Below are 144,179 nucleotides of genomic sequence, written 5' to 3' on the forward strand. Positions count from 1 at the left end.
CGTCCACCTCCTCAGCCCCCTGACCCCGGCCCGAGCCCCGGTTCTGACGCTGGTCCCCAGCCTGTCCCTGTCTCTCCAGTGCCGGACTCCGTTTCCCCCAGCACCTCCCAGAGCCTGCAGCGGGAACTGCGGGCACGTCTGCGGTCACAAGCCAGACACGCCCCCGATCCACACCTGCCGTGCGTCACCTTGATTGCCTCTCCTCCACACCTCAACGCACCTGGTCCTGATCAGCCAATCAACGCACCTGGTCCTGATCAGCCAATCGCCAGCAGGATAAGAAGCTGGTCCACACAGCCCTCTGTGCCAGATCGTTGACCAACCAACCTAGTGGGTACACATCTCTAGCTCCCTGCCTCGTCTGTTTTTTAACCTTGCCTTACCCTGTTCTCCCTGTCCCAGTATCCAGTTCCTGCCTGACCCACGCCTGTACGATTACCCTGCTCCTGCCTGACCCACACCTGTACGATTACCCCGCTCCTGCCTGACCCACACCTGTACGACAACCCCGCTCCTGCCTGACCATCGCCTGTACGACTACCACGCTCCTGCCTGACCATCGCCTGTACGACTACCACGCTCCTGCCTGACCATCGCCTGTACGACTACCACGTCCCCGCCTGACCCACGCCTGTCTACGGATCACGTTACTGCCTGCCTCTCCCCGGATCTCAATAAACGTGCCTACGGGCTTTCACCCCAATCGTGTCTGCTCTTGGGTCCTCCATCAAAACCCTAACACTGGGTATGAAATGCGCTATACAAATACAGCTTTGATTGATTGATTGATACCACTTCATATCACAGCGAGCATACTGTAGCTATACAGCTCTTTACAACACAGGACAGTAGGTCTATACCTAGCTGTACAGCACTTTACAACATACAACAGTAGTCATATACCTACTGTAGCTACTGTATACAAGTACTTTACAATACAGCACAATAGACCTATACCTAGCAGCACATTAGGCCTATATTTAGATATACAGGACTTTCCAACACAGCACGGTAGGCCTAGCTGGATAACACTTTACCAAACAGAAACCAAAAGAATCAAGTATTATTATTATTATTATATTTATCTGCCCCAGTCTGACTGAAGTCCTATAAAGCAACTGGTTATTCACCAGATCACTGATGAAGAGGAGGTTCACCCAGGATCTCATATTACCCAGAGCCATCACTGCTAGTCCTCTAATCAACCAGTATCAACACATCATTTATATGACAACTTGGTTAAACAAAGCTCAGAGAGCAATATGTACTCTATTCTGTCTTCAATTGGGGGTGTTTTTGTCAAAGAATGAATACAGAATTATTGTAGAAAATTCTTACTCTAAAGTTTATCCCCATTATGGACTTACTTGTTTTCTCTAAGTCAGTGTGTCAAATCCAGAAGTCACTAGCTACTCTGATGAGGTGGAATGGATCACTGAATGTTTAAGTGTCTGCGTCAGCAACGTCTACTATGACATCATAAAAGCAATGGGAGATGTAACGTGGCGAGGCGCCCTCTAGTGGTCTTGATAGGGCTGTGGAAGTGTTGGAGTCGGACTGATGAGTGCATTTATGAAATAGGATATCTACATTAGGTAAACACGGGTGTAATTATTAAAAAGGCGTGGTTGCTGCGAGTGGTTGCTAAGCAAAGCGTTCACTAAGTGTAGTCACAAGCACCAACCCCCCTCTCCCCCCACCGGGACGGCTCCCTCTCTCCTCCCCGATAGGTAGATTTGGGGAGCGTTCTTTGAGCGCGAAGGACGACCGAGAGGCGAGATTAGCGTTCGTTCAAGTAATAATAAAAAAAGAGTCCCATAGCCATTGAATTGGTAGTAGGCTATTTTGAGGTTGGTCATTTCTCCGAGTGAGAATTGTGAAGCGTGGCGAGTGAGCGTGAGAATAGGCTGCAATGCGTGTCTGAGACTTGGCAGCCCCGGGTTTCACTGATCTAGCGGTCAGTAAATTCGACCAAATTTCAAGAGGTGGACATCACTGGATTCATCTCGGCATACAGATAATTCAAGAGCAATTGACTCATGTTTACGAAGCACACCAACATAGTGCTCTGATCAGCTGCACTCTCCAGTGAAGTTCTCAAAACGCGACAGATGCCCGGATCCGTAGCCTAGATCTCATTGTATTACAGTAATTTAGCAGACGCGTTTATCCAAAGCAACTAACAATAATTGCATTTAACGTAGGAAAAGCCAATGTAGGCTACTAGCCTACTAGGCTACTTGCCGGAACTCACAAGGACATCTCCTTTCTAAAACAAGTGCATAGTGCTGAAGGCAAAGTGCAAGAATAGCAATCTAAAATACAATAGAGGGATCGTTGTAGTTCTCTCTGTAAAATAACTACAACGTAGACCTTAATTAAAGAAAAAAAAAGTACCTTTGAGAAACCGCACATTATTGCGGCGGAATTTGATATTGTTAGTAGCATAGTTTATGGCTTTGTCAATCCATTGATATCGATTTATAATTATTTCAAAGTTTTTCTCCCTATGCAAAAGATGGGGCGGTTGTGTGAACCCAACCAGTAGAGAGCGTAGTTTTACGCTTTGGCTCCCTTGAACATAGATGGTGAAGTGGGCTATCTGGAGCGTACAGGGAACACAGTAGGCTAATGCTGATGATTTCTGTCACGGGCAGACACTGCATACCCTCAGTCCCCTAATAGGTCTTATTTCATTTCAACTTGGCTATTAACTTGATGGAGCATGTTACACTTGAGCAATATGATGATAATATGGCTAAAAGGTAGGCTACAATATGTCACAGTGCACTGGCTACTGCTATCATGTACAGTACTCCTACACATAGTAACTTCAGTTTTACAAGATGCCACAGTGCACTGGCTACTGCTATCAATACGATACAGTACAGTGCTCCTAAAATACCTATGTTATATACAGATGCCCTCAGCTGCAGGATCATCTCCTTTGATGATTTTACCTCTTTTGAATACCACGCTATGTTCTTAAAATGCCAGCCCCCAGTTCTGGCAGTAACAGTGTATAGGCCTCCTAAACAATGCCCTTCCTTCTCTACCGAATTTTCAGAACTCCTGTCCATTGTTACGGTTTCACCTCCACACACGCCCCCCTCCTCCGCCTCTCCACAACCCTCCACCTCTGTGCCTACCTCACACGCACCCTGCAGCTCGGCACGGGCACTGAGGGCGCTCCAACGACAGCTGAAATGAGTTGAGCTGATGGGCGAATGAGCTTATGGCCGGATCACTGCACACCTGCTGCCACCTTCTCATGAACCCCCTCTACCTACAAGATGCCGGTTTCTACAGCCATTCATCGCCAGATCATCCCTAAGAAACGCCTGGCAAGTATCGTAGTTGTTAAACAAAGTATTTCTGCTTATATATATGTGTGTTTGTGTGCTCTCTGGACCACCGCACCTCAAGGCTTACTCGTCTCTCCGTGTTCCCTACAGAACGACCAGGTGTGCTGTGATCCGGCTTGCCTGCCCATCAATCTGCCCGCCACGCACTGCAGCTGCTCCAACCGGCCTCAACCTCCAGCCTGCCAGGCTCCCAACCTGAGCCATCCGGGCACTACCTTCCCTCCCAACTCCAGCAATAAACGCCCTGCTGGGCAAAGAGCTTCCTGCCTCCTGTGTCGTGCACTTGAGCCCCGTAGCTAACTAGCCTTAACAGTCCATCATCCATACAAATTATAACACCCTTGATCTAGTGATTACTAAGGGCCTGACTATCACTGTCTCCTCTATTAGTGACCTCGCTCTCTCTGACAATTTCTGTATCTTCTTCACTGCATTGGTTCCTAAAGTCAAAAGTAGTACTAGCGCTTTATCAAGAAACATTATCTAACCTCCGCAGTAGTTTTAGAGAAATAATGATCACAAACAATTTATCAACTCCAGAAGTGGGGCCGTCAGGCACTAATGAAGACTTAGCATCCGCCTTTAACACCAGAGTAGGGGCAGCCTTGGATTCTGTAGCACCTATTAAACAGAAAAAGATCACAGCCAATCATAAAGCTCCATGGCGAAATGAGGAAACAAATCAACTAAAGAGAACCTGCAGAAAATCTGAGCGTATATGGAGAAAGACCAAGCTACAGGTCCACCATGATATTCTCAAAGAACATCTCGCTGCCTTTGATAAAGCAATAAGAAATGCAAGGAAAGACCACTTCTCAAAATTCATATCTATCAACCGCAATAATTCAAGAGTGCTCTTCTCAACAATTGATAGCCTAATAAACCCTGCCGTAAAAACACCAGATAACCTGCTCTCTACCTCCAAATGTGAGGAATTTGCAGATTACTTCAGAGATAAGATTATGAATATTAGGAGGAAAGTCACCCAGGAAAGGCCATGCATCCTGTTCACAGATCCTCTTCCTCCATGTAATGGACATATGAGCTTGTTTACACTGGTGGACACAGAAATGTTGAGAAAAGTAGTATCCAAACTCAAATCCTCCACAAGCCTGCTGAAGAAAAACAACTTAGACACTTCAGTTCTTAGCAATTTTAGACCAATCTCCAACCTTCCCCTTTTGAGTAAAATTCTGGAAACTATTGTTTTCAAACAGATTAATGATTTTCAAACAGATTAATGATTTCCTAGCTACAAGTTCTACGCTTGACCTTTTCCAGTCCGGCTTTCGCGCACATCATAGCACAGAGACGGCATTAGTCAAAGTTGTAAATGACCTCAGAATTAATGCTGACTCCAAAGAGCTCTCTGTTCTCATCCTCCTGGACCTGAGTGCAGCCTTTGATACTATAGATTATGCAATCCTCATCAAAAGACTGGAGAAGTGGGTTGGCCTCTCCGGTCCAGTCCTTAATTGGCTTAGGACCTATCTAACCGGTCGTGATTTCTTTGTTGCCCTCGGTGACCATAGCTCCGGAAAGATCCCTATGACCTGTGGGGTGCCCCAAGAATCGATCCTAGGACCTCTACTCTTCAGCCTGTACATGGTGCCCCTTGGCAGTGTCATCAGGAGGCACAACATTAGCTACCATAGCTACGCAGATGATACCCAACTCTATATTTCTGTAACACCCAGTAACTACAGCTTGATTGACTGCCTTGTCAAGTGTATTACGGATATAAATGTATGGATGTCACATAATTTCCTCCAACTAAACCAGGACAAAACAGAAGTACTGATCATTGGAGAAAAAGCTGAAAGAGAGAAACTATCTGCACATTTAAAAACTCTGGAAATTGACACCAAATGCCAGGCTAAAAAACCAGGTGTCATACTTGACTCAGATCTTAATTTCGAAAACCACATCATGAATATTACAAAGACATCTTTTTACCACTTAAGGAACATTGCCATGGTGCAACCCTTTCTCTCTCAGGCTGACACCGAAAGACTAATGCATACTTTCATCACAAGCAGGCTGTACTACTGCAATGCTCTACTATAAGGCCTACCAAAGAAAGCAATCTCTAAGCTACAAATGATACAGAATGCTGCAGCACGAGTCCTCACTAAGACTAGACGAAGGGCACACATCACACCCGCCTTAAAATCACTACACTGGTTACCTGTCAACTCTAGAATAGACTTTAAAATACTATTACTAGTCTATAAACCTCTCCACAGTCACGCACCAGAAAACATTTCAGACATGCTTGTCAGGTACATGCCCAACAGACCACTCAGATCCTCAGGTACTGAACTCGTAACTGTCCCAAAAGCCAGGACCAAGAAAGACGGAGAGGCAGCTTTTAGTTATTATGCCCCCAACCTCTGGAACACCCTGCCGGAGTGCCTAAGAAGGGTCGAAACAACGGAGGTCTTCAAGCAAGATCTCAAGACGTACCTTTTTGGCCTAACCTACAATCACTAGCCAGGACCTTGAGACACAGAAAGACAGCCTCAAACCTACCTGTGAATCCTCTGTAGACATTGGTGTATATCCTGCTATGCACTCTATGTATATCAAGTTGTGTACAGAAGCTGGTTGCCCTGAAACAGGCTTGTTCTGTTCTGATATGTGTTGCTTCAAAGGCTCAGCATGCTACTAACCGTTTTCTGTCTCCCCTAGTGCCTCTCTCTCTCCCTCCTACCTTCTAACCAGGTCCAGTGGATGCCCCACTGTCACCCGCACACCACCCTGAGTCCGATAGATACCCCCGTGTCAGCTGTGGATGTCGTAGTATTTAGTTAACACACACACACGTACACACATCAGTCCACATCCGGCTTAGGCCTGGACCTGGGCCCAGTCCCCCTTCCCCTCACCCTAACCCGGGTCCGTATGCTTTTCCTACCCCCTCTCTACCCCAACCCCTGCCTCTATCTGGGCCCAGGCACATTCACGCACACACAGACATACACCAGTGTTTGCCATGTCTCTCCTATTATGTTTTTAGCCTCTCTTACTCTGAAAATGTAATTTAATGTAATTTATTGCTTTATAAATGTTCTTAGCTGGTAGACAAACATACTCCAGGAGCTTGCTCGATTTCCTTGTTGAGAGGGGTCAGGGAAGAATTTGTACAGCTCACTTTTTGCTTCCCTCTGGAATATGTAGGGATGGGATGTATCCCCACCTCCCTTGTTCTCTGTAAAGCGCATTGTGTTGCCTCTGTGTCACGGCACCGCCGCGTCAGCCTCGTCCACCTCCTCAGTCCCCTGACCCCGGCCCGAGCCCCGGTTCTGACGCTGGTCCCCAGCCTGTCCCTGTCTCTCCAGTGCCGGACTCCGTTTCCCCCAGCACCTCTGCAGCGGGAACTGCGAGCACGTCTGCGGTCACAAGCCAGACACGCCCCCGATCCACACCTGCCGTGCGTCACCTTGATTGCCTCTCCTCCACACCTCAACGCACCTGGTCCTGATCAGCCAATCAACGCACCTGGTCCTGATCAGCCAATCGCCAGCAGGATAAGAAGCCAGTCCACACAGCCCTCTGTGCCAGATCGTTGACCAACCAACCTAGTGGGTACACGTCTCTAGCTCCCTGCCTCGTCTGTTTTTGAACCTTGCCTTACCCTGTTCTCCCTGTCTTCCCAGTATCCAGTTCCTGCCTGACCCACGCCTGTACGATTACCCTGCTCCTGCCTGACCCACACCTGTACGATTACCCCGCTCCTGCCTGACCCACGCCTGTACGACAACCCTGCTCCTGCCTGACCCACGCCTGTACGACAACCCCGCTCCTGCCTGACCATCGCCTGTACGACTACCACGCTCCTGCCTGACCATCGCCTGTACAACTACCACGTCCCCGCCTGACCCACGCCTGTCTACGGACCACGTTACTGCCTGCCTCTCCCCGGATCTCAATAAACGTGCCTACGGGCTTTCACCCCAATCGTGTCTGCTCTTGGGTCCTCCATCAAAACCCTAACAGAACGATCTGGCCAACATGGACCCAGCGGACAACACAGGCCTCTGACAGGCCGTCACCTCCCAAGGGATTCTTGTGGGACAACACAGCGTTCTACTCCGGGACGCCGATACAGCGATGCGGGCTCTCAACGCCAATATGCAAGGCCTGTCGGCCCAGGTAACCAAGTCGGAGCAAAGCCTGCACACTATCGCCGCTACCATGCAAACCCTCAGCGAGCAGGTTAGCCAATTGGTCATATCCACGGGCTCCGCAGCCCAGGGGGAGGGCCCTGCACCCGGAGCCCTGGCAGCTAGCCCAGCCCCTGTGACTGCATCCCGACGTGAGCCTAACCTCTCTAGTCCCAAGCCGTATGACGGTGATCTGGCTCATTGTGGGTCATTTCTAATGCAATGTGACTTTTTCTTTATTCACCAGCCTAGCATGTATTCACTGGACGCCGAAAGGATAGCCTTCGTGTCTAGCCTACTTACCGGTCCGCCCCTTAGTTGGTTTGAAGCCACCTGGAAAGCTAACGCGGCTTGTCTCCGGTCTTACGCTGAATTCAGCTTGGAGTTCAGAAAAGTGTTTGATCATCCCGCCCTTGGTCACGACTCAGCCTCACGTTTAATGAACTTCCAACAAGGTAGCCGTAGCGTGGCAGAGTACTCCATAGAGTTCAGGATCCTAGCCGCGGATAGCGGGTGGAACGATACCGCCTTACAGACCGCTTTCCGTGCGGGCCTGTCCGAGACTTTGAAGGACGAGTTAGTCAGGGACACGCCCACTACCCTTGACAGCCTAATCTCCCTGGCTATCAAAATCGATCACCGACTGAGGGAGCGTAGAAAGGAAAGAAGCCGCACGTCCGGTTTTCCATCTAGGCTTCCCAGCCAGCGTTCCCCTAACCCGCCTTCTCAGCTCTCGCCACGTCATGAAGCGCTCTCCCCTCAGCGCACCACGACGCCACATGCCTCCGCCCCTGAGGACGAGCCCATGCAGTTGGGCGGCGCACGACTCTCCGAGGCTGAACGCGCTCGCCGTGTGAGCGAGCGCCTCTGTTTCTACTGCGGTCAACCAGGTCATGGCCGTGCGTCCTGCCCCGCTCGGCCAAAAACCCAAGCCCACCAGTGAGAGTGGGTTCACCGGTGGGCTGTGCCCTGTCACCCACGCCCCCCATGGCCAAGCTAGCGCACGTGGGCTCTCTTTCCAATGGCTCCTCCTGTGTCGATGCCCAGGGGCGGATGCACCTCGAAAAGTGTATTGTTTTATACAGTTTTCCTCACTTGTATACCATATCTCCGCGTTTAAAACTGCGCACTAACATTGGCGGTACACAATAACTCGATTTTTTTGGGATCCGACGGTTGGACATCGAGCCCCAAGTCTAGATCAAACAGCTACGCTGCCGCAGCTAGCCGCGGCTAGCCAACCCCAACCAGCTCCTGACTGGGATAGCCTATTAGCCAACAGGGGACAGCCGTCCCCTGCCTTTCCAGTACCAACCCAACACACCGTGAAAAAGTGGAGTTGTTTAAATATCTCGGACTCTGGGTTGATCCTGAACTCTCTTTTAAGCCCCATATTGATTATATTATAAAAATAGTGTATGGTTGTCTTGGTTCACTTTACCGTTCTATCAACTGCTTTACTCTGGAGATAAGGAAAAGACTAATTTCTCAACTTATTTTACCCATTATTGATTATGTTGATATAGTTTATCAAAACACTAATGACACTTACCTTAGGCCCTTGAATGTAGTGTTTAACGCCCTATGCTGCTTTGTCCTTAGATGCCCCTATAGAACACACCACTGTCTCATGTACGACTCACTTAACTGGATGCCGCTTAAAGCTAGAAGACAATCCCTGTTCCTATGTCCCTAGAATCTTTAAAGAAGTAGGTCGTAGGTCATTTGCATATAAAGCCCCTACTGATTGGAATAACCTTCCCCCCTCTCTTAGGTCCATTACTTCATACCATCGCTTTAAATCATCTTTACTTTCTCAGCTTAAATCAACTTGTTCATGTTTTTAATTCCTGTGTCTGTTTATTGTGTACTTAATTTGATTATTTTTATGTTATTATTTTCATGACTGTTATTAATACTTTATTGTTCTGGTCATTGTAGTTCTTTCCCCTGAATATTTACGTGTGGTCTTCGGATGTGGAGAGTGGCCTTGTTGCCATCCATACCTTACTGGCTCACTTCTGTGCTCCGTGGGCCGGGTGTGTGTTGTGGTGGTTAAGATGTAACTAGGCTGTGTGGGTGGGTTGGAGTTGTTGAGCTAAGTGTGCGTGTGTATTTGTGTTGTTTTATGTATTCTGTAATTCATTGTTTAATGTTTGTATTTGTGTTATAGGACCCCCTCGAAAATGAGATGATACATCTCAAGGGGCTATCCTCAATAAATAAATTCAAATTCAAATTCACACCGGAGGCCGTGCCTTGCTCCCAGTAGATCGCGTGAGTATTACCAGCACTACTAGGTAAGTAGCCCCACTCTCCCGGCTAGCACTGCTAGTTAGCAGCCCCCACTCCCCCTGCTAGCAAGGCTAAGTAAATAGCCCTACCTCCCCGTTAGCATTACTACGTAAATAGCACTCCCTCTCCCCGCTAGCATCGCAGGTTCATTGCTTTTTTCCAGTTTTATCCACCTGCATACCATACCTCCGTTCTCAAAATCGCGCATTAATATTGGTGGTACCTGAGAGTCCGACGTCTGGATCTCGAGGTCTGTTGTCTTGGTTTTCGTTCGTTCCACAGTTTGCTGAGCGGGATTTACAAGCCAGCAGCTGAGCCTTGCGTTAGCAAGTAGACTAAGGTTGTTGTCCTCTGGTTTTCGTTCGTTCCACAGTTTGCTGAGCGGGATTTACAAGCCAGCAGCTGAGCCTTGCGTTAGCAAGTAGACTAAGGTTGTTGTCCTCTGGTTTTCGTTCGTTCCACAGTTTGCTGAGCGGGATTTACAAGCCAGCAGCTGAGCCTTGCTTTTAGCAAGTAGATTTAGTTTGTTGTCTTCTGGTTTTGTTTGTTTACAGTTTGCTGAGCGGGATTTACAAGCCAGCAGCTGAACCTTGCTTTTAGCAAGTAGATTGGGTTGATTGTCCTGGGATTTACAAGCCAGCAGCTGAACCTTGCTTTTAGCAAGTAGATTGGGTTGATTGTCCTCTGGTTTTCGTTGGTCCTACAGCTTGCTGAGCGTTGTTTTGCTCAAGCCAGCAGCTGAGCCCTGCTCTTAGCAAATAGATTGGCGGTTTTATCCTCTTATTTTAATTCCGCAATTATTTTAACGAGTCTTGCGATGGCTCCACACCCTCCCGCCCCTAACTGCTCGGGTTGCCTCCAGCGTAGCCAAAAAATCTCAGAGTTGGAAGGTAGGATCTCTACTCTACACTCTATACATCAAGTCGAAGATCTCCTGGACTCACTGCGACCCGACCCAGATGTCGACGTCCAGCCTCCCACTGTTCCACCGTCGGCGACATCCGGGGGTGGAGATGTGGATTTTAGTTTCCTCCTGAGTGAGAAATCCTGGCCCAGACTCAGTGCCAGACCCAAGCATTCAAGCCCCAACCCTTGGACCGCTGTTAGGAGGAAACGAGAAAGGGAAACCTCCAGGGTCCCCTCCCAACCCTCCGACGACGACACCCTCCAACTGAGGAATAGCTTTGCTTTATTGGCCGAGCCTGTATCCAAGAGGTCCAAGGATACTAGCATCAGCTCCTCGTCCAGGCTCTCTGCTACTGGGGCTCATTTCACACCCTGCCCTACTCAGTACCATACCCATACTCCGCAGCCCACCCACACCTCTCTGGTTGGTGAGCGGCAAAATAGCCAGGCTAATAAGCCTGCTCCCCGGCCTAAGCATAGCCCAGTCCACCGAGGGGACCCCCGGCACCCACCCTCTACCACTTGGCCTTCAGGTGTGAGGCAGCAAGGGAAGTCCCCTAAGCCCAGTGGGCCTGCCACTGATCCCGCCCCCCCATCTGTGCTCGTCATCGGATCTTCCATGGTGCGCCATGTAGTGGTCCCGAAAGCCCAGACCTGCTGCTTCCCAGGAGCTAAGGTCTCGGACATCAGGACTGTTGTCCCATCACTCCTCGCAGAAAATCCCCTGGCCTCATCCATTATCATCCATGTCGGAACAAATGACATCAAGCTCCAGCAGTCTGAGCGGCTGAAGGAGGATTTCAAGGACCTGATCTCCACTGCTCAGGCGTCAGGAAAGACCTGCATCATCTCTGGCCCGTTCTCCTCCCCCCGATATGGTGATGCCAAATATAGTAGGATCCGTCAGCTCCACATCTGGCTGAAAGGCTACTGCTGCCAGTTGAAGCTTCCCTTCATAGATAATTTCACCACTTTCTTAAACCGCTCGGACCTCTTCGCCAGGGACGGCCTTCATCCTAGTAGGTCAGGTGCCCGTCTGCTCAGTATGAATATGGACCTGACGCTGAGATCTTCAGGCGTCTGATGTGGGGTTAGCCCGACCCGTCTCAACCACCCTACTGCCAAACATAAACCTCCTGTACCCGCGGGTCGGGCTACACCAGCTCCATCTCACCAGCGCCCCATCACCATAGACCTTGATTCCCTGCCCCTCACTGAGACCTGGCACAGCGACGTCTATATTTTTATAAACAAATTCTGCCCACCTGAATATGCCATTCAGCAAATTATCTCCCACCACACCCCTAGTACCATAATGAAACAGTCAGGTGGATCTAATATAAAAAACCTGATATCAGTTCCAGTGAATATACCATCCAGGCCTACTAGTCAGGCGAGCCAGCCCTTTTTTCCGGAAGCTATTTCAATGGCGATTCTAAATGTCAGGTCCCTACCAAGCAAAACTTTTCTCATTAATGATCTTATATGTGAACGCAAACTAGACTGTATGTTCCTAACTGAAACCTGGCTAAATATAAATGGATCAGCAGCCCTCATTGAAGCCTCTCCTCCAAACTACAGCTTTTTTCAATCTATCAGAAGTGGGAAAAAAGGTGGAGGAAAAGCCACCATAGCTAAAGATGTCCTCAGCTGCAGGACCATCTCCTTTGATGATTTCGCCTCTTTTGAATACCACGCTATTGTCCTAAAATGCCAGCCCCCAGTTCTGGCAGTAACCGTGTATAGGCCTCCCAAACAATGCCCTGCCTTCTCTACAGAATTTTCAGAACTCCTGTCCATCATCCATACAAATTATGATAAGATTATCATCATTGGAGATTTCAACATACACGTAGACACTGAGGCGGACTCGAAAGCTAGGGACTTTATCAACCTCCTAAACTCCATGGATTTTACCCAACATATCTCTGAGCCAACTCACAACCGCGGCCACACCCTTGATCTAGTGATTACTAAGGGCCTGACTATCACTGTTTCCTCTATTAGTGACCTCGCCCTCTCCGACCATTTCTGTATCTTCTTCACTGCATTAGTTCCTAAAGTCAAAAGTAATACTGAGCGCTTTATAAAGAAACGTTATCTTACCTCCGCAGTAGCCGATATTTTTAGAGAAATAATGACCACAAACAATTTATCAACTCCAGAAGTGGGGCCCTTAGGACATATTGAAGACTTGGCAACCACCTTTAACACCAGAGTAAGGGCAGCCTTGGATTCTGTAGCACCTATTAAACTGAAAAGGATCACAACCAATAATAAAGCCCCATGGCGCAATGAGGAAACATATCAACTAAAGAGAATCTGCAGAAGTTCTGAGCGTATATGGCGAAAAACCAAGCTACAGGACCACCATGATATTCTCAAAGATCATCTCTCTGCTTTTAATAAAGCAATAAGAAATGCAAGGAAAGACCACTTCTCAAAATTGATATCTATCAACCGAAATAATTCAAGAGTGCTCTTCTCAACAATTGATAGCCTAATAAACCCTGCCGTAAAAACACCTGATAACCTGCTCTCTACCTCCAAATGTGAGGAATTTGCAGCTTACTTCAGAGATAAGATTATGAATATTAGAAGGAATATCACCCAGGAAAGGCCATGCATCCCATTCACAGATCCTCTCCCTCCATGTAATGGACATATGAGCCTGTTTACACTGATGGACACAGAAATGTTGAGAAAAGTACCTCCACATGCCTGCTGGATCCCATCCCCACCGATTTTTTCAAAACTATTTTTGACTCTGTATCCTATGACATTTTATCCATTGTTAATGACTCCCTTTCTACAGGTGTCTTCCCACCAATACTTAAAACTGCTCTGGTGAGACCCGTACTGAAGAAAAACAACTTAGACACTTCAGTTTTTAGCAATTTTAGACCAATCTCCAACCTTCCCTTTTTGAGTAAAATTCTGGAAAAAATTGTTTTCACACAGATTAATGATTTCCTAGCTACAAGTTGTACCCTTGACCTTTTCCAGTCCGGCTTCCGTGCCCACCATAGCACAGAGACGGCATTAGTCAAAGTTGTAAATGACCTCAGAATTAATGCTGACTCCAAAGAACTTTCTGTTCTTGTCCTCCTGGACCTGAGTGCAGCCTTTGATACTATAGATCATGCAATCCTCATCGAAAGACTGGAAAAGTGGGTTGGCCTCTCTGGTCCAGTCCTAAATTGGCTTAAGACCTATCTAACCGGTCGTGATTTCTTCATTGCCCTCGGTGAATATAGCTCAAGAAAGATCCCTATGACCTGTGGGGTGCCCCAAGGATCGATCCTAGGACCTCTACTCTTCAGCCTGTCATTGGAGAGGGTCAGGTGAAGGCTACCCCAGAGAAGATCAGGGCAGTGGTCGAGTGGCCCACCCCCACAACCAGAAAGGAGCTACAGAGGTTTCTTGGGTTTGCAAACTTTTACCGACGGTTTATCCGTGACTACAGCCGAGTTGCTTCCCCCATGATGGCCCTGACCTCTAGGACCACTCACTTCTCCTGGACACCCGAGGCAGACGCTGCGTTCAGGGCCTTGAAAGCACTCTTCACCTCTGCCCCGGTGCTTACCCAACCAGACCCCTCACGTCAGTTCGTCGTGGAGGTCAACGCATCGGACACGGGAGTGGGGGCGGTCCTGTCACAGCGATCGGCCTCCAACGACAAGCTCCACCCCTGCGCCTTCTTCTCTCGCCGCCTTGAACCGGCGGAACGCAATTACGACGTGGGGAACAAGGAGCTGCTCGCTGTCCAGCTGGCCCTGCAGGAATGGAGACATTGGTTGGAGGGGGCGGAACAACCGTTTATCGTGTGGACAGATCATAAAAACCTGGTTAACCTCCAGAACGCCAAGAGGCTAAACCCCAGGCAGGCCCGGTGGGCGCTGTTCTTCGGGTGCTTCCGGTTTACCATCACCTACCGGCCGGGGTCTCGCAACGTCAAGCCTGATGCGTTGTCACGCCAATTTGCTCCCCCGGAACCGAGTGCTGCAGAGCCTGACACGATCCTACCTCCCTCCTGTGTGGTGGGCGCGGTCACATGGGAGATCGAGGGCGTGGTCAGGGACGCCCAGAGGAGCCAACAGGACCCAGGTAACGGCCCCCCTAACCGACTGTTTGTGCCTGATCTAGTCTGTTCCCAGGTCATCCAATGGGTCCACGCATCCCGGCTTGCCTGTCACCCAGGGGTCAACCGCACCCTGGCTCTGCTTAAGAAGCGTTTTTGGTGGCCCACCATGTCAGCTGACACCCGGGAATACATCCAGGCCTGCACAGTCTGTGCCCAGAGCAAAGCGTCGCACCAACCCTCCTCCGGTCTGCTACGCCCCCTGCCTGTTCCTGGCCGCCCTTGGAGCCACATCGGGCTGGACTTCGTGTGCGGGCTCCCTCTGTCCAATGGTAACACCACCATACTAACTATTATTGACCGGTTTTCTAAGGCCGCCCATTTTGTGCCCCTATCCAAGCTCCCCTCAGCTTCAGAGACCGCGGCTCTCCTGGTGACCCATGTGGTCCGGCTCCACGGCATTCCCGTGGACATTGTCTCGGACCGAGGACCCCAGTTTACGTCCCAAGTGTGGCGGGAGTTCTGCCGGGCTATTGGAGCCACCGTGAGCCTGTCCTCCGGCTACCACCCCCAGACTAACGGGCAGGCTGAACGGGCCAACCAGTTCCTTGGGAATGCGCTGCGCTGTGTCACCACTCGGAACCCGTCCGCCTGGAGCGACTACTTCTCCTGGGTTGAGTATGCTCACAACTCCCTGTCCAATGCCTCCACTGGTCTGTCCCCTTTTGAATGCTCTCTGGGCTACCAGCCACCATTGTTCCCTGAGCAGGAGGGGGAACTCACCGTGCCCTCAGTCCAGAGCCACATCCGTCGCTGCCGCAGGGTGTGGAGAGAGACCCGAACCGCCCTGCTCCGCTCTGCCCACCGCAGCCGGCGTAACGCGGATCGCCACCGGGTCCCAGCTCCAGCTTACCAACCAGGTCAGAGTGTATGGTTGTCCTCCAAGGACATCCCATTGCAAGCATCCTCCCGTAAGCTGACACCCCGGTACCTGGGCCCATACGTCATCGACAGCATAGTCAACCCCTCAGCGGTCAGGCTCAAGTTGCCTCCCGCCATGAGGATACATCCGACCTTCCATGTGTCCCGTATCAAGCCTGCCTCTGTAAGCCCACTGTGTCCACCAGGAGACCCGCCACCACCGGTACGGATCATCGATGACAACCCTGCCTGGACGGTGCGGCGCTTGCTGAGGGTCCGTCGGCGGGGCCGGGGACTCCAGTATCTGGTGGACTGGGAGGGTTATGGGCCTGAGGAACGGAGTTGGATTCCCCGCAGGTTCATTCTGGACCCGACTCTCATCCGGGATTTCCACCGTGACCATCCTGGCGAGCCCGGTCGGTCGCCAGGAGGCGCCCGTAGAGGGGGGGGTCCTGTCACGGCACCGCCGCGTCAGCCTCGTCCACCTCCTCAGCCCCCTGACCCTGGCCCGAGCCCCGGTTCTGACGCTAGTCCCCAGCCTGTCCCTGTCTCTCCAGTGTCGGACTCCGTTTTCCCCAGCACCTCCCAGAGCCTGCAGCGGGAACTGCGGGCACGTCTGCGGTCACAAGCCAGACACGCCCCCGATCCACACCTGCCGTGCGTCACCTTGATTGCCTCTCCTCCACACCTCAACGCACCTGGTCCTGATCAGCCAATCGCCAGCAGGATAAGAAGCTGGTCCACACAGCCCTCTGTGCCAGATCGTTGACCAACCAACCTAGTGGGTACACGTCTCTAGCTCCCTGCCTCGTCTGTTTTTGAACCTTGCCTTACCCTGTTCTCCCTGTCTTCCCAGTATCCAGTTCCTGCCTGACCCACGCCTGTACGATTACCCTGCTCCTGCCTGACCCACACCTGTACGATTACCCCGCTCCTGCCTGACCCACGCCCGTACGACAACCCTGCTCCTGCCTGACCCACGTCTGTACGACAACCCCGCTCCTGCCTGACCATCGCCTGTACGACTACCACGCTCCTGACTGACCATCGCCTGTACGACAACCACGTCCCCGCCTGACCCACGCCTGTCTACGGACCACGTTACTGCCTGCCTCTCCCCGGATCTCAATAAACGTGCCTAGGGGCTTTCACCCCAATCGTGTCTGCTCTTGGGTCCTTCATCAAAACCCTAACACTGGGTATGAAATGCGCTATACAAATACAGCTTTGATTGATTGATACCACTTCATATCACAGCGAGCATAATGTAGCTATACAGCTCTTTACAACATACAACAGTAGTCATATACCTACTGTAGCTACTGTATACAAGTACTTTACAATACAGCACAATAGACCTATACCTAGCAGCACATTAGGCCTATATTTAGATATACAGGACTTTCCAACACAGCACGGTAGGCCTAACTGGATAACACTTTACCAAACAGAAACCAAAAGAATCAAGTATTATTATTATTATTATTATTATTATTATTATATTTATCTGCCCCAGTCTGACTGAAGTCCTATAAAGCAACTGGTTATTCACCAGATCACTGATGAAGAGGAGGTTCACCCAGGATCTCATATTACCCAGAGCCATCACTGCTAGTCCTCTAATTAACCAGTATCAACACATAATTTATATGACAACTTGGTTAAACAAAGCTCAGAGAGCAATATGTACTCTATTCTGTCTTCAATTGGGGGTGTTTTGTCAAAGAATGAATACAGAATAATTGTAGAAAAGTCAGTGTCTCAAATCCAGAACTCACTAGCTACTCTGATGAGGTGGAATGGATCACTGAATGTTTAAGTGTCTGCGTCAGCAACGTCTACTATGACATCATAAAAGCAATGGGAGATGTAACGTGGCGAGGCGCCCTCTAGTGGTCTTGATAGGGGTGTGGAAGTGTTGGAGTCGGACTGATGAGTGCATTTTTGAAATAGGATATCTACATTAGGTAAACACGGGTGTAATTAATAAAAAGGCGAGGTTGCTGCGAGTGGTTGCTAAGCAAAGCGTTCACTAAGTGTAGTCACAAGCACCAACCCCCCTCTCCCCCCACCGGGACGGCTCCCTCTCTCCTCCCCGATAGGTAGATTTGGGTAGCGTTCTTTGAGCACGAAGGACGACCGAGAGGCGAGATTAGCGTTCGTTCAAGTAATAATAAAAAAAGAGTCCCATAGCCATTGAATTGGTAGTAGGCTATTTTGAGGTTGGTCATTTCTCCGAGTGAGAATTGTGAAGCGTGGCGAGTGAGCGTGAGAATAGGCTGCAATGCGTGTCTGAGACTTGGCAGCCCCGGGTTTCACTGATCTAGCGGTCAGTAAATTCGACCAAATTTCAAGAGGTGGACATCACTGGATTCATCTCGGCATACAGATAATTCAAGAGCAATTGACTCATGTTTACGAAGCACACCAACATAGTGCTCTGATCAGCTGCACTCTCCAGTGAAGTTCTCAGAACGCGACAGATGCCCGGATCCGTAGTAGCCTAGATCTCATTGTATTACAGTAATTTAGCAGACGCGTTTATCCAAAGCAACTAACAATAATTGCATTTAACGTAGGAAAAGCCAATGTAGGCTACTAGCCTACTACATGCCGGAACTCACAAGTGCATCTCCTTTCTAAAACAAGTGACTAGCATAATCTAGTGCTGAAGGCAAAGTGCAAGAATAGCAATCTAAAATACAATAGAGGGATCGTTGTAGTTCTCTCTGTAAAATAACTACAACGTAGACCTAAATTAAAGAAATAAAAAGTACCTTTGAGAAACCGCACATTATTGCGGCGGAATGTGATATTGTTAGTAGCCTAGTTTATGGCTTTGTCAATCCATTGATATCGATTCATAATTATTTCAAGTTTTTCTCCCTATGCAAAAGATGGGGCGGTTGTGTGAACCCAACCAGTAGAGAGCGTAGTTTTACGCTTTGGCTCCCTTGAACATAGATGGTGAAGTGGGCTTTCTGGAGCGTACAGGGAACACAGTAGACTAATGCTGATGATCCCTACTAACACAGTACGTAAAACTGACGGGACACATTGGTGTAATTGTGGTAACTTTGCGACGTCACCAGCAGCGGACCTAGCTGACACCTAGCTGACACTTGCCTTTATAGTCGCAAAATAACCAAAATAGCCGTCCTCAAGTACACTGTAAGGGAACGTAGCCGTCACTGCTGCTTAAATCCGTAACTACGATGTAATTAAATAACGTGACAATGTGGTTAGATCACAGTCCCAATCTGACTTTATTGGAAATGTGTCACAGTGGGTCAGAACATTTGTAAATTACTTAGGTTTTAAAATAAATTTTGAAGTCATACAGTTACAGAATTGTAATAATGAGGAGAAATCCTGCATGTCTGTTTTGTGTGTAATTTCTCATTTACAGTTAATATTAACACTAAAGATTTGCAGTCTAGGCCTAATAAAAATAATGATAAAAAATATGCCTATGAATAAAGTCCTAATTTTGCAACCTAAATGTGAGCAATGAACGCTGAGCAGTGAACGTAGAATGCAAGGCATTGGGCTACTTTCTTAGGTGACACAATTGAAGAACTAGACAAACAAGTTACACACTCTGTGCCAGTAGGTGGCTGTATGCACATTAAAGTTGTTTGCGATCCGCCACTAAACCCAGCGAAGGAGAAGAAGAACGAGAACGGTAAACTTCCGCCCCGTTTGAAACAGAAGTGATTGAGAAAGACCAACACGCTTTCTTTGTCGCCGCGACAACACAGATCCTGTAACCCTACTAACACAGTACGTAAAACTGACGGGACACATTGGTGTAATTGTGGTAACTTTGCGACGTCACCAGCAGCGGACCTAGCTGACACCTAGCTGACACTTGCCTTTTCAGTCGCAAAATAACCAAAATAGCCGTCCTCCAGTACACTGTAAGGGAACGTAGCCGCCACTGCTGCTTAAATCCGTAACTACGATGTAATTAAATAACGTGACAATGTGGTTAGATCACAGTCCCAATCTGACTTTATTGGAAATGTGTCACAGTGGGTCAGAACATTTGTAAATTACTTAGGTTTTAAAATAAATTTTGAAGTCATACAGTTACAGAATTGTAATAATGAGGAGAAATCCTGCATGTCTGTTTTGTGTGTAATTTCTCATTTACAGTTAATATTAACACTAAAGATTTGCAGTCTAGGCCTAATAAAAATAATGATAAAAAATATGCCTATAAATAAAGTCCTAATTTTGCAACCTAAATGTGAGCAATGAACGCTGAGCAGTGAACGTAGAATGCAAGGCATTGGGCTACTTTGTTAGGTGAAGTTACACACTCTGTGCCAGTAGGTGGCTGTATGCACATCCGCCACTAAACCCAGCGAAGGAGAAGAAGAACGAGAACGGGTTCCGTTCTGAACAGAAGCGATTGAGAAAGACCAACACGCCCGCGACAACACAGATCTTGTAAGTATCTCAATTTCAATGTATACATTAGTATGTATACATACTATGTATTTTGGTATCGTCCCAGATAAAACACCAACGTTATGTGCAAGCTACCCTATTGTAATGATTATCTATATGCAGATGCTTTCCAATGTTAGCTAACTAGCTAGCCAGCTAACGTGATTAGCCTTTTTCTGTACATGGCTAGCTAAGTAGCCTACGTAAAATTACTCTCGCAATTATTGTTAAAACGTTCGCTTTTGTGTAATTGTAGCTTAAATTATAATGTTGGCTTGGCAACGTGAGAATATTTCAGTTGTGTACACTATAACTTTTATGAAGTGTTGTTGTGGGCCATTGTTTCCTAATTACAGGCTCGCGCGAGCTCCTGCACGTTCGTACTGTTTCATCGCTTGGAATAAAATGTGATAATTAGCTTACTCATTGATTTCGCATTAACCCACGACACCGTTAGTATGTGTTTGTTTTTAGGCATTCATTTTTCCGATTTTAACGTTAACAGAATACAAGAAGCCCCAACAACGGAGCTAGGCTAGCTAGCAGGATTGTTATAGCAGCCATCTTGGCTTTTGGCACGTGGTCCTGTGGAGTGTGCATGTCAGCCAACGAGAGGGTCACCCACCCACTTTCTCTCTCTCTCTCCCTCCCTCTCTCCCCTCCCATGCTCTCAGTTGCCAACCTCCCAGTTCTTGTTTGAACTGAGCAAGAAGCAGGTGAGCGGGGCAGGAAGAGGCGCTAAGACGGGGCCAGGCGTGGCCAGGGGCAGTCCTGGGACAGCACCACAGGCTCTGTGAGTCTTGTTCAGTTGAATGCCCTCATGAGTATTAACAGAAGAGCACCATATCCATATGCACACATACACTCTAACATGTCGCTCTCTCCTCAGCTCAGCCCAATGGTCTCTGATGGTTCTGTCTGGCCAGCCCTGAGGTGGAGAAACACCTGATCATCAATAAAGGCAGGCACACGTAAGTACAAATGCACATACGTTTCCATAGACGGGATAAACAAATGGGAATATTGATATTGAGTTAAATGTTAGCGGTAGACATGTGAGATTCATAAGACGCATCACTGACGCCAGTGACGCCACAATATCAGGGAAATTGAGCAATTGCTTCCCTGTAGTGCAAACTTGCAAGATTCGCTCAGTTATTAACCCTTCTTGCCTTTTTTGTTGTTGGTTTTCTCTCTCCTCCTTCCTCTCTGTGCAGTTCTCCTGTGTGCTGAGCCGCTATCCCATGTATTGCCACTGATGACAGGGTAGAGCTCAGCCCCATGCAGAAGTGAGTGATGAGGAGAGGGAAGATCATTTTCCCGTTTTTTTTCCCTCCAGTTTTAGGAACCGTCTCAAGAATGTGTTCCCCACTTTTATGCCTTTAAATCAGGGTTGGAGTATTCCAGGTGTTTGGCCATGGCCATGAACACCAGTAGAGGAGGGAACCAAGTGTCTCATTCTCTCTCCACAGTTGTGTGGTTGTAACCCCCCACTAGCTACATATTCATTCAATCTTTATTTAACCTCGTGAATCAATTGAGAGTAAGCTCTCATTTACAATGACGTATAATCACTCTATATTTGAACTTGTACTACAGGTGAGATAATCCTTTTTAATGGTCTCTCTCATTCGCTCTCCTAGCTGTGATGTTAGAGTTGTGCAAGACTTGGGTGTTCTCCTGCTCTGAGTGCCCATTCTCCTATACCTCCCAGATCTACCTCCACAAGCACATCAAGAGGAGCCATGACAACCTCTGTCTCTGCTGAGGAACACACAGAGCATTATGAAGTAGCCAGTGCCTTGGCGAAGGTGTTTGAGCAGCAGTCATCAATGGATTAACTCCCAAGACACAAGGGAGAGACAGCGCAACACACGCTATGACTCCAGTGACGAAGGTAATATAATAAAGTGCATTCAACAGTCCCAAAAGAGTACTACTTGAGTTGACTAATCTGAGCTAATTTACCTCTACTATATGTTCCAGTGCCCAGGCAGCCGGTCGGCAGAACTCAGACCAGACCAGCTATGCCAGGTGCCAGAGCCGGAAGGCCTGCTCTGCCAGTTTTCAATGCAGGTATCCATGCATGTTTGTGTTGGTGAAATGTCTATGCATATTTGCACACTTACAGTTAACTCAGGACTTTCGGAAGACTCATGTACTCTGTTCACTGATTCGCTCATCTCACATCTCACTACTCGGCAGTAGATGTTCATCGCCCGGGTCCTTTGAGCCAAGGCGCTGTGAGCCCAGGCCCTTCAGCCCTTCAGACGTCCAGGCACGAGCAGCATGCATCAGCGATTAGCACCCAGACCAGGTCAGGGTCTGACATGTCTCATGTCGAGTTGATTCTTCCCCTTATGCCAGAATCACTACGCCGCCAGCACCATAGTTTCCTGCTCATCCCTTTATCCTCTGGTTTTCAGGTAGTTCTCTGATGCCATCGCCTGTGAGACCAACAGCTCCAGCTGTGTTGCCATCAAGCTCTGCAGATGCTGGTATGCTGAATTTTGTGAACTACTTCATGCTGCATGTAGGGATATACTTTGAGCTGAATATCCATTATGGGACCGTACAATTACTTATAGCCACATCTGTGTTTAATATCCAGACTTCCAGAGGATGATGTGTCAGCAGTTCTCCAGCGTCATGCAGAGTCTGAGGGAGATGGCACAGACAATGATGAGGCTGGAGCAGAGACTGTCCGGCGAGTCTGCAGACAGCTATGGGGGAGCAGTACTGGATGACCTGCACCCTGCTAAAACGGAGGAGGAGCTGCTGGTCTTGGAGGAGCAGCTGAAGGACAAGGATCATCAAAGGAAGATGGTGAGTAACTTCAGGGCAGAACTTTGTTCCTTATTTTTGCAGGGAAGTGTTAAGGAAATGTAAAAGTAAATGATTGTCTTTATGTTTTGCAGACACGATATCTGAGTTCCATTGGCGGCAAAGATCTGCCAGATGTGGTCCGGCGGGTGCTGTCAGCCATTGCCATACACAGAGTGTGGTGTGTCTACAGCGTCCATGGGAAGAGGGGGAAGAAGCCTCTGAAGAATATGACCCTCTACAATGTCATATTACGTAAGGGATTGTTCATATTTTCGCAAAATAATACATTGTCTTTGCTTCATGCCATGTGCATTGAAACCATTCCCTTTTTGGTTAAAAGGTGCAGTTATGGCCTGTAAGCCAAGCACCACTGTGACGGAGGTGTCTGCCCAGCTGCAGGAGATGCTGAAACATGCCCCTGCTCGATGCAAAAAGGTATGTGATGTCAGGCAGTTAATTTTCTCGTATCCAGTGACATGGCACGCTTCCAATGAACGTATGCGACTTGCCTTTACAGCCATTTCATTATGTCCTTAGGCATCTGATCCAGCCCAGCTGACCTCCCCAGCCCAGCCCCTGACCGCAGCTCCAGCCCTGACCACAGTGGAGTATTCAGATGAGGATGACCTCTTCTGCCCAGACCCTCGATTCAGATGTGGGTGACCCCCAGCTCGTCTCCCTAAACCTGCCTTTCCAGCCTGCCAGGATGGATGCCTTTTTTGTAAATAGATTTTGTAAATTTTAACCTTTTTTTGTGGGATACAACGGTCTGTTCCCGGTCTGCCTGCCACAGAATGCGCACTGTTTCATTTTTGTTTTTAGAACTTTTGCAATTGTCAGATAATGGGTTGCTAGCCAGAGCTTGTACATGCTTTTTTTTGCTTTTCTGGCTATGCGTAATGTGACAGACCGTAAACCTCATCCTTGTAAATATGTATACTTTTAATTTGTAATGTACTTTGTGTAATAAAATGTTCTAAACTGTTAATGGTGTTCAGTCTTATATTGGTTTGTATCATAATGCTTGCTGCTATATCCCCATATAGCATTAATTCGTTTTTGAACTGGTAAATGCTAAATATAGCCAGTGGTACTGCAAATGCTAAATGTAGCCAGTGGTCAGTAAGTGACCATATTTGCACCGTGCGAAAAAGACGTGCAGACCAAGTCATATAAATACCTGTAAATCTAGTGTCAGCCAGGTGAGTTTATGACGGAGGTTCCTGCCCACGTTTTTTGCACGCGGCCGCACCGTATTTGCACCGTGCGAAAAAGACGTGCAGACCAAGTCATATAAATACCTGTAAATCTAGTGTCAGCCAGGTGAGTTTATGACGGAGGTTCCTGCCCACGTGATCACGTCTTTGCACGCGGCCGCAACTTCGGAATGACGTGTCGTTCTTACGTAGCGTCTACGAAACGGCAGATCTCGCGTTTCCGTAAATGGCCGCGTAATTTCCGCACGCGGCGCACACGAATCGTCACCTATAGCGGCCGTATGTCGAACGTTCGCGCAACCTGCGTGTGTTAGTAGGGAAGTATCTCAATTTCAATGTATACATTAGTATGTATACATACTATGTATTTTGGTATCGTCCCAGATAAAACACCAACGTTATGTGCAAGCTACCCTTTTGTAATGATTATCTATATGCAGATGCTCTCTTTCCAATGTTAGCTAACTAGCTAGCCAGCTAACGTGATTAGCCTTTTTCGGGCAATGGTGGAGTCTTCTGGAGTCTAGCAGGCTCGCGCGAGCTCCTGCACGTTCGTACTGTTTCATCGCTTGGAATAAAATGCGATAATTAGCTTACTCATTGATTTCGCATTAACCCACGACACCGTTAGTATGTGTTTGTTTTTAGGCATTCATTTTTCCGAAGTTAACGTTAACAGATTACTAGAAGCCGCAACAACGGAGCTAGGCTAGCTAGCAGGATTTGTTATAGCAGCCATCTTGGCTCATTTGGTTACAGCAGCCATCTTGGTGGATTTCATGTTACTCTTAACTGTTGAAATGGTTGCTCATTCTGTCAAACGGGTAAAGAATTGTGTACTACGTTTTCACTCACATACAAATCCAAATTTTGCATAATAGGTACTCATGATGTGGACTACTAATAGAGGCGCTAAGACGGGGACAGGCGTGGCCAGGGGCAGTCCTGGGACAGCACCACAGGCTCTGTGAGTCTTGTTCAGTTGAATGCCCTCATGAGTATTAACAGAAGAGCACCATATACATATGCACACATACACTCTAACATGTCGCTCTCTCCTCAGCTCAGCCCAATGGTCTCTGATGGTTCTGTCTGGCCAGCCCTTAGGTGGAGAAACACCTGATCATCAATAAAGGCAGGCACACGTAAGTACAAATGCACATACGTTTCCATAGATGGGATAAACAAATGGGGATATTGATATTGAGTTAATGTTAGCGGTAGACATGTGAGATTCATAAGACGCATCACTGATGCCAGTGACGCCACAATATCAGGGAAATTGAGCAATTGCTTCCCTGTAGTGCAAACTTGCAAGATTCGCTCAGTTATTAACCCTTCTTGCCTTTTTTGTTGTTGGTTTTCTCTCTCCTCCTTCCTCTCTGTGCAGTTCTCCTGTGTGCTGAGCCGCTATCCCATGTATTGCCACTGCTGACAGGGTAGAGCTCAGCCCCATGCAGAAGTGAGTGATGAGGAGAGGGAAGATCATTTTCCCGTTTTTTTCCCCTCCAGTGTTAGGAACCGTCTCAAGAATGTGTTCCCCACTTTGATGCCTTTAAATCAGGGTTGGAGTATTCCAGGTGTGTGGCCATGGCCATGAACACCAGTAGAGGAGGGAACCAAGTGTCTCATTCTCTCTACAGTTGTGTGGTTGTAACCCCCCACTAGCTACATATTCATTCAATCTTTATTTAACCTCGTGAATCAATTGAGAGTAAGCTCTCATTTACAATGACGTATAATCACTCTATATTTGAACTTGTACTACAGGTGAGATAATCCTTTTTAATGGTCTCTCTCATTCGCTCTCCTAGCTGTGATGTTAGAGTTGTGCAAGACTTGGGTGTTCTCCTGCTCTGAGTGCCCATTCTCCTATACCTCCCAGATCTACCTCCACAAGCACATCAAGAGGAGCCATGACAACCTCTGTCTCTGCTGAGGAACACACAGAGCATTATGAAGTAGCCAGTGCCTTGGCGAAGGTGTTTGAGCAGCAGTCATCAATGGATTAACTCCCAAGACACAAGGAAGAGACAGCGCAACACGTGCTATGACTCCAGTGACGAAGGTAATATAATAAAGTGCATTCAACAGTCCCAAAAGAGTACTACTTGAGTTGACTAATCTGAGCTAATTTACCTCTACTATATGTTCCAGTGCCCAGGCAGCCGGTCGGCAGAACTCAGACCAGACCAGCTATGCCAGGTGCCAGAGCCGGAAGGCCTGCTCTGCCAGTTATCAATGCAGGTATCCATGCATGTTTGTGTTGGTGAAATGTCTATGCATATTTGCACACTTACAGTTAACGAAGGACTTTCTGAAGACTCATGTACTCAGTTCACTAATTCGCTCATCTCACATCTCACTACTCGGCAGTAGATGTTCATCGCCCGGGTCCTTTGAGCCAAGGCGCTGTGAGCCCAGGCCCTTCAGCCCTTCAGACGTCCAGGCACGAGCAGCATGCATCAGCGATTAGCACCCCGGCCAGACCAGGTCAGGGTCTGACATGTCTCATGTCGAGTTGATTCTTCCCCTTATGCCAGAATCACTACGCCGCCAGCACCATAGTTTCCTGCTCATCCCTTTATCCTCTGGTTTTCAGGTAGTTCTCTGATGCCATCGCCTGTGAGACCAACAGCTCCAGCAGTGTTGCCATCAAGCTCTGCAGATGCTGGTATGCTGAATTTTGTGAACTACTTCATGCTGCATGTAGGGATATACTTTGAGCTGAATATCCATTATGGGACCGTACAATTACTTATAGCCACATCTGTGTTTAATATCCAGACTTCCAGAAGATGATGTGTCAGCAGTTCTCCAGCGTCATGCAGAGTCTGAGGGAGATGGCACAGACAATGATGAGGCTGGAGCAGAGACTGGAGCAGAGACTGTCCGGCGAGTCTGCAGACAGCTATCGGGGAGCAGTACTGGATGACCTGCACCCTGCTAAAACGGAGGAGGAGCTGCTGGTCTTGGAGGAGCAGCTGAAGGACAAGGATCATCAAAGGAAGATGGTGAGTAACTTCAGGGCAGAACTTTGTTCCTTATTTTTGCAGGGAAGTGTTAAGGAAATGTAAAAGTAAATGATTGTCTTTATGTTTTGCAGACACGATATCTGAGTTCCATTGGCGGCAAAGATCTGCCAGATGTGGTCCGGCGGGTGCTGTCAGCCATTGCCATACACAGAGTGTGGTGTGTCTACAGCGTCCATGGGAAGATGGGGAAGAAGCCTCTGAAGAATATGACCCTCTACAATGTCATATTACGTAAGGGATTGTTCATATTTTCGCAAAATAATACATTGTCTTTGCTTCATGCCATGTGCATTGAAACCATTCCCTTTTTGGTTAAAAGGTGCAGTTATGGCCTGTAAGCCAAGCACCACTGTGACGGAGGTGTCTGCCCAGCTGCAGGAGATGCTGAAACATGCCCCTGCTCGATGCAAAAAGGTATGTGATGTCAGGCAGTTAATTTTCTCGTATCCAGTGACATGGCACGCTTCCAATGAACGTATGCGACTTGCTTTTACAGCAATTTCATTATGTCCTTAGGCATCTGCTCCAGCCCAGCTGACCTCCCCAGCCCAGCCCCTGACCGCAGCTCCAGCCCTGACCACAGTGGAGTATTCAGATGAGGATGACCTCTTCTGCCCAGACCCTCGATTCAGATGTGGGTGACCCCCAGCCCGTCTCCCTAAACCTGCCTTTCCAGCCTGCCAGGATGGATGCCTTTTTTGTAAATAGTTTTTGTAAATTTTAACCTTTTTTTTGTGGGATACAACGGTCTGTTCCCGGTCTGCCTGCCACAGAATGCGCACTGTTTCATTTTTGTTTTTAGAACTTTTGCAATTGTCAGATAATGGGTTGCTAGCCAGAGCTTGTACATGCTTTTTTTTGCTTTTCTGGCTATGCGTAATGTGACAGACCGTAAACCTCATCCTTGTAAATATGTATACTTTTAATTTGTAATGTACTTTGTGTAATAAAATGTTCTAAACTGTTCAGTCTTATATTGGTTTGTATCATAATGCTTGCTGCTATATCCCCATATAGCATTAATTCGTTTTTGTACTGGTAAATGCTAAATATAGCCAGTGGTACTGCAAATGCTAAATATAGCCAGTGGTCAGTAAGTGACCATATTTGCACCGTGCGAAAAAGACGTGCAGATCAAGTCATATAAATACCTTTAAATCTAGTGTCAGCCAAGTGAGTTTATTACGGAAGTTCCTGCCCACGTTTTTTGCACGCGGCCGCACCATATTTGCACCGTGCGAAAAAGACGTACAGATCAAGTCATATAAATACCTGTTAATCTAGTGTCAGCCAAGTGAGTTTATAACGGAGGTTCCTGCCCACGTCATCACGTGCGTTCTTTGCACGCGGCCGCAACTTCGGAATGACGTGTCGTTCTAACGTAGCGTCTACTAAACGGCAGATCTCGCGTTTCCGTAAATGGCCGCGTAATTTCCGCACGCGGCGCAGATGAATCGTCACCTATAGCGGCCGTATGTAGAACGTTTGCGCAACCTGCGTGTGTTAGTAGGGATTTCTGTCACGGGCAGCATACACTGCATACCCTCAATCCCCTAATAGGTCTTATTTCATTTCAACTTGGCTATTAACTTGATGGAGCATGTTACATTTGAGCAATATGATGATAATATGGCTAAAAGGTAGGCTACAATATGTCACAGTGCACTGGCTACTGCTATCATGTACAGTACTCCTACACATAGTAACTTCAGTTTTACAAGATGCCACAGTGCACTGGCTACTGCTATCAATACGATACAGTACAGTGCTCCTAAATAACCTATGTTATATACAGATGCCCTCAGCTGCAGGATCATCTCCTTTGATGATTTTACCTCTTTTGAATACCACGTTATTGTCTTAAAATGCCAGCCCCCAGTTCTGGCAGTAACCGTGTATAGGCCTCCTAAACAATGCCCTGCCTTCTCTACCGAATTTTCAGAACTCCTGTCCATTGTTACGGTTTCACCTCCACACACGCCCCCCTCCTCCGCCTCTCCACAACCCTCCACCTCTGTGCCTACCTCACACGCCCCCTGCAGCTCGGCACGGGCACTGAGGGCGCTCCAACGACAGCTGAAATGAGTTGAGCTGATGGGCGAATGAGCTTATGGCCGGATCACTGCACACCTGCTGCCACCTTCTCATGAACCCCCTCTACCTACAATAAGCCGGTTTCTCCAGCCATTCATCGCCAGATCTTCCCTAAGAAACGCCTGGCAAGTATCGTAGTTGTTAAACAAAGTATTTCTGCTTATATATATGTGTGTTTGTGTGCTCTCTGGACCACCGCACCCCAAGGCTTACTCGTCTCTCCGTGTTCCCTACAGAACGACCAGGTGTGTTGTGATCCGGCTTGCCTGCCCATCACTCAACCCGCCACCCACCGCAGCTGCTCCAACCGGCCTCAAGCTCCAGCCTGCCAGGCTCCCAACCTGAGCCATCCGGGCACTACCTTCCCTCCCAGCTACAGCAATAAACGCCCTGCTGGGCAAAGAGCTTCCTGCCTCCTGTGTCGTGCACTTGAGCCCCGTAGCTAAATAGCCTTGACAGTCCATCATCCATACAAATTATGACACCCTTGATCTAGTGATTACTAAGGGCCTGACTATCACTGTCTCCTCTATTAGTGACCTGGCTCTCTCTGACCATTTCTGTATCTTCTTCCCTGCATTGGTTCCTAAAGTCAAAAGAAGTACTAGCGCTTTATCAAGAAACGTTATCTTACCAACGCAGTATCCGATAGTTTTAGAGAAATAATGATCACAAACAATTTATCAACTCCAGAAGTGGGGCCGTCAGGCACTATTGAAGACTTAGCATCCGCCTTTAACACCAGAGTAGGGGCAGCCTTGGATTCTGTAGCACCTATTAAACTGAAAAAGATCACAGCCAATCATAAAGCTCCATGGCGAAATGAGGAAACAAATCAACTAAAGAGAACCTGCAGAAGATCTGAGCGTATATGGAGAAAGACCAAGCTACAGGTCCACCATGATATTCTCAAAGAACATCTCGCTGCCTTTGATAAAGCAATAAGAAATGCAAGGAAAGACCACTTCTCAAAATTCATATCTATCAACCGCAATAATTCAAGAGTGCTCTTCTCAACAATTGATAGCCTAATAAACCCTGCCGTAAAAACACCAGATAACCTGCTCTCTACCTCCAAATGTGAGGAATTTGTTGCTTACTTCAGAGATAAGATTAAGAATATTAGGTGGAAAGTCACCCAGGAAAGGCCATGCATCCTGTTCACAGATCCTCTTCCTCCATGTTATGGACATATGAGCTTGTTTACACTGGTGGACACAGAAATGTTGAGAAAAGTAGTATCCAAACTCAAATCCTCCACAAGTCTGCTGGATCCCATCCCCACTGATTTTTTCAAAACAATTTTTGACTCTGTATCCTATGACATTTTAGCCATTGTTAGTGACTCCCTATCTACAGGTGTCTTCCCACCAATACTTAAAACTGCTTTGGTGAGACCCGTGCTGAAGAAAAACAACTTAGACACTTCAGTTCTTAGCAATTTTAGACCAATCTCCAACCTTCCCTTTTTGAGTAAAATTCTGGAAACGATTGTTTTCAAACAGATTGATGATTTTCAAACAGATTAATGATTTCCTAGCTACAAGTTCTACGCTTGACCTTTTCCAGTCCGGCTTTCGCGCCCATCATAGCACAGAGACGGCATTAGTCAAAGTTGTAAATCACCTCAGAATTAATGCTGACTCCAAAGAGCTCTCTGTTCTCATCCTCCTGGACCTGAGTGCAGCCTTTGATACTATAGATTATGCAATCCTCATCAAAAGACTGGAGAAGTGGGTTGGCCTCTCCGGTCCAGTCCTTAATTGGCTTAGGACCTATCTAACCGGTCGTGATTTCTTTGTTGCCCTCGGTGACCATAGCTCCGGAAAGATCACTATGACCTGTGGGGTGCCCCAAGGATCGATCCTAGGACCTCTACTCTTCAGCCTGTACATGGTGCCCCTTGGCAGTGTCATCAGGAGGCACAACATTAGCTACCATAGCTACGCAGATGATACATAACTCTATATTTCTGTAACACCCAGTAACTACAGCTTGATTGACTGCCTTGTCAAGTGTATTACGGATATAAATGTATGGATGTCACATAATTTCCTCCAACTAAACCAGGACAAAACAGAAGTACTGATCATTGGAGAAAAAGCTGAAAGAGAGAAACTATCTGCACATTTAAAAACTCTGGAAATTGACACCAAATGCCAGGCTAAAAACCCAGGTGTCATACTTGACTCAGATCTTAATTTCGAAAACCACATCATGAATATTACAAAGACATCTTTTTACCACTTAAGGAACATTGCCATGGTGCAACCCTTTCTCTCTCAGGCTGACACCGAAAGACTAATGCATACTTTCATCACAAGCAGGCTGGACTACTGCAATGCTCTACTATAAGGCCTACCAAAGAAAGCAATCTCTAAGCTACAAATGATACAGAATGCTGCAGCACGAGTCCTCACTAAGACTAGACGAAGGGCACACATCACACCAGCCTTAAAATCACTACACTGGTTACCTGTCAACTCTAGAATAGACTTTAAAATACTATTACTAGTCTATAAATCTCTCCACAGTCACGCACCAGAAAACATTTCAGACATGCTTGTCAGGTACATGCCCAACAGACCACTCAGATCCTCAGGTACTGAACTCGTAACTGTCCCAAAAGCCAGGTCCAAGAAAGACGGAGAGGCAGCTTTTAGTTATTATGCCCCCAACCTCTGGAACACCCTGCCGGAGTGCCTAAGAAGGGTCGAAACAACGGAGGTCTTCAAGCAAGATCTCAAGACGTACCTTTTTGGCCTAACCTACAATCACTAGCCAGGACCTTGAGACACAGAAAGGCAGCCTCAAACCTACCTGTGAATCCTCTGTATACATTGGTGTATATCCTGCTATGCACTCTATGTATATCAAGTTGTGTACAGAAGCTGGTTGCCCTGAAACAGGCTTGTTCTGTTCTGATATCTGTGTTGCTTCAAAGGCTCAGCATGCTACTAACCGTTTTCTGTCTCCCCTAGTGCCTGTCTCTCTCCCTCCTATCTTCTAACCAGGTCCAGTGGATGCCCCACTGTCATCCGCACACTACCCTGAGTCCGATAGATACCCCCGTGTCAGCTTTGGATGTCGTAGTATTTAGTTAACACACACACACACGTACACACATCAGTCCACATCCGGCTTAGACCTGGACCTGGGCCCAGTCCCCCTTCCCCTCACCCTAACCCGGGTCCGTATCCTTTTCCTACCCCCTCTCTACCCCAACCCCTGCCTCTATCTGGGCCCAGGCACATTCACGCACACACAGACATACACCAGTGTTTGCCATGTCTCTCCTATTATGTTTTTAGCCTCTCTTACTCTGAAAATTTAATTTAATGTAATTTATTGCTTTATAAATGTTCTTAGCCGGTAGACAAACATACTCCAGGAGCTTGCTCGATTTCCTTGTTGAGAGGGGTCAGGGAAGAATTTGTACAACTCACTTTTTGCTTCCCTCTGGAATATGTAGGGATGGGATGTATCCCCACCTCCCTTGTTCTCTGTAAAGCGCATTGTGTTGCCTCTGTGTCACGGCACCGCCGCGTCAGCCTCGTCCACCTCCTCAGCCCCCTGACCCCGGCCCGAGCCCCGGTTCTGACGCTGGTCCCCAGCCTGTCCCTGTCTCTCCAGTGCCGGACTCCGTTTCCCCCAGCACCTCCCAGAGCCTGCAGCGGGAACTGCGGGCACGTCTGCGGTCACAAGCCAGACACGCCCCCGATCCACACCTGCCGTGCGTCACCTTGATTGCCTCTCCTCCTGTAATGGAAATTACTGATCTAGTAAAAAGGATTTACCAAGATTCGCTCAAAAGGTTAAGTCTGGTTTATTGTGAAAAACATACGAGCGCAAGGACTTCCTGAACAACGCAACAAGGGTGGTATCCAGCGAAGTCCCGATTATGGGTTTTGCTGTGCCTTATATGCAATCAAAACAAAGGTACGGTGCTTCCAGGATGTGATTGGCTACTCCATTGTACGTCATATGAAATGGCAGGCGTGGCCAAGAGTACAGACATGTGACATGAGAAAAAGGCGGCAATTGGGGACAAAGGATGACAAAGGATGGTTATTCTGTTGTAGACAGATGGCCTTCTGGAAGCCATTTTGTATGTAAGCACAGCTATGTGAATATTTGGGGGAGGTGATGAATTACAAAAGGAGTGAGAGGACAAAGGTTTAAGGTGTTTGGATGTAAATTCCACAACATTCCCCCATTTGTGCCTGAACAGGCACACAAAAATAAAATATAAAATCCAAACACAAAGTGTAAACATTCAGCTATGCTATACATGTGGAAAGGAAATAATCTCTCCACTAGGTGGAGCAAAAAAAAAAAAAAAAGATTATTTTCTTTCCACGTGCAAAATCACGCACCAAAACCCCTTGTTTCAGAAATATGACAGGAAACAAGGTAAAAAAGATGACATGATTATATACTATTTATAGTCTAAAAGTGGACAACCATTCACCAAAAACCTTGATTTTAGAAGTTTGAACAAGGCAAAAAGATGAATGGTTATTAGTGTAAGAAGGGCAAAAAAAAAACTCTTGGTCAATTTAGAGGAAAAACCCAAACTTATTTATCAACTCATGTTTCAACCATTGTAACTCTTGTAAACAAATATGATATTTTTTCAAGATAATTTCAAAGTTCATTCACTCTTGTTGTGAATAATCGCATGTAATTTCCTCTGGATCATAGCTTCCATGTTTGCGTCTCTGAATGTTTAATGTAGGTTCCAGTGTGTGCGGTTAGAGGTGCAGTCATTGCTGTTGAGATTGTCCACATTGTCATACCACAACCACGAGAAGGAGGTGACCGGCAAGGTCAGTCTCCGATTGCTCTTCAGAGGAGAGGACAGTGTGGCGGTGACCGTCAAGGTCACTCTCCGATTGCTCATCAGAGGAGAGGACAGTGTGGCGGTGACCGCTTTGCCCTTGAGATCTCTGGTTCGGCTGCATTGACCGTCCTCTCAGCTACTTTTGACAGCTATTCCACACAGGCCAGAATGCCCTGGTCCTGATTGTTCCATCTTTGACGGGTAGGTTCACCCCGCAACATCTACTTCTCTTCCATGTTTTCTGGCCTGTTCTCAGGCTGCTCATCTGCTCCTTGATTTGGGACGCAACGGCGTCGAAGTTTCTCTCAGTTACTCTGGCAGCCGTCTGCGTGGTGAGTTGAATCTGGTACGGCCCCAGGTCGCGGATCAGGACCCAACGGCCTGGTTGGAGATAAGAAGAAGCCCTCTCTGGTGTCCGGAATGGTCACCTTTCCTTAGTGGGGACTTCATACGGGGAGCAGGTCAGCAATGTCTTTGAGAGACATGGGAGGAGAGACCTGTGGATCCACAGATGAGAGAGACAACAGAGACAAAACAGAAGAGCAAAAGGAGAGTCCTCTGGTCTGGTCTCCCTGTTCCCCTCTTTGAGTCCTCTGGTCTGGTCTCCCTGTTCCCCTCTTTGAGTCCTCTGGTCTGGTCTCTCTGTTCCCCTCTTTGGTCAGGAACGGTTATCAGCAGTCTGATGAAGATACTCAGAAACATGGTTAAGTGCAAGCTCCTGCTTTGGGGAAAAATTGTGTTATTCAGTCAGGAAAACTTAAACAGGGTGTCTGTTCAAGTGTCATTAGAGCCAGTCGGGCTCGTCAGTCTATGTAGTTTGTCAATGGGGATCTAGCTTTTGTCCATTTACCGAATCGGACAGTAGCAGGGATCTAGGCTCTGCAGTAGCCTACAGTGACATCAGGGGCAGTTTAAGAATGACTTTAACACGCCCAGTCCCCAGTCATGATCAAAGCAATTGGATTTTGCTCTAGAATTTCTCTCACGATTTTATGAAATAAAAATAAAATAAACACATTCTCGTCTCAACAAAATAACACCCCCTTAGGGTGGAAACAAATTCCCTGAAGTCAGGATAAAACAGAGATGGGGGAAAAAAATGCATCACTCAAATAAAATGACACTAAAATGAACTCGCTTCATTTACAATTAACAAAACATCAATTATCAATTAATCAAAAAAATCAATCAAAGCTTCATTTGTATAGCTAATTATTAAATATTGTATATCTAAAACTTCCCTCTTCTGCATTTGAGGACAGAGTATTGGGCACGCTTCGGACAAAATGGTCTCTTCCCTATGTCATACTTATCTGTCGCTCACGGTGAGTCGGTGACATGGCGTTGGCCCTGCATCCCACGAACCACAGGTCGCCCATCTGTAGGGAAACAGGCCGGTAACCTCCATCTCCACCTCCGGTCCTGTGCCTGTCTCCTGGTTCGGCATTCACCCATCACTCCCGGAACGACAGTTGTCTGTAAAAACACTCAGAAAAACACTCAGGCCCGATGAATGTGCCTCAAACTATAAACATGAGATATTTAACATAACTATTTAAAAATATATAATTGGGTTAGGAAATGCTGCATGCAGATTAAGACCCTGACAAATATGAACCTTCTGTTCCTCTTGCACAGCTGTTCTATCTGACGGTCCCTCCTGGCCTAGTCATGACTATTGTGGGTTGTTCACTCCAGCAGGTGGCGCCGAATCCCAGGTTGCAGGATTCTCCCTTTCAATTTGCCTGCGGTAGCTGTGACATTCTCTTATCCAGTGATCCGGTTCACCACAATGAAAACATGCATCCTCCTCATTCCTGTCTTCCAGCTGTCTTAACTGAGCAGCTTGTAATCTGGCTGCACCTAGCTTCATTTCTTTCAACTCCCTCTTTTCAATGTGATCACGAAGACGCTCCACATAGCGGAAATGGTCAACAACTTCTTCGAGAGAAGTCGATTCCCAGGTGTGGCACATCAACCTAACTTGGTCGGACAAAGAGGAGAGTTATTCATCAATTGTTGTTTCAAAATCTTTTTTTAATCGGCGTTCGCTTTGTCCATGCCACTGTGTGCGGCGAAAACTGAAAATTTCTCGAACTGTTGATCGGAATTTTGTTTGCAATATGTGATACGGTCCCAATCCATCTTTTTAGGAACAGGGTTTGGGCAGCGTATCACAGGCGCTTGTATTTGCGGTCCCTCCAGACTATCTCTAGCCATTTGCAGTTGTTCCAAATTAAACTTAGCCTCAGATATAGCTCTAGCCAATTCTTCCTTCCTGACCTGTTCTTGTTCGGACGAATGCCTCGTAGAAAGGGGCGCGCTTAACTCGTTTTGTAGAGGGGAGAGAGAAGGGACGTGGCTAATGGCGGGAGCATGAAAAGGGGGAAGAACAGCCTGGTTGGGTGTGAGCACGGAGCAACGAGTCGAGGGGGACAGATTTAATTTTAAATCAGAGTTATTCTGCTGGGGAAATGGTGGAGAGACCGTCTGCTGAACCTCCTTATCTTTCCTTCCTGATCTAAAAAAACCCTCTCGTGCTACTCTCTCCCAAATCTTAAAAGCAGACCAGTCTATAGAATTAACAGGCTTTTCCCTTAACCTAGACATCTCAAAACCCTCTAGCTGAGCCCGAATCTTAGCTAAAAATTTAACACTAAATGTCAGATGGGGATGTAAGAAATCGAAAATGCTTTAGCGCATAACGAAATCTGCCAACAAAAGCTCGCAGAATAATGCTTCAGCGCAACAATCTCATCAGGGCTAGACAAATTGCAAGCTAGCAGTAGGATCCCTAATAAACACGACGCAGCCTAAAACCCCAAAACAGCAATGAAAGGAAACCTTATAGTTAACTCACGGTGGGAAAGAATACAATTTCGAAAGAAACAAAGACACATTAAACCGCGAATTAACTCACCCAGCAACTGGTCCTTTGTTCTCCCTCTGGCTCGATGGCGGGTCACCGGGAGAGCGGAGTAGTAGTTGTTGTTTCCTTTTGTCTCTCAGACAACCAGCTAGCCTACTGGAAATCTAGCAGTTACGAATTTAACAGTCTAAACAGTGTACAAAATACTTACAATACTTACCTGGATAATAGGCGCGCTTAATAAACAATACAAGGCAAGAGCCGAAGCTCAAACAGTAAACAACAAACCGAACAACCCCGTGCAGGGACACAGAACACAAAAGACGAACAAAGGGGACGAACACAGGACAAATACAGGACGAATACAGGACGAACACAGGCCCACGTTACAACACTCGGCTGACCCCCAGCCCTCTTGGCTGGAAGCTACCCAACCACCCGGGATAAAAGGGACAAACGCTTCTACCAGAAACGCGGGTCGGACTACTACCAAACCACTCCCCGTAGCTACCTTCGCTGAGAAAAAATACAACGGTACAACCTTCGCTGAGAAAAACATTCAACGGTACAACCTTCGCTGAGAAAAACATTAAACGGTACAACTCCTGCGACCGGCCAAAGGGAAGCCCGTTCTGTGCCAGCTTTGGCGTATTAACTCAAAACCGTTCTAAGCTGCAACCGATAAACAACCTTAACTGTACATCAACTGCAGGGGAACAAATTCACGAGACCAAACTCACACTTCTTCTGAAAGGCATATACCCTAGTAACGAAACAAGGACGAAGTCAAAGAACAATACAATATAATATATCTACTGTTGAGTCACAACTCCTTAGATAGTTACTAAAACCCACCCCGGGGGTTTCTGTTTTCAACAATCTAGACCAACACAATCTGAAACGAAACCAAGGCAAATACCAAGCATAAAAGGATTCGTTTTTCAACGTACCGTGAGTTTAGCCGAGTGAAACCAACCGAGGCGGACTTCTCCGAACCAATGCAATAGGCGCAAAGAGAGAAGATTTCCAGAGCTCGCTAATGCTCCGCACATCTGGCTTCCTTCGTTGTTCACTCCAGGCGAAACTCACAGCAGCCGATCCCATCCCCGTCGCCAAATTGTAATGGAAATTACTGATCTAGTAAAAAGGATTTACCAAGATTCGCTCAAAAGGTTAAGTCTGGTTTATTGTGAAAAACATACGAGCGCAAGGACTTCCTGAACAACGCAACAAGGGCGGTATCCAGCGAAGTCCCGATTATGGGTTTTGCTGTGCCTTATATGCAATCAAAACAAAGGTACGGTGCTTCCAGGATGTGATTGGCTACTCCATTGTACGTCATATGAAATGGCAGGCGTGGCCAAGAGTACAGACATGTGACATGAGAAAAAGGCGGCAATTGGGGACAAAGGATGACAAAGGATGGTTATTCTGTTGTAGACAGATGGCCTTCTGGAAGCCATTTTGTATGTTAGCACAGCTATGTGAATATTTGGGGGAGGTGATGAATTACAAAAGGAGTGAGAGGACAAAGGTTTAAGGTGTTTGGATGTAAATTCCACAACACTCCACACCTCAACGCACCTGGTCCTGATCAGCCAATCAACGCACCTCGTCCTGATCAGCCAATCGCCAGCAGGATAAGAAGCTGGTCCACACAGCCCTCTGTGCCTGATCGTTGACCAACCAACCTAGTGGGTACACGTCTCTAGCTCCCTGCCTCGTCTGTTTCTGAACCTTGCCTTACCCTGTTCTCCCTGTCTTCCCAGTATCCAGTTCCTGCCTGACCCACGCCTGTACGATTACCCTGCTCCTGCCTGACCCACACCTGTACGATTACCCCGCTCCTGCCTGACCCACGCCTGTACGATTACCCCGCTCCTGCCTGACCCACACCTGTACGATTACCCCGCTCCTGCCTGACCATCGCCTGTACGACAACCCTGCTCCTGCCTGACCATCGCCTGTACGACAACCCCGCTCCTGCCTGACCATCGCCTGTACGACTACCACGCTCCTGCCTGACCATCGCCTGTACGACTACCACGTCCCCGCCTGACCCATGCCTGTCTACGGACCACGCTACTGCCTGCCTCTCCCCGGATCTCAATAAACGTGCCTACGGGCTTTCACCCCAATCGTGTCTGCTCTTGGGTCCTCCATCAAAACCCTAACACTGGGTATGAAATGCGCTATACAAATACAGCTTTGATTGATTGATTGATTGATACCACTTCATATCACAGCGAGCATACTGTAGCTATACAGCTCTTTACAACACAGGACACTAGGTCTATACCTAGCTGTACAGCACTTTACAACATACAACAGTAGTCATATACCTACTGTAGCTACTGTATACAAGTACTTTACAATACAGCACAATAGACCTATACCTAGCAGCACATTAGGCCTATATTTAGATATACAGGACTTTCCAGCATGGTAGGCCTAGCTGGATAACACTTTACCAAACAGATACCAAAAGAATCAAGTATTATTATTATTATTATTATTATTATATTTATCTGCCCCAGTCTGACTGAAGTCCTATAAAGCAACTGGTTATTCACCAGATCACTGATGAAGAGGAGGTTCACCCAGGATCTCATATTACCCAGAGCCATCACTGCTAGTCCTCTAATCAACCAGTATCAACACATCATTTATATGACAACTTGGTTAAACAAAGCTCAGAGAGCAATATGTACTCTATTCTGTCTTCAATTGGGGGTGTTTTTGTCAAAGAATGAATACAGAATAATTGTAGAAAATTCTTACTCTTAAGTTTATCCCCATTATGGACTTACTTGTTTTCTCTAAGTCAGTGTGTCAAATCCAGAAGTCACTAGCTACTCTGATGAGGTGAAATGGATCACTGACTGTTTAAGTGTCTGCGTCAGCAACGTCTACTATGACATCATAAAAGCAATGGGAGATGTAACGTGGCGAGGCGCCCTCTAGTGGTTTTGATAGGGGTGTGGAAGTGTTGGAGTCGGACTGATGAGTGCATTTATGAAATAGGATATCTACATTAGGTAAACACGGGTGTAATTAATAAAAAGGCGAGGTTGCTGCGAGTGGTTGCTAAGCAAAGCGTTCACTAAGTGTAGTCACAAGCACCAACCCCCCTCTCCCCCCACCGGGACGGCTCCCTCTCTCCTCCCCGATAGGTAGATTTGGGTAGCGTTCTTTGAGCGCGAAGGACGACCGAGAGGCGAGATTAGCGTTCGTTCAAGTAATAATAAAAAAAAGAGTCCCATAGCCATTGAATTGGTAGTAGGCTATTTTGAGGTTGGTCATTTCTCCGAGTGAGAATTGTGAAGCGTGGCGAGTGAGCGTGAGAATAGGCTGCAATGCGTGTCTGAGACTTGGCAGCCCCGGGTTTCACTGATCTAGCGGTCAGTAAATTCGACCAAATTTCAAGAGGTGGACATCACTGGATTCATCTCGGCATACAGATAATTCAAGAGCAATTGACTCATGTTTACGAAGCACACCAACATAGTGCTCTGATCAGCTGCACTCTCCAGTGAAGTTCTCAGAACGCGACAGATGCCCGGATCCGTAGCCTAGATCTCATTGTATTACAGTAATTTAGCAGACGCGTTTATCCAAAGCAACTAACAATAATTGCATTTAACGTAGGAAAAGCCAATGTAGGCTACTAGCCTACTATAGGCTACTTGCCGGAACTCACAAGTGCATCTCCTTTCTAAAACAAGTGACTAAGAGCATAATCTAGTGCTGAAGGCAAAGTGCAAGAATAGCAATCTAAAATACAATAGAGGGATCGTTGTAGTTCTCTCTGTAAAATAACTACAACGTAGACCTAAATTAAAGAAATAAAAAGTACCTTTGAGAAACCGCACATTATTGCGGCGGAATTTGATATTGTTAGTAGCCTAGTTTATGGCTTTGTCAATCCATTGATATCGATTTATAATTATTTCAAGTTTTTCTCCCTATGCAAAAGATGGGGCGGTTGTGTGAACCCAACCAGTAGAGAGCGTAGTTTTACGCTTTGGCTCCCTTGAACATAGATGGTGAAGTGGGCTATCTGGAGCGTACAGGGAACATAGTAGGCTAATGCTGATGATTTCTGTCACGGGCAGCATACACTGCATACCCTCAGTCCCCTAATAGGTCTTATTTCATTTCAACTTGGCTATTAACTTGATGGAGCATGTTACATTTGAGCAATATGATGATAATATGGCTAAAAGGTAGGCTACAATATGTCACAGTGCACTGGCTACTGCTATCATGTACAGTACTCCTACACATAGTAACTTCAGTTTTACAAGATGCCACAGTGCACTGGCTACTGCTATCAATACGATACAGTACTGCTCCTAAAATACCTATGTTATATACAGATGCCCTCAGCTGCAGGATCATCTCCTTTGATTATTTTACCTCTTTTGAATACCACGCTATGTTCTTAAAATGCCAGCCCCCAGTTCTGGCAGTAACAGTGTATAGGCCTCCTAAACAATGCCCTGCCTTCTCTACCGAATTTTCAGAACTCCTGTCCATTGTTACGGTTTCACCTCCACACACGCCCCCCTCCTCCGCCTCTCCACAACCCTCCACCTCTGTGCCTACCTCACACGCCCCCTGCAGCTCGGCACGGGCACTGAGGGCGCTCCAACGACAGCTGAAATGAGTTGAGCTGATGGGCGAATGAGCTTATGGCCGGATCACTGCACACCTGCTGCCACCTTCTCATGAACCCCCTCTACCTACAAGAAGCCGGTTTCTCCAGCCATTCATCGCCAGATCTTCCCTAAGAAACGCCTGGCAAGTATCGTAGTTGTTAAACAAAGTATTTCTGCTTATATATATGTGTGTTTGTGTGCTCTCTGGACCACCGCACCTCAAGGCTTACTCGTCTCTCCGTGTTCCCTACAGAACGACCAGGTGTGCTGTGATCCGGCTTGCCTGCCCATCACTCTGCCCGCCACCCACTGCAGCTGCTCCAACCGGCCTCAACCTCCAGCCTGCCAGGCTCCCAACCTGAGCCATCCGGGCACTACCTTCCCTCCCAGCTCCAGCAATAAACGCCCTGCTGGGCAAAGAGCTTCCTGCCTCCTGTGTCGTGCACTTGAGCCCCGTAGCTAACTAGCCTTAACAGTCCATCATCCATACAAATTATGACACCCTTGATCTAGTGATTACTAAGGGCCTGACTATCACTGTAGTCTCTATTATTGACCTCGCTCTCTCTGACCATTTCTGTATCTTCTTCACTGCATTGGTTCCTAAAGTCAAAAGTAGTAGTAGCGCTTTATCAAGAAACGTTATCTTACCTCCGCAGTATCCGATAGTTTTAGAGAAATAATGATCACAAACAATTTATCAACTCCAGAAGTGGGGCCGTCAGGCACTATTGAAGACTTAGCATCCGCCTTTAACACCAGAGTAGGGGCAGCCTTGGATTCTGTAGCAACTATTAAACTGAAAAAGATCACAGCCAATCATAAAGCTCCATGGCGAAATGAGGAAACAAATCAACTAAAGAGAACCTGCAGAAGATCTGAGCGTATATGGAGAAAGACCAAGCTACAGGTCCACCATGATATTCTCAAAGAACATCTCGCTGCCTTTGATAAAGCAATAAGAAATGCAAGGAAAGACCACTTCTCAAAATTCATATCTATCAACCGCAATAATTCAAGAGTGCTCTTCTCAACAATTGATAGCCTAATAAACCCTGCCGTAAAAACACCAGATAACCTGCTCTCTACCTCCAAATGTGAGGAATTTGCAGGTTACTTCAGAGATAAGATTATGAATATTAGGAGGAAAGTCACCCAGGAAAGGCCATGCATCCTGTTCACAGATCCTCTTCCTCCATGTAATGGACATATGAGCTTGTTTACACTGGTGGACACAGAAATGTTGAGAAAAGTAGTATCCAAACTCAAATCCTCCACAAGCCTGCTGAAGAAAAACAACTTAGACACTTCAGTTCTTAGCAATTTTAGACCAATCTCCAACCTTCCCTTTTTGAGTAAAATTCTGGAAACTATTGTTTTCAAACAGATTAATGATTTTTAAACAGATTAATGATTTCCTAGCTACAAGTTCTACGCTTGACCTTTTCCAGTCCGGCTTTCGCGCCCATCATAGCACAGAGACGGCATTAGTCAAAGTTGTAAATGACCTCAGAATTAATGCTGACTCCAAAGAGCTCTCTGTTCTCATCCTCCTGGACCTGAGTGCAGCCTTTGATACTATAGATTATGCAATCCTCATCAAAAGACTGGAGAAGTGGGTTGGCCTCTCCGGTCCAGTCCTTAATTGGCTTAGGACCTATCTAACCGGTCGTGATTTCTTCATTGCCCTCGGTGACCATAGCTCAGGAAAGATCCCTATGACCTGTGGGGTGCCCCAAGGATCGATCCTAGGACCTCTACTCTTCAGCCTGTACATGGTGCCCCTTGGCAGTGTCATCCGGAGGCACAACATTAGCTACCATAGCTACGCAGATGATACCCAACTCTATATTTCTGTAACACCCAGTAACTACAGCTTGATTGACTGCCTTGTCAAGTGTATTACGGATATAAATGTATGGATGTCACATAATTTCCTCCAACTAAACCAGGACAAAACAGAAGTACCGATCATTGGAGAAAAAGCTGAAAGAGAGAAACTATCTGCACATTTAAAAACTCTGAAAATTGACACCAAATGCCAGGCTAAAAACCCAGGTGTCATACTTGACTCAGATCTTAATTTCGAAAACCACATCATGAATATTACAAAGACATCTTTTTACCACTTAAGGAACATTGCCATGATGCAACCCTTTCTCTCTCAGGCTGACACCGAAAGACTAATGCATACTTTAATCACAAGCAGGCTGGACTACTGCAATGCTCTACTATCAGGCCTACCAAAGAAAGCAATCTCTAAGCTACAAATGATACAGAATGCTGCAGCACGAGTCCTCACTAAGACTAGACGCAGGGCACACATCACACCAGCCTTTAAATCACTACACTGGTTACCTGTCAACTCTAGAATAGACTTTAAAATACTATTACTAGTCTATAAATCTCTCCACAGTCACGTACCAGAAAACATTTCAGACATGCTTGTCAGGTACATGCCCAACAGACCACTCAGATCCTCAGGTACTCAACTCGTAACAGTCCCAAAAGCCAGGACCAAGAAAGACGGAGAGGCAGCTTTTAGTTTCTATGCCCCCAACCTCTGGAACACCCTGCCGGAGTGCCTAAGAAGGGTCGAAACAACAGAGGTCTTCAAGCAAGATCTCAAGACGTACCTTTTTGGCCTAGCCTACAATCACTAGCCAGGACCTTGAGACACAGAAAGGCAGCCTCAAACCTACCTGTGAATCCTCTGTATACATTGGTGTATATCCTGCTATGCACTCTATGTATATCAAGTTGTGTACAGAAGCTGGTTGCCCTGAAACAGGCTTGTTCTGTTCTGATATCTGTGTTGCTTCAAAGGCTCAGCATGCTGCTAACCATTTTCTGTCTCCCCTAGTGCCCCTCTCTCTCCCTCCTACCTTCTAACCAGGTCCAGTGGATGCCCCACTGTCACCCGCACACCACCCTGAGTCCGATAGATACCCCCGTGTCAGCTGTGGATGTCGTAGTATTTAGTTAACACACACACACACGTACACACATCAGTCCACATCCGGCTTAGGCCTGGACCTGGGCCCAGTCCCCCTTCCCCTCACCCTAACCCGGGTCCGTATGCTTTTCCTACCCCCTCTCTACCCCAACCCCTGCCTCTATCTGGGCCCAGGCACATTCACGCACACACAGACATACACCAGTGTTTGCCATGTTTCTCCTATTATGTTTTTAGCCTCTCTTACTCTGAAAATGTAATTTATTGCTTTATAAATGTTCTTAGCCGGTAGACAAACATACTCCAGGAGCTTGCTCGATTTCCTTGTTGAGAGGGGTCAGGGAAGAATTTGTACAGCTCACTTTTTGCTTCCCTCTGGAATATGTAGGGATGGGATGTATCCCCACCTCCCTTGTTCTTTGTAAAGCGCATTGTGTTGCCTCTGTGTCACGGCACCGCCGCGTCAGCCTTGTCCACCTCCTCAGCCCCCTGACCCCGGCCTGAGCCCCGGTTCTGACGCTGGTCCCCAGCCTGTTCCTGTCTCTCCAGTGCCGGACTCCGTTTCCCCCAGCACCTCCCAGAGCCTGCAGCGGGAACTGCGAGCACGTCTGCGGTCACAAGCCAGACACGCCCCCGATCCACACCTGCCGTGCGTCACCTTGATTGCCTCTCCTCCACACCTCAACGCACCTGGTCCTGATCAGCCAATCAACGCACCTGGTCCTGATCAGCCAATTGCCAGCAGGATAAGAAGCCGGTCCACACAGCCCTCTGTGCCAGATCGTTGACCAACCAACCTAGTGGGTACACGTCTCTAGCTCCCTGCCTCGTCTGTTTTTGAACCTTGCCTTACCCTGTTCTCCCTGTCTTCCCAGTATCCAGTCCCTGCCTGACCCACGCCTGTACGATTACCCTGCTCCTGCCTGACCCACACCTGTACGATTACCCCGCTCCTGCCTGACCCACGCCTGTACGACAACCCTGCTCCTGCCTGACCCACGCCTGTACGACAACCCCGCTCCTGCCTGACCATCGCCTGTACGACTACCACGCTCCTGCCTGACCATCGGCTGTACGACTACCACGTACCCGCCTGACCCACGCCTGTCTACGGACCACGTTACTGCCTGCCTCTCCCCGGATCTCAATAAACGTGCCTACGGGCTTTCGCCCCAATCGTGTCTGCTCTTGGGTCCTCCATCAAAACCCTAACAGAACGATCCGGCCAACATGGACCCAGCGGACAACACAGGCCTCCGGCAGGCCGTCACCTCCCAAGGGATTCTCGTGGGACAACACAGCGTTCTACTCCGGGACGCCGATACAGCGATACGGGCTCTCAACGCCAATATGCAAGGCCTGTCGGCCCAGGTAACCAAGTCGGAGCAAAGCCTGCACACTATCGCCGCTACCATGCAACCCCTCAGCGAGCAGGTTAGCCAATTGGTCATATCCACGGTCTCCGCAGCCCAGGGGGAGGGCCCTGCACCCGGAGCCCTGGCAGCTAGCCCAGCCCCTGTGACTGCATCCCGACGTGAGCCTAACCTCCCTAGTCCCAAGCCGTATGACGGTGATCTGGCTCGTTGTGGGTCATTTCTAATGCAATGTGACTTCATCTTTATTCACCAGCCTAGCATGTATTCACTGGACGCCGAAAGGATAGCCTTCGTGTCTAGCCTACTTACCGGTCCGCCCCTTAGTTGGTTTGAAGCCACCTGGAAAGCTAACGCGGCTTGTCTCCGGTCTTACGCTGAATTCAGCTTGGAGTTCAGAAAAGTGTTTGATCATCCCGCCCTTGGTCACGACTCAGCCTCACGTTTAATGAACTTCCAACAAGGTAGCCGTAGCGTGGCAGAGTACTCCATAGAGTTCAGGATCCTAGCCGCGGATAGCGGGTGGAACGATACCGCCTTACAGACCGCTTTCCGTGCGGGCCTGTCCGAGACTCTGAAGGACGAGTTAGTCAGGGACACGCCCACTACCCTTGACAGCCTAATCTCCCTGGCTATCAAAATCGATCACCGCCTGAGGGAGCGTAGAAAAAAAAGAAGCCGCACGTCCGGTTTTCCATCTAGGCTTCCCAGCCAGCGTTCCCCTAACCCGCCTTCTCAGCTCTCGCCACGTCATGAAGCGCTCTCCCCTCAGCGCACCACGACGCCACATGCCTCCGCCCCCGAGGACGAGCCCATGCAGTTGGGCGGCGCACGACTCTCCGAGGCTGAACGCGCTCGCCGAGTGAGCGAGCGCCTCTGTTTCTACTGCGGTCAACCAGGTCATGGCCGTGCTTCCTGCCCCGCTCGGCCAAAAACCCAAGCCCACCAGTGAGAGTGGGTTCACCGGTGGGCTGTGCCCTGTCACCCACGCCCCCCATGGCCAAGCTAGCGCACGTGGGCTCTCTTTCCAATGGCTCCTCCTGTGTCGATGCCCAGGGGCGGATGCACCTCGACGTCTCCATCACTGTGAACCAACGGCCCATCTCAGTTCTCGCCCTTGTTGACTCAGGTGCCGACGACAATTTCATCGACGCAGAGCTAGTAATCCAGGCGGGTATTGCCACCCTCCCCAGAGAGCCCCCTGTTACCGTGCACGACCTTAGCGGTAGACTCCTAGCCAACATTACGCATGTCACCGAACCCTTGAGCGTGGTCATCTCTGGAAACCATCGCGAGTCCTTGTCCCTATTGGTCATCACGTCCCCCCAGAGTCCCATAGTGCTTGGCCATGCGTGGTTAAAACAACACAATCCCCATATCGACTGGTCCTCTAACCGAGTAGTAAGCTGGAGTTCCTTCTGCCTCAGTACCTGCCTCACATCTGCCCGTCCCCCAGCAGAGGGCGCTGTTGCCCCTATTGAGCCTCCTGACCTGTCCCAGGTGCCCCCCGTCTACCACGACCTTGGATAGGCCTTCAGTAAGCAACGAGCTCTCTCCCTACCGCCTCATCGCCCCTATGACTGCTCCATAGAGCTCCTCCCTGGGGCCCCTCTGCCCTCAGGCCGTCTGTTCCACCTGTCACGTCCTGAGAGAGAGGCCATGGAAACTTACATCAGGGACTCTCTTGCTTCTGGCATCATCAGGCCATCGTCCTCTGCAGTAGGTGCCGGATTCTTCTTTGTCGGTAAGAAGGATGGTTCCTTACGACCCTGCATTGATTACCGGGCTCTGAACAGCATAACTGTTAAAAACAAGTATCCCCTGCCTCTCCTCGCTCCTGCCTTTGAGCCCCTCCAAGGCGCCACCGTCTTTTCCAAACTGGACCTCAGGAACGCCTACCATCTGGTTCGGATTACAGAAGGAGACGAGTGGAAGACTGCTTTTAACACCCCCCTTGGACATTTCGAGTATCTGGTGATGCCTTTTGGGTTGACCAATGCCCCTGCTGTTTTTCAGGCCCTAGTCAACGACGTCCTCCGGGATCTACTGAACCGTTCTGTCTTTGTCTACCTGGATGACATCCTTGTTTTTTCTCGTTCCCCGGAGGAGCATGTCAAGCACGTCAGGCAGGTTCTCCAAAGACTCCTGGAGAACCGGCTGTTTGTCAAGGCTGAAAAGTGTGAATTTCATGTCCGCTCAGTTCAGTTTCTGGGGTACATCATTGGAGAGGGTCAGGTGAAGGCTACCCCAGAGAAGATCAGGGCAGTGGTCGAGTGGCCCACCCCCACAACCAGAAAGGAGCTACAGAGGTTTCTTGGGTTTGCAAACTTTTACCGACGGTTTATCCGTGACTACAGCCGAGTTGCTTCCCCCATGATGGCCCTGACCTCTAGGACCACTCCCTTCTCCTGGACACCCGAGGCAGACGCTGCGTTCAGGGCCTTGAAAGCACTCTTCACCTCTGCCCCGGTGCTTACCCAACCAGACCCCTCACGTCAGTTCGTCGTGGAGGTCGACGCATCGGACACGGGAGTGGGGGCGGTCCTGTCACAGCGATCGGCCTCCAACGACAAGCTCCACCCCTGCGCCTTCTTCTCTCGCCGCCTTGAACCGGCGGAACGCAATTACGACGTGGGGAACAAGGAGCTGCTCGCTGTCCAGCTGGCCCTGCAGGAATGGAGACATTGGTTGGAGGGGGCGGAACAACCGTTTATCGTGTGGACAGATCATAAAAACCTGGTAAACCTCCAGAACGCCAAGAGGCTAAACCCCAGGCAGGCCCGGTGGGCGCTGTTCTTCGGGTGCTTCCGGTTTACCATCACCTACCGGCCGGGGTCTCGCAACGTCAAGCCTGATGCGTTGTCACGCCAATTTGCTCCCCCGGAACCGAGTGCCGCAGAGCCTGACACGATCCTACCTCCCTCCTGTGTGGTGGGCGCGGTCACATGGGAGGTCGAGGGCGTGGTCAGGGACGCCCAGAGGAGCCAACCGGACCCAGGTAACGGCCCCCCTAACCGACTGTTTGTGCCTGATCTAGTCCGTTCCCAGGTCATCCAGTGGGTCCACGCATCCCGGCTTGCCTGTCACCCAGGGGTCAACCGCACCCTGGCTCTGCTTAAGAAGCGTTTTTGGTGGCCCACCATGTCAGCTGAGACCCGGGAATACATCCAGGCCTGCACAGTCTGTGCCCAGAGCAAGGCGTCGCACCAACCCTCCTCCGGTCTGCTACGCCCCCTGCCTGTTCCTGGCCGCCCTTGGAGCCACATCGGGCTGGACTTCGTGTGCGGGCTCCCTCTGTCCAATGGTAACACCACCATACTAAGTATTAATGACCGGTTTTCTAAGGCCGCCCATTTTGTGCCCCTATCCAAGCTCCCCTCAGCTTCAGAGACCGCGGCTCTCCTGGTGACCCATGTGGTCCGGCTCCACGGCATTCCCGTGGACATTGTCTCGGACCGAGGACCCCAGTTTACGTCCCAAGTGTGGCGGGAGTTCTGCCGGGCTATTGGAGCCACCGTGAGCCTGTCCTCCGGCTACCACCCCCAGACCCCAGACTAACGGGCAGGCTGAACGGGCCAACCAGTTCCTTGGGAATGCGCTGCGCTGTGTCACCACTCGGAACCCGTCCGCCTGGAGCGACTACTTCTCCTGGGTTGAGTATGCTCACAACTCCCTGTCCAATGCCTCCACTGGTCTGTCCCCTTTTGAATGCTCTCTGGGCTACCAGCCACCATTGTTCCCTGAGCAGGAGGGGGAACTCACCGTGCCCTCAGTCCAGAGCCACATCCGTCGCTGCCGCAGGGTGTGGAGAGAGACCCGAACCGCCCTGCTCCGCTCTGCCCACCGCAGCCGGCGTAACGCGGATCGCCACCGGGTCCCAGCTCCAGCTTACCAACCAGGTCAGAGTGTATGGTTATCCTCCAAGGACATCCCATTGCAAGCATCCTCCCGTAAGCTGACACCCCGGTACCTGGGCCCATACGTCATCGACAGCATAGTCAACCCCTCAGCGATCAGGCTCAAGTTGCCTCCCGCCATGAGGATACATCCGACCTTCCATGTGTCCCGTATCAAGCCTGCCTCTGTCAGCCCACTGTGTCCACCAGGAGACCCGCTACCACCGGTCCGGATCATCGATGACAACCCTGCCTGGACGGTACGGCGCTTGCTGAGGGTCCGTCGGCGGGGCCGGGGACTCCAGTATCTGGTGGACTGGGAGGGTTATGGGCCTGAGGAACGGAGTTGGGTTCCCCGCAGGTTCATTCTGGACCCGACTCTCATCCGGGATTTCCACCGTGACCATCCTGGCCAGCCCGGTCGGTCGCCAGGAGGCGCCCGTAGAGGGGGGGGTCCTGTCACGGCACCGCCGCGTCAGCCTCGTCCACCTCCTCAGCCCCCTGACCCCGGCCCGAGCCCCGGTTCTGACGCTGGTCCCCAGCCTGTCCCTGTCTCTCCAGTGCCGGACTCCGTTTCCCCCAGCACCTCCCAGAGCCTGCAGCGGGAACTGCGGGCACGTCTGCGGTCACAAGCCAGACACGCCCCCGATCCACACCTGCCGTGCGTCACCTTGATTGCCTCTCCTCCACACCTCAACGCACCTGGTCCTGATCAGCCAATCAACGCACCTGGTCCTGATCAGCCAATCGCCAGCAGGATAAGAAGCTGGTCCACACAGCCCTCTGTGCCAGATCGTTGACCAACCAACCTAGTGGGTACACGTCTCTAGCTCCCTGCCTCGTCTGTTTTTGAACCTTGCCTTACCCTGTTCTCCCTGTCTTCCCAGTATCCAGTTCCTGCCTGACCCACGCCTGTACGATTACCCTGCTCCTGCCTGACCCACACCTGTACGATTACCCCGCTCCTGCCTGACCCACGCCTGTATGACAACCCTGCTCCGGCCTGACCCACGCCTGTACGACAACCCCGCTCCTGCCTGACCATCGCCTGTACGACTACCACGCTCCTGCCTGACCATCGCCTGTACGACTACCACGTCCCCGCCAGACCCACGCCTGTCTACGGACCACGTTACTGCCTGCCTCTCCCCGGATCTCAATAAACGTGCCTACGGGCTTTCACCCCAATCGTGTCTGCTCTTGGGTCCTCCATCAAAACCCTAACACTGGGTATGAAATGCGCTATACAAATACAGCTTTGATTGATTGATTGATTGATACCACTTCATATCACAGCGAGCATACTGTAGCTATACAGCTCTTTACAACACAGGACAGTAGGTCTATACCTAGCTGTACAGCACTTTACAACATACAACAGTAGTCATATACCTACTGTAGCTACTGTATACAAGTACTTTACAATACAGCACAATAGACCTATACCTAGCAGCACATTAGGCCTATATTTAGATATACAGGACTTTCCAACACAGCACGGTAGGCCTAGCTGGATAACACTTTACCAAACAGAAACCAAAAGAATCAAGTATTATTATTATTATTATTATATTTATCTGCCCCAGTCTGACTGAAGTCCTATAAAGCAACTGGTTATTCACCAGATCACTGATGAAGAGGAGGTTCACCCAGGCACTCATATTACCCAGAGCCATCACTGCTAGTCCTCTAATCAACCAGTATCAACACATCATTTATATGACAACTTGGTTAAACAAAGCTCAGAGAGCAATATGTACTCTATTCTGTCTTCAATTGGGGGTGTTTTTGTCAAAGAATGAATACAGAATAATTGTAGAAAATTCTTACTCTAAAGTTTATCCCCATTATGGACTTACTTGTTTTCTCTAAGTCAGTGTGTCAAATCCAGAAGTCACTAGCTACTCTGATGAGGTGGAATGGATCACTGACTGTTTAAGTGTCTGCGTCAGCAACGTCTACTATGACATCATAAAAGCAATGGGAGATGTAACGTGGCGAGGCGCCCTCTAGTGGTTTTGATAGGGGTGTGGAAGTGTTGGAGTCGGACTGATGAGTGCATTTTTGAAATAGGATATCTACATTAGGTAAACACGGGTGTAATTAATAAAAAGGCGAGGTTGCTGCGAGTGGTTGCTAAGCAAAGCGTTCACTAAGTGTAGTCACAAGCACCAACCCCCCTCTCCCCCCACCGGGACGGCTCCCTCTCTCCTCCCCGATAGGTAGATTTGGGTAGCGTTCTTTGAGCGCGAAGGACGACCGAGAGGCGAGATTAGCGTTCGTTCAAGTAATAATAAAAAAAAGAGTCCCATAGCCATTGAATTGGTAGTAGGCTATTTTGAGGTTGGTCATTTCTCCGAGTGAGAATTGTGAAGCGTGGCGAGTGAGCATGAGAATAGGCTGCTATGCGTGTCTGAGACTTGGCAGCCCCGGGTTTCACTGATCTAGCGGTCAGTAAATTCGACCAAATTTCAAGAGGTGGACATCACTGGATTCATCTCGGCATACAGATAATTCAAGAGCAATTGACTCATGTTTACGAAGCACACCAACATAGTGCTCTGATCAGCTGCACTCTCCAGTGAAGTTCTCAAAACGCGACAGATGCCCGGATCCGTAGCCTAGATCTCATTGTATTACAGTAATTTAGCAGACGCGTTTATCCAAAGCAACTAACAATAATTGCATTTAACGTAGGAAAAGCCAATGTAGGCTACTAGCCTACTAGGCTACTTGCCAGAACTCACAAGTGCATCTCCTTTCTGAAACAAGTGACTAAGAGCATAATCTAGTGCTGAAGGCAAAGTGCAAGAATAGCAATCTAAAATACAATAGAGGGATCGTTGTAGTTCTCTCTGTAAAATAACTACAACGTAGACCTAAATTAAAGAAATAAAAAGTACCTTTGAGAAACCGCACATTATTGCGGCGGAATTTGATATTGTTAGTAGCCTAGTTTATGGCTTTGTCAATCCATTGATATCGATTTATAATTATTTCAAGTTTTTCTCCCTATGCAAAAGATGGGGCGGTTGTGTGAACCCAACCAGTAGAGAGCGTAGTTTTACGCTTTGGCTCCCTTGAACATAGATGGTGAAGTGGGCTATCTGGAGCGTACAGGGAACATAGTAGGCTAATGCTGATGATTTCTGTCACGGGCAGCATACACTGCATACCCTCAGTCCCCTAATAGGTCTTATTTCATTTCAACTTGGCTATTAACTTGATAGAGCATGTTACATTTGAGCAATATGATGATAATATGGCTAAAAGGTAGGCTACAATATGTCACAGTGCACTGGCTACTGCTATCATGTACAGTACTCCTACACATAGTAACTTCAGTTTTACAAGATGCCACAGTGCACTGGCTACTGCTATCAATACGATACAGTACAGTGCTCCTAAAATACCTATGTTATATACAGTTGCCCTCAGCTGCAGGATCATCTCCTTTGATGATTTTACCTCTTTTGAATACCACGCTATGTTCTTAAAATGCCAGCCCCCAGTTCTGGCAGTAACAGTGTATAGGCCTCCTAAACAATGCCCTGCCTTCTCTACCGAATTTTCAGAACTCCTGTCCATTGTTACGGTTTCACCTCCACACACGCCCCCCTCCTCCGCCTCTCCACAACCCTCCACCTCTGTGCCTACCTCACACGCCCCCTGCGGCTCGGCACGGGCACTGAGGGCGCTCCAACGACAGCTGAAATGAGTTGAGCTGATGGGCGAATGAGCTTATGGCCGGATCACTGCACACCTGCTGCCACCTTCTCATGAACCCCCTCTACCTACAAGAAGCCGGTTTCTCCAGCCATTCATCGCCAGATCTTCCCTAAGAAACGCCTGGCAAGTATCGTAGTTGTTAAACAAAGTATTTCTGCTTATATATATGTGTGTTTGTGTGCTCTCTGGACCACCGCACCTCAAGGCTTACTCGTCTCTCCGTGTTCCCTACAGAACGACCAGGTGTGCTGTGATCCGGCTTGCCTGCCCATCACTCTGCCCGCCACCCACTGCAGCTGCTCCAACCGGCCTCAACCTCCAGCCTGCCAGGCTCCCAACCTGAGCCATCCGGGCACTACCTTCCCTCCCAGCTCCAGCAATAAACGCCCTGCTGGGCAAAGAGCTTCCTGCCTCCTGTGTCGTGCACTTGAGCCCCGTAGCTAACTAGCCTTAACAGTCCATCATCCATACAAATTATGACACCCTTGATCTAGTGATTACTAAGGGCCTGACTATCACTGTCTCCTCTATTAGTGACCTCGCTCTCTCTGACCATTTCTGTATCTTCTTCACTGCATTGGTTCCTAAAGTCAAAAGTAGTACTAGCGCTTTATCAAGAAACGTTATCTTACCTCCGCAGTATCCGATAGTTTTAGAGAAATAATGATCACAAACAATTTATCAACTCCAGAAGTGGGGCCGTCAGGCACTATTGAAGACTTAGCATCCGCCTTTAACACCAGAGTAGGGGCAGCCTTGGATTCTGTAGCACCTATTAAACTGAAAAAGATCACAGCCAATCATAAAGCTCCATGGCGAAATGAGGAAACAATTCAACTAAAGAGAACCTGCAGAAGATCTGAGCGTATATGGAGAAAGACCAAGCTACAGGTCCACCATGATATTCTCAAAGAACATCTCGCTGCCTTTGATAAAGCAATAAGAAATGCAAGGAAAGACCACTTCTCAAAATTCATATCTATCAACCGCAATAATTCAAGAGTGCTCTTCTCAACAATTGATAGCCTAATAAACCCTGCCGTAAAAACACCAGATAACCTGCTCTCTACCTCCAAATGTGAAGAATTTGCAGCTTACTTCAGAGATAAGATTATGAATATTAGGAGGAAAGTCACCCAGGAAAGGCCATGCATCCTGTTCACAGATCCTCTTCCTCCATGTAATGGACATATGAGCTTGTTTACACTGGTGGACACAGAAATGTTGAGAAAAGTAGTATCCAAATGTAACAGGATTAATATTGTTCCACTAGATCTTCTTATTGTATAACTTTAATTATTATTATTTTCCTTGGGTTTCTGCTCGCCTTTTATTTTAATTGGTTGATTTATTATACACAGGGCTGGGGATTGGTTTTGGGGTATCTGGGGGCGTGACCTTGTGGGGTTAACTGTCTGCGCATCTATATTTCCTTCTCTTTTGCTGAGTATATGGGTGCAACAAGGTCAGTGCTGTCGGTCTGTCTAAGCTAATCTTGTGACAGTACTTAGTCTGCTGTTATAATGTATGTAACCCCCCCCTGGGAGATTTGAAGTATTTCATATTGAATGAGTTATGTTAGACTTGAGGTCACTTTTATTTCACATAAGAATATAAAAAGAATGTTTCCCTGTTTTCATGACTGCAGGGTTAGCCAACGAGCAACGAACAATTGCCAGAGGCTAATGTGTTCTCGTGCCCTGTCTACATGTCATGCAGGTATGCCATGTTTTTGGATTGCTTCCTGATGTATTATTTCAATTTAGTATTTTTACTTTGGCGATGCAGAAACGTGTGTGTATGTAAATAGTTATGTATATTTGTATGGCTGTGGTAGTTCGCGCGGCCTCGTGTTGTGCATAACTAGCTCTTTTGCTGAGTATATGGGTGCAACAAGGGTTAGCCAACGAGCAACGAACAATTGCCAGAGGCTAATGTGTTCTCGTGCCCTGTCTACATGTCATGCAGATGTCCATGCAGGAACAGTCAACAATAAAAGAGATATTTGAATGCACGTCGTCCTCCAGTGTGCTCCGTAAACACAACGCAGATTGAGCCTGGCTACACAAACTCAAATCCTCCACAAGCCTGCTGAAGAAAAACAACTTAGACACTTCAGTTCTTAGCAATTTTAGACCAATCTCCAACCTTCCCTTTTTGAGTAAAATTCTGGAAACTATTGTTTTCAAACAGATTAATGATTTTTAAACAGATTAATGATTTCCTAGCTACAAGTTCTACGCTTGACCTTTTCCAGTCCGGCTTTCGCGCCCATCATAGCACAGAGACGGCATTAGTCAAAGTTGTAAATGACCTCAGAATTAATGCTGACTCCAAAGAGCTCTCTGTTCTCATCCTCCTGGACCTTTTGCAGCCTTTGATACTATAGATTATGCAATCCTCATCAAAAGACTGGAGAAGTGGGTTGGCCTCTCCGGTCCAGTCCTTAATTGGCTTAGGACCTATCTAACCGGTCGTGATTTCTTTGTTGCCCTCGGTGACCATAGCTCCGGAAAGATCCCTATGACCTGTGGGGTGCCCCAAGAATCGATCCTAGGACCTCTACTCTTCAGCCTGTACATGGTGCCCCTTGGCAGTGTCATCAGGAGGCACAACATTAGCTACCATAGCTACGCAGATGATACCCAACTCTATATTTCTGTAACACCCAGTAACTACAGCTTGATTGACTGCCTTGTCAAGTGTATTACGGATATAAATGTATGGATGTCACATAATTTCCTCGAACTAAACCAGGACAAAACAGAAGTACTGATCATTGGAGAAAAAGCTGAAAGAGAGAAACTATCTGCACATTTAAAAACTCTGAACATTTTCACCAAATGCCAGGCTAAAAACCCAGGTGTCTTACTTGACTCAGATCTTAATTTCGAAAACCACATCATGAATATTACAAAGACATCTTTTTACCACTTAAGGAACTTTCACGGCACCGCCGCGTCAGCCTCGTCCACCTCCTCAGCCCCCTGACCCCGGCCCGAGCCCCGGTTCTGACGCTGGTCCCCAGCCTGTCCCCCAGCCTGACCCTGTCTCTCCAGTGCCGGACTCCGTTTCCCCCAGCACCTCCCAGATCCTGCAGCGGGAACTGCGGGCACGTCTGCGGTCACAAGCCAGACACGCCCCCGATCCACACCTGCCGTGCGTCACCTTGATTGCCTCTCCTCCACACCTCAACGCACCTGGTCCTGATCAACCAATCGCCAGCAGGATAAGAAGCCGGTCCACACAGCCCTCTGTGCCAGATCGTTGACCAACCCAGTGGGTAACACGACTCCAGCTGGGGGGTCACGTGACCAAGATCAAGATGGCAGCTTAGCTGAGAAGCTCCAAACTACCGTACACTATTTTAATTAAAATCCCTACTATAGACTGCAAAGTTTGTAGATAGAACATTGGTGTAGACATGCCAAACACTTCTGCAACCAAGCAGTGTGATATTTTCACCGCAAAAGGGCGCAAGGCTGGTACTAAAACAAAGACGAGCACATCGAGCGACACTGAGACTAGCGATGGCGCTAATGCAGAAGCTAGCACCATGGCTAATATAGCTGACGTTTTGAGCGAGTTGAAATCGCTCCGAGCAGACTTCGGAACAAAGTTAGATAATATCGACGCCTGTCTAACTGGCATGGCTAACTCAATGGCTGCGTTGGAAGGCAAAGTGACAGATGTACAACGAGATGTCTCCTCCAATGCAGCCCGTATTGAAGAAGCAGAGGGACGCATAAATGAGGCGGAAAAAACGGTTGGAAAAACGGAAGCTGCACTAGACGCGGCCAACAAGCGGATCGCTTACCTTGAATCTAAGACGGAGGACCTGGAGAACCGGGGCAGAAGAAAGAACATTCGACTCTTTGGTCTGCGAGAGGGGGCCGAGGGCCAAAAGCCGCTCTTCGACTTTGTCAACGAAATGCTTCCACGATGGCTGGGTCACCCTGACAAGTCGTTCACATTGGAGCGGGTTCACCGTACGCTAGCGCCGGGGAAGCCCAACCAACACAGAGCAGTCCTCATTCGCTTCTTGAAGTTCCAGGAGAAGGAGTTTGTCTATCGTGAATCAAGACGGCGAGAGATCACACACGACGAATTTAAGCTAACATTCGCGCAGGATCTCTCGGCGGAGACCGTTCGAATCCGGAGGGGATTTAATCCAGTTACGAAGCTGTTTGTCGACATCAAAGCCTTCCGTGGGTTCCAACACAACCCCTGCAAGCTTAGAGTGTTGCACAGCGGCAAGATCCATCTTTTCTCAACGCCGCAGGAAGCTGAAAGGTTCTATAAAAGCATTACTTAAGTTCTTTGTTTAGAGAACAGACCTATTATAGTTGGGTTGGTTTTGTTTACACATTTATCGTCGATGGTTATTAGACCAGATATTGTTTAACATGGTCAAATCGTACTGTCTTATATTTCACAAAGGAAAAATTACTATACCAAGTTGAAAGTGTAGAGAACAGACTTCATAATTAGGTTGATTTTGTTTACATATTTAGCAGTCGATGTTTATTAGACCAGATATTGTTTAACATGGTCAACTCGTACTGTCTTATATTTCAAAAGGGGAAAATTACAATACCAAGTTGAAAGTGTATGGTTTGTGGGCACGGATTGTTTTGTTGACTCAGGGTCCAGTTACGCTGACTAGTTGCTCCTCCTACTGTGGATCAGCGTCCCTCAAAGTTTTACTTAAAGGGTTAGGGTATAGGCATTTCAATTGGGGAAATGCTGGGGCTGAGAACAGGACTGTTCAAAGCATTGTGTTTGTGTGTGTGGGTGGGGGGTGGTAGGGGGGGTTTGTGTTTGTGTGTGTGTGCACTTGCATCTATTTTATTTCACTTGTTTTTTATAATTTCACAACTTTACAATAGCATGGGATAATCATTTATGGAGAGAACAAAACAGAAAAATAGTTTAGATATTGAAATTACAAGTTGGAATGTCCGGGGAATGAGAAAACTGGCCAAACTGAAACAGGTATTAGATAGGATCAAATATCTCAAATCTAAGATAGTCTTTCTACAGGAATCCCATTTGATTGCTTCAGACGTACAGTTTTTGAGGAGGAGATGGCCTGGCCAGGTGTTTCATGCTTGCTATACTGCTCATGCAAGGGGTGTGGTGGTCCTTGTACATAAATCAATACCATTTCAGGTCACAAAAACGACCCAAGACCCATTTGGAAGGTATATTATTGTTCAAGGCAATATTCTGTCACAAAAACTCAATCTTATAAATGTGTATGGCCCTAATGAGGACAACCCATTATTTTTCCAAAGACTATTTCTAACTGTGTCGGCCTTGGAGGGACTTCATATTATCGGAGGGGATTTTAATTGTGCCCTTGATCCAGGGATGGATAGATCCACCCAAATTGACACAGCTCATGTACAAACTAGAAAAACTCTGACTACCTATATGAATGATTTAGGATTAATTGAAGTGTGGAGAACACTGAATCCTAACAAAAGAGAATACTCTTGTTACTCAGGCTCATATAAGACTCATTCACGCATTGATTATTTTTTAATTTCTGTGGAACTACTGTCTAATGTCAAAAAATGCTGGTACAATAGTATTGTTATTAGTGATCATGCAACAATATCTATGGAGATCCATTTAGGTAGGTTTGAGGTTTGCTCAAGATGGAGGTTACAAGTTTATTTGTTACAGGATCCAGCCTTTGTTAATTTTGTGGAAAGTTGCATTGATAAGTATTTTGAACTAAATACAGACGAAACAACGGCGAGCATCAGATGGGAAGCATTTAAAGCCTATATAAGAGGTGAAATTATCAGTTACACAAGTTCTAAAACTAAACGGCACACCCAAGAATTACGAACGTTAGAAAACCAGATTAAGAAAGCTGAGATCGAAATTTATAATAACAATGACCCTGAACAATTACATAGTCTATCTGTTATGAGAGCTAGTTATGATAAATTAACAACTGACAAAGTAGCTAAAAGTCTAATGTGGACTAAACAAACATATTATGACCAGGGGGAGAAAGCTGGTAAACTACTGGCCTGGAGGATAAAGAAAATGCAAGCTGAGAGAGCAATCACTAGTGTGAATTCTGTGTCTGGCAAATTGACTAGGGATCCATTAGAGATAAATAATAATTTTAGAGATTTTTATAAATTGATATACGAATCTGAATATACAGAAAATAGAGAAGCTCAGAATATATTTCTTGACCAGTTGCAATTTCGGACCATATCAGAGGATGACAAAATAGCACTGGATAGTTCATTAACAATATCAGACATTTGTGAAGCTATAGGCGATATTAATAGCGGTAAAGCACCCGGACCGGATGGGATACCGATAGAATTTTATAAAACATTTAAAAGGCAGCTTGTAAGGCCATTACTCGACATGTATGAAGAATCGTTTATTGAAGGAACCCTCCCAGATTCACTAAGATTAGCTATAATAACCCTAATATTGAAACCAAACAAACCCCCAACGGAATGCTCGTCTTACAGGCCAATTCGTTTAATGGGATGTGACACAAAAATACTTTGTAAAGCACTTTCTAGGAGATTGGATAAATGTCTTCCTCAGTTGATTATAGATGATCAACAAGGTTTTGTACAAAAGAGACAAGGCTATCACAATATTAGGAGAGTCTTGAATATTCTTCATGAGAGGCATAATGCAAAAGATACCGCAATGCTATCAGTGGATGCATGCCAAGCATTTGATAGGATAGAATGGCCCTACCTTTTTGAAGTACTACCCAGATTTGGATTAGGTGAGACTTTTCTCAGATGGATTCAACTACTATATACCAATCCAACTGCTGAGATCCTAACTAATAGTACCATCTCCAGACCCTTTAGTTTGCAGCGATCCACCCGACAGGGCTGCCCTTTGTCTCCACTGTTATTCACGTTAGCAATTGAACCTTTAGCAATGGCTGTGAGGGCACATACAGGGTTGTCAGGAATTACAATTGGGAGGATTGATCATCGCATTTCTTTATATGCGGACGACATCATATTTTTTCTGACAAATTTAAAAGATAGTATTCCTAATTTGGTGAGATTAATTGAAAACTTTGGGGGTTTCTCTGGATATAAAATTAATAACTCAAAATCGGTATTGATGTTTCTTAATAGGGAAGAAAGATACAATCCCATGGTAACTACTCCATTCATGACAACCACTGAAGGTTTTAGGTACTTAGGTGTTAAAATCACCCCCGATCTGAGGGAAATAGTCCCAGCGAATTACAACCCCCTGGTGGAGGGAGTGACTGAAGCACTGGATCGCTGGTCTACTTTGCCTATATCTATGATCGGACGAATAAATATAATAAAAATGACTATTCTACCCAAATGTTTATATTATTTTCAAACACTCCCGCTGCCACTGCCAGACATGTTTTACGACAAAATGAACAAACAAATCGGACAATTCATCTGGAATGGCAGGAAAGCTAGACTCCGCCTTCAGCTATTATATTTGCCTTATGAGAGGGGGGGCCTTCAACTTCCCAATCTTAAATGGTACTATATGGCTGCCCAACTGACCTCAGCATCATATTATTTCTGCTCGACAGCGCCTCCTGCCTGGGTAAACATTGAACAAGAGTCCATTCCAGATCTGCCATTAAATCTATATCTATACTCTTCAGATATTAAGACACTGAAGAAACGTACGAAAAATCCCTTTCTTAAAAATACAATTTCAGTTTGGCACGCTGCACACAAACATGTAGGTGACATGCCTGTCTTGTCTCAATTTACTCCTATATGGGGTAATGAGCGATTTGGGCCTGGTAGAAAAGATGGAGGATTTAGGTCATGGAATATAAAAGGTGTACAGAAAATGATGGATCTTTATGCGGAAGGAGTGTTGCTTTCTTTTGATCAATTATGTCAAAGATATGAAATTCCTAGGAAACATTTCTTTAAATATCTACAGTTAAAGAGCTATATGTCATCAAAATATAAACAGATAACGTGTATACCGCCTTTATCAAAACTTGAGGGAATAACAATTGGTAATTTGGAAGAGAGGGGCCACGTATCTAGATATTACAGCATATTGGTTGCATATAGCAAGGAATCTACACTAGATAAATTAAATGCTTGGAAAATTGATATACAAGAAGACATTGACGAGACAGATTGGAATGAGGCTTGTTTAAAAGCGCAAAAACACTCAATAAATACTAGGTTTAAATTACTTCAATATAAATGGTTGATGAGAACGTACATAACTCCTGTCAAGCTCCATCATATGTCTGCTAATATTCCAGACGTCTGTGCTAAGTGTTTAGACGAGAAAGGTACTCTATTTCACTGTCTATGGGAGTGTCCGAAGATCCAATGTTTCTGGAAGGATGTTATAAGATGTTTATCTGAGATGTTTGATACCAAAGTCCCTTTGAATGTCAAACTCTGTGTCCTTGGAATATATCCGGAGGACTTCATACAACCATCGAAACAGACTACACTTCTGGACTTTGGTCTCCTTCAGGCCAGGAGGGCTATTGCACTATGTTGGAAGAGTATGGACGCTCCATCATTAGGAATGTGGATGAAGGAGCTCTCGGATTGTATTGGACTGGAAAGACTAACTTACATTGCTAAAGGCAAACGGAAAGACTTTGTTCAACTTTGGGAACCATACATGAACGTCGTCATAAAGGCTGGTAATATAGGATTTGTTTGAGGAAGTTATGTGCGAGGGAGAGTCCCTTTTTTATTATTTTTATTATTATTATTATTTATTTATTTTTTTCTATTTTATTGAATATTGATGCAAGCTGTGTGTGTGTATGTCAATGTTTTGTTTGTGTAATGTTATAAAAGGAAAAATGTTAATAAACATATTGTGGAAAAAAAAAACACGACTCCAGCTAAATCCCTACTCCTTACTCGAGCCTGTCTCACCGTTCTTTGTTTTCATTCATCCTAGTTAACCTGCCTGACCCACGCCTGCCTGAGGACCACGAACCTGCCTGACCCACGCCTGTCTGACTACCACACTCCTGCCTGACCCACGCCTGCCTGAGTACCACGCTCCTGCCTGACCCACGCCTGCCTGAGTACCACGCTCCTGCCTGACCCACGCCTGTCTGAGTACCACGCTCCTGCCCGACCCACGCCTGTCTGACTACCACGTCCCTGCCTGACCCCCGCTTGCCTCTCCGACCTGATCCTGCCTGGCCATACCAAATAAACACGCCTCCGGGCTTCACCTCCAAGCCATTTTTGAGTCTGCTTTTGGGTCCTCCTCCGCTAGCCCTAACAGAACGATCTGGCCACAAATGGACCCAGCGGACTCCCTTCGCCAAGCCATCACCAGCCAGGGCCTCGTCGTTGGACAACATGCGAATGCTCTCCGTGAGACCCGAGCCATCGTGGAACGGCTTGGTACGGGGATGCAGACACTCTCTGAGCAGACCGCCCAGACAGAGCGCAACCTGCAGTCCATCGCCCAGACCCTAGCAACCCTCAGTGAGCAGGTGGGCCGGTTAGTCGTTCTCCCGGCCCCGGAAGACAACCCCGTTGCTGGCCTTGCCCCTGCCGCTGAACGTGATGCCCCAGGGGTGTTACACCGGCGGGAGCCAAACCTCTCTAACCCCAAGCCCTATGACGGCGACGTAGTGCAGTGCTCCACATTTCTCATGCAGTGTGATTTTATTTTTACTCACCAGCCCAGCAGGTACTCCCAGGATTCTGAGAAGATCGCGTTTGTGTCCAGCCATCTCACTGGCCAGCCGCTTGGCTGGTTCGAGGCCACATGGAGGGCCAAGGCTTCCTGTCTGAATTCCTACAGCGCGTTCTGCTCCGAGTTCAGAAAGGTGTTTGACCATCCACTCCTGGGCCACGATTCCGCCTCTCGCCTTATGCGCATTCAGCAGGGAAGCCATAGTGTTGCCGAGTACTCTATCGAGTTCAGAATACTAGCAGCGGATAGTGGATGGAATGACGCGGCGCTACAGTCAGCCTTTCAAGCGGGTCTGTCTGAGTCTCTTAAGGACGAGTTGGCACTCAGAGATGAGCCGGCTTCTCTCGATCTCCTGATTTCCCTTGCTGTCAAGATAGACAACCGCCTTCGAGAGCGCAGGAAAGAGAGGAATCTCCGCGCTCCTACTCCCGCAGTTCGGGTCGCTAGTCAGCGCTTTCCCAGTCTACCGCCTCGAACTTCCCCGGGTCCTAACAATGAAACGGTCCCCTTTCAGCCGGCCTCGATATCCCCTGCCTCAGACGAACTCATGCAGCTAGGCGGAGCACGCCTAACCGAGGCGGAACGCACCCGTAGGGTAAATGAGCACCTCTGTTTTTACTGCGGGCAGCCCGGACACAGCCGCGTGTCCTGCCCCGTTCGGCCAAAAGCCCACGCTCGCCAGTGAAAGTGGGATCACTGGTGAGCGGTGCTTCGTCTCCCACACCCCCTCCCAGGCAGTCTAGGACCGCCGGAGCCGGTTTCAATGTGATGTCCTCCGCCGATGCCCTGGGGCGCATGCACCTCGAGGCCACTATTATTGTTAATCGGCAGTCCTTCACTGTACCCGCTCTGGTTGATTCCGGGGCCGACGACTGCTTTATCGACTCTCAGTTGGTCCGTCAAGCTGGCATCACCACCATACCCCGTGACACCCCCATTGACGTCCATGACCTGAGTGGCGGGCTCTTAGCCAACGTTTCCCATGTCACCGAGCCTCTTGATGTGGTTCTGTCAGGTAACCACCATGAGTCCATGTCCCTCCTAGTCATCTCCTCGTCTCTAAGCCCCATTGTTCTGGGTCAGCCCTGGTTGAGACGTCACAACCCACACATTGACTGGATCGCCAATAAGGTGAGTGGCTGGAGCCCCTACTGCCATAACACCTGTCTCACGTCGGCCCTGCCGCCTGCTGAGGGCGCCATCGCCCCATTTGGACCCCCAGACCTGTCCATAGTCCCTCCCGAGTACCATGACATTGGGGAGGTGTTCAGTAAGCAGCGGGCCCTTACTCTGCCACCCCACCGCCCTTATGATTGCTCCATTGAACTCCTCCCTGGAGCCCCCTTGCCATCTGGGCGTTTGTTCAACCTGTCCAGGCCTGAACGGGAAGCTATGGAGACCTACATCCGTGACTCCCTGGCATCAGGCATCATCAAGCCCTCGTCCTCTCCGGTAGGTGCTGGATTCTTTTTTGTGGCCAAGAAGGACGGCACCTTGCGACCCTGCATCGACTACCGGGCCCTAAATAGCATAACAGTGAGGAACAAGTACTCTCTGCCCCTCCTCGCCTCTGCCTTTGACCCCCTCCAGGGAGCTACCATATTCTCCAAACTCGATCTTAGAAACGCGTATCACCTGGTCCGTATCAGAGAGGGAGATGAATGGAAAACAGCGTTCAACACCCCGCTCGGACACTTCGAGTACCGTGTCATGCCATTTGGACTTACCAACGCCCCTGCAGTATTCCAGGCCCTGATAAATGACGTCCTCGGGGACTTCCTCCACCGCTGTGTTTTTGTCTATCTAGACGACATCCTAATTTTTTCTCGCTCCCATGAGGAACACATCGCACATGTCAGACAGGTTCTCCAGAGGCTTCTGGAGAATAAGCTGTTTGTGAAAGCTGAGAAGTGTGAATTCCACGTCACCTCTGTGCAGTTCCTGGGCTTCCTCATCGGCAGTGGCCAGGTGCAGGCTACCCCTGAGAAGATCAGGGCGGTGGTGAGCTGGCCTGTCCCCAAGAACCGTAAGGACCTCCAGAGGTTCCTAGGATTTGCCAATTTCTACAGGCGCTTCATCCGCAACTACAGCCGGGTGGCCGCTCCCATGACCGCGCTCACCTCCAAGAACGTCCCCTTCTCGTGGACCCCCGAGGCGGGGGCGGCCTTCGATGAGCTGAAGAGGCTCTTCACGTCTGCTCCGGTCCTCACCCAGCCTGATCCCTCTCTCCAGTTTATTGTGGAGGTCGACGCGTCGGACAGTGGAGTGGGGGCAGTGCTGTCCCAGCGATCACCCACTGATGGTAAAGTCCACCCCTGTGCGTTCTTCTCCCGCCGGCTGGAGCCCGCGGAGCGTAACTACGACGTGGGCAATAAGGAACTGCTTGCTGTCCAGCTAGCCCTTGAGGAGTGGAGGCACTGGTTGGAGGGAGCTGAGGTGCCTTTCATTGTGTGGACTGACCACAAGAATCTGACCTACATCGAGAATGCCAAGAGACTGAACCCGCGGCAAGCCAGGTGGGCTCTGTTTTTTGGTCGTTTCAATTTTACCATCACCTATCGTCCAGGATCCCGCAATGTCAAGCCTGACGCCCTGTCTCGCCAGTATGCTCCCCCCAACCAGGACACTGACGAACCAGACACCATCCTTCCTCCCTCATGTGTGGTGGCCGCTGTAACTTGGGAGATCGAAGGATTGGTGAAGGAGGCCCAGAGGACCCAGCCTGACCCAGGTAACGGCCCTGTTAACTGCCGGTTTGTCCCTGACCATGTCCGTCCCCAGGTCCTCCAGTGGGTTCATGCCTCCCAGTTTGCCTGCCATCCGGGGTCCAGCCGCACTCTAGCCCTTCTCAGGAGACGGTTCTGGTGGCCCTCCATTGCCCAGGACACCAGGGAGTACATCCGGGCCTGCACGGTGTGTGCACGGAGCAAGGCCTCGCACCAACCCGCCTCCGGTCTGCTGCGCCCCCTGCCGGTCCCTGGTCGCCCGTGGAGCCACATAGGTCTGGACTTCGTGACTGGACTGCCCCCTTCCCAGGGTAACACCACCATACTGACTATTGTGGACCGTTTTTCCAAGTCCGTCCATTTTGTGCCTCTGCCCAAGCTCCCCTCTGCGTCTGAGACTGTTGACCTTCTGGTGACCCACGTGGTCCGGCTCCATGGCATCCCTGCGGACATCGTTTCTGACCGAGGTCCACAGTTCACTTCCCAGGTGTGGAGGGAGTTTTGTCGGGCCATTGGGGCTTCGGTTAGTCTGTCCTCGGGTTACCATCCCCAGACCAATGGGCAAGCCGAGCGAGCCAACCAATACCTGGGGAACGCCCTGCGCTGTGTCACTGGTCGTAACCCCGCTACCTGGAGCCGATACCTCCCCTGGGTGGAGTATGCCCATAACTCCCTTCCTAGCTCTTCCACTGGCTTGTCTCCGTTTGAATGCTCCCTGGGTTATCTACCACCTCTATTCCCTGAGCAGGAGGAGGAGCTCGCCGTGCCCTCAGTCCAGGTCCATCTCCGCCGCTGCCACAAGGTGTGGAGGGATGCCCGAGCCGCGCTTGTTCGTTCCACCCGTCGGAGCCAGCACCAGGCAGACCGCCATCGGACCCCGGCCCCTGTCTACCAGCCCGGCCAGGCGGTCTGGCTCTCCTCCAAGGACATCCCCCTGCGGGCCTCGTCACGTAAGCTCACGCCCCGCTACATTGGTCCTTACAAGATAGACAGTGTGGTTAACCCTTCTGCTGTCAGACTGCAGCTGCCCCCGTCCATGAGGATACATCCCACATTCCATGTCTCCCGTGTTAAGCCTGCTCCTGTCAGCCCTCTGTGCCCGCCAGGCGACACCCCGCCATCTGTCCGGATCATCGACGACCAGCCGGCCTGGACTGTCCGACAGCTCCTGGGGGCCCGTCGGCGGGGTCGGGGGTTGCACTACCTTGTGGACTGGGAGGGCTATGGGCCCGAGGAGCGGTGCTGGGTGCCCCGTAGGTTCATCCTGGACCCCTCTCTTATCCGGGATTTCCACCGTGACCATCCTGGCCAGCCCGGTCGGTCGCCAGGTGGCGCCCGTAGAGGGGGGGGTCCTGTCACGGCACCGCCGCGTCAGCCTCGTCCACCTCCTCAGCCCCCTGACCCCGGCCCGAGCCCCGGTTCTGACGCTGGTCCCCAGCCTGTCCCCCAGCCTGACCCTGTCTCTCCAGTGCCGGACTCCGTTTCCCCCAGCACCTCCCAGAGCCTGCAGCGGGAACTGCGGGCACGTCTGCGGTCACAAGCCAGACACGCCCCCGATCCACACCTGCCGTGCGTCACCTTGATTGCCTCTCCTCCACACCTCAACGCACCTGGTCCTGATCAACCAATCGCCAGCAGGATAAGAAGCCGGTCCACACAGCCCTCTGTGCCAGATCGTTGACCAACCCAGTGGGTAACACGACTCCAGCTAAATCCCTACTCCTTACTCGAGCCTGTCTCACCGTTCTTTGTTTTCATTCATCCTAGTTAACCTGCCTGACCCACGCCTGCCTGAGGACCACGAACCTGCCTGACCCACGCCTGTCTGACTACCACGCTCCTGCCTGACCCACGCCTGCCTGAGTACCACGCTCCTGCCTGACCCACGCCTGCCTGAGTACCACGCTCCTGCCTGACCCACGCCTGTCTGAGTACCACGCTCCTGCCCGACCCACGCCTGTCTGACTACCACGTCCCTGCCTGACCCCCGCTTGCCTCTCCGACCTGATCCTGCCTGGCCATACCAAATAAACACGCCTCCGGGCTTCACCTCCAAGCCATTTTTGAGTCTGCTTTTGGGTCCTCCTCCGCTAGCCCTAACAGGAACATTGCCATGGTGCAACCCTTTCTCTCTCAGGCTGACACCGAAAGACTAATGCATACTTTCATCACAAGCAGGCTGGACTACTGCAATGCTCTACTATAAGGCCTACCAAAGAAAGCAATCTCTAAGCTACAAATGATACAGAATGCTGCAGGACGAGTCCTCACTAAGACTAGACGAAGGGCACACATCACACCAGCCTTAAAATCACTACACTGGTTACCTGTCAACTCTAGAATAGACTTTAAAATACTATTACTAGTCTATAAATCTCTCCACAGTCACGCACCAGAAAACATTTCAGACATGCTTGTCAGGTACATGCCCAACAGACCACTCAGATCCTCAGGTACTGAACTCGTAACAGTCCCAAAAGCCAGGACCAAGAAAGACGGAGAGGCAGCTTTTAGTTATTATGCCCCCAACCTCTGGAACACCCTGCCGGAGTGCCTAAGAAGGGTCGAAACAACGGAGGTCTTCAAGCAAGATCTCAAGACGTACCTTTTTGGCCTAGCCTACAATCACTAGCCAGGACCTTGAGACACAGAAAGGCAGCCTCAAACCTACCTGTGAATCCTCTGTATACATTGGTGTATATCCTGCTATGCACTCTATGTATATCAAGTTGTGTACAGAAGCTGGTTGCCCTGAAACAGGCTTGTTCTGTTCTGATATCTGTGTTGCTTCAAAGGCTCAGCATGCTACTAACCGTTTTCTGTCTCCCCTAGTGCCTCTCTCTCTCCCTCCAACCTTCTAACCAGGTCCAGTGGATGCCCCACTGTCACCCGCACACCACCCTGAGTCCGATAGATACCCCCGTGTCAGCTGTGGATGTCGTAGTATTTAGTTAACACACACACACACGTACACACATCAGTCCACATCCGGCTTAGGCCTGGACCTGGGCCCAGTCCCCCTTCCCCTCACCCTAACCCGGGTCCGTATGCTTTTCCTACCCCCTCTCTACCCCAACCCCTGCCTCTATCTGGGCCCAGGCACATTCACGCACACACAGACATACACCAGTGTTTGCCATGTCTCTCCTTTTATGTTTTTAGCCTCTCTTACTCTGAAAATGTAATTTAATGTAATTTATTGCTTTATAAATGTTCTTAGCCGGTAGACAAACATACTCCAGGAGCTTGCTCGATTTCCTTGTTGAGAGGGGTCAGGGAAGAATTTGTACAGCTCACTTTTTGCTTCCCTCTGGAATATGTAGGGATGGGATGTACAGTATCCCCACCTCCCTTGTTCTCTGTAAAGCGCATTGTGTTGCCTCTGGGTATGAAATGCGCTATACAAATACAGCTTTGATTGATTGATTGATTGATACCACTTCATATCACAGCGAGCATACTGTAGCTATACAGCTCTTTACAACACAGGACAGTAGGTCTATACCTAGCTGTACAGCACTTTACAACATACAACAGTAGTCATATACCTACTGTAGCTACTGTATACAAGTACTTTACAATACAGCACAATAGACCTATACCTAGCAGCACATTAGGCCTATATTTAGATATACAGGACTTTCCAACACAGCACGGTAGGCCTAGCTGGATAACACTTTACCAAACAGAAACCAAAAGAATCAAGTATTATTATTATTATTATTATTATATTTATCTGCCCCAGTCTGACTGAAGTCCTATAAAGCAACTGGTTATTCACCAGATCACTGATGAAGAGGAGGTTCACCCAGGATCTCATATTACCCAGAGCCATCACTGCTAGTCCTCTAATCAACCAGTATCAACACATCATTTATATGACAACTTGGTTAAACAAAGCTCAGAGAGCAATATGTACTCTATTCTGTCTTCAATTGGGGGTGTTTTTGTCAAAGAATGAATACAGAATAATTGTAGAAAATTCTTACTCTAAAGTTTATCCCCATTATGGACTTACTTGTTTTCTCTAAGTCAGTGTGTCAGATCCAGAAGTCACTAGCTACTCTGATGAGGTGGAATGGATCACTGACTGTTTAAGTGTCTGCGTCAGCAACGTCTACTATGACATCATAAAAGCAATGGGAGATGTAACGTGGCGAGGCGCCCTCTAGTGGTCTTGATAGGGGTGTGGAAGTGTTGGAGTCGGACTGATGAGTGCATTTATGAAATAGGATATCTACATTAGGTAAACACGGGTGTAATTAATAAAAAGGCGAGGTTGCTGCGAGTGGTTGCTAAGCAAAGCGTTCACTAAGTGTAGTCACAAGCACCAACCCCCCTCTCCCCCCACCGGGACGGCTCCCTCTCTCCTCCCCGATAGGTAGATTTGGGTAGCGTTCTTTGAGCGCGAAGGACGACCGAGAGGCGAGATTAGCGTTCGTTCAAGTAATAATAAAAAAAGAGTCCCATAGCCATTGAATTGGTAGTAGGCTATTTTGAGGTTGGTCATTTCTCCGAGTGAGAATTGTGAAGCGTGGCGAGTGAGCGTGAGAATAGGCTGCTATGCGTGTCTGAGACTTGGCAGCCCCGGGTTTCACTGATCTAGCGGTCAGTAAATTCGACCAAATTTCAAGAGGTGGACATCACTGGATTCATCTCGGCATACAGATAATTCAAGAGCAATTGACTCATGTTTACGAAGCACACCAACATAGTGCTCTGATCAGCTGCACTCTCCAGTGAAGTTCTCAAAACGCGACAGATGCCCGGATCCGTAGTAGCCTAGATCTCATTGTATTACAGTAATTTAGCAGACGCGTTTATCCAACTACTCCTATACTCCTACACATAGTAACTTCAGTTTTACAAGATGCCACAGTGCACTGGCTACTGCTATCAATACGATACAGTAGGCTACAGTGCTCCTAAAATACCTATGTTATATACAGATGCCCTCAGCTGCAGGATCATCTCCTTTGATGATTTTACCTCTTTTGAATACCACGCTATGTTCTTAAAATGCCAGCCCCCAGTTCTGGCAGTAACAGTGTATAGGCCTCCTAAACAATGCCCTGCCTTCTCTACCGAATTTTCAGAACTCCTGTCCATTGTTACGGTTTCACCTCCACACACGCCCCCCTCCTCCGCCTCTCCACAACCCTCCACCTCTGTGCCTACCTCACACGCCCCCTGCAGCTCGGCACGGGCACTGAGGGCGCTCCAACGACAGCTGAAATGAGTTGAGCTGATGGGCGAATGAGCTTATGGCCTGATCACTGCACACCTGCTGCCACCTTCTCATGAACCCCCTCTACCTACAAGATGCCGGTTTCTCCAGCCATTCATCGCCAGATCTTCCCTAAGAAACGCCTGGCAAGTATCGTAGTTGTTAAACAAAGTATTTCTGCTTATATATGTGTTTGTGTGCTCTCTGGACCACCGCACCTCAAGGCTTACTCGTCTCTCCGTGTTCCCTACAGAACGACCAGGTATGCTGTGATCCGGCTTGCCTGCCCATCACTCTGCCCGCCACCCACTGCAGCTGCTCCAACCGGCCTCAACCTCCAGCCTGCCAGGCTCCCAACCTGAGCCATCCGGGCACTACCTTCCCTCCCAGCTCCAGCAATAAACGCACTGCTGGGCAAAGAGCTTCCTGCCTCCTGTGTCGTGCATTTGAGCCCCGTAGCTAACTAGCCTTAACAGTCCATCATCCATACAAATTATGACACCCTTGATCTAGTGATTACTAAGGGCCTGACTATCACTGTCGTCTCTATTAGTGACCTCGCTCTCTCTGACCATTTCTGTATCTTCTTCACTGCATTGGTTCCTAAAGTCAAAAGTAGTACTAGCGCTTTATCAAGAAACATTATCTTACCTCCGCAGTATCCGATAATTTTAGAGAAATAATGATCACAAACAATTTATCAACTCCAGAAGTGGGGCCGTTAGGCACTATTGAAGACTTAGCATCCGCCTTTAACACCAGAGTAGGGGCAGCCTTGGATTCTGTAGCACCTATTAAACTGAAAAAGATCACAGCCAATCATAAAGCTCCATGGCGAAATGAGGAAACAATTCAACTAAAGAGAACCTGCAGAAGATCTGAGCGTATATGGAGAAAGACCAAGCTACAGGTCCAGCATGATATTCTCAAAGAACATCTCGCTGCCTTTGATAAAGCAATAAGAAATGCAAGGAAAGACCACTTCTCAAAATTCATATCTATCAACCGCAATAATTCAAGAGTGCTCTTCTCAACAATTGATAGCCTAATAAACCCTGCCGTAAAAACACCAGATAACCTGCTCTCTACCTCCAAATGTGAAGAATTTGCAGCTTACTTCAGAGATAAGATTATGAATATTAGGAGGAAAGTCACCCAGGAAAGGCCATGCATCCTGTTCACAGATCCTCTTCCTCCATGTAATGGACATATGAGCTTGTTTACACTGGTGGACACAGAAATGTTGAGAAAAGTAGTATCCAAATGTAACAGGATTAATATTGTTCCACTAGATCTTCTTATTGTATAACTTTAATTATTATTATTTTCCTTGGGTTTCTGCTCGCCTTTTATTTTAATTGGTTGATTTATTATACACAGGGCTGGGGATTGGTTTTGGGGTATCTGGGGGCGTGACCTTGTGGGGTTAACTGTCTGCGCATCTATATTTCCTTCTCTTTTGCTGAGTATATGGGTGCAACAAGGTCAGTGCTGTCGGTCTGTCTAAGCTAATCTTGTGACAGTACTTAGTCTGCTGTTATAATGTATGTAACCCCCCCCCTGGGAGATTTGAAGTATTTCATATTGAATGAGTTATGTTAGACTTGAGGTCACTTTTATTTCACATAAGAATATAAAAAGAATGTTTCCCTGTTTTCATGACTGCAGGGTTAGCCAACGAGCAACGAACAATTGCCAGAGGCTAATGTGTTTTCGTGCCCTGTCTACATGTCATGCAGGTATGCCATGTTTTTGGATTGCTTCCTGATGTATTATTTCAATTTAGTATTTTTACTTTGGCGATGCAGAAACGTGTGTGTATGTAAATAGTTATGTATATTTGTATGGCTGTGGTAGTTCGCGCGGCCTCGTGTTGTGCATAACTAGCTCTTTTGCTGAGTATATGGGTGCAACAAGGGTTAGCCAACGAGCAACGAACAATTGCCAGAGGCTAATGTGTTCTCGTGCCCTGTCTACATGTCATGCAGATGTCCATGCAGGAACAGTCAACAATAAAAGAGATATTTGAATGCACGTCGTCCTCCAGTGTGCTCCGTAAACACAACGCAGATTGAGCCTGGCTACACAAACTCAAATCCTCCACAAGCCTGCTGAAGAAAAACAACTTAGACACTTCAGTTCTTAGCAATTTTAGACCAATCTCCAACCTTCCCTTTTTGAGTAAAATTCTGGAAACTATTGTTTTCAAACAGATTAATGATTTTCAAACAGATTAATGATTTCCTAGCTACAAGTTCTACGCTTGACCTTTTCCAGTCCGGCTTTCGCGCCCATCATAGCACAGAGACGGCATTAGTCAAAGTTGTAAATGACCTCAGAATTAATGCTGACTCCAAAGTGCTCTCTGTTCTCATCCTCCTGGACCTTTTGCAGCCTTTGATACTATAGATTATGCAATCCTCATCAAAAGACTGGAGAAGTGGGTTGGCCTCTCCGGTCCAGTCCTTAATTGGCTTAGGACCTATCTAACCGGTCGTGATTTCTTTGTTGCCCTCGGTGACCATAGCTCCGGAAAGATCCCTATGACCTGTGGGGTGCCCCAAGAATCGATCCTAGGACCTCTACTCTTCAGCCTGTACATGGTGCCCCTTGGCAGTGTCATCAGGAGGCACAACATTAGCTACCATAGCTACGCAGATGATACCCAACTCTATATTTCTGTAACACCCAGTAACTACAGCTTGATTGACTGCCTTGTCAAGTGTATTACGGATATAAATGTATGGATGTCACATAATTTCCTCGAACTAAACCAGGACAAAACAGAAGTACTGATCATTGGAGAAAAAGCTGAAAGAGAGAAACTATCTGCACATTTAAAAACTCTGAACATTTTCACCAAATGCCAGGCTAAAAACCCAGGTGTCTTACTTGACTCAGATCTTAATTTCGAAAACCACATCATGAATATTACAAAGACATCTTTTTACCACTTAAGGAACTTTCACGGCACCGCCGCGTCAGCCTCGTCCACCTCCTCAGCCCCCTGACCCCGGCCCGAGCCCCGGTTCTGACGCTGGTCCCCAGCCTGTCCCCCAGCCTGACCCTGTCTCTCCAGTGCCGGACTCCGTTTCCCCCAGCACCTCCCAGAGCCTGCAGCGGGAACTGCGGGCACGTCTGCGGTCACAAGCCAGACACGCCCCCGATCCACACCTGCCGTGCGTCACCTTGATTGCCTCTCCTCCACACCTCAACGCACCTGGTCCTGATCAACCAATCGCCAGCAGGATAAGAAGCCGGTCCACACAGCCCTCTGTGCCAGATCGTTGACCAACCCAGTGGGTAACACGACTCCAGCTGGGGGGTCACGTGACCAAGATCAAGATGGCAGCTTAGCTGAGAAGCTCCAAACTACCGTACACTATTTTAATTAAAATCCCTACTATAGACTGCAAAGTTTGTAGATAGAACATTGGTGTAGACATGCCAAACACTTCTGCAACCAAGCAGTGTGATATTTTCACCGCAAAAGGGCGCAAGGCTGGTACTAAAACAAAGACGAGCACATCGAGCGACACTGAGACTAGCGATGGCGCTAATGCAGAAGCTAGCACCATGGCTAATATAGCTGACGTTTTGAGCGAGTTGAAATCGCTCCGAGCAGACTTCGGAACAAAGTTAGATAATATCGACGCCCGTCTAACTGGCATGGCTAACTCAATGGCTGCGTTGGAAGGCAAAGTGACAGATGTACAACGAGATGTCTCCTCCAATGCAGCCCGTATTGAAGAAGCAGAGGGACGCATAAATGAGGCGGAAAAAACGGTTGGAAAAACGGAAGCTGCACTAGACGCGGCCAACAAGCGGATCGCTTACCTTGAATCTAAGACGGAGGACCTGGAGAACCGGGGCAGAAGAAAGAACATTCGACTCTTTGGTCTGCGAGAGGGGGCCGAGGGCCAAAAGCCGCTCTTCGACTTTGTCAACGAAATGCTTCCACGATGGCTGGGTCACCCTGACAAGTCGTTCACATTGGAGCGGGTTCACCGTACGCTAGTGCCGGGGAAGCCCAACCAACACAGAGCAGTCCTCATTCGCTTCTTGAAGTTCCAGGAGAAGGAGTTTGTCTATCGTGAATCAAGACGGCGAGAGATCACACACGACGAATTTAAGATAACATTCGCGCAGGATCTCTCGGCGGAGACCGTTCGAATCCGGAGGGGATTTAATCCAGTTACGAAGCTGTTTGTCGACATCAAAGCCTTCCGTGGGTTCCAACACAACCCCTGCAAGCTTAGAGTGTTGCACAGCGGCAAGATCCATCTTTTCTCAACGCCGCAGGAAGCTGAAAGGTTCTATAAAAGCATTACTTAAGTTCTTTGTTTAGAGAACAGACCTATTATAGTTGGGTTGGTTTTGTTTACACATTTATCGTCGATGGTTATTAGACCAGATATTGTTTAACATGGTCAAATCGTACTGTCTTATATTTCACAAAGGAAAAATTACTATACCAAGTTGAAAGTGTAGAGAACAGACTTCATAATTAGGTTGATTTTGTTTACATATTTAGCAGTCGATGTTTATTAGACCAGATATTGTTTAACATGGTCAACTCGTACTGTCTTATATTTCAAAAGGGGAAAATTACAATACCAAGTTGAAAGTGTATGGTTTGTGGGCACGGATTGTTTTGTTGACTCAGGGTCCAGTTACGCTGACTAGTTGCTCCTCCTACTGTGGATCAGCGTCCCTCAAAGTTTTACTTAAAGGGTTAGGGTATAGGCATTTCAATTGGGGAAATGCTGGGGCTGAGAACAGGACTGTTCAAAGCATTGTGTTTGTGTGTGTGGGTGGGGGGTGGTAGGGGGGGTTTGTGTTTGTGTGTGTGTGCACTTGCATCTATTTTATTTCACTTGTTTTTTATAATTTCACAACTTTACAATAGCATGGGATAATCATTTATGGAGAGAACAAAACAGAAAAATAGTTTAGATATTGAAATTACAAGTTGGAATGTCCGGGGAATGAGAAAACTGGCCAAACTGAAACAGGTATTAGATAGGATCAAATATCTCAAATCTAAGATAGTCTTTCTACAGGAATCCCATTTGATTGCTTCAGACGTACAGTTTTTGAGGAGGAGATGGCCTGGCCAGGTGTTTCATGCTTGCTATACTGCTCATGCAAGGGGTGTGGTGGTCCTTGTACATAAATCAATACCATTTCAGGTCACAAAAACGACCCAAGACCCATTTGGAAGGTATATTATTGTTCAAGGCAATATTCTGTCACAAAAACTCAATCTTATAAATGTGTATGGCCCTAATGAGGACAACCCATTATTTTTCCAAAGACTATTTCTAACTGTGTCGGCCTTGGAGGGACTTCATATTATCGGAGGGGATTTTAATTGTGCCCTTGATCCAGGGATGGATAGATCCACCCAAATTGACACAGCTCATGTACAAACTAGAAAAACTCTGACTACCTATATGAATGATTTAGGATTAATTGAAGTGTGGAGAACACTAAATCCTAACAAAAGAGAATACTCTTGTTACTCAGGCTCATATAAGACTCATTCACGCATTGATTATTTTTTAATTTCTGTGGAACTACTGTCTAATGTCAAAAAATGCTGGTACAATAGTATTGTTATTAGTGATCATGCAACAATATCTATGGAGATCCATTTAGGTAGGTTTGAGGTTTGCTCAAGATGGAGGTTACAAGTTTATTTGTTACAGGATCCAGCCTTTGTTAATTTTGTGGAAAGTTGCATTGATAAGTATTTTGAACTAAATACAGACGAAACAACGGCGAGCATCAGATGGGAAGCATTTAAAGCCTATATAAGAGGTGAAATTATCAGTTACACAAGTTCTAAAACTAAACGGCACACCCAAGAATTACGAACGTTAGAAAACCAGATTAAGAAAGCTGAGATCGAAATTTATAATAACAATGACCCTGAACAATTACATAGTCTATCTGTTATGAGAGCTAGTTATGATAAATTAACAACTGACAAAGTAGCTAAAAGTCTAATGTGGACTAAACAAACATATTATGACCAGGGGGAGAAAGCTGGTAAACTACTGGCCTGGAGGATAAAGAAAATGCAAGCTGAGAGAGCAATCACTAGTGTGAATTCTGTGTCTGGCAAATTGACTAGGGATCCATTAGAGATAAATAATAATTTTAGAGATTTTTATAAATTGATATACGAATCTGAATATACAGAAAATAGAGAAGCTCAGAATATATTTCTTGACCAGTTGCAATTTCGGACCATATCAGAGGATGACAAAATAGCACTGGATAGTTCATTAACAATATCAGACATTTGTGAAGCTATAGGCGATATTAATAGCGGTAAAGCACCCGGACCGGATGGGATACCGATAGAATTTTATAAAACATTTAAAAGGCAGCTTGTAAGGCCATTACTCGACATGTATGAAGAATCGTTTATTGAAGGAACCCTCCCAGATTCACTAAGATTAGCTATAATAACCCTAATATTGAAACCAAACAAACCCCCAACGGAATGCTCGTCTTACAGGCCAATTCGTTTAATGGGATGTGACACAAAAATACTTTGTAAAGCACTTTCTAGGAGATTGGATAAATGTCTTCCTCAGTTGATTATAGATGATCAACAAGGTTTTGTACAAAAGAGACAAGGCTATCACAATATTAGGAGAGTCTTGAATATTCTTCATGAGAGGCATAATGCAAAAGATACCGCAATGCTATCAGTGGATGCATGCCAAGCATTTGATAGGATAGAATGGCCCTACCTTTTTGAAGTACTACCCAGATTTGGATTAGGTGAGACTTTTCTCAGATGGATTCAACTACTATATACCAATCCAACTGCTGAGATCCTAACTAATAGTACCATCTCCAGACCCTTTAGTTTGCAGCGATCCACCCGACAGGGCTGCCCTTTGTCTCCACTGTTATTCACGTTAGCAATTGAACCTTTAGCAATGGCTGTGAGGGCACATACAGGGTTGTCAGGAATTACAATTGGGAGGATTGATCATCGCATTTCTTTATATGCGGACGACATCATATTTTTTCTGACAAATTTAAAAGATAGTATTCCTAATTTGGTGAGATTAATTGAAAACTTTGGGGGTTTCTCTGGATATAAAATTAATAACTCAAAATCGGTATTGATGTTTCTTAATAGGGAAGAAAGATACAATCCCATGGTAACTACTCCATTCATGACAACCACTGAAGGTTTTAGGTACTTAGGTGTTAAAATCACCCCCGATCTGAGGGAAATAGTCCCAGCGAATTACAACCCCCTGGTGGAGGGAGTGACTGAAGCACTGGATCGCTGGTCTACTTTGCCTATATCTATGATCGGACGAATAAATATAATAAAAAATATAGCTGCAAGCAGCAATGTGGGGGCCAAGCAGGACATGCGACCAGCGCATAAAAGACAACAAGCGAAACACGTCATAGGAGTCTATTCAAATCGCTACCGCAGTTTTGAAAATCGGGCGTACGGTTCAGAATATACGCACTTCCAACTTTGACAGGTTGGTGGCGCTAGAGACTTTGAGGTGTCGACATAGACTTGGTGACAGGGGTCTCGGGACCGTCCACAATGAGTGTGCCTAATGTGGTTATGATAAATCAAAACCTTACTGAGATTTGACCACACTTCCTGTTTGGCGGCTTGGATGCCAAATTCGATTGGCTGTAGCGAGCGAACACCTTCGACAATCGAAAATCCCTCTAGGAGTTTTGTGGACATTGGTCTAAAGAATGTGTACAGCCAGTTTCATGTAGATTGGTGAAAATCCTTAGGAGAAGATACATTTTAAGTGTTTTACACAAAATACAAAATGGCGGGAAATCCAATTGGTGGAAAATGACATCATAGGATGCGATGAACTCGGCATGAGCGAGGGATTCCAACGGTACCTCATTTTTCAAAATCGGTTACACAGGTCAAAAGTTGTGTGCATTAACGCACTTCCAACTTTGACATGGTGGTGGCGCTAGAGGGTTTGAGCTGTCGCAATGCCACTTGCTGCCAGAGGTCATGGGACTGTCCCCGATGAGTATGCCAAATGTGGCTTTAATACATTAACAATTTGCTGAGATATGACCACACTTCCTGTTTGGCGGCTTGGACGCCAAATTCGATTGGCTGTAGCGGGCGAACGCTTTCGAGAATCGAAAATCCCTGGATAACTTTTGTGGACATCGGTCTAGAGAATGTGCATACCGAGTTTCGTGCAGATTGGTCGAAATTCCTAGGAGGAGATACATTTGAAGTGTTTTTCAAAAAATTCAAGATGGCGGAAAATCTATATAACCGGAAGTTATGAGTCCTTGAGGCAAATTTGTTCATCATGAGGAGAGACATATGTGTGCAAAGTGTCATGTCTGTAGGTCAAACGGGGCCTGAGATATGCCTGTTCAAATTTCGCAACTTCAGTCGGCTGCTATAGCGCCCCCTATTGGCTAATCGATCTGGGTCGTGCTCCATGGACTCAGCACATCATCCTCTACCATCATGCAAATTTTGGTAAAAAGTTACCACTCCGTTCTATAGGCTGCCATTGACTTCAATGGCAGAAGAAGAATAATAATAATACCATCAATTACAATAGGGTCTTCGCCCCTACGGGGCTTGGCCCCTAATGACTATTCTACCCAAATTTTTCATATTATTTTCAAACACTCCCGCTGCCACTGCCAGACATGTTTTACGACAAAATGAACAAACAAATTGGACAATTCATCTGGAATGGCAGGAAAGCTAGACTCCGCCTTCAGCTATTATATTTGCCTTATGAGAGGGGGGGCCTTCAACTTCCCAATCTTAAATGGTACTATATGGCTGCCCAACTGACCTCAGCATCATATTATTTCTGCTCGACAGCGCCTCCTGCCTGGGTAAACATTGAACAAGAGTCCATTCCAGATCTGCCATTAAATCTATATCTATACTCTTCAGATATTAAGACACTGAAGAAACGTACGAAAAATCCCTTTCTTAAAAATACAATTTCAGTTTGGCACGCTGCACACAAACATGTAGGTGACATGCCTGTCTTGTCTCAATTTACTCCTATATGGGGTAATGAGCGATTTGGGCCTGGTAGAAAAGATGGAGGATTTAGGTCATGGAATATAAAAGGTGTACAGAAAATGATGGATCTTTATGCGGAAGGAGTGTTGCTTTCTTTTGATCAATTATGTCAAAGATATGAAATTCCTAGGAAACATTTCTTTAAATATCTACAGTTAAAGAGCTATATGTCATCAAAATATAAACAGATAACGTGTATACCGCCTTTATCAAAACTTGAGGGAATAACAATTGGTAATTTGGAAGAGAGGGGCCACGTATCTAGATATTACAGCATATTGGTTGCATATAGCAAGGAATCTACACTAGATAAATTAAATGCTTGGAAAATTGATATACAAGAAGACATTGACGAGACAGATTGGAATGAGGCTTGTTTAAAAGCGCAAAAACACTCAATAAATACTAGGTTTAAATTACTTCAATATAAATGGTTGATGAGAACGTACATAACTCCTGTCAAGCTCCATCATATGTCTGCTAATATTCCAGACGTCTGTGCTAAGTGTTTAGACGAGAAAGGTACTCTATTTCACTGTCTATGGGAGTGTCCGAAGATCCAATGTTTCTGGAAGGATGTTATAAGATGTTTATCTGAGATGTTTGATACCAAAGTCCCTTTGAATGTCAAACTCTGTGTCCTTGGAATATATCCGGAGGACTTCATACAACCATCGAAACAGACTACACTTCTGGACTTTGGTCTCCTTCAGGCCAGGAGGGCTATTGCACTATGTTGGAAGAGTATGGACGCTCCATCATTAGGAATGTGGATGAAGGAGCTCTCGGATTGTATTGGACTGGAAAGACTAACTTACATTGCTAAAGGCAAACGGAAAGACTTTGTTCAACTTTGGGAACCATACATGAACGTCGTCATAAAGGCTGGTAATATAGGATTTGTTTGAGGAAGTTATGTGCGAGGGAGAGTCCCTTTTTTATTATTTTTATTATTATTATTATTTATTTATTTTTTTCTATTTTATTGAATATTGATGCAAGCTGTGTGTGTGTATGTCAATGTTTTGTTTGTGTAATGTTATAAAAGGAAAAATGTTAATAAACATATTGTGGAAAAAAAAAACACGACTCCAGCTAAATCCCTACTCCTTACTCGAGCCTGTCTCACCGTTCTTTGTTTTCATTCATCCTAGTTAACCTGCCTGACCCACGCCTGCCTGAGGACCACGAACCTGCCTGACCCACGCCTGTCTGACTACCACACTCCTGCCTGACCCACGCCTGCCTGAGTACCACGCTCCTGCCTGACCCACGCCTGCCTGAGTACCACGCTCCTGCCTGACCCACGCCTGTCTGAGTACCACGCTCCTGCCCGACCCACGCCTGTCTGACTACCACGTCCCTGCCTGACCCCCGCTTGCCTCTCCGACCTGATCCTGCCTGGCCATACCAAATAAACACGCCTCCGGGCTTCACCTCCAAGCCATTTTTGAGTCTGCTTTTGGGTCCTCCTCCGCTAGCCCTAACAGAACGATCTGGCCACAAATGGACCCAGCGGACTCCCTTCGCCAAGCCATCACCAGCCAGGGCCTCGTCGTTGGACAACATGCGAATGCTCTCCGTGAGACCCGAGCCATCGTGGAACGGCTTGGTACGGGGATGCAGACACTCTCTGAGCAGACCGCCCAGACAGAGCGCAACCTGCAGTCCATCGCCCAGACCCTAGCAACCCTCAGTGAGCAGGTGGGCCGGTTAGTCGTTCTCCCGGCCCCGGAAGACAACCCCGTTGCTGGCCTTGCCCCTGCCGCTGAACGTGATGCCCCAGGGGTGTTACACCGGCGGGAGCCAAACCTCTCTAACCCCAAGCCCTATGACGGCGACGTAGTGCAGTGCTCCACATTTCTCATGCAGTGTGATTTTATTTTTACTCACCAGCCCAGCAGGTACTCCCAGGATTCTGAGAAGATCGCGTTTGTGTCCAGCCATCTCACTGGCCAGCCGCTTGGCTGGTTCGAGGCCACATGGAGGGCCAAGGCTTCCTGTCTGAATTCCTACAGCGCGTTCTGCTCCGAGTTCAGAAAGGTGTTTGACCATCCACTCCTGGGCCACGATTCCGCCTCTCGCCTTATGCGCATTCAGCAGGGAAGCCATAGTGTTGCCGAGTACTCTATCGAGTTCAGAATACTAGCAGCGGATAGTGGATGGAATGACGCGGCGCTACAGTCAGCCTTTCAAGCGGGTCTGTCTGAGTCTCTTAAGGACGAGTTGGCACTCAGAGATGAGCCGGCTTCTCTCGATCTCCTGATTTCCCTTGCTGTCAAGATAGACAACCGCCTTCGAGAGCGCAGGAAAGAGAGGAATCTCCGCGCTCCTACTCCCGCAGTTCGGGTCGCTAGTCAGCGCTTTCCCAGTCTACCTGTTACGGCTCGCATGCCCTCGCCTCCACAACCGCCTCCCTCTCTCCCCTCTGGGCCCGCTGCGCGCTCGGGGCGTCCTACGCGCTCTACCGCATGTCGCATCATCCCGGGCATACAACGCTCTGACTCTCCGGAGTTTCCCCCCACTTCCGGGCGTTCCCCGTCTCCGGCCAGCTCCGCGGACTCGGCAGTCTCCTCCCGCTCCGGTGACGAAGAGTCGGATCCCGACATGCCCAGCACATCGGCCCGTGCGCAAAGACAAGAACGGCGCGCTCGTCTCCGACGATGACGCGGGCGCGGCACTACTCACCGGTTTCCAATTATCATCACCACACCTGTCCCTCGTTCTGCAATCACCTTCAACCTCTACAAGAACCTGGTCTACACTCCACTCATCGCCAGATCTTACCATAAACTCTTGTGGTAAAGTATAGCCTAGCCTACAATCTCCTTACCTGTATTTTGTAGTGTTTTTTCCCGTTCCCCGTTTGTGATTACTCTCACTCACCCTGCCTCCCCTCCTCATCTCTCCAGTTCCTGCCTGACCCACGCCTGTACGATTACCCCGCTCCTGCCTGACCATCGCCTGTACGACAACGCTCCTGCCTGACCATCGCCTGTACGACAACCCCGCTCCTGCCTGAACATCGCCTGTACGACAACCCCGCTCCTGCCTGACCATCGCCTGTACGACAACCCCGCTCCTGCCTGACCATCGCCTGTACGACTACCACGCTCCTGCCTGACCACCGGCTGTACGACTACCACATCCCCCTTTGTGATCTTATTAAATCACCCCTCCGGGCTTTACCGTTCCTTGCCTCCTCCTTTCCTGTTGCGCCTGGGTCCTAAAACCGAACTCTAACAGTAAGATCTGGCCAGTTTTGACCCAGCCAACATGGAGGAGAGACCTGCACCTCCCGGACCACTCCAAGCCCTCCAACAGACCCAAGCTGAGCAACTGCCGCAGGTATCCGGCCAACAGCAAGCCCAGGACGAGCGACTGAGGGGACTCGCTACTCTGGTCAGCACCCTGTCCGACCAGGTCACCGCGCTCAGTGCCCGCCTGGCTCCGTTCCTGAACCCCACCGCTCCACCAAACCGGGAGCCCCATCTCGCCTCCCCGGCCCCCTACGACGGGACATTCACCCTCTGCCGGGAGTTCCTCATGCAGTGTGAGTACGTGTTTGATCTCCAGCCAAGCATGTACTCCACTGCGTCAGCTCGCATAGCCTACATCGCTAACCTAACCACGGGACGGGCTCGCCGCTGGGTCATGGCGGGTCGCGAAGGCGCAGCTGCCTACATGCAGGACTACACAGCCTTCGTGGAAGAATTCAGGACTGTGTTCGACCACGACGTCCACGGACAGGACGCGGACGCTGCTCTCTCCGCCCTCACCCAGGGTTCCAGCTCAGTAGCGGACTACGCCACGGAGTTCCGCATCCTCGCTGCCCGTTGCTCCTGGAACGAGTCTGCCCTGTACAGCGCCTTCCGACGGGGCCTGGGGGACGCCATGAAGGACAGCCTGACTGGAGGAGACAGACCAGCGACCCTGAACCAACTCGTCTCCCTCTCCATAGCCATAGACGAGCGCCACCGGGAACGCAGGCGCGAGCGGGCGCACCAACACCACAGCGCACCCAGACCGTCTCCGCCTCCCTCTGCCGGTCTCTCTCGGTCTGCCCCGGCCTCCCTCGCCCCCCCAAACACCGCTGGAGAGGAACCCATGCAACTGGGTTGGACCCGACTGACCCCTGCAGAGCGTGAGCACCGGGAACAGAACGGACTGTGCATATACTGCGCTAGCCCAGCGCACGCCGTCGACTCCTGTTCCTCTGCACCTCCCAGGACGGCAAAAAGAGTAGGCTCACTCGCCAGGGGGTACCGAGTAAGCCGGCTCATCCATCCCCAATCCCGGACCCGTGCCGCCAGGTTCACTGTCACCCTCGCCTGGCAGGGGCACACGCTCTCCGTCCCTGCTCTCATCGACTCCGGTGCGGACGAGAGCTTCGTGGACGTCCAGTTCGCCCACAAAGCGGCGCTCCCTATCTCCCCTCTGGAGAGGCCCCTCTCGGCCTTCGCTCTGGATGGCCATCCCATGGGTCCCATTACTCACCGGACCCTGCCCCTCACCCTCACAGCCTCGGGAAATCACGTGGAGAACATCCGCCCCTTCGTCATCCACTCTCCCGACGCTCCGTTCATCCTAGGAAGGCCCTGGCTGGAACTCCATACCCCTCATGTCTGCTGGAGCTCGGGGCACATCCTCAGCTGGAGCACCGCCTGCCACGCCCGCTGCCTCCGAGCTGCTCAGACCTCCACTCGGGTTGACCGACCCCGTCCCACTCCTCCGGACCTCTCCACGGTCCCTTCGATGTACCACGACCTTGGGGAGGCCTTCAGTAAGGAGCGCGCCCGCACACTCCCCCCTCATCGACCCTACGACTGAGCCATCGAGCTCCACCCTGGCGTCCCTCTTCCAGCCAGTCGTCTCTACAACCTCTCCCTCCCGGAGAAAGCGGCCATGGACACCTACATCTCCGAGTGCTTGGCCGAGGGTCTCATCCGACCATCTCGATCCCAGGTGGCAGCGGGGTTCTTCTTTGTAAAGAAGAAGGGAGGAGACCTGAGGCCGTGCATCGACTACCGGCTGCTCAACAACATCACGGTGAAGAATAAGTATCCACTCCCCCTCATGAGCTCCAACTTCGAACCCCTCATCGGTGCCACCATCTTCACCAAGTTGGATCTCAGGAACGCTTATCACCTGGTGCGTATCCGTGAGGGGGACGAATGGAAGACCGCCTTCAAGACCTCCCGTGGCCACTACGAGTACCTCGTCATGCCCTTCGGCCTCACCAACGCCCCCGCCGTCTTCCAGGCGCTGATGAACGACGTGCTCAGGGACATGCTGGACGTCTTTGTGGTCCTTTACCTGGACGACATCCTGGTATTCTCCAGGAGCGCTGAGGAGCACGTCCAGCATGTCCGCATGGTCATCCAGCGTCTCCGGGAGAACCGCCTGTATATCAAGGCGGAGAAGTGCACTTTTCACTCCTCGTCAGTGGAGTTCCTGGGGCTCATTGTGGAGGGAGGCCTGACGCGACCCGACCCCCGCAAGATCAAGACCGTGGTCGAATGGCCTCCACCCACGACCCGGAGGCAACTTCAGAGCTTCCTTGGCTTCGCTAACTTTTATCGCCGTTTCATACAGGACTACAGCCGGGTAGCAGCTCCCCTCACCCACCTCACCTCATCCCTGCGTCCATTCGTCTGGACACCGGCTGCCAGCGCTGCCTTCTCCGCGCTCAAGGAGTGCTTCACCACCGCCCCGGTCCTTCTCCATCCTGACCCCTCCAGGCAGTTCGTGGTCGAGGTGGACGCATCAGACACAGGCATCGGTGCTGTTCTGTCCCAGCGGTCAGTGGAGGACCAGAAGTTGCACCCCTGTGCCTTCCTCTCCCGCCGATTCACCCCAGCTGAGGTGAATTACGACATCGGGAACAGGGAGTTGTTGGCGGTGGTGGGGGCCTTGGAGGAGTGGCGCCACTGGCTTGAGGGCGCCGAACACTCCACCCTCGTCTGGTCAGACCATAAGAACCTGACCTTCATCCGGGCGGCCAAGCGCCTCAACTCCCGCCAGGCGCGGTGGTCCCAGTTCCTCGGGAGGTTTGACTTTACCCTCACCTTCCGGCCCGGCTCCCGCAACGCCAAGGCCGACGCGCTGTCCCGCCTCCACGCGCCCGAGGCGCCCCCCGCGGAGCCTGAGACCATCCTGCCGGTCTCGCGTGTCATAGGGGTGGTCACCATGAACATCGAGGCAGTGGTGAGGCAGGCCCAACGCGCCCAACCCAGTCCGGCCAACGTTCCTCCTCGCCGGCTCTTCGTGCCTGACTCGGTCCGGTCCCGGGTGCTCCAGTGGGGCCATGCCAGCCGGTTTGCGTGCCATCCCGGGGTTCACCGCACCCTCTCCTTCCTTAGCCGACGGTTCTGGTGGCCCTCCATGAGGTCCGACGTCCGGGAGTTTGTGGTCGCCTGTCCCGTCTGCTCCCGCAGCAAGGCGTCCCACCAGCCCCCGGCTGGCCTCCTGCGTCCTCTTCCGGTCCCCAGCCGTCCCTGGTCCCACATCGCCCTGGACTTCATCACCGGTCTTCCCCCCTCCAGGGGCAACACGGTCATCCTCACCGTGGTGGACCGGTTCTCCAAGGCGGTCCATCTGGTGGCGCTCCCCAAGCTCCCGTCCTCTGCGGAAACAGCTGAGCTCCTCGTCCAGCATGTCTACCGGCTCCACGGTCTCCCCGGAGACATTGTCTCGGACCGTGGGCCTCAATTCACCTCCCAGGTCTGGAGGGCCTTCTGCAAGGAGATCGGCGCCACCATCAGCCTCTCCTCTGGCTACCACCCGCAGACCAACGGCCAGGCCGAACGGGCCAACCAGAGCCTGGAGTCCGCTCTCCGCTGTGTGTCGGCTCTCCACCCCACCTCCTGGAGCAAGGACCTACCCTGGGTCGAATACTCCCTCAATGCCCTGACCAGCGCTGCCACTGGCAGGTCTCCGTTCGAGTCATCCCTCGGGTACCAGCCCCCGCTGTTCTCTCTCCAGGAGTCGGAGGCCTCCGTCCCCTCCGTCCAGGCCCACCTCAGCCGCTGTCGCCGTGTCTGGAGGGAGGTCCGCAGGGCCCTGCTCCGCTCCAACGAGCGCTCCTGCCGCGGGGCCAACCGCCGCCGCACTCCTGCTCCGGCGTATCGGCCCGGTCAACGTGTCTACCTCTCCACCGCTGATCTTCCGCTCCAGGTCCCCTCCAGGAAGCTGGCTCCGCGCTTCGTTGGTCCCTTCGAGATCGACCGGGTCCTGAACCCAGCTGCGGTACGCCTTAAGCTCCCTGCTTCCATGCGGGTACACCCTGTGTTCCACGTGTCCAAGGTCAAGCCTGTCTCCTCGAGTCCCCTCATGCCTTCGGCCCCGGCTCCTCCGCCTCCCCAGATGGTCGACGGGCATCCCCAGTGGACGGTTCGGCGGCTGCTGAAGGTGCGCCGCCGGGGTCGGGGTTTCCAATACCTGGCGGATTGGGAGGGGTACGGCCCCGAGGAGTGCAGCTGGATCTCCAGGCAGCTCATTATGGACCCGTCTCTCCTCCGGGACTTCTACTAGGCCCATCCTGACGCCCCCGGTCGGTCGCCAGGTGGCTCCCCTCGGGGGGGGGGTCCTGTTACGGCTCGCATGCCCTCGCCTCCACAACCGCCTCCCTCTCTCCCCTCTGGGCCCGCTGCGCGCTCGGGGCGTCCTACGCGCTCTACCGCACGTCGCATCAGCCCGGGCATACAACGCTCTGACTCTCCGGAGTTTCCCCCCACTGCCGGGCGTTCCCCGTCTCCGGCCAGCTCCGCGGACTCGGCAGTCTCCTCCCGCTCCGGTGACGAAGAGTCGGATCCCGACATGCCCAGCACATCGGCCCGTGCGCAAAGACAAGAACGGCGCGCTCGTCTCCGACGATGACGCGGGCGCGGCACTACTCACCGGTTTCCAATTATCATCACCACACCTGTCCCTCGTTCTGCAATCACCTTCAACCTCTACAAGAACCTGGTCTACACTCCACTCATCGCCAGATCTTACCATAAACTCTTGTGGTAAAGTATAGCCTAGCCTACAATCTCCTTACCTGTATTTTGTAGTGTTTTTTCCCGTTCCCCGTTTGTGATTACTCTCACTCACCCTGCCTCCCCTCCTCATCTCTCCAGTTCCTGCCTGACCCACGCCTGTACGATTACCCCGCTCCTGCCTGACCATCGCCTGTACGACAACGCTCCTGCCTGACCATCGCCTGTATGACAACCCCGCTCCTGCCTGAACATCGCCTGTACGACAACCCCGCTCCTGCCTGACCATCGCCTGTACGACAACCCCGCTCCTGCCTGACCATCGCCTGTACGACTACCACGCTCCTGCCTGACCACCGGCTGTACGACTACCACATCCCCCTTTGTGATCTTATTAAATCACCCCTCCGGGCTTTACCGTTCCTTGCCTCCTCCTTTCCTGTTGCGCCTGGGTCCTAAAACCGAACTCTAACACTACCGCCTCGAACTTCCCCGGGTCCTAACAATGAAACGGTCCCCTTTCAGCCGGCCTCGATATCCCCTGCCTCAGACGAACTCATGCAGCTAGGCGGAGCACGCCTAACCGAGGCGGAACGCACCCGTAGGGTAAATGAGCGCCTCTGTTTTTACTGCGGCCAGCCCGGACACAGCCGCGTGTCCTGCCCCGTTCGGCCAAAAGCCCACGCTCGCCAGTGAAAGTGGGATCACTGGTGAGCGGTGCTTCGTCTCCCACACCCCCTCCCAGGCAGTCTAGGACCGCCGGAGCCGGTTTCAATGTGATGTCCTCCGCCGATGCCCTGGGGCGCATGCACCTCGAGGCCACTATTATTGTTAATCGGCAGTCCTTCACTGTACCCGCTCTGGTTGATTCCGGGGCCGACGACTGCTTTATCGACTCTCAGTTGGTCCGTCAAGCTGGCATCACCACCATACCCCGTGACACCCCCATTGACGTCCATGACCTGAGTGGCGGGCTCTTAGCCAACGTTTCCCATGTCACCGAGCCTCTTGATGTGGTTCTGTCAGGTAACCACCATGAGTCCATGTCCCTCCTAGTCATCTCCTCGTCTCTAAGCCCCATTGTTCTGGGTCAGCCCTGGTTGAGACGTCACAACCCACACATTGACTGGATCGCCAATAAGGTGAGTGGCTGGAGCCCCTACTGCCATAACACCTGTCTCACGTCGGCCCTGCCGCCTGCTGAGGGCGCCATCGCCCCATTTGGACCCCCAGACCTGTCCATAGTCCCTCCCGAGTACCATGACATTGGGGAGGTGTTCAGTAAGCAGCGGGCCCTTACTCTGCCACCCCACCGCCCTTATGATTGCTCCATTGAACTCCTCCCTGGAGCCCCCTTGCCATCTGGGCGTTTGTTCAACCTGTCCAGGCCTGAACGGGAAGCTATGGAGACCTACATCCGTGACTCCCTGGCATCAGGCATCATCAAGCCCTCGTCCTCTCCGGTAGGTGCTGGATTCTTTTTTGTGGCCAAGAAGGACGGCACCTTGCGACCCTGCATCGACTACCGGGCCCTAAATAGCATAACAGTGAGGAACAAGTACTCTCTGCCCCTCCTCGCCTCTGCCTTTGAACCCCTCCAGGGAGCTACCATATTCTCCAAACTCGATCTTAGAAACGCGTATCACCTGGTCCGTATCAGAGAGGGAGATGAATGGAAAACAGCGTTCAACACCCCGCTCGGACACTTCGAGTACCGTGTCATGCCATTTGGACTTACCAACGCCCCTGCAGTATTCCAGGCCCTGATAAATGACGTCCTCGGGGACTTCCTCCACCGCTGTGTTTTTGTCTATCTAGACGACATCCTAATTTTTTCTCGCTCCCATGAGGAACACATCGCACATGTCAGACAGGTTCTCCAGAGGCTTCTGGAGAATAAGCTGTTTGTGAAAGCTGAGAAGTGTGAATTCCACGTCACCTCTGTGCAGTTCCTGGGCTTCCTCATCGGCAGTGGCCAGGTGCAGGCTACCCCTGAGAAGATCAGGGCGGTGGTGAGCTGGCCTGTCCCCAAGAACCGTAAGGACCTCCAGAGGTTCCTAGGATTTGCCAATTTCTACAGGCGCTTCATCCGCAACTACAGCCGGGTGGCCGCTCCCATGACCGCGCTCACCTCCAAGAACGTCCCCTTCTCGTGGACCCCCGAGGCGGGGGCGGCCTTCGATGAGCTGAAGAGGCTCTTCACGTCTGCTCCGGTCCTCACCCAGCCTGTTCCCTCTCTCCAGTTTATTGTGGAGGTCGACGCGTCGGACAGTGGAGTGGGGGCAGTGCTGTCCCAGCGATCACCCACTGATGGTAAAGTCCACCCCTGTGCATTCTTCTCCCGCCGGCTGGAGCCCGCGGAGCGTAACTACGACGTGGGCAATAAGGAACTGCTTGCTGTCCAGCTAGCCCTTGAGGAGTGGAGGCACTGGTTGGAGGGAGCTGAGGTGCCTTTCATTGTGTGGACTGACCACAAGAATCTGACCTACATCGAGAATGCCAAGAGACTGAACCCGCGGCAAGCCAGGTGGGCTCTGTTTTTTGGTCGTTTCAATTTTACCATCACCTATCGTCCAGGATCCCGCAATGTCAAGCCTGACGCCCTGTCTCGCCAGTATGCTCCCCCAAACCAGGACACTGACGAACCAGACACCATCCTTCCTCCCTCATGTGTGGTGGCCGCTGTAACTTGGGAGATCGAAGGATTGGTGAAGGAGGCCCAGAGGACCCAGCCTGACCCAGGTAACGGCCCTGTTAACTGCCGGTTTGTCCCTGACCATGTCCGTCCCCAGGTCCTCCAGTGGGTTCATGCCTCCCAGTTTGCCTGCCATCCGGGGTCCAGCCGCACTCTAGCCCTTCTCAGGAGACGGTTCTGGTGGCCCTCCATGGCCCAGGACACCAGGGAGTACGTCCGGGCCTGCACGGTGTGTGCACGGAGCAAGGCCTCGCACCAACCCGCCTCCGGTCTGCTGCGCCCCCTGCCGGTCCCTGGTCGCCCGTGGAGCCACATAGGTCTGGACTTCGTGACTGGACTGCCCCCTTCCCAGGGTTACACCACCATACTGACTATTGTGGACCGTTTTTCCAAGTCCGTCCATTTTGTGCCTCTGCCCAAGCTCCCCTCTGCGTCTGAGACTGTTGACCTTCTGGTGACCCACGTGGTCCGGCTCCATGGCATCCCTGCGGACATCGTTTCTGACCGAGGTCCACAGTTCACTTCCCAGGTGTGGAGGGAGTTTTGTCGGGCCATTGGGGCTTCGGTTAGTCTGTCCTCGGGTTACCATCCCCAGACCAATGGGCAAGCCGAGCGAGCCAACCAATACCTGGGGAACGCCCTGCGCTGTGTCACTGGTCGTAACCCCGCTACCTGGAGCCGATACCTCCCCTGGGTGGAGTATGCCCATAACTCCCTTCCTAGCTCTTCCACTGGCTTGTCTCCGTTTGAATGCTCCCTGGGTTATCTACCACCTCTATTCCCTGAGCAGGAGGAGGAGCTCGCCGTGCCCTCAGTCCAGGTCCATCTCCGCCGCTGCCACAAGGTGTGGAGGGATGCCCGAGCCGCGCTTGTTCGTTCCACCCGTCGGAGCCAGCACCAGGCAGACCGCCATCGGACCCCGGCCCCTGTCTACCAGCCCGGCCAGGCGGTCTGGCTCTCCTCCAAGGACATCCCCCTGCGGGCCTCGTCACGTAAGCTCACGCCCCGCTACATTGGTCCTTACAAGATAGACAGTGTGGTTAACCCTTCTGCTGTCAGACTGCAGCTGCCCCCGTCCATGAGGATACATCCCACATTCCATGTCTCCCGTGTTAAGCCTGCTCCTGTAAGCCCTCTGTGCCCGCCAGGCGACACCCCGCCACCTGTCCGGATCATCGACGACCAGCCGGCCTGGACTGTCCGACAGCTCCTGGGGGCCCGTCGGCGGGGTCGGGGGTTGCACTACCTTGTGGACTGGGAGGGCTATGGGCCCGAGGAGCGGTGCTGGATGCCCCGTAGGTTCATCCTGGACCCCTCTCTTATCCGGGATTTCCACCGTGACCATCCTGGCCAGCCCGGTCGGTCGCCAGGTGGCGCCCGTAGAGGGGGGGGTCCTGTCACGGCACAGCCGCGTCAGCCTCGTCCACCTCCTCAGCCCCCTGACCCCGGCCCGAGCCCCGGTTCTGACGCTGGTCCCCAGCCTGTCCCCCAGCCTGACCCTGTCTCTCCAGTGCCGGACTCCGTTTCCCCCAGCACCTCCCAGAGCCTGCAGCGGGAACTGCGGGCACGTCTGCGGTCACAAGCCAGACACGCCCCCGATCCACACCTGCCGTGCGTCACCTTGATTGCCTCTCCTCCACACCTCAACGCACCTGGTCCTGATCAACCAATCAACGCACCTGGTCCTGATCAACCAATCGCCAGCAGGATAAGAAGCCGGTCCACACAGCCCTCTGTGCCAGATCGTTGACCAACCCAGTGGGTAACACGACTCCAGCTAAATCCCTACTCCTTACTCGAGCCTGTCTCACCGTTCTTTGTTTTCATTCATCCTAGTTAACCTGCCTGACCCACGCCTGCCTGAGGACCACGAACCTGCCTGACCCACGCCTGTCTGACTACCACGCTCCTGCCTGACCCACGCCTGCCTGAGTACCACGCTCCTGCCTGACCCACGCCTGCCTGAGTACCACGCTCCTGCCTGACCCACGCCTGTCTGAGTACCACGCTCCTGCCCGACCCACGCCTGTCTGACTACCACGTCCCTGCCTGACCCCCGCTTGCCTCTCCGACCTGATCCTGCCTGGCCATACCAAATAAACACGCCTCCGGGCTTCACCTCCAAGCCATTTTTGAGTCTGCTTTTGGGTCCTCCTCCGCTAGCCCTAACAGGAACATTGCCATGGTGCAACCCTTTCTCTCTCAGGCTGACACCGAAAGACTAATGCATACTTTCATCACAAGCAGGCTGGACTACTGCAATGCTCTACTATAAGGCCTACCAAAGAAAGCAATCTCTAAGCTACAAATGATACAGAATGCTGCAGGACGAGTCCTCACTAAGACTAGACGAAGGGCACACATCACACCAGCCTTAAAATCACTACACTGGTTACCTGTCAACTCTAGAATAGACTTTAAAATACTATTACTAGTCTATAAATCTCTCCACAGTCACGCACCAGAAAAAATTTCAGACATGCTTGTCAGGTACATGCCCAACAGACCACTCAGATCCTCAGGTACTGAACTCGTAACTGTCCCAAAAGCCAGGACCAAGAAAGACGGAGAGGCAGCTTTTAGTTATTATGCCCCCAACCTCTGGAACACCCTGCCGGAGTGCCTAAGAAGGGTCGAAACAACGGAGGTCTTCAAGCAAGATCTCAAGACGTACCTTTTTGGCCTAACCTACAATCACTAGCCAGGACCTTGAGACACAGAAAGGCAGCCTCAAACCTACCTGTGAATCCTCTGTATACATTGGTGTATATCCTGCTATGCACTCTATGTATATCAAGTTGTGTACAGAAGCTGGTTGCCCTGAAACAGGCTTGTTCTGTTCTGATATCTGTGTTGCTTCAAAGGCTCAGCATGCTACTAACCGTTTTCTGTCTCCCCTAGTGCCTCTCTCTCTCCCTCCTACCTTCTAACCAGGTCCAGTGGATGCCCCACTGTCACCCGCACACCACCCTGAGTCCGATAGATACCCCCGTGTCAGCTGTGGATGTCGTAGTATTTAGTTAACACACACACACACACGTACACACATCAGTCCACATCCGGCTTAGGCCTGGACCTGGGACCAGTCCCCCTTCCCCTCACCCTAACCCGGGTCCGTATCCTTTTCCTACCCCCTCTCTACCCCAACCCCTGCCTCTATCTGGGCCAGGCACATTCACGCACACACAGACATACACCATTGTTTGCCATGTCTCTCCTATTATGTTTTTAGCCTCTCTTACTCTGAAAATGTAATTTAATGTAATTTATTGCTTTATAAATGTTCTTAGCCGGTAGACAAACATACTCCAGGAGCTTGCTCGATTTCCTTGTTGAGAGGGGTCAGGGAAGGATTTGTACAGCTCACTTTTTGCTTCCCTCTGGAATATGTAGGGATGGGATGTACAGTATCCCCACCTCCCTTGTTCTCTGTAAAGCGCATTGTATTGCCTCTGGGTATGAAATGCGCTATACAAATACAGCTTTGATTGATTGATTGATACCACTTCATATCACAGCGAGCATACTGTAGCTATACAGCTCTTTACAACACAGGGCAGTAGGTCTATACCTAGCTGTACAGCACTTTACAACATACAACAGTAGTCATATACCTACTGTAGCTACTGTATACAAGTACTTTACAATACAGCACAATAGACCTATACCTAGCAGCAAATTAGGCCTATATTTAGATATACAGGACTTTCCAACACAGCACGGTAGGCCTAGCTGGATAACACTTTACCAAACAGAAACCAAAAGAATCAAGTATTATTATTATTATTATTATATTTATCTGCCCCAGTCTGACTGAAGTCCTATAAAGCAACTGGTTATTCACCAGATCACTGATGAAGAGGAGGTTCACCCAGGATCTCATATTACCCAGAGCCATCACTGCTAGTCCTCTAATCAACCAGTATCAACACATCATTTATATGACAACTTGGTTAAACAAAGCTCAGAGAGCAATATGTACTCTATTCTGTCTTCAATTGGGGGTGTTTTTGTCAAAGAATGAATACAGAATAATTGTAGAAAATTCTTACTCTAAAGTTTATCCCCATTATGGACTTACTTGTTTTCTCTAAGTCAGTGTGTCAGATCCAGAAGTCACTAGCTACTCTGATGAGGTGGAATGGATCACTGACTGTTTAAGTGTCTGCGTCAGCAACGTCTACTATGACATCATAAAAGCAATGGGAGATGTAACGTGGCGAGGCGCCCTCTAGTGGTCTTGATAGGGGTGTGGAAGTGTTGGAGTCGGACTGATGAGTGCATTTATGAAATAGGATATCTACATTAGGTAAACACGGGTGTAATTAATAAAAAGGCGAGGTTGCTGCGAGTGGTTGCTAAGCAAAGCGTTCACTAAGTGTAGTCACAAGCACCAACCCCCCTCTCCCCCCACCGGGACGGCTCCCTCTCTCCTCCCCGATAGGTAGATTTGGGTAGCGTTCTTTGAGCGCGAAGGACGACCGAGAGGCGAGATTAGCGTTCGTTCAAGTAATAATAAAAAAAAGAGTCCCATAGCCATTGAATTGGTAGTAGGCTATTTTGAGGTTGGTCATTTCTCCGAGTGAGAATTGTGAAGCGTGGCGAGTGAGCGTGAGAATAGGCTGCAATGCGTGTCTGAGACTTGGCAGCCCCGGGTTTCACTGATCTAGCGGTCAGTAAATTCGACCAAATTTCAAGAGGTGGACATCACTGGATTCATCTCGGCATACAGATAATTCAAGAGCAATTGACTCATGTTTACGAAGCACACCAACATAGTGCTCTGATCAGCTGCACTCTCCAGTGAAGTTCTCAGAACGCGACAGATGCCCGGATCCGTAGTAGCCTAGATCTCATTGTATTACAGTAATTTAGCAGACGCGTTTATCCAAAGCAACTAACAATAATTGCATTTAACGTAGGAAAAGCCAATGTAGGCTACTAGCCTACTAGGCTACTTGCTGGAACTCACAAGTGCATCTCCTTTCTAAAACAAGTGACTAAGAGCATAATCTAGTGCTGAAGGCAAAGTGCAAGAATAGCAATCTAAAATACAATAGAGGGATCGTTGTAGTTCTCTCTGTAAAATAACTACAACGTAGACCTAAATTAAAGAAATAAAAAGTACCTTTGAGAAACCGCACATTATTGCGGCGGAATTTGATAATGTTAGTAGCCTAGTTTATGGCTTTGTCAATCCATTGATATCGATTTATAATTATTTCAAGTTTTTCTCCCTATGCAAAAGATGGGGCGGTTGTGTGAACCCAACCAGTAGAGAGCGTAGTTTTACGCTTTGGCTCCCTTGAACATAGATGGTGAAGTGGGCTATCTGGAGCGTACAGGGAACATAGTAGGCTAATGCTGATGATTTCTGTCACGGGCAGCATACACTGCATACCCTCAGTCCCCTAATAGGTCTTATTTCATTTCAACTTGGCTATTAACTTGATGGAGCATGTTACATTTGAGCAATATGATGATAATATGGCTAAAAGGTAGGCTACAATATGTCACAGTGCACTGGCTACTGCTATCATGTACAGTACTCCTACACATAGTAACTTCAGTTTTACAAGATGCCACAGTGCACTGGCTACTGCTATCAATACGATACAGTACAGTGCTCCTAAAATACCTATGTTATATACAGATGCCCTCAGCTGCAGGATCATCTCCTTTGATGATTTTACCTCTTTTGAATACCACGCTATGTTCTTAAAATGCCAGCCCCCAGTTCTGGCAGTAACAGTGTATAGGCCTTCTTAACAATGCCCTGCCTTCTCTACCGAATTTTCAGAACTCCTGTCCATTGTTACGGTTTCACCTCCACACACGCCCCCCTCCTCCGCCTCTCCACAACCCTCCACCTCTGTGCCTACCTCACACGCCCCCTGCAGCTCGGCACGGGCACTGAGGGCGCTCCAACGACAGCTGAAATGAGTTGAGCTGATGGGCGAATGAGCTTATGGCCGGATCACTGCACACCTGCTGCCACCTTCTCATGAACCCCCTCTACCTACAAGATGCCGGTTTCTCCAGCCATTCATCGCCAGATCTTCCCTAAGAAACGCCTGGCAAGTATCGTAGTTGTTAAACAAAGTATTTCTGCTTATATATATGTGTGTTTGTGTGCTCTCTGGACCACCGCACCCCAAGGCTTACTCGTCTCTCCGTGTTCCCTACAGAACGACCAGGTGTGCTGTGATCCGGCTTGCCTGCCCATCACTCTGCCCGCAACCCACTGCAGCTGCTCCTACCGGCCTCAACCTCCAGCCTGCCAGGCTCCCAACCTGAGCCATCCGGGCACTACCTTCCCTCCCAGCTCCAGCAATAAACGCCCTGCTGGGCAAAGAGCTTCCTGCCTCCTGTGTCGTGCACTTGAGCCCCGTAGCTAACTAGCCTTAACAGTCCATCATCCATACAAATTATGACACCCTTGATCTAGTGATTACTAAGGGCCTGACTATCACTGCCGTCTCTATTATTGACCTCGCTCTCTCTGACCATTTCTGTATCTTCTTCACTGCATTGGTTCCTAAAGTCAAAAGTAGTAGTAGCGCTTTATCAAGAAACGTTATCTTACCTCCGCAGTATCCGATAGTTTTAGAGAAATAATGATCACAAACAATTTATCAACTCCAGAAGTGGGGCCGTCAGGCACTATTGAAGACTTAGCATCCGCCTTTAACACCAGAGTAGGGGCAGTCTTGGATTCTGTAGCACCTATTAAACTGAAAAAGATCACAGCCAATCATAAAGCTCCATGGCAAAATGAGGAAACAAATCAACTAAAGAGAACCTGCAGAAGATCTGAGCGTATATGGAGAAAGACCAAGCTACAGGTCCACCATGATATTCTCAAAGAACATCTCGCTGCCTTTGAAATGCAAGGGAAGACCACTTCTCAAAATTCATATCTATCAACCGCAATAATTCAAGAGTGCTCTTCTCAACAATTGATAGCCTAATAAACCCTGCCGTAAAAACACCAGATAACCTGCTCTCTACCTCCAAATGTGAGGAATTTGCAGCTTACTTCAGAGATAAGATTATGAATATTAGGAGGAAAGTCACCCAGGAAAGGCCATGCATCCTGTTCACAGATCCTCTTCCTCCATGTAATGGACATATGAGCTTGTTTACACTGGTGGACACAGAAATGTTGAGAAAAGTAGTATCCAAACTCAAATCCTCCACAAGCCTGCTGAAGAAAAACAACTTAGACACTTCAGTTCTTAGCAATTTTAGACCAATCTCCAACCTTCCCTTTTTGAGTAAAATTCTGGAAACTATTGTTTTCAAACAGATTAATGATTTTCAAACAGATTAATGATTTCCTAGCTACAAGTTCTACGCTTGACCTTTTCCAGTCCGGCTTTCGCGCCCATCATAGCACAGAGACGGCATTAGTCAAAGTTGTAAATGACCTCAGAATTAATGCTGACTCCAAAGAGCTCTCTGTTCTCATCCTCCTGGACCTTTTGCAGCCTTTGATACTATAGATTATGCAATCCTCATCAAAAGACTGGAGAAGTGGGTTGGCCTCTCCGGTCCAGTCCTTAATTGGCTTAGGACCTATCTAACCGGTCGTGATTTCTTTGTTGCCCTCGGTGACCATAGCTCCGGAAAGATCCCTATGACCTGTGGGGTGCCCCAAGAATCGATCCTAGGACCTCTACTCTTCAGCCTGTACATGGTGCCCCTTGGCAGTGTCATCAGGAGGCACAACATTAGCTACCATAGCTACGCAGATGATACCCAACTCTATATTTCTGTAACACCCAGTAACTACAGCTTGATTGACTGCCTTGTCAAGTGTATTACGGATATAAATGTATGGATGTCACATAATTTCCTCGAACTAAACCAGGACAAAACAGAAGTACTGATCATTGGAGAAAAAGCTGAAAGAGAGAAACTATCTGCACATTTAAAAACTCTGAAAATTTACACCAAATGCCAGGCTAAAAACCCAGGTGTCATACTTGACTCAGATCTTAATTTCGAAAACCACATCATGAATATTACAAAGACATCTTTTTACCACTTAAGGAACTGTCACGGCACCGCCGCGTCAGCCTCGTCCACCTCCTCAGCCCCCTGACCCCGGCCCGAGCCCCGGTTCTGACGCTGGTCCCCAGCCTGTCCCCCAGCCTGACCCTGTCTCTCCAGTGCCGGACTCCGTTTCCCCCAGCACCTCCCAGAGCCTGCAGCGGGAACTGCGGGCACGTCTGCGGTCACAAGCCAGACACGCCCCCGATCCACACCTGCCGTGCGTCACCTTGATTGCCTCTCCTCCACACCTCAACGCACCTGGTCCTGATCAACCAATCGCCAGCAGGATAAGAAGCCGGTCCACACAGCCCTCTGTGCCAGATCGTTGACCAACCCAGTGGGTAACACGACTCCAGCTAAATCCCTACTCCTTACTCGAGCCTGTCTCACCGTTCTTTGTTTTCATTCATCCTAGTTAACCTGCCTGACCCACGCCTGCCTGAGGACCACGAACCTGCCTGACCCACGCCTGTCTGACTACCACGCTCCTGCCTGACCCACGCCTGCCTGAGTACCACGCTCCTGCCTGACCCACGCCTGCCTGAGTACCACGCTCCTGCCTGACCCACGCCTGTCTGAGTACCACGCTCCTGCCCGACCCACGCCTGTCTGACTACCACGTCCCTGCCTGACCCCCGCTTGCCTCTCCGACCTGATCCTGCCTGGCCATACCAAATAAACACGCCTCCGGGCTTCACCTCCAAGCCATTTTTGAGTCTGCTTTTGGGTCCTCCTCCGCTAGCCCTAACAGGAACATTGCCATGGTGCAACCCTTTCTCTCTCAGGCTGACACCGAAAGACTAATGCATACTTTCATCACAAGCAGGCTGGACTACTGCAATGCTCTACTATAAGGCCTACCAAAGAAAGCAATCTCTAAGCTACAAATGATACAGAATGCTGCAGGACGAGTCCTCACTAAGACTAGACGAAGGGCACACATCACACCAGCCTTAAAATCACTACACTGGTTACCTGTCAACTCTAGAATAGACTTTAAAATACTATTACTAGTCTATAAATCTCTCCACAGTCACGCACCAGAAAACATTTCAGACATGCTTGTCAGGTACATGCCCAACAGACCACTCAGATCCTCAGGTACTGAACTCGTAACAGTCCCAAAAGCCAGGACCAAGAAAGACGGAGAGGCAGCTTTTAGTTATTATGCCCCCAACCTCTGGAACACCCTGCCGGAGTGCCTAAGAAGGGTCGAAACAACGGAGGTCTTCAAGCAAGATCTCAAGACGTACCTTTTTGGCCTAGCCTACAATCACTAGCCAGGACCTTGAGACACAGAAAGGCAGCCTCAAACCTACCTGTGAATCCTCTGTATAAATTGGTGTATATCCTGCTATGCACTCTATGTATATCAAGTTGTGTACAGAAGCTGGTTGCCCTGAAACAGGCTTGTTCTGTTCTGATATCTGTAACCGTTTTCTGTCTCCCCTAGTGCCTCTCTCTCTCCCTCCAACCTTCTAACCAGGTCCAGTGGATGCCCCACTGTCACCCGCACACCACCCTGAGTCCGATAGATACCCCCGTGTCAGCTGTGGATGTCGTAGTATTTAGTTAACACACACACACACGTACACACATCAGTCCACATCCGGCTTAGGCCTGGACCTGGGCCCAGTCCCCCTTCCCCTCACCCTAACCCGGGTCCGTATGCTTTTCCTACCCCCTCTCTACCCCAACCCCTGCCTCTATCTGGGCCCAGGCACATTCACGCACACACAGACATACACCAGTGTTTGCCATGTCTCTCCTTTTATGTTTTTAGCCTCTCTTACTCTGAAAATGTAATTTAATGTAATTTATTGCTTTATAAATGTTCTTAGCCGGTAGACAAACATACTCCAGGAGCTTGCTCGATTTCCTTGTTGAGAGGGGTCAGGGAAGAATTTGTACAGCTCACTTTTTGCTTCCCTCTGGAATATGTAGGGATGGGATGTATCCCCACCTCCCTTGTTCTCTGTAAAGCGCATTGTGTTGCCTCTGTGTCACAGCACCGCCGCGTCAGCCTCGTCCACCTCCTCAGCCCCCTGACCCCGGCCCGAGCCCCGGTTCTGACGCTGGTCCCCAGCCTGTCCCTGTCTCTCCAGTGCCGGACTCCGTTTCCCCCAGAGCCTGCAGCGGGAACTGCGGCCACGTCTGCGGTCACAAGCCAGACACGCCCCCGATCCACACCTGCCGTGCGTCACCTTGATTGCCTCTCCTCCACACCTCAACGCACCTGGTCCTGATCAGCCAATCAACGCACCTGGTCCTGATCAGCCAATCGCCAGCAGGATAAGAAGCCGGTCCACACAGCCCTCTGTGCCAGATCGTTGACCAACCAACCTAGTGGGTACACTTCTCTAGCTCCCTGCCTCGTCTGTTTTTGAACCTTGCCTTACCCTGTTCTCCCTGTCTTCCCAGTATCCAGTTCCTGCCTGACCCACGCCTGTACGATTACCCTGCTCCTGCCTGACCCACACCTGTACGATTACCCGGCTCCTGCCTGACCCACGCCTGTACAACAACCCTGCTCCTGCCTGACCCACGCCTGTACGACAACCCCGCTCCTGCCTGACCATCGCCTGTATGACTACCACGCTCCTGCCTGACCATCGCCTGTACGACTACCACGTCCCCGCCTGACCCACGCCTGTCTACGGACCACGTTACTGCCTGCCTCTCCCCGGATCTCAATAAACGTGCCTACGGGCTTTCACCCCAATCGTGTCTGCTCTTGGGTCCTCCATCAAAACCCTAACAGAACGATCCGGCCAACATGGACCCAGCGGACAATACAGGCCTCCGGCAGGCCGTCACCTCCCAAGGGATTCTCGTGGGACAACACAGCGTTCTACTCCGGGACGCCGATACAGCGATGCGGGCTCTCAACGCTAATATGCAAGGCCTGTCGGCCCAGGTAACCAAGTCGGAGCAAAGCCTGCACACTATCGCCGCTACCATGCAAACCCTCAGCGAGCAGGTTAGCCAATTGGTCATATCCACGGGCTCCGCAGCCCAGGGGGAGGGCCCTGCACCCGGAGCCCTGGCAGCTAGCCCAGCCCCTGTGACTGCATCCCGACGTGAGCCTAACCTCCCTAGTCCCAAGCCGTATGACGGTGATCTGGCTCGTTGTGGGTCATTTCTAATGCAATGTGACTTCATCTTTATTCACCAGCCTAGCATGTATTCACTGGACGCCGAAAGGATAGCCTTCGTGTCTAGCCTACTTACCGGTCCGCCCCTTAGTTGGTTTGAAGCCACCTGGAAAGCTAACGCGGCTTGTCTCCGGTCTTACGCTGAATTCAGCTTGGAGTTCAGAAAAGTGTTTGATCATCCCGCCCTTGGTCACGACTCAGCCTCACGTTTAATGAACTTCAAACAAGGTAGCCGTAGTGTGGCAGAGTACTCCATAGAGTTCAGGATCCTAGCCGCGGATAGCGGGTGGAACGATACCGCCTTACAGACCGCTTTCCGTGCGGGCCTGTCCGAGACTCTGAAGGACGAGTTAGTCAGGGACACGCCCACTACCCTTGACAGCCTAATCTCCCTGGCTATCAAAATCGATCACCGCCTGAGGGAGCATAGAAAGGAAAGAAGCCGCACATCCGGTTTTCCATCTAGGCTTCCCAGCTAGCGTTCCCCTAACACGCCTTCTCAGCTCTCGCCACGTCATGAAGCGCTCTCCCCTCAGCGCACCACGATGCCACATGCCTCCGCCCCCGAGGACGAGCCCATGCAGTTGGGCGGCACACGACTCTCCGAGGCTGAACGCACTCGCCGTGTGAGCGAGCGCCTCTGTTTCTACTGCGGTCAACCAGGTCATGGCCGTGCTTCCTGCCCCGCTCGGCCAAAAACCCAAGCCCACCAGTGAGAGTGGGTTCACCGGTGGGCTGTGCCCTGTCACCCACGCCCCCCATGGCCAAGCTAGCGCACGTGGGCTCTCTTTCCAATGGCTCCTCCTGTGTCGATGCCCAGGGGCGGATGCACCTCGACGTCTCCATCACTGTGAACCAACGGCCCATCTCAGTTCTCGCCCTTGTTGACTCAGGTGCCGACGACAATTTCATCGACGCAGAGCTAGTAATCCAGGCGGGTATTGCCACCCTCCCCAGAGAGCCCCCTGTTACCGTGCACGACCTTAGCGGTAGACTCCTAGCCAACATTACGCATGTCACCAAACCCTTGAGCGTGGTCATCTCTGGAAACCATCGCGAGTCCTTGTCCCTATTGGTCATCACGTCCCCCCAGAGTCCCATAGTGCTTGGCCATGCGTGGTTAAAACAACACAATCCCCATATCGACTGGTCCTCTAACCGAGTAGTCAGCTGGAGTTCCTTCTGCCTCAGTACCTGCCTCACATCTGCCCGTCCCCCAGCAGAGGGCGCTGTTGCCCCTATTGAGCCTCCTGACCTGTCCCAGGTGCCCCCCGTCTACCACGACCTTGGAGAGGCCTTCAGTAAGCAACGAGCTCTCTCCCTACCGCCTCATCGCCCCTATGACTGCTCCATAGAGCTCCTCCCTGGGGCCCCTCTGCCCTCAGGCCGTCTGTTCCACCTGTCACGTCCTGAGAGAGAGGCCATGGAAACTTACATCAGGGACTCTCTTGCTTCTGGCATCATCAGGCCATCGTCCTCTGCAGTAGGTGCCGGATTCTTCTTTGTCGGTAAGAAGGATGGTTCCTTACGACCCTGCATTGATTACCGGGCTCTGAACAGCATAACTGTTAAAAACAAGTATCCCCTGCCTCTCCTCGCTTCTGCCTTTGAGCCCCTCCAAGGCGCCACCGTCTTTTCCAAACTGGACCTCAGGAACACCTACCATCTGGTTCGGATTACAGAAGGAGACGAGTGGAAGACTGCTTTTAACACCCCCCTTGGACATTTCGAGTATCTGGTGATGCCTTTTGGGTTGACCAATGCCCCTGCTGTTTTTCAGGCCCTAGTCAACGACGTCCTCCGGGATCTACTGAACCGTTCTGTCTTTGTCTACCTGGATGACATCCTTGTTTTTTCTCGTTCCCCGGAGGAGCATGTCAAGCACGTCAGGCAGGTTCTCCAAAGACTCCTGGAGAACCGGCTGTTTGTCAAGGCTGAAAAGTGTGAATTTCATGTCCGCTCAGTTCAGTTTCTGGGGTACATCATTGGAGAGGGTCAGGTGAAGGCTACCCCAGAGAAGATCAGGGCAGTGGTCGAGTGGCCCACCCCCACAACCAGAAAGGAGCTACAGAGGTTTCTTGGGTTTGCAAACTTTTACCGACGGTTTATCCATGACTACAGCCGAGTTGCTTCCCCCATGATGGCCCTGACCTCTAGGACCACTCCCTTCTCCTGGACACCCGAGGCAGACGCTGCGTTCAGGGCCTTGAAAGCACTCTTCACCTCTGCCCCGGTGCTTACCCAACCAGACTGCTCACGTCAGTTCGTCGTGGAGGTTGACGCATCGGACACGGGAGTGGGGGCGGTCCTGTCACAGCGATCGGCCTCCAACGACAAGCTCCACCCCTGCGCCTTCTTCTCTCGCCGCCTTGAACCGGCGGAACGCAATTACGACATGGGGAACAAGGAGCTGCTCGCTGTCCAGCTGGCCCTGCAGGAATGGAGACATTGGTTGGAGGGGGCGGAACAACCGTTTATCGTGTGGACAGATCATAAAAACCTGGTTAACCTCCAGAACGCCAAGAGGCTAAACCCCAGGCAGGCCCGGTGGGCGCTGTTCTTCGGGTGCTTCCGGTTTACCATCACCTACCGGCCGGGGTCTCGCAACGTCAAGCCTGATGCGTTGTCACGCCAATTTGCTCCCCCGGAACCGAGTGCCGCAGAGCCTGACACGATCCTACCTCCCTCCTGTGTGGTGGGCGCGGTCACATGGGAGATCGAGGGCGTGGTCAGGGACGCCCAGAGGAGCCAACCGGACCCAGGTAACGGCCCCCCTAACCGACTGTTTGTGCCTGATCTAGTCCATTCCCAGGTCATCCAGTGGGTCCACGCACCCTGGCTCTGCTTAAGAAGCGTTTTTGGTGGCCCACCATGTCAGCTGACACCCGGGAATACATCCAGGCCTGCACAGTCTGTGCCCAGAGCAAGGCGTCGCACCAACCCTCCTCCGGTCTGCTACGCCCCCTGCCTGTTCCTGGCCGCCCTTGGAGCCACATCGGGCTGGACTTCGTGTGCGGGCTCCCTCTGTCCAATGGTAACACCACCATACTAACTATTATTGACCGGTTTTCTAAGGCCGCCCATTTTGTGCCCCTATCCAAGCTCCCCTCAGCTTCAGAGACCGCGGCTCTCCTGGTGACCCATGTGGTCCGGCTCCACGGCATTCCCGTGGACATTGTCTCGGACCGAGGACCCCAGTTTATGTCCCAAGTGTGGCGGGAGTTCTGCCGGGCTATTGGAGCCACCGTGAGCCTGTCCTCCGGCTACCACCCCCAGACTAACGGGCAGGCTGAACGGGCCAACCAGTTCCTTGGGAATGCGCTGCGCTGTGTCACCACTCGGAACCCGTCCGCCTGGAGCGACTACTTCTCCTGGGTTGAGTATGCTCACAACTCCCTGTCCAATGCCTCCACTGGTCTGTCCCCTTTTGAATGCTCTCTGGGCTACCAGCCACCATTGTTCCCTGAGCAGGAGGGGGAACTCACCGTGCCCTCAGTCCAGAGCCACATCCATCGCTGCCGCAGGGTGTGGAGAGAGACCCGAACCGCCCTGCTCCGCTCTGCCCACCGCAGCCGGCGTAACGCGGATCGCCACCGGGTCCCAGCTCCAGCTTACCAACCAGGTCAGAGTGTATGGTTATCCTCCAAGGACATCCCATTGCAAGCATCCTCCCGTAAGCTGACACCCCGGTACCTGGGCCCATACGTCATCGACAGCATAGTCAACCCCTCAGCGATCAGGCTCAAGTTGCCTCCCGCCATGAGGATACATCCGACCTTCCATGTGTCCCGTGTCAAGCCTGCCTCTGTCAGCCCACTGTGTCCACCAGGAGACCCGCCACCACCGGTCCGGATCATCGATGACAACCTTGCCTGGACGGTACGGCGCTTGCTGAGGGTCCGTCGGCGGGGCCGGGAACTCCAGTATCTGGTGGACTGGGAGGGTTATGGGCCTGAGGAACGGAGTTGGGTTCCCCGCAGGTTCATTCTGGACCCGACTCTCATCCGGGATTTCCACCGTGACCATCCTGGCCAGCCTGGTCGGTCGCCAGGAGGCGCCCGTAGAGGGGGGGGTCCTGTCACGGCACCGCCGTGTCAGCCTCTTCCACCTCCTCAGCCCCCTGACCCCGGCCCGAGCCCCGGTTCTGACGCTGGTCCCCAGCCTGTCCCTGTTTCTCCAGTGCCGGACTCCGTTTACCCCAGCACCTCCCAGAGCCTGCAGCGGGAACTGCGGGCATGTCTGCGGTCACAAGCCAGACACGCCCCCGATCCACACCTGCCGTGCGTCACCTTGATTGCCTCTCCTCCACACCTCAACGCACCTGGTACTGATCAGCCAATCAACGCACCTGGTCCTGATCAGCCAATCGCCAGCAGGATAAGAAGCTGGTCCACACAGCCCTCTGTGCCAGATCGTTGACCAACCAAACTAGTGGGTACACGTCTCTAGCTCCCTGCCTCGTCTGTTTTTGAACCTTGCCTTACCCTGTTCTCCCTGTCTTCCCAGTATCCAGTTCCTGCCTGACCCACGCCTGTACGATTACCCTGCTCCTGCCTGACCCACACCTGTACGATTACCCCGCTCCTGCCTGACCCACGCCTGTACGACAACCCTGCTCCTGCCTGACCCACGCCTGTACGACAACCCCGCTCCTGCCTGACCATCGCCTGTACGACTACCACGCTCCTGCCTGACCATCGCCTGTACGACTACCACGTCCCCGCCTGACCCACGCCTGTCTACGGACCACGTTACTGCCTGCCTCTCCCCGGATCTCAATAAACGTGCCTACGGGCTTTCACCCCAATCGTGTCTGCTCTTGGGTCCTCCATCAAAACCCTAACACTGGGTATGAAATGCGCTATACAAATACAGCTTTGATTGATTTGATTGATACCACTTCATATCACAGCGAGCATACTGTAGCTATACAGCTCTTTACAACACAGGACAGTAGGTCTATACCTAGCTGTACAGCACTTTACAACATACAACAGTAGTCATATACCTACTGTAGCTACTGTATACAAGTACTTTACAATACAGCACAATAGACCTATACCTAGCAGCACATTAGGCCTATATTTAGATATACAGGACTTTCCAACACAGCACGGTAGGCCTAGCTGGATAACACTTTACCAAAATAATCAAGTATTATTATTATTATATTTATCTGCCCCAGTCTGACTGAAGTCCTATAAAGCAACTGGTTATTCACCAGATCACTGATGAAGAGGAGGTTCACCCAGGATATCATATTACCCAGAGCCATCACTGCTAGTCCTCTAATCAACCAGTATCAACACATCATTTATATGACAAATTGGTTAAACAAAGCTCAGAGAGCAATATGTTCTCTATTCTGTCTTCAATTGGGGGTGTTTTTGTCAAAGAATGAATACAGAATAATTGTAGAAAATTCTTACTCTAAAGTTTATCCCCATTATGGACTTACTTGTTTTCTCTAAGTCAGTGTGTCAAATCCAGAAGTCACTAGCTACTCTGATGAGGTGGAATGGATCACTGACTGTTTAAGTGTCTGCGTCAGCAACGTCTACTATGACATCATAAAAGCAATGGGAGATGTAACGTGGCGAGGCGCCCTCTAGTGGTCTTGATAGGGGTGTGGAAGTGTTGGAGTCGGACTGATGAGTGCATTTTTGAAATAGGATATCTACATTAGGTAAACACGGGTGTAATTAATAAAAAGGCGAGGTTGCTGCGAGTGGTTGCTAAGCAAAGCGTTCACTAAGTGTAGTCACAAGCACCAACCCCCCTCTCCCCCCACCGGGACGGCTCCCTCTCTCCTCCCCGATAGGTAGATTTGGGTAGCGTTCTTTGAGCGCGAAGGACGACCCAGAGGCGAGATTAGCGTTCGTTCAAGTAATAATAAAAAAAAGAGTCCCATAGCCAATGAATTGGTAGTAGCCTAGGCTATTTTGAGGTTGGTCATTTCTCCGAGTGACAATTGTGAAGCGTGGCGAGTGAGCGTGAGAATAGGCTGCAATGCGTGTCTGAGACTTGGCAGCCCCGGGTTTCACTGATCTAGCGGTCAGTAAATTCGACCAAATTTCAAGAGGTGGACATCACTGGATTCATCTCGGCATACAGATAATTCAAGAGCAATTGACTCATGTTTACGAAGCACACCAACATAGTGCTCTGATCAGCTGCACTCTCCAGTGAAGTTCTCAAAACGCGACAGATGCCCGGATCCGTAGCCTAGATCTCATTGTATTACAGTAATTTAGCAGACGCGTTTATCCAAAGCAACTAACAATAATTGCATTTAACGTAGGAAAAGCCAATGTAGGCTACTAGCCTACTAGGCTACTTGCCAGAACTCACAAGTGCATCTCCTTTCTAAAACAAGTGACTAAGAGCATAATCTAGTGCTGAAGGCAAAGTGCAAGAATAGCAATCTAAAATACAATAGAGGGATCGTTGTAGTTCTCTCTGTAAAATAACTACAACGTAGACCTAAATTAAAGAAATAAAAAGTACCTTTGAGAAACCGCACATTATTGCGGCGGAATTTGATATTGTTAGTAGCATAGTTTATGGCTTTGTCAATCCATTGATATCGATTTATAATTATTTCAAGTTTTTTCCCTATGCAAAAGATGGGGCGGTTGTGTGAACCCAACCAGTAGAGAGCGTAGTTTTACGCTTTGGCTCCCTTGAACATAGATGGTGAAGTGGGCTATCTGGAGCGTAGAGGGAACATAGTAGGCTAATGCTGATGATTTCTGTCACGGGCAGCATACACTGCATACCCTCAGTCCCCTAATAGGTCTTATTTCATTTCAACTTGGCTATTAACTTGATGGAGCATGTTACATTTGAGCAATATGATGATAATATGGCTAAAAGGTAGGCTACAATATGTCACAGTGCACTGGCTACTGCTATCATGTACAGTACTCCTACACATAGTAACTTCAGTTTTACAAGATGCCACAGTGCACTGGCTACTGCTATCAATACGATACAGTACAGTGCTCCTAAAATACCTATGTTATATACAGATGCCCTCAGCTGCAGGATCATCTCCTTTGATGATTTTACCTCTTTTAAATACCACGCTATGTTCTTAAAATGCCAGCCCCCAGTTCTGGCAGTAACAGTGTATAGGCCTCCTAAACAATGCCCTGCCTTTTCTACCGAATTTTCAGAACTCCTGTCCATTGTTACGGTTTCACCTCCACACACGCCCCCCTCCTCCGCCTCTCCACAACCCTCCACCTCTGTGCCTACCTCACACGCCCCCTGCAGCTCGGCACGGGCACTGAGGGCGCTCCAACGACAGCTGAAATGAGTTGAGCTGATGGGCGAATGAGCTTATGGCCGGATCACTGCACACCTGCTGCCACCTTCTCATGAACCCCCTCTACCTACAAGAAGCCGGTTTCTCCAGCCATTCATCGCCAGATCTTCCCTAAGAAACGCCTGGCAAGTATCGTAGTTGTTAAACAAAGTATTTCTGCTTATATATATGTGTGTTTGTGTGCTCTCTGGACCACCGCACCTCAAGGCTTACTCGTCTCTCTGTGTTCCCTACAGAACGACCAGGTGTGCTGTGATCCGGCTTGCCTGCCCATCACTCTGCCCGCCACCCACCGCAGCTGCTCCAACCGGCCTCAACCTCCAGCCTGCCAGGCTCCCAACCTGAGCCATCCGGGCACTACCTTCCCTCCCAGCTCCAGCAATAAACGCCCTGCTGGGCAAAGAGCTTCCTGCCTCCTGTGTTGTGCACTTGAGCCCCGTAGCTAACTAGCCTTAACAGTCCATCATCCATACAAATTATGACAGCCTTGATCTAGTGATTACTAAGGGCCTGACTATCACTGTCGTCTCTATTAGTGACCTCGCTCTCTCTGACCATTTCTGTATCTTCTTCACTGCATTGGTTCCTAAAGTCAAAAGTAGTACTAGCGCTTTATCAAGAAACGTTATCTTACCTCCGCAGTATCCGATAGTTTTAGAGAAATAATGATCACAAACAATTTATCAACTCCAGAAGTGGGGCCGTCAGGCACTATTGAAGACTTAGCATCCGCCTTTAACACCAGAGTAGGGGCAGCCTTGGATTCTGTAGCACCTATTAAACTGAAAAAGATCACAGCCAATCATAAAGCTCCATGGCGAAATAAGGAAACAAATCAACTAAAGAGAACCTGCAGAAGATCTGAGCGTATATGGAGAAAGACCAAGCTACAGGTCCACCATGATATTCTCAAAGAACATCTCGCTGCCTTTGATAAAGCAATAAGAAATGCAAGGAAAGACCACTTCTCAAAATTCATATCAACCGCAATAATTCAAGAGTGCTCTTCTCAACAATTGATAGCCTAATAAACCCTGCCGTAAAAACACCAGATAACCTGCTCTCTACCTCCAAATGTGAGGAATTTGCAGCTTACTTCAGAGATAAGATTATGAATATTAGGAGGAAAGTCACCCAGGAAAGGCCATGCATCCTGTTCACAGATCCTCTTCCTCCATGTAATGGACATATGAGCTTGTTTACACTGGTGGACACAGAAATGTTGAGAAAAGTAGTATCCAAACTCAAATCCTTCACAAGCCTGCTGGATCCCATCCACACTGATTTTTTCAAAACCATTTTTGACTCTGTATCCTATGACATTTTAGCCATTGTTAATGACTCCCTATCTACAGGTGTCTTCCCACCAATACTTAAAACTGCTTTGGTGAGACCCGTGCTGAAGAAAAACAACTTAGACACTTCAGTTCTTAGCAATTTTAGACCAATCTCCAACCTTCCCTTTTTGAGTAAAATTCTGGAAACGATTGTTTTCAAACAGATTAATGATTTTCAAACAGATTAATGATTTCCTAGCTACAAGTTCTACGCTTGACCTTTTCCAGTCCGGCTTTCGCGCCCATCATAGCACAGAGACGGCATTAGTCAAAGTTGTAAATGACCTCAGAATTAATGCTGACTCCAAAGAGCTCTCTGTTCTCATCCTCCTGGACCTGAGTGCAGCCTTTGATACTATAGATAATGCAATCCTCATCAAAAGACTGGAGAAGTGGGTTGGCCTCTCCGGTCCAGTCCTTAATTGGCTTAGGACCTATCTAACCGGTCGTGATTTCTTCGTTGCCCTCGGTGACCATAGCTCAGGAAAGATCCCTATGACCTGTGGGGTGCCCCAAGGATCGATCCTAGGACCTCTACTCTTCAGCCTGTACATGGTGCCCCTTGGCAGTGTCATCAGGAGGCACAACATTAGCTACCATAGCTACGCAGATGATACCCAACTCTATATTTCTGTAACACCCAGTAACTACAGCTTGATTGACTGCCTTGTCAAGTGTATTACGGATATAAATGTATGGATGTCACATAATTTCCTCCAACTAAACCAGGACAAAACAGAAGTACTGATCATTGGAGAAAAAGCTGAAAGAGAGAAACTATCTGCACATTTAAAAACTCTGGAAATTGACACCAAATGCTAGGCTAAAAACACAGGTGTCATACTTGACTCAGATCTTAATTTCGAAAACCACATCATGAATATTACAAAGACATCTTTTTACCACTTAAGGAACATTGCCATGGTGCAACCCTTTCTCTCTCAGGCTGACACCGAAAGACTAATGCATACTTTCATCACAAGCAGGCTGGACTACTGCAATGCTCTACTATAAGGCCTACCAAAGAAAGCAATCTCTAAGCTACAAATGATACAGAATGCTGCAGCACGAGTCCTCACTAAGACTAGGCGCAGGGCACACATCACACCAGACTTTAAATCACTACACTGGTTACCTGTCAACTCTAGAATAGACTTTAAAATACTATTACTAGTCTATAAATCTCTCCACAGTCACGCACCAGAAAACATTTCAGACATGCTTGTCAGGTACATGCCCAACAGACCACTCAGATCCTCAGGTACTGAACTCGTAACAGTCCCAAAAGCCAGGACCAAGAAAGACGGAGAGGCAGCTTTTAGTTTCTATGCCCCCAACCTCTGGAACACCCTGCCGGAGTGCCTAAGAAGGGTCGAAACAACAGAGGTCTTCAAGCAAGATCTCAAGACGTACCTTTTTGGCCTAGCCTACAATTACTAGCCAGGACCTTGAGACACAGAAAGGCAGCCTCAAACCTACCTGTGAATCCTCTGTATACATTGGTGTATATCCTGCTATGCACTCTATGTATATCAAGTTGTGTACAGAAGCTGGTTGCCCTGAAACAGGCTTGTTCTGTTCTGATATCTGTGTTGCTTCAAAGGCTCAGCATGCTACTAACCGTTTTCTGTCTCCCCTAGTGCCTCTCTCTCTGCCTCCTACCTTCTAACCAGGTCCAGTGGATGCCCCACTGTCACCCGCACACCACCCTGAGTCCGATAGATACCCCCGTGTCAGCTGTGGATGTCGTAGTATTTAGTTAACACACACACACACGTACACACATCAGTCCACATCCGGCTTAGGCCTGGACCTGGGCCCAGTCCCCCTTCCCCTCACCCTAACCCGGGTCCGTATGCTTTTCCTACCCCCTCTCTACCCCAACCCCTGCCTCTATCTGGGCCCAGGCACATTCACGCACACACAGACATACACCAGTGTTTGCCATGTCTCTCCTTTTATGTTTTTAGCCTCTCTTACTCTGAAAATGTAATTTAATGTAATTTATTGCTTTATAAATGTTCTTAGCCGGTAGACAAACATACTCCAGGAGCTTGCTCGATTTCCTTGTTGAGAGGGGTCAGGGAAGAATTTGTACAGCTCACTTTTTGCTTCCCTGTGGAATATGTAGGGATGGGATGTATCCCCACCTCCCTTGTTCTCTGTAAAGCGCATTGTGTTGCCTCTGTGTCACGGCACCGCCGCGTCAAACTCGTCCACCTCCTCAACCCCCTGACCCCGGCCCGAGCCCCGGTTCTGACGCTGGTCCCCAGCCTGTCCCTGTCATTCCAGTGCCGGACTCCGTTTCCCCCAGCACCTCCCAGAGCCTGCAGCGGGAACTGCGGGCACGTCTGCGGTCACAAGCCAGACACGCCCCGATCCACACCTGCCGTGCGTCACCTTGATTGCCTCTCCTCCACACCTCAACGCACCTGGTCCTGATCAGCCAATCGCCAGCAGGATAAGAAGCCGGTCCACACAGCCCTCTGTGCCAGATCGTTGACCAACCAACCTAGTGGGTACACGTCTCTAGCTCCCTGCCTCGTCTGTTTTTGAACCTTGCCTTACCCTGTTCTCCCTGTCTTCCCAGTATCCAGTTCCTGCCTGACCCACAACTGTACGATTACCCTGCTTCTGCCTGACCCACACCTGTACGATTACCCCGCTCCTGCCTGACCCACGCCTGTACGACAACCCTGCTCCTGCCTGACCCACGCCTGTACGACAACCCCGCTCCTGCCTGACCATCGCCTGTACGACTACCACGCTCCTGCCTGACCATCGCCTGTACGACTACCACGTCCCCGCCTGACCCACGCCTGTCTACGGACCACGTTACTGCCTGCCTCTCCCCGGATCTCAATAAACGTGCCTACGGGCTTTCACCCCAATCGTGTCTGCTCTTGGGTCCTCCATCAAAACCCTAACAGAACGATCCGGCCAACATGGACCCAGCGGACAATACAGGCCTCCGGCAGGCCGTCACCTCCCAAGGGATTCTCGTGGGACAACACAGTGTTCTACTCCGGGGCGCCGATACAGCGATGCGGGCTCTCAACGCTAATATGCAAGGCCTGTCGGCCCAGGTAACCAAGTCGGAGCAAAGCCTGCACACTATCGCCGCTACCATGCAAACCCTCAGCGAGCAGGTTAGCCAATTGGTCATATCCACGGGCTCCGCAGCCCAGGGGGAGGACCCTGCACCCGGAGCCCTGGCAGCTAGCCCAGCCCCTGTGACTGCATCCCGACGTGAGCCTAACCTCCCTAGTCCCAAGCCGTATGACGGTGATCTGGCTCGTTGTGGGTCATTTCTAATGCAATGTGACTTCATCTTTATTCACCAGCCTAGCATGTATTCACTGGACGCCGAAAGGATAGCCTTCGTGTCTAGCCTACTTACCGGTCCGCCCCTTAGTTGGTTTGAAGCCACCTGGAAAGCTAACGCGGCTTGTCTCCGGTCTTACGCTGAATTCAGCTGGAGTTGTTGAAAGTGTTTGATCATCCCGCCCTTGGTCACGACTCAGCCTCACGTTTAATGAACTTCCAACAAGGTAGCCGTAGCGTGGCAGAGTACTCCATAGAGTTCAGGATCCTAGCCGCGGATAGCGGGTGGAACGATACCGCCTTACAGACCGCTTTCCGTGCGGGCCTGTCCGAGACTCTGAAGGACGAGTTAGTCAGGGACACGCCCACTACCCTTGACAGCCTAATCTCCCTGGCTATCAAAATCGATCACCGCCTGAGGGAGCGTAGAAAGGAAAGAAGCCGCACATCAGGTTTTCCATCTAGGTTTCCCAGCCAGCGTTCCCCTAACCCGCCTTCTCAGCTCTCGCCACGCCATGAAGCGCTCTCCCCTCAGCGCACCACGACGCCACATGCCTCCGCCCCCGAGGACGAGCCCATGCAGTTGGGCGGCGCACGACTCTCCAAAGCTGAACGCGCTCGCCGTGTGAGCGAGCGCCTCTGTTTCTACTGCGGTCAACCAGGTCATGGCCGTGCTTCCTGCCCCGCTCGGCCAAAAACCCAAGCCCACCAGTGAGAGTGGGTTCACCGGTGGGCTGTGCCCTGTCACCCACGCCCCCCATGGCCAAGCTAGCGCACGTGGGCTCTCTTTCCAATGGCTCCTCCTGTGTCGATGCCCAGGGGCGGATGCACCTCGACGTCTCCATCACTGTGAACCAACGGCCCATCTCAGTTCTCGCCCTTGTTGACTCAGGTGCCGACGACAATTTCATCGACGCAGAGCTAGTATTCCAGGCGGGTATTGCCACCCTCCCCAGAGAGCCCCCTGTTACCGTGCACGACCTTAGCGGTAGACTCCTAGCCAACATTACGCATGTCACCGAACCCTTGAGCGTGGTCATCTCTGGAAACCATCGCGAGTCCTTGTCCCTATTGGTCATCACGTCCCCCCAGAGTCCCATAGTGCTTGGCCATGCGTGGTTAAAACAACACAATCCCCATATCGACTGGTCCTCTAACCGAGTAGTCAGCTGGAGTTCCTTCTGCCTCAGTACCTGCCTCACATCTGCCCGTCCCCCAGCAGAGGGCGCTGTTGCCCCTATTGAGCCTCCTGACCTGTCCCAGGTGCCCCCCGTCTACCACGACCTTGGAGAGGCCTTCAGTAAGCAACGAGCTCTCTCCCTACCGCCTCATCGCCCCTATGACTGCTCCATAGAGCTCCTCCCTGGGGCCCCTCTGCCCTCAGGCCGTCTGTTCCACCTGTCACGTCCTGAGAGAGAGGCCATGGAAACTTACATCAGGGACTCTCTTGCTTCTGGCATCATCAGGCCATCGTCCTCTGCAGTAGGTGCCGGATTCTTCTTTGTCGGTAAGAAGGATGGTTCCTTACGACCCTGCATTGATTACCGGGCTCTGAACAGCATAACTGTTAAAAACAAGTATCCCCTGCCTCTCCTCGCTTCTGCCTTTGAGCCCCTCCAAGGCGCCACCGTCTTTTCCAAACTGGACCTCAGGAACGCCTACCATCTGGTTCGGATTACAGAAGGAGACGAGTGGAAGACTTCTTTTAACACCCCCCTTGGACATTTCGAGTATCTGGTGATGCCTTTTGGGTTGACCAATGCCCCTGCTGTTTTTCAGGCCCTAGTCAACGACGTCCTCCGGGATCTACTGAACCGTTCTGTCTTTGTCTACCTGGATGACATCCTTGTTTTTTCTCGTTCCCCGGAGGAGCATGTCAAGCACGTCAGGCAGGTTCTCCAAAGACTCCTGGAGAACCGGCTGTTTGTCAAGGCTGAAAAGTGTGAATTTCATGTCCGCTCAGTTCAGTTTCTGGGGTACATCATTGGAGAGGGTCAGGTGAAGGCTACCCCAGAGAAGATCAGGGCAGTGGTCGAGTGGCCCACCCCCACAACCAAAAAGGAGCTACAGAGGTTTCTTGGGTTTGCAAACTTTTACCGACGGCTTATCCGTGACTACAGCCGAGTTGCTTCCCCCATGATGGCCCTGACCTCTAGGACCACTCCCTTCTCCTGGACACCCGAGGCAGACTCTGCGTTCAGTGCCTTGAAAGCACTCTTCACCTCTGCCCCGGTGCTTACCCAACCAGACTGCTCACGTCAGTTCGTCGTGGAGGTTGACGCATCGGACACGGGAGTGGGGGCGGTCCTGTCACAGCGATCGGCCTCCAACGACAAGCTCCACCCCTGCGCCTTCTTCTCTCGCCGCCTTGAACCGGCGGAACGCAATTACGACATGGGGAACAAGGAGCTGCTCGCTGTCCAGCTGGCCCTGCAGGAATGGAGACATTGGTTGGAGGGGGCGGAACAACCGTTTATCGTGTGGACAGATCATAAAAACCTGGTTAACCTCCAGAACGCCAAGAGGCTAAACCCCAGGCAGGCCCGGTGGGCGCTGTTCTTCGGGTGCTTCCGGTTTACCATCACCTACCGGCCGAGGTCTCGCAACGTCAAGCCTGATGCGTTGTCACGCCAATTTGCTCCCCCGGAACCGAGTGCCGCAGAGCCTGACACGATCCTACCTCCCTCCTGTGTGGTGGGCGCGGTCACATGGGAGATCGAGGGCGTGGTCAGGGACGCCCAGAGGAGCCAACCGGACCCAGGTAACGGCCCCCCTAACCGACTGTTTGTGCCTGATCTAGTCCATTCCCAGGTCATCCAGTGGGTCCACGCACCCTGGCTCTGCTTAAGAAGCGTTTTTGGTGGCCCACCATGTCAGCTGACACCCGGGAATACATCCAGGCCTGCACAGTCTGTGCCCAGAGCAAGGCGTCGCACCAACCCTCCTCCGGTCTGCTACGCCCCCTGCCTGTTCCTGGCCGCCCTTGGAGCCACATCGGGCTGGACTTCGTGTGCGGGCTCCCTCTGTCCAATGGTAACACCACCATACTAACTATTATTGACCGGTTTTCTAAGGCCGCCCATTTTGTGCCCCTATCCAAGCTCCCCTCAGCTTCAGAGACCGCGGCTCTCCTGGTGACCCATGTGGTCCGGCTCCACGGCATTCCCGTGGACATTGTCTCGGACCGAGGACCCCAGTTTACGTCCCAAGTGTGGCGGGAGTTCTGCCGGGCTATTGGAGCCACCGTGAGCCTGTCCTCCGGCTACCACCCCCAGACTAACGGGCAGGCTGAACGGGCCAACCAGTTCCTTGGGAATGCGCTGCGCTGTGTCACCACTCGGAACCCGTCCGCCTGGAGCGACTACTTCTCCTGGGTTGAGTATGCTCACAACTCCCTGTCCAATGCCTCCACTGGTCTGTCCCCTTTTGAATGCTCTCTGGGCTACCAGCCACCATTGTTCCCTGAGCAGGAGGGGGAACTCACCGTGCCCTCAGTCCAGAGCCACATCCATCGCTGCCGCAGGGTGTGGAGAGAGACCCGAACCGCCCTGCTCCGCTCTGCCCACCGCAGCCGGCGTAACGCGGATCGCCACCGGGTCCCAGCTCCAGCTTACCAACCAGGTCAGAGTGTATGGTTATCCTCCAAGCACATCCCATTGCAAGCATCCTGCCGTAAGCTGACACCCCGGTACCTGGGCCCATACGTCATCGACAGCATAGTCAACCCCTCAGCGATCAGGCTCAAGTTGCCTCCCGCCATGAGGATACATCCGACCTTCCATGTGTCCCGTATCAAGCCTGCCTCTGTCAGCCCACTGTGTCCACCAGGAGACCCGCCACCACCGGTCCGGATCATCGATGACAACCTTGCCTGGACGGTACGGCGCTTGCTGAGGGTCCGTCGGCGGGTCCGGGGACTCCAGTATCTGGTGGACTGGGAGGGTTATGGGCCTGAGGAACGGAGTTGGGTTCCCCGCAGGTTCATTCTGGACCCGACTCTCATCCAGGATTTCCACCGTGACCATCCTGGCCAGCCTGGTCGGTCGCCAGGAGGCGCCCGTAGAGGGGGGGGTCCTGTCACGGCACCGCCGCGTCAGCCTCGTCCACCTCCTCAGCCCCCTGACCCCGGCCCGAGCCCCGGTTCTGACGCTGGTCCCCAGCCTGTCCCTGTTTCTCCAGTGCCGGACTCCGTTTACCCCAGCACCTCCCAGAGCCTGCAGCGGGAACTGCGGGCATGTCTGCGGTCACAAGCCAGACACGCCCCCGATCCACACCTGCCGTGCGTCACCTTGATTGCCTCTCCTCCACACCTCAACGCACCTGGTCCTGATCAGCCAATCAACGCACCTGGTCCTGATCAGCCAATCGCCAGCAGGATAAGAAGCTGGTCCACACAGCCCTGGTGTTTTATCCACCTGCATACTATACCTCCGTTCTCAAAGTCGCGCATTAATATTGGTGGTACCTGAGAGTCTGACGTCCGGATCTCGAGGTCTGTTGTCCTCTGGTTTTCGTTCGTTCCACAGTTTGCTGAGCGGGATTTACAAGCCAGCAGCTGAGCCTTGCTTTTAGCAAGTAGATTTAGTTTGTAGTCTTCTGGTTTTGTTTGTTTACAGTTTGCTGAGCGGGATTTACAAGCCAGCAGCTGAGCCTTGCTTTTAGCAAGTAGATTTAGTTTATAGTCTTCTGGTTTTGTTTGTTTACAGTTTGCTGAGCGGGATTTACAAGCCAGCAGCTGAGCCTTGCTTTTAGCAAGTAGATTTAGTTTGTAGTCTTCTGGTTTTGTTTGTTTACAGTTTGCTGAGCGGGATCTACAAGCCAGCAGCTGAGCCTTGCTTTTAGCAAGTAGATTTAGTTTGTAGTCTTCTGGTTTTGTTTGTTTACAGTTTGCTGAGCGGGATTTACAAGCCAGCAGCTGAGCCTTGCTTTTAGCAAGTAGATTTAGTTTGTAGTCTTCTGGTTTTGTTTGTTTACAGTTTGCTGAGCGGGATTTACAAGCCAGCAGCTGAGCCTTGCTTTTAGCAAGTAGATTTAGTTTGTAGTCTTCTGGTTTTGTTTGTTTACAGTTTGCTGAGCGGGATTTACAAGCCAGCAGCTGAGCCTTGCTTTTAGCAAGTAGACTTAGTTTGTAGTCTTCTGGTTTTGTTTGTTTACAGTTTGCTGAGCGGGATTTACAAGCCAGCAGCTGAACCTTGCTTTTAGCAAGTAGATTGGGTTGGTTGTCCTCTGGTTTTCGTCGGTCTTACAGCTTGCTGAGCGTTGTTTTGCTCAAGCCAGCAGCTGAGCCCTGCTCTTAGCAAATAGATTGGCGGTTTTATCCTCTTATTTTAATTCCGCAATTATTTTAACGAGTCTTGCGATGGCTCTACACCCTCCCGCCCCTAACTGCTCGGGTTGCCTCCAGCGTAGCCAAATAATCTCAGAGTTGGAAGGTAGGATCTCTACTCTACACTCTGTAAATCAAGTCGAACATTACCTGCACTCAGTGCTACCCGACCCAGATGTCGATGTCCAGCCTCCCACTGTTCCACCGTCGGCGACATCCGGGGGTGGAGATGTGGATTTTAGTTTCCTCCTGAGTGAGAAATCCTGGCCCAGACTCGGAGCCAGACCCAAGCATTCAAGCCCCACCCCTTGGACCGTTGCTAGGCGGAAACGAGGAAGGGAAACCTCCAGGGTCCCCTCCCAACCCTCTGACGACGACACCCTCCTACTGAGGAATAGCTTTACTTTACTGGCCGAGCCTGAATCCAAGAGGTCCAAGGATACTAGCATCAGCTCCTCGTTCAGGCTCTCTGCTACTGGGGCCCATCTCACACCCCGCCCTACTCAGTACCGTACCCATACTCCGCAGCCCACCCACACCTCTCTGGTTGGTGAGCGGCAAAATAGCCAGGCTTATAAGCCTGCTCCCCGGCCTAAGCATAGCCCAGTCCACCGTGGGGACCCACGGCCCCCACCCTCTACCACTTGGCCTTCAGGTGTGAGGCAGCAAAGAAAGTCCCCTAAACCCAATGGGCCCGCCACTGATCCCGCCCCACCATCTGTGCTCGTCATCGGATCCTCCATGGTGCGCCATGTAGTGATCCCGAAAACCCAGACCTGCTGCTTCCCAGGAGCTAAGGTCTCGGACATCAGGACTGTTGTCCCATCACTCCTCGCAGAAAATCCCCTGGCCTCATCCATTATCATCCATGTCGGAACAAATGACATCAAGCTCCAGCAGTCTGAGCGGCTGAAGGAGGATTTCAAGGCCCTGATCTCCACTGCTCAGGCGTCAGGAAAGACCTGCATCATCTCTGGCCCGTTCTCCTCCCCCCGATATGGTGATGCCAAATATAGTAGGATCCGTCAGCTCCACATCTGGCTGAAAGGCTACTGCTGCCAGTTGAAGCTTCCCTTCATAGATAATTTCACCACTTTCTTAAACCGCTCGGACCTCTTCGCCAGGGACGGCCTTCATCCTAGTAGGTCAGGTGCCCATCTGCTCAGTATGAATATGGACCTGACGCTGAGATCTTCCAGCGTCTGATGTGGGGTTAGCCCGACCCGTCTCAACCACCCTACTGCCAAACATAAACCTCCTGTACCCGCGGGTCGGGCTACACCAGCTCCATCTCACCAGCGCCCCATCACCATAGACCTTGATTCCCTGCCCCTCACTGAGACCTGGCATAGTGACGTCTATATTTTTATAAACAAATTCTGCCCACCTGAATATGCCATTCAGCGAATTATCTCCCACCGCACCTCTAGTACCATAATGAAACAGTCAGGTGGATCTAATATAAAAAACCTGATATCAGTTCCAGTGAATATACCATCTAGGCCTACTAGTCAGGCGAGCCAGCCATTTTTTCCGGAAGCTATTTCAATGGCGATTCTAAATGTCAGGTCCCTACCAAGCAAAACTTTTCTCATTAATGATCTTATATGTGAACGCAAACTAGACTGTATGTTCCTAACTGAAACCTGGCTAAATATAAATGGATCAGCAGCCCTCATTGAAGCCTCTCCCCCTAACTACAGCTTTTTTCAATCTATCAGAAGTTGGAAAAAAGGTGGAGGAACAGCCACCATAGCTAAAGATGCCCTCAGCTGCAGGACCATCTCCTTTGATGATTTTGCCTCTTTTGAATACCACGCTATTGTCCTAAAATGCCAGCCCCCAGTTCTGGCAGTAACCGTGTATAGGCCTCCCAAACAATGCCTTGCCTTCTCTACAGAATTTTCAGAACTCCTGTCCATCATCCATACAAATTATGATAAGATTATCATCATTGGAGATTTCAACATACACGTAGACACTGAGGCGGACTCGAAAGCTAGGGACTTTATCAACCTCCTAAACTCCATGGATTTTACCCAACATATCTCTGAGCCAACTCACAACCGTGGCCACACCCTTGATCTAGTGATTACTAAGGGCCTGACTATCACTGTTTCCTCTATTAGCGACCTCGCCCTGTCCGACCATTTCTGTATCTTCTTCACTGCATTAGTTCCTAAAGTCAAAAATAATACTGAGCGCTTTATAAAGAAACGTTATCTTACCTCCGCAGTAGCCGATAGTTTTAGAGAAATAATGACCACAAACTATTTATCAACTCCAGAAGTGGGGCCATTAGGAACTATTGAAGACCTGGCAACCACCTTTAACATCAGAGTAAGGGCAGCCTTGGATTCTGTAGCACCTATTAAACTGAAAAGGATCACAACCAATAATAAAGCCCCATGGCGAAATAAGGAAACATATCAACTAAAGAGAACCTGCAGAAGTTCTGAGCGTATATGGCGAAAAACCAAGTTACAGGTCCACCATGATATTCTCAAAGATCATCTCTCTGCTTTTAATAAAGCAATAAGAAATGCAAGGAAAGACCACTTCTCAAAATTGATATCTATCAACCGAAATAATTCAAGAGTGCTCTTCTCAACAATCGATAGCCTAATAAACCCTGCCGTAAAAACACCTGATAACCTGCTCTCTACCTCCAAATGTGAGGAATTTGCAGCTTACTTCAGAGATAAGATTATGAATATTAGAAGGAATATCACTCAGGAAAGGCCATGCATCCCGTTCACAGATCCTCTCCCTCCATGTAATGGACATATGAGCCTGTTTACACTGATGGACACAGAAACGTTGAGAAAAGTAGTATCCAAACTCAAAACCTCCACATGCCTGCTGGATCCCATCCCCACCGATTTTTTCAAAACTATTTTTGACTCTGTATCCTATGACATTTTATCCATTGTTAATGACTCCCTATCTACAGGTGTCTTCCCACCAATACTTAAAACTGCTCTGGTGAGACCCGTACTAAAGAAAAACAACTTAGACACTTCAGTTTTTAGCAATTTTAGACCAATCTCCAACCTTCCATTTTTGAGTAAAATTCTGGAAAAAATTGTTTTCGCACAGATTAATGATTTCCTAGCTACAAGTTGTATCCTTGACCTTTTCCAGTCCGGCTTCCGTGCCCACCATAGCACAGAGACGGCATTAGTCAAAGTTGTAAATGACCTCAGAATTAATGCTGACTCCAAAGAGCTTTCTGTTCTTGTCCTCCTGGACCTGAGTGCAGCCTTTGATACTATAGATCATGCAATCCTCATCGAAAGACTGGAAAAGTGGGTTGGCCTCTCTGGTCCAGTCCTAAATTGGCTTAAGACCTATCTAACCGGTCGTGATTTCTTCGTTGCCCTCGGTGAATATAGCTCAAGAAAGATCCCTATGACCTGTGGGGTGCCCCAAGGATCGATCCTAGGACCTCTACTCTTCAGCCTGTACATGCTGCCCCTTGGCAGTGTCATCAGGAGGCACAATATTAGCTACCATAGCTACGCAGATGATACTCAACTTTATATTTCCGTAACACCCAGTAACTACAGTTTGGTTGACTGCCTTGTCAAGTGTATTATAGATATAAATGTATGGATGTCACATAATTTCCTCCAACTAAACCAGGACAAAACAGAAGTACTGATCATTGGAGAAAAAGCTGAAAGAGAGAAACTAGCTGCACACCTAAAAACTCTGGAAATTGACACCAATTGCCAGGCTAAAAACTTAGGTGTCATACTTGACTCAGATCTTAACTTCGAAAACCACATCAAGAATATTACAAAGACATCCTTTTACCACCTAAGGAACATTGCCAAGGTGCAACCCTTTCTCTCTCAGGCTGACACCGAAAGATTAATGCATGCTTTCATCACAAGCAGGCTGGACTACTGCAATGCTCTACTATCAGGCCTACCAAAGAAAGCAATCTCTAAGCTACAAATAATACAGAATGCTGCAGCAAGAGTCCTCACTAAGACTAGACGAAGGGCACACATCACACCAGCGCTAAAATCACTACACTGGTTACCAGTCAACTCTAGAATAGACTTTAAAATACTATTACTAGTCTATAAATCTCTCCACAGTCACTCACCAGAATATATTTCAGACATGCTTGTTAAGTACATGCCAAACAGACCACTTAGATCCTCAGGCACTGAACTTTTAACAGTTCCAAAAGCCAGGACCAAGAAACATGGAGAGGCAGCTTTTAGTTTCTATGCCCCCAACCTCTGGAACACCCTACCGGAGTGCCTAAGAAGGGCTGAAACAACGGAGGTCTTCAAGCGAGACCTCAAGACGTACCTTTTCGACCTAGCCTACAATCACTAGCTAAGACCCTGAGATTCAGAAAGGCAGCCTCAAACCTACCTGTGAACCCTCTGTATACATTGATACTTGTCCTGCTATGCAATGTATGTATATCAAGTAGTGTACAGAAGCTGGTTATCCTGAAACAGGCTTGTTCTGACTGTTGTGTTGCTTCAATGGCTCAGTGTGCTACTAACCGTTTTTCTGTCTCCCCTAGTGTCTCTCTCTCTCCCTCCTATCCTCTAACCAGGTCCAGTGTCAGCTGCGGAGCTGTGGATATCGTAGTATTTAGTACACACACACACATGTACACACAAGACACACATCAGTCCACATCCGGCTTTGGCCTGGACCTGATGCTCTTAGCCTTTCTTGCTCTTAGCCTTTCTTGCTCCGAAAACTTAATTTAAACTTAATTTACTATTATTTATGGTTCTTTAAATGTTCTTAGCCATTAGACAAATATATTCCAGGAGCCTGCCCCAGGTCGCCTGTTTCAATATCTGTGTGGTCTGAATGACTCTATGTGCTACTAACCCTGCTCTGCCTTCCCTCTCCCTGGTGCCTCTCTCTCTCCCTCCTATCTTCTAATGCCTCCTATGCCCCACTGTCACCAGCAGACCTCACGAAGTCCGATAGATACCCTCTGTGTCTATTGTGGATGATGTAGCATGTCCGTAGAATATTCTCTCCCCTATGATGTTTTTAGCCTCTCTCACTCTGAAATGTAATTCAATGCAATGTATTGCTTCATAAATGTTCTTAGCCGGTAGACAAACATACTCCTGGAGCTTGCTCGATCGCCTTGTTGAGAGGGGTCAGGGAAGAATTTTTACAGCTCACTTATCTGGCCCCCGGGTGATTACTGTTTTTTTGCTTCCCTCTGGAATATGTAGAGAGTGGTTCGTATGCCCACCTCCCTTGTTCTCTGTAAAGCGCATTGTGTTGCCTCTGGGTATGAAATGCGCTATATAAATAAAGCTTTGATTGATTGATTGAGCCCTCTGTGCCAGATCGTTGACCAACCAAACTAGTGGGTACACGTCTCTAGCTCCCTGCCTCGTCTGTTTTTGAACCTTGCCTTACCCTGTTCTCCCTGTCTTCCCAGTATCCAGTTCCTGCCTGACCCACGCCTGTACGATTACCCTGCTCCTGCCTGACCCACACCTGTACGATTACCCCGCTCCTGCCTGACCCACGCCTGTACGACAACCCTGCTCCTGCCTGACCCACGCCTGTACGACAACCCCGCTCCTGCCTGACCATCGCCTGTACGACTACCACGCTCCTGCCTGACCATCGCCTGTACGACTACCACGTCCCCGCCTGACCCACGCCTGTCTACGGACCACGTTACTGCCTGCCTCTCCCCGGATCTCAATAAACGTGCCTACGGGCTTTCACCCCAATCGTGTCTGCTCTTGGGTCCTCCATCAAAACCCTAACACTGGGTATGAAATGCGCTATACAAATACAGCTTTGATTGATTTGATTGATACCACTTCATATCACAGCGAGCATACTGTAGCTATACAGCTCTTTACAACACAGGACAGTAGGTCTATACCTAGCTGTACAGCACTTTACAACATACAACAGTAGTCATATACCTACTGTAGCTACTGTATACAAGTACTTTACAATACAGCACAATAGACCTATACCTAGCAGCACATTAGGCCTATATTTAGATATACAGGACTTTCCAACACAGCACGGTAGGCCTAGCTGGATAACACTTTACCAAAAGAATCAAGTATTATTATTATTATTATTATTATTATATTTATCTGCCCCAGTCTGACTGAAGTCCTATAAAGCAACTGGTTATTCACCAGATCACTGATGAAGAGGAGGTTCACCCAGGATCTCATATTACCCAGAGCCATCACTGCTAGTCCTCTAATCAACCAGTATCAACACATAATTTATATGACAAATTGGTTAAACAAAGCTCAGAGAGCAATATGTACTCTATTCTGTCTTAAATTGGGGGTGTTTTTGTCAAAGAATGAATACAGAATAATTGTAGAAAATTCTTACTCTAAAGTTTATCCCCATTATGGACTTACTTGTTTTCTCTAAGTCAGTGTGTCAAATCCAGAAGTCACTAGCTACTCTGATGAGGTGGAATGGATCACTGACTGTTTAAGTGTCTGCGTCAGCAACGTCTACTATGACATCATAAAAGCAATGGGAGATGTAACGTGGCGAGGCGCCCTCTAGTGGTCTTGATAGGGGTGTGGAAGTGTTGGAGTCGGACTGATGAGTGCATTTTTGAAATAGGATATCTACATTAGGTAAACACGGGTGTAATTAATAAAAAGGCGAGGTTGCTGCGAGTGGTTGCTAAGCAAAGCGTTCACTTAGTGTAGTCACAAGCACCAACCCCCCTCTCCCCCCACCGGGACGGCTCCCTCTCTCCTCCCCGATAGGTAGATTTGGGTAGCGTTCTTTGAGCGCGAAGGACGACCCAGAGGCGAGATTAGCGTTCGTTCAAGTAATAAAAAAAAAAGAGTCCCATAGCCATTGAATTGGTAGTAGGCTATTTTGAGGTTGGTCATTTCTCCTAGTGAGAATTGTGAAGCGTGGCGAGTGAGCGTGAGAATAGGCTGCAATGCGTGTGTCTGAGACTTGGCAGCCCCGGGTTTCACTGATCTAGCGGTCAGTAAATTCGACCAAATTTCAAGAGGTGGACATCACTGGATTCATCTCGGCATACAGATAATTCAAGAGCAATTGACTCATGTTTACGAAGCACACCAACATAGTGCTCTGATCAGCTGCACTCTCCAGTGATGTTCTCAAAACGCGACAGATGCCCGGATCCGTAGTAGCCTAGATCTCATTGTATTACAGTAATTTAGCAGACGCGTTTATCCAAAGCAACTAACAAAAATTGCATTTAACATAGGAAAAGCCAATGTAGGCTACTTGCCTACTAGGCTACTTGCCAGAACTCACAAGTGCATCTCCTTTCTAAAACAAGTGACTACCCTACTAACACAGTACGTTAAAACTGACGGGACACATTGGTGTAATTGTGGTAACTTTGCGACGGTACCAGCAGCGGACCTAGCTGACACCTAGCTGACACTTGCCTTTTCAGTCGCAAAATAACCAAAATAGCCGTCCTCAAGGACACTGTAAGGGAACGTAGCCGCCACTGCTGCTTAAATCCGTAACTACGATGTAATTAAATAACGTGACAATGTGGTTACATCACAGTCCCAATCTGACTTTATTGGAAATGTGTCACAGTGGGTCAGAACATTTGTAAATTACTTAGGTTTTAAAATAAATTTTGAAGTCATACAGTTACAGAATTGTAATAATGAGGAGAAATCCTGCATGTCTGTTTTGTGTGTAATTTCTCATTTACAGTTAATATTAACACTAAAGATTTGCAGTCTAGGCCTAATAAAAATAATGATAAAAAATCTGCCTATGAATAAAGTCCTAATTTTGCAACCTAAATGTGAGCAATGAATACTGAGCAGTGAACGTAGAATGCAAGGCATTGGGCTACTTTCTTAGGTGACACAATTGAAGAACTAGACAAACAAGTTACACACTCTGGTACAGTAGGTGGCTGTATGCACATTAAAGTTGTTTGCGATCCGCCACTAAACCCAGCGAAGAAGAAGAAAATGACGACTTCCGTTCGAAACAAACGATTGAGAAAGACCAACACGTCTTTGTCCCCGCGACAACACAGATCCTGTAAGTATCTCAATTTCAATTTATACATAGCTAGCTATGTATTTTGGTATCGTCCCAGATAAAACACCAACGTTATGTGCAAGCTACCCTTTTGTAATGATTATCTATATGGAGATGCTCTCTTTCCAATGTTAGCTAACTAGCTAGCCAGCTAACGTGATTAGCCTTTTTCTGTACATCATGGCTAGCTAAGTAGCCTACGTAAAATTACTCTGTCGCAATTATTGTTATAACTTTCGCTTTTGTGTAATTGTAGCTTAAATTATAATGTTGGCTTGGCAACGTGAGCATATTTCAGTTGTGTACACTATAACTTTTATGAAGTGTTGTTGTGGGCCATTGTTTCCTAATTACGGGCAATGGTGGAGTCTTCTCAAGTCTAGCAGGCTCGCGCGAGCTCCTGCACGTTCGTACTGTTTCATCGCTTGGAATAAAATGCGATAATTAGCTTACTCATTGATTTCGCATTAACCCACGACACCGTTAGTATGTGTTTGTTTTTAGGCATTCATTTTTACGAAGTTAACTTTAACAGAATACTAGAAGCCCCAACAAGGGAGCTAGGCTAGCTAGCAGGATTTGTTATAGCAGCCACCTTGGCTTTTTTGGTTACAGCAGCCAACTTGGTTTTGGGATGTGATTTCATGTTACTCTTAACTGTTGAAATGATTGCTCATGCTGTCAAACGGGTAAAGAATTGTGTACTACGTTTTCACTCACATACAAATCCAAATTTTGCATAATAGGTACTCATGATGTGGACTACTAATATAGTGTCTTGCAAAATCTATTTAATTACTGAGTGTGAAGGGTGGTAGACATGTTGCCCTGTTCCTCTAAACGTGTCAGAAATCACGTGGTCCTGTGGAGTGTGCATGTCAGCCAACGAGAGGGTCACCCACCCACTCTCTCTCTCTCTCTCTCTCTCTCTCTCCCTCTCTCCCCTCCCATGCTCTCAGTTGCCAACCTCCCAGTTCTTGTTTGAACTGAGCAAGAAGCAGGTGAGCGGGACAGGAAGAGGCGCTAAGACGGGGACAGGCGTGGCCAGGGGCAGTCCTGGGACAGCACCACAGGCTCTGTGAGTCTTGTTCAGTTGAATGCCCTCATGAGTATTAACAGAAGAGCACCATATACATAATTATGCACACATACACTCTAACATGTCGCTCTCTCCTCAGCTCAGCCCAATGGTCTCTGATGGTTCTGTCTGGCCAGCCCTTAGGTGGAGAAACACCTGATCATCAATATAGGCAGGCACACATAAGTACAAATGCACATACGTTTCCATAGACGGGATAAACAAATGGGAATATTGATATTGAGTTAATGTTAGCGGTAGACATGTGAGATTCATAAGACGCATCACTGACGCCAGTGACGCCACAATATCAGGGAAATTGAGCAATTGCTTCCCTGTAGTGCAAACTTGCAAGATTCGCTCAGTTATTAACCCTTCTTGCCTTTTTTGTTGTTGGTTTTCTCCCCCCCTCCTTCCTCTCTGTGCAGTTCTCCTGTGTGCTGAGCCGCTATCCCATGTATTGCCACTGCTGACAGGGTAGAGCTCAGCCCCATGCAGAAGTGAGTGATGAGGAGAGGGAAGATCATTTTCCCGTTTTTTTTCCCTCCAGTTTTAGGAACCGTCTCAAGAATGTGTTCCCCACTTTTATGCCTTTAAATCAGGGTTGGAGTATTCCAGGTGTGTGGCCATGGCCATGAACACCAGTAGAGGAGGGAACCAAGTGTCTCATTCTCTCTCCACAGTTGTATGGTTGTAACCCCCCACTAGCTACATATTCATTCAATCTTTATTTAACCTCGTGAATCAATTGAGAGTAAGCTCTCATTTACAATGACGTATAATCACTCTATATTTGAACTTGTACTACAGGTGAGATAATCCTTTTTAATGGTCTCTCTCATTCGCTCTCCTAGCTGTGATGTTAGAGTTGTGCAAGACTTGGGTGTTCTCCTGCTCTGAGTGCCCATTCTCCTATACCTCCCAGATCTACCTCCACAAGCACATCAAGAGGAGCCATGACAACCTCTTTCTCTGCTGAGGAACACACAGAGCATTATGAAGAAGCCAGTGCCTTGGCGAAGGTGTTTGAGCAGCAGTCATCAATGGATTAACTCCCAAGACACAAGGAAGAAACAGCGCAACACGCGCTATGACTCCAGTGACGAAGGTAATATAATAAAGTGCATTCAACAGTCCCAAAAGAGTACTACTTGAGTTGACTAATCTGAGCTAATTTACCTCTACTATATGTTCCAGTGCCCAGGCAGCCGGTCGGCAGAACTCAGACCAGACCAGCTATGCCAGGTGCCAGAGCCGGAAGGCCTGCTCTGCCAGTTATCAATGCAGGTATCCATGCATGTTTGTGTTGGTGAAATGTCTATGCATATTTGCACACTGACAGTTAACTCAGGACTTTCTGAAGACTCATGTACTCAGTTCACTAATTCGCTCATCTCACATCTCACTACTCGGCAGTAGATGTTCATCGCCCGGGTCCTTTGAGCCAAGGCACTGTGAGCCCAGGCCCTTCAGACGTCCAGGCACGAGCAGCATGCATCAGCGATTAGCACCCCGGCCAGACCAGGTCAGGGTCTGACATGTCTCATGTCGAGTTGATTCTTCCCCTTATGCCAGAATCACCACGCCGCCAGCACCATAGTTTCCTGCTCATCCCTTTATCCTCTGGTTTTCAGGTAGTTCTCTGATGCCATCGCCTGTGAGACCAACAGCTCCAGCAGTGTTGCCATCAAGCTCTGCAGATGCTGGTATTATGCTGAATTTTGTGAACTACTTCATGCTGCATGTAGGGATATACTTTGAGTTGAATATCCATTATGGGACCGTACAATTACTTATAGCCACATCTGTGTTTAATATCCAGACTTCCAGAGGATGATGTGTCAGCAGTTCTCCAGCGTCATGCAGAGTCTGAGGGAGATGGCACAGACAATGATGAGGCTGGAGCAGAGGCTGGAGCAGAGACTGTCCGGCGAGTCTGCAGACAGCTATCGGGGAGCAGTACTGGATGACCTGCACCCTGCTAAAACGGAGGAGGAGCTGCTGGTCTTGGAGGAGCAGCTGAAGGACAAGGATCATCAAAGGAAGATGGTGAGTAACTTCAGGGCAGAACTCTGTTCCTTATTTTTGCAGGGAAGTGTTAAGGAAATGTAAAAGTAAATGATTGTCTTTATGTTTTGCAGACACGATATCCGAGTTCCATTGGCGGCAAAGATCTGCCAGATGTGGTCCGGCGGGTGCTGTCAGCCATTGCCATACACAGAGTGTGGTGTGTCTACAGCGTCCATGGGAAGAGGCGGAAGAAGCCTCTGAAGAATATGACCATCTACAATGTCAAATTACGTAAGGTATTGTTCATATTTTCGCAAAATAATACATTGTCTTTGCTTCATGCCATGTGCATTGAAACCATTCCCTTTTTGGTTAAAAGGTGCAGTTATGGCCTGTAAGCCAAGCACCACTGTGACGGAGGTGTCTGTCCAGCTGCAGGAGATGCTGAAACATGCCCCTGCTCGATGCAAAAAGGTATGTGATGTCAGGCAGTTAATTTTCTCGTATCCAGTGACATGGCACGCTTCCAATGAACGTATGCGACTTGCTTTTACAGCCATTTCATTATGTCCTTAGGCATCTGCTCCAGCCCAGCTGACCAGCCCAGCCCCTGACCGCAGCTCCAGCCCTGACCACAGTGGAGTATTCAGATGAGGATGACCTCTTCTGCCCAGACCCTCGATTCAGATGTGGGTGACCCCCAGCCCGTCTCCCTAAACCTGCCTTTCCAGCCTGCCAGGATGGATGCCTTTTTTGTAAATAGTTTTTGTAACTTTTAACATTTTTTTTGTGGGATACAACGGTCTGTTCCCGGTCTGCCTGCCACAGAATGCGCACTGTTTCATTTTTGTTTTTAGAACTTTTGCAATTGTCAGATAATGGGTTGCTAGCCAGAGCTTGTACATGCTTTTTTTTGCTTTTCTGGCTATGCGTAATGTGACAGACCGTAAACCTCATCCTTGTAAATATGTATACTTTTAATTTGTTTTGCAATGTACTTTGTGTAATAAAATGTTCTTAACTGTTAATGGTGTTCAGTCTTATATTGGTTTGTATCATAATGCTTGCTGCTATATCCCCATATAGCATGAATTAGTTTTTGTACTGGTAAATGCTAAATATAGCCAGTGGTACTGCAAATGCTAAATATAGCCAGTGGTCAGGGTTTAGTAAGTAAGTGACCTTGCGAAAAAGACGTGCAGACCAAGTCATATAAATACCTGTAAATCTAGTGTCAGCCAAGTGAGTTTATAACGGAAGTTCCTGCCCACGTGATCACGTGCGTTCTTTGCACGCGGCCGCAACTTCTGAATGACGTGTCGTTCTAAAGTAGCGGCTACTAATCGGCAGATCTCGCGTTTCCGTAAATGGCTGCGTAATTTCCGCACGCGGCGCAGATGAATCGTCACCTATAGCGGCCGTATGTAGAACATTTGCGCAACCTGCGTGTGTTAGTAGGGTAAGAGCATAATCTAGTGCTGAAGGCAAAGTGCAAGAATAGCAATCTAAAATACAATAGAGGGATCGTTGTAGTTCTCTCTGTAAAATAACTACAACGTAGACCTAAATTAAAGAAATAAAAAGTACCTTTGAGAAACCGCACATTATTGCGGCGGAATTTGATATTGTTAGTAGCCTTGTTTATGGCTTTGTCAATCCATTGATATCGATTTATAATTATTTCAAGTTTTTCTACCTATGCAAAAGATGGGGCGGTTGTGTGAACCCAACCAGTAGAGAGCGTAGTTTTACGCTTTGGCTCCCTTGAACATAGATGGTGAAGTGGGCTATCTGGAGCGTACAGGGAACATAGTAGGCTAATGCTGATGATTTCTGTCACGGGCAGCATACACTGCATACCCTCAGTCCCCTAATAGGTCTTATTTCATTTCAACTTGGCTATTAATTTGATGGAGCATGTTACATTTGAGCAATATGATGATAATATGGCTAAAAGGTAGGCTACAATATGTCACAGTGCACTGGCTACTGCTATCATGTACAGTACTCCTACACATAGTAACTTCAGTTTTACAAGATGCCACAGTGCACTGGCTACTGCTATCAATACGATACAGTACAGTGCTCCTAAAATACCTATGTTATATACAGATGCCCTCAGCTGCAGGATCATCTCCTTTGATGATTTTACCTCTTTTGAATACCACGCTATGTTCTTAAAATGCCAGCCCCCAGTTCTGGCAGTAACAGTGTATAGGCCTCCTAAACAATGCCCTGCCTTCTCTACCGAATATTCAGAACTCCTGTCCATTGTTACGGTTTCACCTCCACACACGCCCCCCTCCTCCGCCTCTCCACAACCCTCCACCTCTGTGCCTACCTCACCCGCCCCCTGCAGCTCGGCACGGGCACTGAGGGCGCTCCAACGACAGCTGAAATGAGTTGAGCTGATGGGCGAATGAGCTTATGGCCGGATCACTGCACACCTGCTGCCACCTTCACATGAACCCCTTCTACCTACAAGAAGCCGGTTTCTCCAGCCATTCATCGCCAGATCTTCCCTAAGAAACGCCTGGCAAGTATAGTAGTTGTTAAACAAAGTATTTCTGCTTATATATATGTGTGTTTGTGTGCTCTCTGGACCACCGCACCCCAAGGCTTACTCGTCTCTCCGTGTTCCCTACAGAACGACCAGGTGTGCTGTGATCCGGCTTGCCTGCCCATCACTCTGCCCGCCACCCACTGCAGCTGCTCCAACCGGCCTCAACCTCCAGCCTGCCAGGCTCCCAACCTGAGCCATCCGGGCACTACCTTCCCTCCCAGCTCCAGCAATAAACGCCCTGCTGGGCAAGGAGCTTCCTGCCTCCTGTGTCGTGCACTTGAGCCCCGTAGCTAACTAGCCTTAACAGTCCATCATCCATACAAATTATCACACCCTTGATCTAGTGATTACTAAGGGCCTGACTATCACTGTCTCCTCTGTTAGTGACCTCACTCTCTCTGACCATCTCTGTATCTTCTTCACTGCATTGGTTCCTAAAGTCAAAAGTAGTACTAGCGCTTTATCAAGAAACGTTATCTTACCTCCGCAGTATCCGATAGTTTTAGAGAAATAATGATCACAAACAATTTATCAACTCCAGAGGTGGGGCCGTCAGGCACTATTGAAGACTTAGCATCCGCCTTTAACACCAGAGTAGGGGCAGCCTTGGATTCTGTAGCACCTATTAAACTGAAAAAGATCACAGCCAATCATAAAGCTCCATGGCGCAATGAGGAAACAAATCAACTAAAGAGAACCTGCAGAAGATCTGAGCGTATATGGAGAAAGACCAAGCTACAGGTCCACCATGATATTCTCAAAGAACATCTCGCTGCCTTTGATAAAGCAATAAGAAATGCAAGGAAAGACCACTTCTCAAAATTCATATCTATCAACCGCAATAATTCAAGAGTGCTCTTCTCAACAATTGATAGCCTAATAAACCCTGCCGTAAAAACACCAGAAAACCTGCTCTCTACCTCCAAATGTGAGGAATTTGCAGCTTACTTCAGAGATAAGATTATGAATATTAGGAGGAAAGTCACCCAGGAAAGGCCATGCATCCTGTTCACAGATCCTCTTCCTCCATGTAATGGACATATGAGCTTGTTTACACTGGTGGACACAGAAATGTTGAGAAAAGTAGTATCCAAACTCAAATCCTCCACAAGCCTGCTGGATCCCATCCCCACTGATTTTTTCAAAATAATTTTTGACTCTGTATCCTATGACATTTTAGCCATTGTTAATGACTCCCTATCTACAGGTGTCTTCCCACCCATGCTTAAAACTGCTTTGGTGAGACCCGTGCTGAAGAAAAACAACTTAGACACTTCAGTTCTTAGCAATTTTAGACCAATCTCCAACCTTCCCTTTTTGAGTAAAATTCTGGAAACGATTGTTTTCAAACAGATTAATGATTTTCAAACAGATTAATGATTTCCTAGCTACAAGTTCTACCCTTGACCTTTTCCAGTCCGGCTTTCGCGCCCATCATAGCACAGAGACGGCATTAGTCAAAGTTGTAAATGACCTCAGAATTAATGCTGACTCCAAAGAGCTCTCTGTTCTCATCCTCCTGGACCTGAGTGCAGCCTTTGATACTGTAGATTATGCAATCCTCATCAAAAGACTGGAGAAGTGGGTTGGCCTCTCCGGTCCAGTCCTTTATTGGCTTAGGACCTATCTAACCGGTCGTGATTTCTTCGTTGCACTCGGTGACCATAGCTCAGGAAAGATCCCTATGACCTGTGGGGTGCCCCAAGGATCGATCCTAGGACCTCTACTCTTCAGCCTGTACATGGTGCCCCTTGGCAGTGTCATCAGGAGGCACAACATTAGCTACCATAGCTACGCAGATGATACCCAACTCTATATTTCTGTAACACCCAGTAACTACAGCTTGATTGACTGCCTTGTCAAGTGTATTACGGATATAAATGTATGGATGTCACATAATTTCCTCCAACTAAACCAGGACAAAACAGAAGAACTGATCATTGGAGAAAAAGCTGAAAGAGAGAAACTATCTGCACATTTAAAAACTCTGGAAATTGACACCAAATGCCAGGCTAAAAACCCAGGTGTCATACTTGACTCAGATCTTAATTTCGAAAACCACATCATGAATATTACAAAGACATCTTTTTACCACTTAAGGAACATTGCCATGGTGCAACCCTTTCTCTCTCAGGATGACACCGAAAGACTAATGCATACTTTCATCACAAGCAGGCTGGACTACTGCAATGCTCTACTATAAGGCCTACCAAAGAAAGCAATCTCTAAGCTACAAATGATACAGAATGCTGCAGGACGAGTCCTCACTAAGACTAGATGAAGGGCACACATCACACCAGCCTTAAAATCACTACCATGGTTACCTGTCAACTCTAGAATAGACTTTAAAATACTATTACTAGTCTATAAATCTCTCCACAGTCACGCACCAGAAAACATTTCAGACATGCTTGTCAGGTACATGCCCAACAGACCACTCAGATCCTCAGGTACTGAACTCGTAACAGTCCCAAAAGCCAGGACCAAGAAACACGGAGAGGCAGCTTTTAGTTTCTATGCCCCCAACTTCTGGAACTCCCTGCCGGAGTGCCTAAGAAGGGTCGAAACAACGGAGGACTTCAAGCAAGATCTCAAGACGTACCTTTTTGGCCTAGCCTACAATCACTAGCCAGGACCTTGAGACACAGAAAGGCAGCCTCAAACCTACCTGTGAATCCTCTGTATACATTGGTGTATATCCTGCTATGCACTCTATGTATATCAAGTTGTGTACAGAAGCTGGTTGCCCTGAAACAGGCTTGTTCTGTTCTGATATCTGTGTTGCTTCAAAGGCTCAGCATGCTACTAACCGTTTTCTGTCTCCCCTAGTGCCTCTCTCTCTCCCTCCTACCTTCTAACCAGGTCCAGTGGATGCCCCACTGTCACCCGCACACCACCCTGAGTCCGATAGATACCCCCGTGTCAGCTGTGGATGTCGTAGTATTTAGTTAACACACACACACACGTACACACATCAGTCCACATCCGGCTTAGGCCTGGACCTGGGCCCAGTCCCCCTTCCCCTCACCCTAACCCGGGTCCGTATCCTTTTCCTACCCCCTCTCTACCCCAACCCCTGCCTCTATCTGGGCCCAGGCACATTCACGCACACACAGACATACACCAGTGTTTGCCATGTCTCTCCTATTATGTTTTTAGCCTCTCTTACTCTGAAAATGTAATTTAATGTAATTTATTGCTTTATAAATGTTCTTAGCCGGTAGACAAACATACTCCAGGAGCTTGCTCGATTTCCTTGTTGAGAGGGGTCAGGGAAGAATTTGTACAGCTCACTTTTTGCTTCCCTCTGGAATATGTAGGGATGGGATGTATCCCCACCTCCCTTGTTCTCTGTAAAGCGCATTGTGTTGCCTCTGGGTATGAAATGCGCTATACAAATACAGCTTTGATTGATTGATTGATTGATTGATACCACTTCACATCACAGCGAGCATACTGTAGCTATACAGCTCTTTACAACACAGGACAGTAGGTCTATACCTAGCTGTACAGCACTTTACAACATACAACAGTAGTCATATACCTACTGTAGCTACTGTATACAAGTACTTTACAATACAGCACAATAGACCCATACCTAGCAGCACATTAGGCCTATATTTAGATATACAGGACTTTCCAACACAGCACAGTAGGCCTAGCTGGATAACACTTTACCAAACAGAAACCAAAAGAATCAAGTATTATTATTATTATTATATTAATCTGCCCCAGTCTGACTGAAGTCCTATAAAGCAAGTGGTTATTCACCAGATCACTGATGAAGAGGAGGTTCACCCAGGAACTCATATTACCCAGAGCCATCACTGCTAGTCCTCTAATCAACCAGTATCAACACATCATTTATATGACAACTTGGTTAAACAAAGCTCAGAGAGCAATATGTACTCTATTCTGTCTTCAATTGGGGGTGTTTTTGTCAAAGAATGAATACAGAATAATTGTAGAAAATTCTTACTCTAAAGTTTATCCCCATTATGGACTTACTTGTTTTCTCTAAGTCAGTGTGTCAGATCCAGAAGTCACTAGCTACTCTGATGAGGTGGAATGGATCACTGACTGTTTAAGTGTCTGCGTCAGCAACGTCTACTATGACATCATAAAAGCAATGGGAGATGTAACGTGGCGAGGCGCCCTCTAGTGGTTTTGATAAGTTAACATGATACGGTTTTTTTCAAATATCTCGGAAACGGAAGCTCGTACAGCAAATTTATCTGCATAGGGGACTGCTAACTGTAGAATTTGATGAGGAATCGAATGAGCCCATCTGCGAGGCTCTACGACTTTCGATTCAAAAGTTATAGCCGTTTGAGCCACATCATTTTTCATATCTGTTTGGTGTTTGTCAAATATCTCGGAAACCGAAGCTCGTACAGCAAATTTATCTGCATAGGGGACTGCTAACTGTAGAATTTGATGAGGAATCGAATGAGCCCATCTGCGAGGCTCTACGACTTTCGATTCAAAAGTTATAGCCGTTTGAACCACATCATTTTCATATCTGTACGGTTTTTGTCCGATTTCAAGGACATTTGACACATCATTTTTCATATCTGTACGGTTTTTGTCAAATATCTCGGAAACGGAAGCTCGTACAGCAAATTTATCTGCATAGGGGACTGCTAACTGTAGAATTTGATGAGGAATCGAATGAGCCCATCTGCGAGGCTCTACGACTTTCGATTCAAAAGTTATAGCCTTTTGAGCCTGTGAGTTGCCATCACTGCTAGTCCTCTAATCAACCAGTATCAACACATAATTTATATGACAACTTGGTTAAACAAAGCTCAGAGAGCAATATGTACTCTATTCTGTCTTCAATTGGGGGTGTTTTTGTCAAAGAATGAATACAGAATAATTGTAGAAAATTCTTACTCTAAAGTTTATCCCCATTATGGACTTACTTGTTTTCTCTAAGTCAGTGTGTCAGATCCAGAAGTCACTAGCTACTCTGATGAGGTGGAATGGATCACTGACTGTTTAAGTGTCTGCGTCAGCAACGTCTACTATGACATCATAAAAGCAATGGGAGATGTAACGTGGCGAGGCGCCCTCTAGTGGTTTTGATAAGTTAACATGATACGGTTTTTGTCAAATATCTCGGAAACGGAAGCTCGTACAGCAAATTTATCTGCATAGGGGACTGCTAACTGTAGAATTTGATGAGGAATCGAATGAGCCCATCTGCGAGGCTCTACGACTTTCGATTCAAAAGTTATAGCCGTTTGAGCCACATCATTTTTCATATCTGTTTGGTGTTTGTCAAATATCTCGGAAACCGAAGCTCGTACAGCAAATTTATCTGCATAGGGGACTGCTAACTGTAGAATTTGATGAGGAATCGAATGAGCCCATCTGCGAGGCTCTACGACTTTCGATTCAAAAGTTATAGCCGTTTGAACCACATCATTTTCATATCTGTACGGTTTTTGTCCGATTTCAAGGACATTTGACACATCATTTTTCATATCTGTACGGTTTTTGTCAAATATCTCGGAAACGGAAGCTCGTACAGCAAATTTATCTGCATAGGGGACTGCTAACTGTAGAATTTGATGAGGAATCGAATGAGCCCATCTGCGAGGCTCTACGACTTTCGATTCAAAAGTTATAGCCTTTTGAGCCTGTGAGTTGCCATCACTGCTAGTCCTCTAATCAACCAGTATCAACACATCATTTATATGACAACTTGGTTAAACAAAGCTCAGAGAGCAATATGTACTCTATTCTGTCTTCAATTGGGGGTGTTTTTGTCAAAGAATGAATACAGAATAATTGTAGAAAATTCTTACTCTAAAGTTTATCCCCATTATGGACTTACTTGTTTTCTCTAAGTCAGTGTGTCAGATCCAGAAGTCACTAGCTACTCTGATGAGGTGGAATGGATCACTGACTGTTTAAGTGTCTGCGTCAGCAACGTCTACTATGACATCATAAAAGCAATGGGAGATGTAACGTGGCGAGGCGCCCTCTAGTGGTTTTGATAAGTTAACATGATACGGTTTTTGTCAAATATCTCGGAAACGGAAGCTCGTACAGCAAATTTATCTGCATAGGGGACTGCTAACTGTAGAATTTGATGAGGAATCGAATGAGCCCATCTGCGAGGCTCTACGACTTTCGATTCAAAAGTTATAGCCGTTTGAACCACATCATTTTCATATCTGTACGGTTTTTGTCCGATTTCAAGGACATTTGACACATCATTTTTCATATCTGTACGGTTTTTGTCAAATATCTCGGAAACGGAAGCTCGTACAGCAAATTTATCTGCACAGGGGACTGCTAACTGTAGAATTTGATGAGGAATCGAATGAGCCCATCTGCGAGGCTCTACGACTTTCGATTCAAAAGTTATAGCCTTTTGAGCCTGTGAGTTGCCATCACTGCTAGTCCTCTAATCAACCAGTATCAACACATCATTTATATGACAACTTGGTTAAACAAAGCTCAGAGAGCAATATGTACTCTATTCTGTCTTCAATTGGGGGTGTTTTTGTCAAAGAATGAATACAGAATAATTGTAGAAAATTCTTACTCTAAAGTTTATCCCCATTATGGACTTACTTGTTTTCTCTAAGTCAGTGTGTCAGATCCAGAAGTCACTAGCTACTCTGATGAGATGGAATGGATCACTGACTGTTTAAGTGTCTGCGTCAGAAACGTCTACTATGACATCATAAAAGCAATGGGAGATGTAACGTGGCGAGGCGCCCTCTAGTGGTTTTGATAAGTTAACATGATACGGTTTTTGTCAAATATCTCGGAAACGGAAGCTCGTACAGCAAATTTATCTGCATAGGGGACTGCTAACTGTAGAATTTGATGAGGAATCGAATGAGCCCATCTGCGAGGCTCTACGACTTTCGATTCAAAAGTTATAGCCTTTTGAGCCTGTGAGTTGCCATCACTGCTAGTCCTCTAATCAACCAGTATCAACACATCATTTATATGACAACTTGGTTAAACAAAGCTCAGAGAGCAATATGTACTCTATTCTGTCTTCAATTGGGGGTGTTTTTGTCAAAGAATGAATACAGAATAATTGTAGAAAATTCTTACTCTAAAGTTTATCCCCATTATGGACTTACTTGTTTTCTCTAAGTCAGTGTGTCAGATCCAGAAGTCACTAGCTACTCTGATGAGGTGGAATGGATCACTGACTGTTTAAGTGTCTGCGTCAGCAACGTCTACTATGACATCATAAAAGCAATGGGAGATGTAACGTGGCGAGGCGCCCTCTAGTGGTTTTGATAAGTTAACATGATACGGTTTTTGTCAAATATCTCGGAAACGGAAGCTCGTACAGCAAATTTATCTGCATAGGGGACTGCTAACTGTAGAATTTGATGAGGAATCGAATGAGCCCATCTGCGAGGCTCTACGACTTTCGATTCAAAAGTTATAGCCGTTTGAACCACATCATTTTCATATCTGTACGGTTTTTGTCCAATTTCAAGGACATTTGACACATCATTTTTCATATCTGTACGGTTTTTGTCAAATATCTCGGAAACGGAAGCTCGTACAGCAAATTTATCTGCATAGGGGACTGCTAACTGTAGAATTTGATGAGGAATCGAATGAGCCCATCTGCGAGGCTCTACGACTTTCGATTCAAAAGTTATAGCCGTTTGAGCCACATCATTTTTCATATCTGTTTGGTTTTTGTCAAATATCTCGGAAACCGAAGCTCGTACAGCAAATTTACCTGCATAGGGGACTGCTAACTGTAGAATTTGATGAGGAATCGAATGAGCCCATCTGCGAGGCTCTACGACTTTCGATTCAAAAGTTATAGCCTTTTGAGCCTGTGAGTTGCCATCACTGCTAGTCCTCTAATCAACCAGTATCAACACATCATTTATATGACAACTTGGTTAAACAAAGCTCAGAGAGCAATATGTACTCTATTCTGTCTTCAATTGGGGGTGTTTTTGTCAAAGAATGAATACAGAATAATTGTAGAAAATTCTTACTCTAAAGTTTATCCCCATTATGGACTTACTTGTTTTCTCTAAGTCAGTGTGTCAGATCCAGAAGTCACTAGCTACTCTGATGAGGTGGAATGGATCACTGACTGTTTAAGTGTCTGCGTCAGCAACGTCTACTATGACATCATAAAAGCAATGGGAGATGTAACGTGGCGAGGCGCCCTCTAGTGGTTTTGATAAGTTAACATGATACGGTTTTTGTCAAATATCTCGGAAACGGAAGCTCGTACAGCAAATTTATCTGCATAGGGGACTGCTAACTGTAGAATTTGATGAGGAATCGAATGAGCCCATCTGCGAGGCTCTACGACTTTCGATTCAAAAGTTATAGCCGTTTGAACCACATCATTTTCATATCTGTACGGTTTTTGTCCGATTTCAAGGACATTTGACACATCATTTTTCATATCTGTACGGTTTTTGTCAAATATCTCGGAAACGGAAGCTCGTACAGCAAATTTATCTGCATAGGGGACTGCTAACTGTAGAATTTGATGAGGAATCGAATGAGCCCATCTGCGAGGCTCTACGACTTTCGATTCAAAAGTTATAGCCGTTTGAGCCACATCATTTTTCATATCTGTTTGGTTTTTGTCAAATATCTCGGAAACCGAAGCTCGTACAGCAAATTTACCTGCATAGGGGACTGCTAACTGTAGAATTTGATGAGGAATCGAATGAGCCCATCTGCGAGGCTCTACGACTTTCGATTCAAAAGTTATAGCCTTTTGAGCCTGTGAGTTGCCATCACTGCTAGTCCTCTAATCAACCAGTATCAACACATCATTTATATGACAACTTGGTTAAACAAAGCTCAGAGAGCAATATGTACTCTATTCTGTCTTCAATTGGGGGTGTTTTTGTCAAAGAATGAATACAGAATAATTGTAGAAAATTCTTACTCTAAAGTTTATCCCCATTATGGACTTACTTGTTTTCTCTAAGTCAGTGTGTCAGATCCAGAAGTCACTAGCTACTCTGATGAGATGGAATGGATCACTGACTGTTTAAGTGTCTGCGTCAGCAACGTCTACTATGACATCATAAAAGCAATGGGAGATGTAACGTGGCGAGGCGCCCTCTAGTGGTTTTGATAAGTTAACATGATACGGTTTTTGTCAAATATCTCGGAAACGGAAGCTCGTACAGCAAATTTATCTGCATAGGGGACTGCTAACTGTAGAATTTGATGAGGAATCGAATGAGCCCATCTGCGAGGCTCTACGACTTTCGATTCAAAAGTTATAGCCGTTTGAACCACATCATTTTCATATCTGTACGGTTTTTGTCCGATTTCAAGGACATTTGACACATCATTTTTCATATCTGTACGGTTTTTGTCAAATATCTCGGAAACGGAAGCTCGTACAGCAAATTTATCTGCATAGGGGACTGCAGAATTTGATGAGGAATCGAATGAGCCCATCTGCGAGGCTCTACGACTTTCGATTCAAAAGTTATAGCCTTTTGAGCCACATCATTTTTCTTATCTGTTTGGTTTTTGTCAAATATCTCGGAAACCGAAGCTCGTACAGCAAATTTACCTGCATAGGGGACTGCTAACTGTAGAATTTGATGAGGAATCGAATGAGCCCATCTGCGAGGCTCTACGACTTTCGATTCAAAAGTTATAGCCTTTTGAGCCTGTGAGTTGCCATCACTGCTAGTCCTCTAATCAACCAGTATCAACACATCATTTATATGACAACTTGGTTAAACAAAGCTCAGAGAGCAATATGTACTCTATTCTGTCTTCAATTGGGGGTGTTTTTGTCAAAGAATGAATACAGAATAATTGTAGAAAATTCTTACTCTAAAGTTTATCCCCATTATGGACTTACTTGTTTTCTCTAAGTCAGTGTGTCAGATCCAGAAGTCACTAGCTACTCTGATGAGGTGGAATGGATCACTGACTGTTTAAGTGTCTGCGTCAGCAACGTCTACTATGACATCATAAAAGCAATGGGAGATGTAACGTGGCGAGGCGCCCTCTAGTGGTTTTGATAAGTTAACATGATACGGTTTTTGTCAAATATCTCGGAAACGGAAGCTCGTACAGCAAATTTATCTGCATAGGGGACTGCTAACTGTAGAATTTGATGAGGAATCGAATGAGCCCATCTGCGAGGCTCTACGACTTTCGATTCAAAAGTTATAGCCGTTTGAGCCACATCATTTTTCATATCTGTTTGGTGTTTGTCAAATATCTCGGAAACCGAAGCTCGTACAGCAAATTTATCTGCATAGGGGACTGCTAACTGTAGAATTTGATGAGGAATCGAATGAGCCCATCTGCGAGGCTCTACGACTTTCGATTCAAAAGTTATAGCCGTTTGAACCACATCATTTTCATATCTGTACGGTTTTTGTCCGATTTCAAGGACATTTGACACATCATTTTTCATATCTGTACGGTTTTTGTCAAATATCTCGGAAACGGAAGCTCGTACAGCAAATTTATCTGCATAGGGGACTGCTAACTGTAGAATTTGATGAGGAATCGAATGAGCCCATCTGCGAGGCTCTACGACTTTCGATTCAAAAGTTATAGCCGTTTGAGCCACATCATTTTTCATATCTGTTTGGTTTTTGTCAAATATCTCGGAAACCGAAGCTCGTACAGCAAATTTACCTGCATAGGGGACTGCTAACTGTAGAATTTGATGAGGAATCGAATGAGCCCATCTGCGAGGCTCTACGACTTTCGATTCAAAAGTTATAGCCTTTTGAGCCTGTGAGTTGCCATCACTGCTAGTCCTCTAATCAACCAGTATCAACACATCATTAGGGCCCGAGCACTGGCGGTGC

At 48.8% G+C, this 144,179-nt stretch overlaps 1 protein-coding gene across 2 annotated transcripts; it reads left to right on the top strand.

Moving 5' to 3' along the window:
* The first annotated feature begins 19,819 nt into the window (after positions 1-19,819).
* On the top strand, positions 19,820-24,001 carry LOC311329343 (uncharacterized protein). 2 transcript variants are annotated; one of them, XM_084463201.1, is made up of 12 exons: positions 19,820-20,189; positions 20,864-20,982; positions 21,079-21,160; positions 21,407-21,478; positions 21,904-22,086; positions 22,176-22,265; positions 22,395-22,506; positions 22,616-22,687; positions 22,801-23,015; positions 23,108-23,267; positions 23,356-23,450; positions 23,553-24,001. In XM_084463201.1, exons 7-12 carry the CDS (start codon positions 22,479-22,481, stop codon positions 23,676-23,678), a joined length of 696 nt encoding a protein of 231 aa, XP_084319327.1. In that variant the 5' UTR covers positions 19,820-20,189; positions 20,864-20,982; positions 21,079-21,160; positions 21,407-21,478; positions 21,904-22,086; positions 22,176-22,265; positions 22,395-22,478; the 3' UTR covers positions 23,679-24,001. The 2 variants fall into 2 exon arrangements, with proteins under 2 accessions (XP_084319327.1, XP_084319328.1); XM_084463202.1 differs by having other exon boundaries at positions 22,398-22,506.
* Positions 24,002-144,179: the final 120,178 nt, after the last annotated feature.

Source organism: Borostomias antarcticus (genome assembly GCF_949987555.1).
Source record: "Borostomias antarcticus genome assembly, contig: scaffold_41, whole genome shotgun sequence".
Lineage (NCBI taxonomy): Eukaryota > Metazoa > Chordata > Actinopteri > Stomiiformes > Stomiidae > Borostomias > Borostomias antarcticus.

Bases quoted from the DNA above. Each gene is read 5' to 3' on its own strand.
- LOC311329343 (XM_084463201.1), top strand. From the start codon at position 22,479: ATGCATCAGCGATTAGCACCCAGACCAG. The intron at 22,507-22,615 runs GTCAGGGTCTGA...TCTGGTTTTCAG, and splicing joins GCGATTAGCACCCAGACCAG to GTAGTTCTCTGATGCCATCG. The intron at 23,451-23,552 runs GTATGTGATGTC...TTATGTCCTTAG, and splicing joins CCCCTGCTCGATGCAAAAAG to GCATCTGATCCAGCCCAGCT.